Source organism: Lygodium microphyllum, chromosome 23, assembly GCF_053477565.2.
Source record: "Lygodium microphyllum isolate KBCC chromosome 23, Lygodium_microphyllum_v1.1.10, whole genome shotgun sequence".
NCBI lineage: Eukaryota > Viridiplantae > Streptophyta > Polypodiopsida > Schizaeales > Lygodiaceae > Lygodium > Lygodium microphyllum.
The window spans coordinates 75,040,977-75,185,155 of record NC_141157.1 but is presented as its reverse complement, the minus strand read 5'-3'; positions in this window follow the sequence as shown (position 1 = coordinate 75,185,155).

Below are 144,179 nucleotides of genomic sequence, written 5' to 3'. Positions count from 1 at the left end.
CTTTACCCCCAACAGTCTTGACACTCAGCTGTCAAGTGGTTTTTGCCACAGTACACGCATTGGATGTGTGGGCACATTGGTCGTCTCAACATGTCTTGCAGCTTGGCTATCTCCATCTTGACATCAGCCAAGTCTTGGTTTGTCTCAGTGGCTTTCCCCTTATCTTGGATTGATGGGGCTGATCATTCACTAGAGACTGATGCTCTCTCTGAACTTTGCCAGTTGGTTTCTTTTGAGTTTGAGCTCTTGGAGCTCCGCTCTTTCAGCTGATTGTCAACTCTGATGGCTTCCTCAAAAACCCTGGCTAGCGCGTCTTGCTGCAAGCTCGAGTTGCCTGCCAAAGCCTTATATAGTTCCTCATCTTGAATTTTGATGATGAATACAATGGAAACTACTCTTTCAGTTGGTCGTTTGCTAGTAGGGATTCTCTTGAAGAGACTCCTCACATGGGTTACGTAATCACGAATGTCCTCCTTCTCTTTTTGCTTGACATTCATCAGTCGTACTAACAGGTTGTCGGAGTATCCAGGCTCGAAAGATCTCTTGATGAAAAGATTCTTGAGGCCATTGAAGTTGGCTTGCTCTGCGGCATCTAAGCTTGTATACCAAGTCCTATTCTTGTCACCTAAGCAGAGCCTGAAAGCTTAAGAGCACTGAGTCAGGTCGCTGAGGCCGTTGGCTTCGCAGACTTGCTCGAACTGCTCTACAAAGCTGTATGGATCGTCGTGGGGTTGGTATTGTGGAGCTGCTTTGCAACTATTGGGATTTTAGACTAGCTCTTAGAGCCTTGGGTTTCTCCTAATCCTGCCAGAAGTGATGTTGCTAATATTGTGACACTTTTCTCTGCTGCGGTGTTGTCTAGCAGTCGCTTCATGAGAAGCTCGCTCAACATTAAGTCTCCTTCTAGGGCTCTCTCGTTATCCGTTTGGTTTCTACCGGCTAAGTTCGCTCCCGCTGCACCTCACGCAACTCCATGCATTGCCTTTGGCTACTAGCCTGCTGGTCTCTATTGTCTTCAAATATGCTTTGCAATGCCTTGTGGGCTAGCTTTCTCTCTTCTTCTAAGTTTGCGATGATAGCATCTGATGTCCTGCCGCGGTGCTCATACCGGGCGTGTGTATTGTAGCTATTGACCAGCTGTTGAATAGCCTCTAGGAAGACGCCTAAGTCGAGTTTCTCGTTAGACCTACGATCTAAGCTTTCTTTTGCCATAGTCAAGTTCTCGTGCTTCACCAAGCTATCGATCAGGTTGAGTAGGTTTGTCAAATCCACTTTGTTGGCGCCGCTTGCTTGGTCCTACTTTGCGTGTTGATGGTTTATCTACATCTTTGGGTCCTCTCCTATTGGTAGATTCCTTGAGTGGTTTATCTGAGTGAGTTCCTTGACTTATTAAATATAATCCTCAATTTATCTCCACTCAGTGTGTGTGTTCTTTCCAGTGCACTTGTGCTCAATCAGGCTTTCAGTTTTCCTTAAGTGTACTTCAAGTGTGGAAATTCAAGGTGAGTGCGACAAACAATCTCTAAGCGTCTTACGCACTCTCGCTTTGTTTTGGGCCTGATAGGCTTTGTCGATCAATTCTCTGGCCATCTTGACAGGGTTTAGGGTTTTTCTATTACGTTGCCTTGCTCGTTTTTTGGTCCAATCAGGGTTTTATGGCTCAACATGTTGCCTCTAGGTCTCTAGGTCTCGCGACAGCCTACTCAAGCTACTAAGCGGGTGCGCCTTACGATTTTGTCTATTCCGTGCACCAGAATCAAGTTCTGAGCGTCAGAAGGGCTTGCGACAGTTTGCGATGCTGAGCTCTAGCTGGGTCAGGTCAAATTTTGGAAAATTTGAGACAAACTCACACTTGGCCCAACTGGTCTGAATTGCAGGGGCTGAGTGGGTGATTCGGACAGGCCGAGACACATGGGGCGAGGGCCAAATCACACTGGTATGAGGGCCGAACTTTTCATGGGCCAAGGGCCGAATCACACTAGTCCGAGGGTCAAACTTTTTGCGGGCTGAGGGCCGAATCACACTGGTCCGAGGGCCGAGTCTTGTCGCTCGGACAAGGTCACTCGAATGGGCCGACAAGGGCCGAATCGGGTCTTGGGCCGAGGGCCGAGTTGGTCAATGGGGCCGAGTGCCGTCGCTCAGATGGACCGAGTAGACTTTGGGCCGAGGGTCAATTAGGGTTTTCGGGTCAAGTTGGCCAAATGGCAACGGTTGAGGGCCGATTCTCGGACTCGGCCCAGAAACAGCAGCTCGGATGGGCTGAACGCGGCGCGATGAATGCAGTGCGATGACGATTTCGATCAAATCTCATGATTTAGACAATCACTCCCAGCACAAACTTCGAGATCCTAACTAGGATTCCAAGGGAAGTGATTGGTATACCTGAGGTGAGTGGTAGGCTCTCTGATGACGAGATCAAATCAATCTTTGCGGGCTCTCTCTCTCTCTCTCTCTGTGCAATGGTTGCAAATGAGCTCTCCCTTGGCCTCTTGGCTCTTAAACCCCTTCCCGGGTAAGGTTTTGACACTCCCAATTACTCACTTGCTAATATTAAGCATCCAAGCAAGATTTTTGCCATTTTTTGCATGATTTATGCCTATTTCGCCCTATTTTGCAATGGTAAATTCTACCCTTTTCCGATTTGATTTCCTTATCCTATCCTATGCTAAATGCAACAAGAATCGAAAGCAACAAACTAAAATGATTTCTCCATGTTTTCCAATCATCAAACAAACTAACACCCAAAATACTTACTTGTTTTGAAGATCAAAATACCCAAAGTTCCTACCTATCTCAAGCTCTGTTTCAGGGATGAATCCCTTACTTCGATGCTCAATATGAGGCACGCAAGTGCTCAAGCTTGAATCCGTTGGTCCCGACAACGGAACCAAAAATGTAGAGGGAGCTCACGCTCAACCACCAAGACCCACGGACCGCTTATTTTTTTAAGTGTTTCAAGCGAGCTCTAATGGCTATCTCTCACCTAGCCGACGCATCGTCGATCCTACGAGTGTAGTGAGCTTACCTTGATGCTAATATGAGTTGCCTCCTCTCTCATACACACCAGTAGCTCCACAATCCTAGATGCTAGCTCAAGCCTCCTCAAGCCTCCTCCATCTCCAAGCTCCATCCACCATAGCCGCACGCGTGAGAAAAGAGAAGAGAAGAGAAGAGAAGAAGAGAAGAAGAGAAGAGGAGATGGTGAAGAGCTGCACCCTCTTGATCCCTCACTCCCACACACTCACTCTCTCACACTCTCACACTCCGTCTCTCAAGAGCACACACAAGAAAGGAGAAGAGAAGAAGAGAAGAAGAGAAGAAGAAGAGAACTCTTGTTAGCCACACACCAAAGAATGAGCTTCCATTCACTTTTTGAACTCTATATACAAGCCCTAAAATCCCATGGGCACCCATCCCTTTTTTACATGACCGGCCATTGTGGCAAGGCCCTTTCTCTATTTCCTCTTCTAGCCTTATGCCTCTAGTCTACACTCATCTAATATTTTACACTTGGCACAGGAGGGAGCCTGGCGCTCTTTTACACGAGTTTTTGGAGTTTTTTGAGGTGTCTTTCATTTAAAATTATGCTTTTGGCCCCAGCTTAGCTTTAGAGGCTGCCTGTGTGTCTTTGCTATTTTTCTATCATTTTTCTATTTTTTCATTCATTTTTCCGCCTTCTTGACTCGGGGTTAACATACTAACAAAAGTTGCACACCTTATCCCTGTAAAAACCAATTACAAGGGTTCTGATATCGTGAGGCTTTTCATTAAGGAAAATATCAGGTTACATGGATTACCCCAAATAATCATCAGCGACCGTGATTCTCTCTTCACCCCAAAATTTTGGAATAGTTTGTTTGAAGCTCTAGGAACCTAGATTTGCTTTAGTGCTATTTACCATCCCCAAACCGATGGTCAAATAGAATGGGTTAACCAAGTTATTGAAGACATACTGAGAGCTTATTGTAATAGGGAACCCAAATGGTGGATCCATTTTGAACCAAAAAGCCTAAATTCACCTTTAGTAGTTCAACAGTTAACTCTAGCAATCTCCCCTCTTCTCAGTTTAACGACAGGCTTGGGTTGAAGCAAGATCATCCAAGAGCCACACAAATCAGTCATGGCATCTTTGGTAGCCTCTTTAAACCTCAAAGATCAAATTGCTAGCATCAGATTGCATCTTGAAAGTTTTAGATTGCTAATTTTGCCAAGATCTCTTCCATAAAGAGCTCTTCTTCTTAGCCACAACCCTTCTTCTTCAATTTAGCTATAAATACAAGGCATAGGGAGTTGTTGAGCGCAGTTTGAGCAAGATGGGAGAGGCTCTTCTTAGGAGTATAGAGCAAGAGGGGTGGGGCAAGAGAAGCACGAGCAAGAGAATTTCTTGTCACGAAGACAAGGAGGATACTCCACAAGCTCTTGAATTCAAATCATCCATCCTTTCTATCATGTTTCTATGTGGAATCAAAACTCCTCTCAATTTTTCTAAATTCTTGGTGATCGCCTTCCCCCTTCCATCAATCTAATTATCTCCAAGCTCGTTTGCCAAAATGCCCTTTTGTGATATTGTGATTAAAGACCATGGCCTCAAAGAAGAAAGTTACGAAGGTTAGGGGGAAGTAGAAGATGCCAATAATGATGTGGACACAATTACTACAAATGGAATAGTGAGTACGAGGATTACAAAAAGAAAAGTCGTGAATACCATTAACCAAGCACTCATCATGGATCCTTAGGTACTAATTTTTTTAAAAATAAAAATAGCTAGCATGCCTTCATCCCAAGAACATGCAAGATTTATATTCAATCCCTGCATATAATCTCTTTAAAGAATTCTTAATCACAAATTCCAAAGGGTAACTTGGGTACATACAAGATGAACCTAAGTGAGTATGAGGAAGGTACTGTGTTTCTAAAAGATTTAATATTTTTTATTTGTATTGATCTAACAAAACCTCCGATGGATAATCATGGACACAATTTTTTGATATATATAAAGGACCTTGTGATGAGATCGTCAAGAAAATACTTTTCATAATTAACTAACCAAGATTTCTTTTATCGTGGGCAAGGATCCGCAAAATTCCAAGGGAGTTATTCTCAAGTATGAAATTTTTGTTTAGATTCAGTCCAAACTTGTGCCTAGAGAAGGGGAAATCCAAGAAGACTATTGGAAGGTATTGCCACTTAAGCTAATTTTTCCACTTCTGCTAATTTGTCTCAATGTTATTAATTTTTGGAAAGAAAAGATTTGTCTTGGAAATAATCTTGTTAAAAGTTTATGTATAATGCATTCGAAATAAGATGTTTGTGATTGCAAGGTAGGTAATGATCTTTTCTAAAATCATCAGGCTAAAAGATGGATGGCTGAGTACAAATCGCCAATAGGGACAGTATTCAAGTGAGCACAGAACACTAACTAAGGCAATGTTCTAAATGGCGCTAGACCTCCCCAAGGCCACCGTGAATAAAATCTAATCCAATGCATTTTACTTTTTGTTTTGTATTAATGAGTATAGGCCAATCATGATGCGAAAGGTCTTTTCGTAGGGAACTCTAGTCGATAGAGGGGGTAAGAATACTAGGGGGCTCTGGTCATAAACTCCTTAGGCTCTTACAAACTGCCAACTACCCTTCGGTTTCCAAATTGTGTCCTGGAAGTTCCAATACTAGTTAGGGAACAGAGCTTGGAGACAATAATACTTCGAATAGAAAACATTGTAAAAGTTATTTTTCTGAAAGGAACTATTAAGAAAGAGTTTATTTACTTTGTTTTTGTGTTGTGAATTAAAGGCGTGTAACAAATTTGTATCAGGAGATAATTCAAAGAAGCTGTTTTTTATATGTTGAACCTAAAGTGATACATAATTAGGTAGCTAAAACTACTTTGTTGAGGGAAGCGGGAGGATGCAGATCCACACCTATGGCTAGGTACTCTCGGTAAACCAAGAGCTTTCCTAAGAAGGAATAAAAAGCACACAAGATGGTCCATTAGAACCTCGGGCAGAAGGGATTTAAAGTGGCATACTTCTCCCATTCACTTTAAACCCAGCATAACGTAAGTCCAATTCACTCAGCAATTCCTATAGGGAATGGAATCAATCATTAGTAATTGAATTGACAAGAAAGACTCAGGTCGATCCTCGTGGGAATAGCTGAAACTTCCACTACACGGTAGACTCGATCGAGCCTAATTAGCAAACTCCGAGGGTTTTCACAAAATCTTGGACGACTCTTCCTAGGATATCTCTTGTTGGACTAAATTCTTTTCATCACAAGCTCATGGCAATCATACTTCAAGACCTCAATTCAACAAGCCTAAATATAATCATAGACATTAAGATGAACATGATGACATTAGGATGGTTTAAGATTATCATGGATGTAACCCCTTTTATAAATCTTTTTACCATTAGCCCACTAATGTCCTTAAAGGGAATGTAGAGTCAATAACCAAGCTCATGCTGATGGGAAGAATAATGAAAGAAGATCAACCTAAGATCATTTAAGTAAAGATCATATCTAAAATGGTCAATCCCCGTCACTTGGTTTTGGACAACCCTACCTTAGACAACACTCTTAGAATAAGGATTGATAGAAGAAACACTCTTATGGATAGACAAATAACAATTTGCAACCATCTTATAATAAGGAGTACAAAGAAAATATCAATATCACCAACTTCAAGGAAAAATTTCTTCACCTTTAAAGTGGAAGAAGTGGATAAACAAACTTGAGATATATTTCACCCTCTATCTTTGAAGTGATGAAGCGAAAAATTATTCTGCATCTCTTCACCTTGAGGGCTACACTCATACTTGGTGGTGATATATGTGCAAGGTTGGCCAACACTTTTCTACATGGAAAGATGTAACGTGTCCCCATGTCCACTTGTAGGACAAGTCTTAGTAGCCCATCGGGAAGAGAGTCTAGAAAGCGTCGCCTGGCACTCACAAGGAATGTCACAGGGTTTGTGATCAAGGTCTTCCTGATTCTGCCACGAAGCGGAAGTAACCAGCCATTCCCACTTAGGACCCACCTGAATCAGGGTTTTCCTAATAGTCAAGTTTCTAGGAAGTAGCTAGTGTCAAGCCCCAGGCGAACCACTTTGCGCAGAAACATCAGGGTCAAAGCGGATTTATACTACACTTGGTTCAAGGAGAATGGGAAACGAGAGGGATGTGAAGCGCGATCTCTCTGCCCGTAAGGCATAGTCCCATTCCATTCCCCTAAAATAGCATAAATCGGGACTCTAACTCTATTGATTCTAGGTCATCGCTACTTCGCTATCAATTCCTTCGAGAAAAGTTTCCGGCTAACCGGGACCACCCTTCCGTAGGACGGACCCAAAGTCACGTCCACCACACTTTCCTCAGGTTGCTTAGTTATCTAATTACCTACCACATTAAGTTTGACATGCAAAAATAACTTCCTTAATTAACCAATTAATCACTCGTTCCTTCACGTAACTTAGGCACTGACATAGAAAAACAATATCAAGCAAGTTCCTTTTTCAACATTTGACCTTTATTTTATCATAGTCTTTGGAATACATCAAAAATCCTACCCGAAGACTATCCCAGCAATCCTCACGATTGCTACTCCAAGTTCCTTCCGTTGACTAGTATGCGGGCCTCGAGATCCCATCTCGAGTCATGTTGGCCTCTTGTGCAAGATCCGGAGGCAATGAATTTATAGCCAGAGCCTCCCCTAGCACCCAAGCATCCTCCTGCTCCAAGTAGCACCCACAGAGAGACCTCTCGTGGTGGGTTTGGTCCACGTACCCGGCGCGGCTAACAACCCCCTTGGATAGGGTCAGGCAGACAGTCGGAGGTAACTGAAACTGCCTCTTCCTCCCAGCTTTTAACCTGAAGCATTTAATTGTTTTTCTTGAATTAGTTCCTTGAGCAAAGAAGTACAAACAGTGCACCTAAGTGTACAATCACGAGCATTCCAGTGGTCGTTCGTACGGCCAACTGCTAAGGTGTGATTCCTTTTCCCCAAATACTCCCAGCATTCGATCCTAGATCATTCGCGACTTGGCAAGATCCCAAAGGTTTAGCAAGTTGGGTTGCTTGTTTACCCTTTTTCCTTGGGTTAGGGTTTATACCCTGTTGACCCCAAATTGTCACTACCTTAGGATTCCTTATATTATAGTCAAATAGGTCCTGGACAACCCCGTCGTCCTAACTTGGTTGGTCAATTGCTTTCTTGGAAATTCACAACTGCCCTAGCTTCACAAATCAGTCTCCAAGGAAGAGTGTTGTAGCAGGACGACTACTCAATTCTTAGAGAATTAGACTTGTAATTAGAACTCACCAATCTTGGTCTAAGGTGTAGTACTACTATCTTGTGATTTAGATGCAAGAGCATATGACCTTGCAGGCTTGTTGTACGAGATAGGTGTTAGTACCTAACTTGAGGGATTATATCCCTCATTATACGGTATTTCATGATCAAGAATATCTATGATCAAGATATAGGGTTTGGGAGTCGCATTGACCCCAATCCAAAACCCTAATCCTACTAGGTTGATAAACGTTTTGGCCATAGGGTCCCTAAATTCCTTGCGGAGGTCTAGCATTTGGTCATCTGGTCCTTAGGGTGAGAACCCTAGATCATTCTTGCATGGTCGTTTTGATAACCCTAACATTTCATGAATGTGGGTAGAACCTTTAAGGTCGAAAATATTAAATTGGCATCCTAAGTGCGATACTAAGCAAAATTTTATCATAACTTAACCTAACCTGGCACATTGAGGTGATCGTCGTACGCTAACTATTCACACCTTTATGAATCTCATGTGAGTTACTCAATTACATGCGATTTACTTAATTGATCTAACTATCTTACGAATAAAGATGATCCTTCCTTTAGAGATGCAAGTACTTCCCTCTAAAATTTGCAAGTACTTTCCTTAAAAGATGAAAGTAATTTCAAGATGTATGAGATGTATCATTCCATGCGAATATGCAATTTCAAGGCCATAGGCCTTTTGCCTTTATGCAACTATAGGATCTACAATGATCTTTCTTTTCCTTGCCCTATACGATATTGATTGACATTTAGAACTATTTCTTATAAACCCTACGTTTATGGATCGAATCCAAAGCTTTTGTATTTTAATGAAGATGCATCCTTCCCCAATTGCGAATTTTGATAAAAGAACTCTACGCATGGATGCACCATTCTTTCATGACCAGATGCCAATGAATATATCATTGATTTAATCCTTCCTTTATCACTTAACTCAATCTAAAATGTAACTATCATTGCATGCGAATTGCATACTATATGTTTTTTGTCAAAGTTCATAAATCTTTTCCTTTCATTGCAACTATTTAGTCAACATTTAATGACCTTCTACAATTATCCTATATACGAGTCACAACCAGGAATTTATTACATAAGTGCATCATGTGTTATATGCCCCATCCTTTGCGTGGTGCAACAAGGACGCCTTTGCACAATTGCACCTTTTAACTTATGGATCATATGTTCAAAAATGCGACTACCCTTGACCATGGAAGTGCAAGCGATGCAAGTACCTCGTCATGCAACTAAACTTTTTAAATCGAAGCAAAATATATAAATTTTCCAATGCATTTAAGTTTCTCTATGTGAATTAATGCATCCTTTCCATGCAAAGATATTTTTCGGAACCTGGACATTTAATATCGGGGCATTGTCCACTCTCGTGCTTTGGGTGGAAGCTCCCGCATGTGCTCCTCTCAATTTTTGCTTAGGAGCCATTGACGAAATTAATATCGACTCAACAAACTCTCCCTTGGATCCCTTACGAGTTCCAAAATTACTAGCAACCTGGAATCTCCTTCGCAGCACAGGAATTAAGCTCTGTAGAACACAATCTGGGAATCCCGAAAGCCGTGGGTGAACTTGGTCTAGAGGAGCTTCAAAGGAAGCTTCTCAAGCTTTAGACCTTCAGAGATGACATGATGGTGATGACGACGATTTGGATGATGATGGTGAAGATGTTAATAATGAATTGCGTGAGGTTGACGAGGACGATGGTGATGGCGGCAGCTTGACGACGTGGCTCGGCAGCTTGACGGCATGGCGGCAGCTTGACGGCGTAGCAGCAAGCCCAGGCGATGCCCCCTTTGAATTTTGGGAGGGGGGTCATATAAGGTGGAGGTGGGGGGGGTGTGGGGGTGGCCACACAGGTGGCAGTCGCATGCTCTCCTCTCCATGCCCCTCCATAAGCTCATACACACACTCTCTCTCCCCGCCATGCAACAGGAGAAGGAGGGAGTTTTAAAAAAAATTGCAATTATTCATTTTATTTTTTCTTGGAGGGGATTTCCTGCAGTGATTTGCGGTTTTGTGAGCCACGGTTTCATATGCACAACGCGGGGGGGGGGGGGGGGGGGGGGGGGGGGGGGGGGGGGGGGGATGATATTGTTATTACACGAGGATGGAGCACTTAGGCAAAAAAAAATTGGTTGCGAGAGATTACTTCAAATTGCTTTTGCGCGGGATCTAGGGTCTTATAATATTTTGTTGTAGAAATATTACAAAAGAGTTCAAACAAGCCATGCTTGATGTTTTTATTTCCCCTTTAGAAAAGGAAAGACTTCAAAGAAGATAGTATACATGGACCAAAGAGGGGTGTTTGCTAGAGATTATTTAAATACATGTTTGAATCTCTCTATGTATATTGATGGCATTTCAGATTTTGCAAAGTTGAACAAGTGTATCTTTGTTCTTAACCCCACCTTATCATCCAAGGGTAGAGCTCAACAACCATGCATCAATTTAGTTGACTGAAAGATATTCTCAAAAACACAAGAGAGATGTAGGAAATATTTAGCAAAGAATTTTGGGGAGTAATTCCTCCAATCAACCTATAAGATATGTACAAGTTTTCAGCCAACGGAGAGAGGGTTTCAAGCAAGAAAACAATGGCTTTATCAATCATAACAGTAATTACAACAAAGGGCCAAATATTTCCACTATTTATGCTTCAAAACAGGGTGAGAATTATACTCCAAAACATGGAAATTTTTTGAGAAATATGGTTGAGACAGAAGGGAAAATTTCAAGGATTGAAAGTGCTCCAAAATTCACCCAAAACAATTCCAACAACAAATTCCTTCCTCATGACAAGCTCAAAGAAATGCACACAAATGGATTGTGCTTTAAATACGGAGAGAATTGGTTCGAAGATCACAAGTTGAATTGCAAAGCCAAAAATTCCAAAATCAACATGGTGATTACTCAGGATGTGTATTGTGAGAGAGTAAGGAATTAGAGTGGATCCAAACAAGGTGAAATGTGTCAAAGAATGGCCTATCTCTACGAATTTGATATCTTGGATTATCTTCTTTTTATAGGAGGTTCATAAAGAATTATGCTCATGTGGCAGCTCCATTGACGGATAGGCTTAAAATAGAAGCTTTCTATTGGGACTCCATAGTTGACAAAAGCTTTAATGAATTGAAATCTCTTCTAATTTCAGCACCTATTCTTGCATGCTTGGAAATTTCTCAAGAGTTTATCATATGTGCAGATGCTTGTGGAAGAGGAGTAGTGACTATTTTATATCAAGATCATGGAGTCATAGCTTACGAGAGTCGAAATCTTGATGACAAGGAGTGCCAACTACATGTTTATGAGCAAGAGATGTTAGCAAATGAATGCATGCTATTAAAAAGTGGCATCACTATATCTATGGTAGTCATTTCAAAGCCAAAAGTGATCATTGTGTGTGCTAAAATACTTTCTTTCACAAAATCAAATTTGTCTCTCAAGCAACGAAGATGGTTGGCCACTCTTCAAGAAGGATATGACTTTGAGGTATCATATACGGCTGCAAAAGATAATGTGGTCACAGATGCCTTATCAAGAATGTGGACAAATTCCATTTTCACTATTTCCACCATGCATAAAGATTGAATCCATGACATTTAAGAAAAGTACTTCATGATGAGAAATCATCCAAATTGATGAAGAAATTTCAACAAGGCAAATGAAAAAACTATCCAAATTATAAGTGGTATAATGGTCTTCTTTGGTATCATGGACAAGTCTATTTCACTCCTCATTCATCTTTCAAAGATTGTATTTCGCAAGAGATACACTCTTCACCTTTAGCAAATCATCATGGTTTATTCAAGACATTTAATAATATCCATAAGAGCTTTTGATGGAAATGAATTGGAAGAGATGTTAAAGACTATGTCATGAGATGTCTTTGTGTTAAGAAAACAAGGATTCCACACTTCTACTTGATGGATTACTTCAACCACTACCTATTCCCCATGGGACGTGGACCAACATTAGCATGGACTTTATTACGTTGTCGTGATGCTATGTGGAGACAGTGTGAAAAAGCATGGATGCATCATCATTCGACTTCTTATTAATCAAGAGAGTCAATGTGATATGAGTCATTAGTATTAGTGTGAGTTGCATGGATTTTTTAAAAATACTAGATTTTTGGATAATTTTAGCCTATTTTTGATATTATTTATTGTAAAAATTTGAAAATTTTAGAAAAGCCTCTAGATTAGGATGGCATGCAAAAAGCAAGTTGCTTTTTTGCCAGTTATGGGTTTTTCATAAAAAAGACGGATTGGCAAAATCGCGCTCGTCGCGATCACTGTAAACAGGCTAAAAACTGCACTTTGAACTGGAAGAAGAAGGAGTGATTTGGGAGATTCGTGAGCAGGTGTCTTGGAGTTTTACCCCCCTTTCGCAGCGAACGGAGCCATTAGATTTGGGTTTCGAGCAGCAGAGAAAGAGCTATTATTTTGATGCACGTTTTGTTCTATGAAGAAGCTCCAAGAGATCTAACGCCTGGAGATTTCTTCTGAATAGTGCAAGGATTCGACCTTTCGACCAAAACCCCTTCGACATTGGTGAACCTAACGTGAAAGGTCATCAGAAGAAGGAAAGACAAGATGGGAGAACCTTCGAACACAATCTCCAATGATGTTTTGCAACAGTTGGTGCAAATATGCTTATACAGGTACAACAATAACAACAGGTGATGCAAGGTTCTGCTCAAACAGAAAGTGTTGTGATGAATGCTTTGCAAGTAGTTGAGCATGAGGTGAAGTTATTCAATGGCAGGAACGTTTTTGGATATGTACATACCTATGCTCAAAAGATAGAATTCTTTGGAGTGGCTCACAACCTACATGGAGCCGGTATTTTGTACGTGTTACATGAACTGAAAGCACAGATTACTGAATTATACATGCAGGATGCTGACTAGGTAGCCTTCAAGAAGGCACTAAGGGAAGAATTTTATATTGAAGATACCATTTTGATTACGCGCAAGACTTTTCAAGAGTGGGTTTTACAACCCAATAAGGGTCTTGTGGCTACAGAATTATTAGGAGAATTTGAAAGTCGATTTAAGCAGTTGAATCTTGTAGAGAAACAAGCTCTTGCAAGTTAGAAAATTGAATTGTTTCTACATGCAGCTGATCCTAAGCTTCAAGAGAAGCTTGATGATTTGCTAGAGGATCAGACTACAGAGACATGTTTGAAAACAGAGTGGAGACATGTTAAGGAAGCTATCACTGCACTTGTGAAGAAGCATAGAAGAAGAGAAAGATTGCATGTCTCTAGCTTGCCCACTGTTATGGCAAGATAGTTGATGTATCCAGTAAGCCACCCACTTTTGTGGCTAACCCTATGGTTGTACCTACTATTTTCCCCTCTGTTAGGGAAGATGTCTTAGATGAATTGGTAAAAAGCATGCGGGATCTTTAATTGAAGGTTGCAAAATTGGATGAAAAAGGACAAGAGGAAAGGGGATGGATAGCAGCCCCTAAGCCTGGAAAAAGATGTATGTGGTGTGATAGTTTGCAGTATGAGAGAAAGGATTGTGTTGCCTATCAGGAGGCCTTGGTATGACAACTCATCTTTTGGAAAGATGGAAAGATCCATGCACAAGAAACAGGATTGCCTCTTGCTTTGAATTTTGGAAAGGGAGGTATGCAGAAGTTGTTGGAAGACTTGGCAGTTCAAAATGCTTATGCGGTGGTACATGCTTCTACTTTTGCTCTACAGTTGGATAGAATGCATGACCAAGTGATGGCTGATCCAAAGGCTGAAATATGGACACATGCTTTACATGTAGCTGAAAAGAGAAAGGTCACTGATAGTGTCTCATGTAGGGCAAGACATTCATGGCATAATTGGTTGGGAATCACCAGTAGATGCATATTCAGTGTATGCATATTTTAGCAAAGGTACAAAACACGGATGTACTTGTGGAAGAAAAACAAAAAAGAGATGAAGATAATGCAGGGACATATAAAAGAATGACAAGAAGAAGTGTGTATCAACCTAAAGCTACAAATCAGCCACCTCCCGAGCATGTTATGGAAGAGGTCAGGAGCAAAAACATGATAACAAATAAGAGGGTAAAAAGAAGGGCAAGCAGCCAGGATATAAGTTGCAATCTGACATTGAGATAGCCATAGATCTTAAGAAGGTTCTTGAAGAGCGGATCTTAAATAGTCGGGTGGAATTCACCTTGGGAGAGGTGCTTGGCATTGCCAAGAAAGAATTTCATGATGAGATCATTGACATAAGTAAGAGGAAGTTTCAGTTTCTTGGTGATACCACTAGAGCATTGCTGCAATTTGAAGAGGAAACTGGTTTGTTGGGTATTCGGGCTGAATATGAGCATGAAGTAAGTACTTGATTATCTATGCAGGATGCTACTAATCAGTGGAGATCATGTGAAAAAGAGAAGAAAGTGGTTGAAAATGCATTGTCTTGTAGCAATATGCATTGTGGAGTAAGGCATATGCAACAATATGGGGAAGAGACTCTAGGATTTATTCCTCAAAGTTACTACACAAGAAATCATTGGGCTAGGGCTACCACTGAAACGATAGTGATGTACATGAAGACCAACACTTCTTTGTGCAAGATAATTCCTCATATGCAATGATTTTAGGATAGCCCTATATTACAGGAGTGCGTATGGAAACAAAGGTGCTTGATGATGGTTTTGCTTATGCAAGAGTCAGAAGCAAGGATGGGAGAAAAGCAGTCCAATTTCTTACCGTTTGTGTTAATCATCCTAGAAATGGGGATATACTTCAAGAGTCTCCTTTGGCTCCAAATGCAAGGGAATTCAAAGACTTGGATTTTCATTAAGCACTGCTGTAATACGGGGCTATAGTAGTGTTGTTCAGAGGATGTACTCACCTCTTGAAGGAATGAAGCATGTATTTACTATTGGTTATTCTCAGATTACAGTAAACAATTCATATTGGTTTAAGCCTATGGAAGCTATGTGCAAGGCTGAATGCATATCCATGAAATGGGCTACTAAGGAACTGAAAGCATTGGGATTGTTAGTTGAAAATGAAGGCATTTCAGGCATCTTTTATGGGCTAAATATTAATGACACTATGGCTGAAATTTCAGCAACTATACATGCAGAAATTGATGCTGAAAATAGAGTGTTGTCAGTATGTTCTTTAGACATGTATGATGTTATAACATTGTTTGCTCAGCAGGAAGGATTACAATGGGATGAAGCAGTTGTGGAGACAAAGTATAAGACAGTTGTTGACGAAAAGGTGAAACCAATTGCTTTGCCACTTCCACCAAAGAGTGAGGGTTTGTATGAAAAAGTGTCAAGGCAGCCAAGCTTACGAGATCTTAAAGATATAGGTCATCAATTTACATATGAAACATTACAGGATTTGAAAGTTGGTGCAAAAGGGTTTCTTTTGCCTGCTGAGAGAGACTGTTTTATGTGGATGTTGGCTAGGCATGGAAAGGCATTTACATTTCAGCCAAGTGAAATAGGTTGTGTGGATCCAAATGTTGTCTCTCCTATGGTAATATTTACTGTGCCACATGTACCATGGAACTTGAGGCCTATTCCAGTGCCTAAAGCTTACTTGCCAAAGCTCATGGATTTGCTAAATGAAAAGATTCACATGAAGATCTTGGAGCCCTCTTTAGCCTTGTATTCAAATCGCTGGTTTATTGTGCCCAAAAACAATGGGGCTTTGAGATTTATTCAAGACATGCAAACTAACAATAAAGTGACCATAATAAATGTGGGTGCATGTCCTGTGGTTGATGAATTTGTAGAGGCTTTTGCAGGCAGAGCGATCCATTCTTTGGGTGATCTTTACTTGGGGTATAATCAATTTTAGCTTGCAATTGAAAGTAGGGATATCGCAACCATGAAGAATCCCTTGGGGTTAGTACGGATGTGTACTCTCCCAGAGGGTGCAACAAACTCAGTGGCACACATGACAAATTCTATGAATAGGGTACTCATGGATTTTATACCACAATTGACAATGCCCTTCTTGGATGATGTTCCAATCAAAGGGTGTGCAGTGGATGAAAAGAATGAAGAGATGGATGCAGACAGTTTATTGCAGACCATATTATGGATTGTGAGAGGATTTTGACGAGTCTAGAAGAGGTGCATTTAACTCTTTTTAGACAAAAATCTGTCTTTGGAGTTAAAGAGGTTTTGATTGTTGGGCATATGTGTGGGCCTTATGGATGAAGACCATCACCAACAAAAATAGATGGGATTGATAGAATGCAAGATGTATGCACGAATGCTTTAGAGGTACCAAGATTTTTGGGAGCATGTGTGTTCTATTTGATATGGATTCCTCACTTTCACATGTAGTTGATGCTCTATATCAACTTCTGAGGAAAGGTTAGAGATTTCATTGGGAAAGGAAGCATCAGAAAGCAATGAAGAAATTGAAGCATATCTTAAAATTTGCTCCTATATTGAGAAAGGATGACTATTCACATGGAAAGCCTATCACTATTACTATTGATACAAGCCCAATCGGGATTGGATGGGCAATTAGGCAAGATGATAAGGAAAGGCAAAGATATGCAATTCTCTTTGGTGCTAAAGTATTGATTGAATGATAGAGAAGATATCCACAGGTAAAAAGAGAATTATGGGGAATTGTGACAGCCTTTAAATGTGATAAGGAGTATTTTATGGGTGCTCATGTAGTCATTGAGACCGATTGTTTGCTGGTATTGGGTATGATTACTAGTTGTGCTACTCTGGACATTGCTATACTCCAGTGGATTGCATACATCAAATCTTTGAACCCTGAATTTCAGCATATTGTAGGAAGAGATAACTGAGTGGCAGACATTATCTCAAGCACACTATGAGATTGAAGATGGGATGATGGATGAGGAGGAAGAAGATTACTTTCTTGTGGCTGAAAATGATGTTGTAAGAGTGAATTTAGCAATGCAAGGTGTTGCTACAGCATTCGCAGAAGCTTGGACAACAAATACAAGACACTTTAGATGTATTGCATCTTGTGTAGAAGTGTTTCTAGAAGACAAATATGCAGGAGAGTGGCTGAGAATTGGTCAATACCTCAGTACATTAACAAAGAGAGATGAATGGTCAGATAAGGAGTTTAAGAAGATCAAGAGGAAAGCCTATGGTTTTTTCTTAAAATATGGATGCTTATGGAAACATGCTAACAAGAAATAGGGTATGCCATTGCGAGTTTTGGGTGACAGAGCTTCACAAGTAAAGGTTATACAAGAATTTCATGAAAGCTTATGGGCTGGTCATAGAGGTGTTTGGGGTACTTTTGCAAAGATCAAATAAAGATATTGGTGGTGGGTATGTATAAGGATGTTGCTCACTTTGTGGAAACATGTATGACATGTCAAATGTATTAATTTGTGAGACATCGGGATGGATTGCAGCCCACATATCCATTGTCTCTTCATTTTAAGTGGGTGGTGGATTTGGTCACGATGCCTACAGGTCTTTGGCAAATGAGATATCTTGTGCTTGCCCGTGAGAAAACTTGACTAATCAAGTGGAAGGGAGAGATTTGCGTACTAAGACAACAAATGATGTGTGTACTTTTATCTTAGAAGAGATCTTTTGTAGGCATTAGGGGAGTTTTGAGGTCTCGAAAATGCCTTTTAGGATGTGGAGAGAGAGTACTCTAGACCAATAAGAGCAAAGCCTCCATAACGGAACTTCTAATTAAAAAAAATTAAAAAATCATTTTACAAAAATATATAAATATGATAATATTACAAATTTGTATTTTTATTATGTATTTTTAGTCTCTTATATTCGTGATTATGACATATTTTGCATTAATGGCATAGAGTCTCGGCTACTTTTATTTAATGATGTTTCTAGATTAATGATAATGACTGATGTAATCGAAATTCAAATTGGTGAAAAGCATGGCGCTCAGTTTTTTCCCTCGTTTCTTTTATTCCTCTATTGTTTTTCCCTCCGTTATGATAGCCTAGTCCTCTCTCTCTCTCTCTCTCTCTCTCTCTCTCTCTCTCTCTCTCTCTCTCTCTCTCTCTCTATCTCTCTCTCTCTCTCTCTCTCTCTCTCTCTCTCTCTGTGTGTGTGCATGTATCTCTCTCTTCTACCATGGATACAGAAATTCGACCTTCAACAAGGCGTCCAAGCTCCCAAATCACATCCATATCAGTGTTTAACTCATTCCAAACTGATGGAAGATGGATTCCTACTATCATTAGCAAAGGTAGTTGGATCACCATGCAACAAGCAAAACGTGGAAAAAGGCAAAGACATGAGAGCTCGTTTATCTCTGCTTGGAAGGGCAGAATCCGAGATTTTAAGCTTGGAGCAAATAAGAATAGTATCAAAGAGATACTAGTGCAACATGTGTTCATGCATAGAGAGCTGTGTTTGAAACCTGGATCTTCAAAGCTTCCAATGCATAGACCAAATTGTAAGAATTTGATTCTTAAAGTTTTTCCTTTCTTAAACATGGTTTAGGTTTTTCCATTATAATATTTGTTTGTCTTGTAGATGTCTATCCCTCTAATCTTGAGGAATGGCAACCAGTGGAATCTATTATTGATGTTATTGATGTTATACATGGTTCAATTGGAGAAGAAATGTATAGAGGTAGAAAGAAGACAGAGCTTGCAGAGAATGGAATATTCTTTTATGACCATTCTTATGTTATTCTTATGCGGTGTTGCCAATGGGGATCAATAAAACTCCTTCCTTTGCCAGATTTTTCAAGCTTTGAGTGGCCTTTGCCAAGTCCAGCTACTAGTGAGGGCTATAGATGTAAGATATTTTCTGAGATCCAAAAAGCACTAAAATCTAATATCTCAAGTAGGCTAAGCAAAGTTACTTTATTTATGCCTATTAATATATTTATTGATTTCTTCTCTAATATGGAGATAAGAATAACAAAAACCATGCTTTCAGTGAAGAGACTAACATATGATCATATCATACAATTTGTTGATGAAGGATGGGATACAAGGACAGAAGGAAAAATTATATGTAAGATAGATCAAGACTCTATAGCTTGTAAATATATGATTGCTACTCAAAATTTTATCCTTAGCTTTTACTATAGTCGATGGCATTTTGTTGGTAGTAGTCTAGTTGCTTTAGACCAGAATCTTAATGATTTCAGCAAGGATCCTATTGTGGATCTTGATATTTGGTTCAACAAGGATATTATTGCAATCTTAAAGATCAGAAAATCATGTATGCTACATCAAGTGAGGATGGATTTACAAAATGAAGACATTGAACTACCATGCTCCTTTGTATTCCAACTTGACAAGAAACGAGTAAGTTTTCACATCATATTATATCTACTTAGATGTATATCAAGATCTCACTTTCTAACTAACAAACATTTGTAATTTATTTTTTACAGATATCGAAAAGGAGAGAAAATAAAATACACTGCAATAACATTCAAGAAAAGATATCTTTACTATCAATATAAAATACATGTACAAATTTTGTAGCAGATGTCTATCTGCCATCTCTATGAGATATACAAGGGCTGAAGGGCAAATTTCTATATATGAAGGCCTACAAGGCGATATGGCAAAGCTATTTCTTTTTTGGAGAACTATCCTTTCTAGGAGTCCTTTTGCCTTTCTTTGATGTCTTGGGTATAGAAGGTGTTGAAGCTGTGGATTTGCCTTCCTGGTTATAGGCACCGCATCTCCTTCATGGTGCAAATCCCCACCAATCTCTATTGTTGGTTGTATACAATTGACCATCATATACTTCAAGAGCTTTGCTCTGATGTACCAAATATGCTCAGATGTATAGCAATCCTTCGAAAACTGTCACACATTTATAGAAAAAAGAGTTTTAGTTCATTATTGTTCTTACAATAGACTATATTTTTATCATCAATGGACTATTTGCAATTAATATCTATCTTAAAGTTTAGCATCTTTCATATTACCTTTACATGTTTATCATCATTAAGATAAACAAAGTTAACCATTCTTCTAGCATTTGCAATCACCCTCCAGCCACAAGAATGGCTATCATCCTGATGGGGACACTGCAACCACCAACACAAAGTAAAACTATAAAGAGGACGAATGGTAGTTCATAGAACAAACTCATGTTTCAATTATTTTAATGAATAACTTACTGCAACTTGTCTATATTGCATTGTTGCAAGCAAATCAGATGGCATAGGGGGTCTTTTCTCTAGCTCTTCAATTAATCTTTTGGCACCTCTGTATATAAAATATGTTGAAATTTAGAGTACTTACAAAAAAAAGAATTGAAATATCAAGGAGCCCTTGGATAATTTAACTTACAATTTAGCATTTCCATGGCTTCCTTTCATAGAGTTGATTAAAAAGCATTGCTTATCCACAAGGTCTATTGCAATCAAGCTCCAATGAGAACTAAAAGCAATCATATCTCAACAAATTAGTAGGATAAAATCTCAAAAACTCTAATAGAATATTTAATCACTTACTTTTCATAACTTCAAGTTAATCTTTGTCTCCTTCCCATACAGGAGAATTATGTATCCCTTCTATCCAACAGAAGTACCTGGTCCAAATCACATGGCACCAAAATTTTCATCCTTTATCTAGAATAGGATCTTCCAACGTCCCAGATATTGGGCTCATGGGATCTCCAAATCTATTCTGGACAGGCAAGGGGTGTCCAGAGCTCCACCTGGCCCACAAGCAGTCTAGGAGTGAGATGCCATTTCTGTGGTTGGCCTTTTCACCACTCGACCTTTGGCCCATGAATCAAGCAGTTCCCTCTCAGGGTAATTTGTGGTGTGATCTTGGAGATGATCCACCCGGGCAAAATATCCTTCCTTAATTAATCCAACTAAGAATCAAGCATAATCAAGGCAATCAACCCTAATATCATCTTCTAGGAAAACATTCCTTTATTCCCATGGTAACTTGTCATTACAGACCCCTGCCATGCATTTGCCATCAACACAAGCCTTGGAATATTTATCCAAATTACAATGCAACAATCAGTTGATTGAAAGAAAAACATTTAGGGTGTTGTTCAATCAACCAACAAAACTAATTGTATTTTTCCCAAACAATACAAGAATAGACGCGATAATAATTCCATTGCATATTCGCTCTCCCCCCTTGGGATCAAAGAGAAATTTTATGCAAAATTTACTTAATACTTGTATGCACCATTCCTAATGTTATTCTTTTTACGATTATGCAATTCATAACCCTTGATTGATTGCTCTATCAACGAATAAACAATACTCAACTAAGTGCAAATTAACTTCCCTTGATACATGCACTTTGCAAACTCCATCTTTCAAATATGTGAGAAGAGGCATATCCCTTCCCATGACCTATTCTTGTCCATCATAGTATGGAGCCTAATGTATCTCATGCGAGAATCAAAGCAAGCATCTATCAATTTAGAAATACATTACTTATAACTAGAACCGCAGTTGGATTGACACTGATGCCTTTGCCCGAAGCTTCATTGCTGGTTATAGGATTGCCATCCGCACACGACATTCTTTGCTTGGAGGCCATCGTCTGCAAGTAGACTCAAGAGATTAAGAAGGTGGAATAGATTTGAGATGGGAGAGCGTAAGAGAAGATGGCTAAGTTGAGGATCGAGATAGAGGGAATTGAGCCAACTCTCTCCCTTGCAGCCTCTCAAGGGGGTGACTCTTCTCTCTCTCTCTCTCTCTCTCTCTCTCTCTCTCAATCTCTTGGAGGGGTATCCTTCTCTCTACCTCTCTCTCACAGCCTCTCGGGGTCTCCTTATTCTCTCTTGTGCCTCCCCATGCCTCATATTTATAATGAATTAGAGAGGAGGGGATGAGGCTGAGAACAATAGTTCTTGGTGGAGGGACTCTTGGAAAACTCAGTGATCTGATGCTTAACTCATAAATCGGATGGTTCCATTGGCAAAAGGAGGGTAAAACTCCAAGACAATTGGTTACAAAGCTCTCAATTCACTCCTTATTCTTTTCTCTGTTCGAAGTGCTATCTACTGTATGTAGACTGCGATCGCAGTGCACATGATTTTGTCAATCACTTTTCTTTATTTTTTTATTTTTATAAAATCTCCAAAACTAACTAAAACATCACTTGTATTTTCTTTTAAATGACATCTAGTTCTATCTTTTTAGGATAATATCTAAAATATCTAAAATATACTAGTTTTGCCCAAAATCTAATATTTTTGGACTATCCAACTATACACATTAATACTAGTGATTAATAAGGCTCATAAGTCCCGTTCATGTTGTAACTTCCATGAAGGGTGGCTATGGTCCTTGTCAATCCGAGAAAAATATCAGATTTACGACTCTCAAAATTTTAACATATATATTTTTAATTAAATAAAAATGATTAGTTATTAATATTAGTTAGTTTTTACCTTAGTTAGTCTTTAGTTAGTAATCTTACTAACTTATTAACTGACTAACTAACTTTCGAACTAACCAACTAACTTTTATTGCGTGGAAATATTACATCCTGATTATTTAGCCATTAAACGTATCTTTGCTTGGTTTGTGTGGGTTGATGCTTCCGATCTCAATTAGAATGGTCTATACAATGTGCATTCTAACTTGAAGCAGAGATAGCTCTCCAATATGCCTGTTTTTTCTTTCTGCAATTCCATTTTGTTGTGGGGTATGATTGCATGAATATTGCTGCTTTATGCCATGCTCCTGCAGAAACCTTGCAAACTCATTTGAGAGGTACTCTCCCCCTCCATCTGACCTTAGGCATCTTATTTGCAGGCCTGTTTCTTTTTCAACCATAGCTTTAAGAGTTTTGAAATGCCCAAAAACTTCACTTTTCTTTTTCATAAAATACACCCAAACTTTTCTGCTATAGTCATGAATAAAAGTAACAAAATAATGACAGCCTCCAAGAGATGCAGCTTTAGTAGTCCACACATCAGAGTGGATTAATTCCAATGGCTTTTTACTCTCTTGAACATGTCTAGGAAATAGTTTCCTTGCTTGTTTTCCAAATTGACAGGCTTCACATACCTTATGCATTTCTGCAACCTTGAATTTAGGCAATCCTGCAACAATATTTTGGGCTTGCATTGATTTAAGTCGCTGTATATTAACATGACCAATGCGTTTATGCCAGATATCAATATCTGCAACTACACCGATCCCATGTGCAAACATTGCTGCACTCAATTCAAGCATGTCTGCATCCAACGTAAACATTCTGCCCTTCTTCTTTCCTTTTGCTATCAAGCGACCTTTATTTTTCATATCCTCAACAAAGCATCCATGAGAATTAAATCTGACCTACAAGCCCTGCTCAACCATTTGACCAACAGAAACTAGGTTCTTGGTGATATTCGGGACATGAAATACATCCGACATGTATTTCTTTTTCCCATCCTGCATAGACAAAGGAATTTTTCCAATCTGCACAATAGGATGTACAGTATCATCACCTGTCATGTGGTTTGATGCACCTGAGTCAATATACCACACATCGTTTCTTTCTTCTGCACTTGTCACAGAATTGGTCATGTGCTGCACCATAAACAAATGCTCATTTCTGTCATCACCTTGTCTACTAGAAGATGCATAATTCCCTTATTGCAATTTTCCATTCATAATGTCATTTTGCTTTTTATAGCAGTCTTTAGCCATATGACCCATTTTACCACAGTAGTAGCATTCAACATTGCTGTTTGCATTTTGGCCTCTTTGCCATCCACCACGACCTCTTTGGCTCCCCCTGCCTCTAGACTTACCACGTCCTCCTCCATAGGACTAGTTTTCTTGAGTTTGCTGCATATTCTAATTTCTACCACGGCCTCCAGATCGGCCTCCTCTACCTCTGCCTCTACCTCTTCCAGCATTTGAGTAGAAGACAGCTTCTTTTGAAGTTCCTCCTGAAGAAGATGCACCACCATTTCTCTGCTCCTCAGAAATTAGAAGAGCAATCAACTCCTCAAAATCAAGAAATCTTTCACGGACAGAAATGGATGTTCGGAACTGTGCATAATCCTTTCCTAGACCATTCAAGGTCACAGAAACTAAATCATCATCTTCCACTGGCGACCCAATGGAAGCAAGTGCATCTACAATCTTCTTCACCTTCATGTGGTAGTCATTGATGCTCATACTTTCTCTTTGCACATTATGCAACTCTTGCTTGAGCTGCATTTTCCTGGCTTGCGTATTTGTGCTATACATTTTTGACAAAGTATCCCATGCCTCCTTTGGCGTACTTGCATCTTGAATATGCACAATCATAGAGTCAGAAATGCTGATAGACAGCCAGTACATAACTTTCCTGGCTCTCTCATGCCATGCTTTAAATGCCTGCATTTGCTGTTGATTGGGAACATCAGGAAGAACTGGTTCTTCTTCATTTCATGCAACGAATTTCCAATATCCTTTTCCCATAAGGAATTTCGTCATTCTAAACTTCCATGCTTGGAAGTTATTCTTGTCAAGCTTTTTAGTGACAATCTGTGAAAGAGAATCAGATGCCATTACAGAACACTGCAAAAAATTCTGTCACTGCAAAGAACACAGCTTCAGCCTCACAAGGGCAAATCTGCAAAACTAACAAAAGTGGTATTTGACCACATAGTCACTTCCTAGTGATGATTTTGCATCAACAGGCAACAAGGATGATTCTGTAACTCCCAATGTCTCTGCGCACAGGCATACGATGCAATTTCTACAGTAACTTTTCACCGACTTGTAGAACAGTGGTCGCACAGCATAAAACAGGGCCTTTTCCTGAGTGCGTGCAGAAAACTTCCGCCTCCAAAACAGGCCCCGAAATGGCCTCAAATCAAAAAAACATAGCAACCGAGGGCTGAAGCCCTCGCCCGCAGCATATACTGCCCTCTTGCTACACCGCGAAGGGCATCTCAATCTGAGACAATGCACTCTTGCACTTTCCAGCTATGTTATCTGTAGAGACTTGCTCCCAAAACAGAAAAATGAAAGCAACACTGGTCCTCTTACCAGAACACCGCGAACTTGGTTTTCTTTCTTGAGCTCCTTACCATGAACAAGGCTTTGATACCATGTCAAGATTGTGGGAGAGAAGGAAGGAGTCTCACTTGTAGCTTTCTTGCTTGCACAATGGGGGAATACACACAAAGGTGGAGGCTGAAAACAGTTTTTCCTCTTCTTAGTTGTGTAATCCAAAAGAACTCAAGTACATAGAAATAGAAGAACCCTACATATGGGTCTCAAACCAAACTCAACTAACTAAGGTGGCATACTAACTAAGCCACGAACTAGAGTAGATAAGGATAGCTGTCATCTAGCTATTATTCATGGGCGGTGTACCAACCGCATCTGCACAATTGACAAGTCGGTGACATAAATGCACAATGGTCACCTTGGCATATCACGAGTGGAGCTCGATATCTCAACATCCCATGGTTATCTAGCCCATGATCAATAGCAAGAGGTGCAATTGATGTAGGAGATGTTGATGCTTATGCTATCCACAATTAGAAACAAATGAAGGTGCAATTTGTGCAAGCCAAGATTTAGCAAATGGCTCCTCCTTGGACAAGTACCTATAGTAAACAATGATGAAGAGGATGCTGACTACGCACAACAAATGATGATGAATTTGAAGTAGGAGAATATGTTAATCTTGTTGGTCACAAACAATAGAGACAGGAAACGAAAAGTGATGAAGAATTTGATGATGATGAACAAGCTATCCATGACTAGCAACAAGCTAGACATAATTTGGAAAATGGCACCCTATGGATAGGATATGGTCCATTTTGTTGAGCAACAATGAAATGTGAAGAAGATGCAATCATGATGAGGAGTAGGAGTAGAAGAAGACAATGATATTGATGATAATGAGCATGAGCTAGAAGATATACAAAACTGTGCTAAACAGGGAGTAGAATTGCTAAAAGAAACTTTTTTTTTCTCCACTAGTTTTTCCCTTGCTTTTCTTTAACATTATTTTCCTCAACGCAAAAGCATTCCCACAAAAGTAAGCAAACTAAAATTTTGAATCCTTAATACACAAAGGATACATTTATCTCACTCTAAGGTGATTCTTTATGACTATGACTACCACTTACAATCTTGAAATTGAAGTTTTTAATATCATCTTACCATAATTCCAATCATATTTCATGAATCCAATATCTCAATAATAACATCCAAATATATTTTAGAATCCAAAACACAAAACCAAATATTTAGAGGTGTTTTGAATTTGGCATGAGTGTGCCCTCCTATTCTACAACCATGAACCATGCAAGTGACTTCGTGTTCAACGTATCCTTAGTCTCAGCAATGGAACCAAAATGTTAGATAACCTATACTCCTATCATTTCAAGATCTTTAACCACTTAATTCATGACTACTTCTCACGTAGCCTCTAAAATGTTAACCTGTTTGAAGACATGAAGAAAGAGAAGAAGATCAAAGACTCAATTTTAAATAACTATGCCTTGGGATAAAAAATCATTTGTTGTTGTAAATGAGAGCCCGGCTCCCTCCCATATAAATTATAGTTAAAATTGCTAGCACTCAACACTTCTACCATCATTGCTTAAGGATTTTGATGAGCATCCATGTTGGATTCAATGAAGAAGGTGGGATAGAGCCTTTGGTTCATCCTTTGAATATGCTAATTTTTGACTATCATACTTACGAATAAAGGAGCCGATGATGGTGGTTGGATGCATGAACCCTTTATGGACATATACATTATATTTTGATGGAGCATCCAGGGGTCCCAATAAGAAAGGGTGTATTGGGGTAGCCATTAGAGATCCCCAATGTAGAATCACAATAAAATTAGCTACCTACCTTGGGGTAGGATTTACTAATAGTATGGTGAAATATAAAGCTATAATCATGGGACTCAATATTGCTAAGAAAGATGGTATTCGCTAGTTATTAGTAAAAGGGGATTCCTTGTTGGTTTTGAATCAATTGAATGGGATGTACACAATACGGAATCCCATTCTTTATATGTATTATCATGCCAATTCATATGGTTCTTCTTCATATGTCTCTTTAGCTGGAACCACGATATTGAAATCAGTTTGTCAATTCATTAGAAAATTATTCTTATGAAAAAGACCTCTTTTTCAATTGTAGTCCTAGTTTAGATATCTCCATTGATGATGAGACATCATGTGGTTGATTATGGGGACTTTTGTCAAAAAATGCTTTATATGGCAAGTGATGGTTAGTATAGGCAATGCAAAGAGTAGCCGAGACCCATTTACCATTGTCATATTGGACCCATAGGGTGGTTAGATGACATTTTATGTGTACAGGTCTTGCTCTATATGTAGGAGGTATACGTCATCATTTAAATCATCTAGTTAAGGCTAAGAGCCCTCTTTTCTCCTTGGAATGGAGCATCTTGTTGTATGTCAGTAGTACTCCAAGGAGGGATGTGTATAAACTGTATTGGTTTTCTTTACTTTAGGCTAAGGGGGCCAATTGTTTTGGATGCACAATATTATATTTCATTAGGCCAAGAGGGCTGATTGTTTTAGATGCACAATGTTATATTTCATTAGGCCAAGATGGCAACTTCTATTGAGTTTAATGTTTTATTCCATTAGGCCAAGAGGGCCATGCATTTATTTGGTGCGGCTGCTATTAATGTTTTCTATTTTAGTGTTGTACCAAATAGGTCTGATAGAGTGCATGGAGGGGCTCTTGTTGCACCAACACTTCTTATGGCCAAGTCTAGGTGATCTCCTTCCTTTATGAAATTTTTTCCCTTTATGCTAAATGGTTATGTGTATGTGGGGATATTTATTTTGTTGGGAATTGGCATTCAAGGCATCAAGTCTCAAAGTTTAGGTTAGGTTTGTCTGGGAAGGTCTAGGTAGTTGTCTGTCTCTTGCAAAGATATTATCAAGCACTCTAAGAACTATTTTAGAAGGTAATCATAGTGACCCTATTCTACGAGCCTGTTAGGCAATTATTTCTAGGAGTTTCTGTTAGTTGTGAGGCAACTAGAGAAGCCTGCCAAACTAAAGAAAGAGCAAAAGCAATGCATATATTTGAAGACTATAGTATATAGAGATGTGCAAAAAGGGTTTTTAACCCTAAATAATAGAAAAGAAAATGAAATGAAAGAAAAATCAAACAGTAGATAATCATCACCTTGCGAAGACCCGGTAGGTTTCTAGGAATTATGCCTTATCTTCTTGGGAGTGATATCTAGCTGAAAAATAAGATAAGGGAGGCTGGAGGGAAAAAAAATGCATAGAAGAAAAAGAATTTAGTGTTGCCTTGCTGCGAGGGCTTGGTAGGTTCTTGGGTATCGAGTCAGGACCTAAGGCCAATGCCATGTTCTCCTTGGGTCACTATGCTTAGCTCCCTCCTTTTTACACGCCTGAGTATCAAGTCCTAAAATAGTAAAAAGTGATAAATTAAAACTCTTTGAAATTGAAAGACTACACTATAGGAGTCCTCGACTTGTAAGAGTTCCCGATCCAGTTGTCCTAGGTCAAGTAGGTAGTTAAGACCACTATTTATTAGGATGACTTCTTTGGTAGTTCACTTAAACCAAACGAACTCTATATGGGAAATGCAACAAATAAATCAGCTTCAAAAACATGATCAACACTCATAAATCCCCCTCTCTCCCCTATTGTTTAATGTTATGTTGGTGGTGGTAGGTGTAGAGAATGTTTTCATATCATTTTCTTGTCCAAAAAGAAATAAAGCGCACACTATAACATGGGAATGAGGCTAAGCTGAGGCTAAACCTCATGTCTTAGGTCCATCATACATCCACAAATCTATTTATAACTTTTCAAAACATAAAATTTATTTTTTCACATAAAAAATTTATTTTTATTTTTAAATTTATTTATTAATAATTACTATTTTTTATTTTTTAATTCAAGCTGATTAGGATTATTGAGATTTACCACTATATTTTCTTTCATTCCATAAGAACATGACTTTCCCACTGGAAACGTCAACAATCCTTATTTTTTCACTTAAATATTGCATTTCGGGCTTTAAATTATTAACAATGATCACATTTAACCATTGTTTTTGCGTATTATCACTTGTAGCCTCAAACACATGTCAAACAAGGTCCATAAAAATTTTCATACCATATGCACTTCATTTGGATCATAAATTGTAAAAAATAAGTAAATTCTCTTCATAAATTGGATATATTGCTAAATTGTGTGTTTTGGATCAAGGAAATTGAATGCCTAGATAGTTAGCTGACGCACCATCAATCTCCATACACTGCTTGATATCACTTCTCAACATCCTATCAATCTGGTGCATGTCAAACAAGCATTCTTCATCCCATTCTTCTCTTTCTATTTTCTGCATGAATCCAGGGATCCCAATAAGAAAGGGAGTTTTGGAGTAGCCATTAGAGATCCCCAACGTAGAATCATGATGAAATTAGCTACCTACCTTGGGGTAGGATTTACTAATAATATGGTGAAATATAAAGCTATAATCATGGGACTAAATATTGCTAAGAAAGGTGGTATTCACCAGTTATTGGTAAAAGGGGATTCCTTGTTGGTTTTGAATCACTTGAATGGGATGTACACAATACAGACTCCCATTCTTCATATGTATTATCATGCCATTTCATATGGTTCTTCTTCGTATGTCTCTTTATCTAGCTCCATGATATTGGAATTGGTTTGTCCGATTCATTAGAAAATTATGCTTATGAAGAAGACCTCTTTTTCAATTGTGGTCCTAGGTTAGATATCTCGATTGATGATGATGAGACATGGCGTGGTTGATTATGGCTAGTTTTATCAAAACATGCTTTATATGGCAAGAAATGGTTAGTATAGCCAATGCAAAGAGTAACCAAGACCCATTTACCGTTGTTATATTGGATCCATAGGGTGGTTAAATGACATTTTATGTGTACACGTCTTGCTGTATATGTAGGAGATATACATCATCATTTGATACATCCACAAATCTATTTATAACTTTTTGAAACATAAAATTTATTTTTTCACATATAAAATCTATTTTTTGATTTTTTCTATTTATTTATTAATCATTACTATCATTTTTTTTAAAATTCAAGTTGATTAGGATTATTGAGATTCACCTCTATCTTTTATTTCATTCCATAAGAACATGGACTTTCACACTGGAAACGACAAAAATCCTTATTTTTTTACTTAAATACTACATTTTGGGCTTTAAATTATTAACAATTATCACATTTAACTATGGGTTTTGTGTATTATCACTCGTAACCCTCAAACACATATCAAACAAGGTTCATAAAAAATTTCATACCATATGCACTTCATTTGGATCATAAACTGTCCAAAATAAGTGAATTTTCTTCATAAAGTGGACATACTACTGAATTGTGTGTTTCGAGACACGGAAATTGAATGCCTATATAGTCAAGCGACCCACCATCAATCTCCACACACCACTTGATATCACTTCTCAACATCCTATCAATCTTGCATCAATCTGGTGCATGTCAGACAAGCAATCTTCATCCCATTCTTCTCTTTCTATTTTTTTCATGAATCTAGGGGTCCCAATAAGAAAGAGAGTTTTAGGGTAGCAATTAGAGATCCCTGATGTAGAATCACGATGAAATTAGCTTCCTACCTTAGGGTAGGATTTACTAATAATATGGTGAGATATGAATCTATAATCATGGGATCGAATATTGCTAAGAAAGGTGGTATTCACCAGTTATTAATAAAAGCGGATTCCTTGTTGGTTTTGAATCAATTGAATGGCATGTACACAATACGGAATCCCATTCTTCGTATGTATTATTATGCCATTTCATATGGTTCTTCTTCGTATGTCTCTTTAGCTAGCTCCATGATATTGGAATTGGTTTGTCCGATTCATTAGAAAATTATGCTTATGAAGAAGACCTCTTTTTCAACTGTGGTCCTAGGTTAGATATCTCCATTGATGATGATGAGACATGACGTGGTTGATTATGGCGATTTTTTATCAAAACATGCTTTATATGGCAAGAAATGGTTAGTATAGCCAATGCAAAGAGTAACCAAGACCCATTTACTATTGTTATCTTGGACCCATAGGGTGGTTCAATGACATTTTATGTGTACACGACTTGCTGTATATGTAGGAGATATACATCATCATTTGATGCATCTAGTGTAAGGCTAAGAGCCCTCTTTTCTCCTTGGAATTGAGCATCTTGTTGTATGTCGGTACTATTCCAAGGAGGGATGTGTATAAACTGTATTGGTTTTTTTACTTTAGGCCAAGGGGACCGATTGTTTTGGATGCACAATATTATATTTAATTAGGCTAAGAGGGCTGATTGTTTTAGATACACAATGTTATATTTCATTAGGCCAAGAGGGCCATTTCTATTGAGATTAATTCTTTATTCCATTAGGCCAAGAGGGCCATGCATTTATTTGGTGTGGTTGTAATTATTGTTTTCTGTTTTAGTGTTGTACCAAATAGGTCTGACAGAGTGCATGGAGGGGCTCTTGTTGCACCGACACTTCTTATGGCGAGGTCTAGGTGATGTCCTTCCTTTATCGATTTCTTTTGCTTTATGTTAAATGGTTATGTGCATGTGGGGATTTTCGTTTTGTTGGGAACTGGCGTTCAAGGCATGAAGTCCCAAAGATTAGGTTAGGTATGCCTGGGAAGGTCTAGGTAGTTGTCTGCCTCCTGTAAAGATATTACCAAGAACTCTAAGAACTATTTTAGGAGGTAGTCTTAGTGACCCTATTCTTCTAGCCTGCTAGGCAGTTGTTTCTATTAGTTGTGAGGCAACTAGAGAAGCCCACCAAACTAAAGAAAGAGCAAAAACTGTGGGGTGTCCGCTAGTCTCAATCCACGGCACACCTTTTAGTAGTCCATCAGTAGTTTTTCCTGTAAATGATACCGCCCGGTGCTCCCTTGGAACATCACGGGGTTTGTCACTTAGGCCCTACCGAGTCTACTTCGCAACGAGAGAGTTCCGACCGAACCCACTAGGATCAACCTAAAGATTTGGGTTCCTAAAATCGGATGGGTCTCCTAGCAGCCAACTAGCGTCAGTAATTTCAAGTCCCACTTTTAGAGGATTACTCGACCTAAAGTGGACTTTCCATTGCACTTGGTTCAAAGAGAATGGGAGATAGAGGGGAGTGCGATACGTCAACCCTCCTGCCCATAAGGCAAAATCCCATTCTGGCCCCCTAAAACAATTCAAGTTGGTTCTACCTAATGACTAGTTGGTGGTCAATTTACCGTCTTCCTATTTCTATTTCCGATTTAGAAAAGCTTCCAGCTAACTGGGACCACCCTACCATTGGACAGACCCGTCGGGGGTTACGCCCACCCGCTTTCCTCTGATGATGGGTCATCTTTAGTTTTTTAATTACCTACAACACATTAATTGAAACATATACAACCAACTTTCTTAATTAGTCCATTAAATCACAGGTTCCTTCACATAATTTATCTCACCAACATGCATCAGACAATAAAGCAAACTTCTTTATTATATTGGAATTTTATTACAATTTCCATCATTCCGTCCCAGCAGAAGATACACAGAATTCCATAAGGATATTCTATCCACCAAGATTCCACCCTCATAACTAGTATTTAGGGTTCCAGGATCCCATCCTGGGTCACGAAGGGGCTCATCAGATTCTTGGAACAATGCAGGATTTACAGCCAGATCCCCCTCTGGCACCTACAATTCCTACTGTCCACCCCCTTGGAGTGGGGTCTTGCCACTAGCTTGGGGGTAGCCTAGCGTGATCCTTCCTTTTATTCTGTTTGACAATAATTTCAATCAAAAATCTAGATTCTAGAAAATACAAACAGTCCTTTCAAATGTGTATCAAATGATGCAATGACAATCATTCCAACATGTAATTCACAGCTTCACATAGCCAAGGTCCTAAGGTAACCTTACATTCTAATGAGGATTCTCCTCCCCATAAAGAAGTGTTGAGTACACCTCTTATAACATGTTAAGCAAGGCATGAATTTTCCATTTGGGTTCACTTATCCAACATAAGAAAAATCCCTTAAGAAAATATATTGTGTCAATAACTCAACGAGACAATCCATAGGATTCTTAAATAGACAATCAGTTTCTATAACCATCATTAATCAACTCTTAACCTTGTCGCATTTGACCATAACTATATCGAATGCGCATAAAGACATATGCACAATAACCTTTGGTAATTAATTCTATCCTGATTCTATGACTTAGAATCTCAATTATTCTGGCTACAAATCATAGTGATTAATTGTTTTACGCTTGTACTAATATGTTTTCTAGATGAGTTATCAATTTGTGTAAGTGAATAATATGGAAGCTAATATCTTATGTAATTATCTTATATAGCAAAATAATAATCTAGTAATGAATATCCTAGTTTGGCACCATGACGACATTAGGAACTTCGTCTTTACTCATGCTCGCATTAGCCACACCCGATGTTCCATTAGTAGTGGCAAGTCTTGTAACCTTGCGCACTCCCGTATCATTGGCAATACCCTTTGCTTGATCGGTTGCGTTGGTCCCCATGGTTTTTCCACTTTTTCGCTTTGGAGCCATCGTCCACAAGTGGTTCGAGAGATAGGGAAGGTGGAATAGATTTAAGATGAGAGAGCGTAAGAGAATATGGCTTGGTTAAAGATCGAGACAAGGGATTTGAGCTAACTCTCTCTCTCTCTCTCTCTCTCTCTCTCTCTCTCTCTCTCTCTCTCTCTCGCTCTCTCTCTCACTAGCTTCTTCTCACAACCTCTTGAAGGATTATTCTTCTTTTTGTCTTCTTCTCTCTCGCGGCCTCTCGGGGTCTCCTTATGTCTCCCTAAGTGCCCCCCATGCCTCTTATTTATAGTGAATTGGAGAAGAAGGGTTATGGCTGAGAGGAGGAGCTCAGATCATAAATCTAATGGTTCCATTGGCTCCGAAAGGGGGGTAAAACACTAAGACACTTGGTTAGAAAGCTCTCAGTTCACTCCTTCTTCTTTTCTCTGTTTGAAGTGTTGTCTACTACCTATAGACTGCGATCGCGGCGTGCGCGATTTCGCTTGTCACTTTTCTTTATTTTTCTTTTTATAAAATCTTCAAACTAACTAATACATCACCTTTTTTTTCCTTTTAAATGACATCTAGTTCTAGAAATCTCCATATCTCTCATTTTTTTAAATTTAAGATAATCTCTAAAATATCTAAAATATTCTAGTCTTGTCCAAAAGTCTAATATTCTTAGACCATCCTTATTACGCACATTAACATTAGTGATTAATATAGCTCATATCTCTTGTTCATGTTATAACTTCCATGAAGGGTGGCTACGGTCCTTGTTAATTCATAAGAAATATCAAGTTACGACTCTCGTTTTTATTTATTTATTTATTTATTTGTTAGTTATTAATGTTAGTTAATTTTTTTCTTTAGTTAGTAATCTTACTAACTTATTAATTGACTAACTAACTTTTGAACTAACCAACTAACTTTTACTGCCTGGGAATATTACATCCTTCTCCCCTTAGAGAAATCGAGATGTCCTCATCTCGAGAGAAACTGTGGGTTCTGTTGATGAAGAGCATCCTCATCTATCCATGAAGCATCTTCTTCAGGATAATCCTTCCATTGGACTAGGTATTCTCTAAGGGTTCTACTCCTCAATTTTCTCTCCCTTACATCAATTACTCTGTCAGGTTGTAGCTCAAAGACTCCTTGGCTAGGTATTATAACTTGTTCATCATCAAGGATATGGTTAGGGTTAGCTATGTATGCTTTCAATAAGCTAACATGAAATACATTGTGGATTTTTATATTCTCAGGGAGTTGTATCTTGTAAGCGCTTGGTCCTAAGCACTTGAGAATCTTATAGGGTCCACAATATCTTGGACTTAGCAACTCGATGATAGGATTAGTTGGCATTGATACCATTGTAGCCAGAGTTTCTGACCTAGATGGTTCTTCAATGATAAGAGTATTAAGGAAGGCTTTACGCTAAGGGCATCTGCTACTACATTTTCTTTACCGGGTCTGAACTTAATTTCAAAGTCATATTCTTGTAGAACCTCGATCCAACGTTGTTGCCTCATATTAAGATCAGGCTGAGTAAAAATCCACTTAAGACTTTTATGATCTGTGACTAAGAAAAACTTATTTCCAAGCAAGTAATGTCTCCATAATTTGAGAGCATGAATCACAACTAATAACTCCAGGTCGTGAGTGACATGTTTTTGCTCATGGTTTTTCAATTTTCATGAAGAGTAAGCTACAGGATGTCCTTCTTGCATTAGTACACATCCCAATGCAAGAGAGCTGGCATCTGTGATAACTTCAAATTCCTTGCTTAAGTCAGGTAGCCTTAAGATAGGAGCAGTTACCAAACTATGCTTTAGTTGCTCAAAGCTAGACTGTTCGATTGGCGTCCAATTAATGGCAACTTGCTTCTTAAGTAAATTTGTAAGAGGTGCTGCAATTTGAGCATAGTTTTTGATGAATACCCTATACCATCCTGCTAGACCTAGAAAACTTCTCACTTCCTTGATAGTGATTGTGGGTTGCCAATCTTGAACATCCTTGACCTTGGCAAGATCTACTGATATACCCTCAACAGACACTATGAATCCCAAGTATTCAATCTTCCTTTTGAAGAACGCACACTTCTTCTTCTTGGCATACAACCTGTGTGTTCTTATTGTCTCTAGACAATACAAAGATGTGGTTCATGATCTTCTTCCTCCTTAGAATAAGTTAGGACGTCATCAAAGAATACAAGAACAAAATCATCAAGATGAGGTCTAAAAATGTCCTGCATTAACCTGTTGAAGGTAGATGGAGCATTTCTCAACCCAAATGACATCATGATGAATTCGAAATGACCGTATCTTGTGTTGAAGGCGGTCTTTGGAATATCTTATTCTTGACTCTAATCTGATAATATCCTAACCGAAGATCAATCTTAGAAAAGATCTTTGCTCCTTGTAGATGATCAAGAAGCTCATCTATCCTCGGGATTGGGTACTTATTCTTTATTATCACCTGGTTTAGCCCTCGGTAGTCGATACAAAGACGCATCTTTCTTCTTTTGGAATAATACTTGGACTCCGCATGGTGAACTACTTAGCCGAATATACCCTTCTTCTAGCAGTTGCTTGAGTTGCTCTTTTAGTTCAATGGCTTCAAGAATAGACATTTTGTAAGGTCTCTTTGCCACTGGAGCGGCTCCTCGAACAAGTTTGATCTCACGATCAACTTCTCTTTCCGGGGGTAACTCAGTTAGCTCTTCAGGAAATATGTCGGCGTACTCTTTTAACCAGGATGGTTCTTCTTCTACATGACCATCTTGATTTATCTTGTTAAGCTTGATCAAGTAAATAGGTAATCCTTTCTTCAAGCCTTTCACAATTCGAGAAGCTTTTGCTAATTGAACTTTAGGTTTCCTTGTTTTACATTGTGTAGTTGCTATTTCACCATTCAAATCCTGAAATGTGACTTGAGCTTTTCCACAATGGATATTGACGATTTGGTCCTTTCCTGTGGAATGCAGCATGAACAATTGCTCTTTCAATATCTTCTTCTATAGTAGGGTCTTCCTCTTTATTAGTCTCTTTTAGGGTAATATTTGACGTTCTTCATCTTGCCATAACTACATAACCACGGCCTTGGGCAACTCTACCTTGACCTCAAAATTGGCCTTGGTGATGGTTCCTACCAAGCTTTGGACAATCTCTCCTGAAATGTCCTATCTCATTATAGTGGAAGCACCTAAGACCATCCCTGTTTCCCTGGGTAGGAACAAAATTTCCAACTGCGTTGGATTTTGCCTTCTTCTTTTGTCCTTGGAAAATTTGTCCTTGGGTTCTTTTTGCTTGACCTTTGAATCCTCCTTTGTTCTGGTTATTGTAGCTCTAGAACTTATTGTTGTTAGGCTTTGATTGTACTTCGATAATTTAGCCCATTGCAAAACTTGGACACTTGTTGAACAGTATCCATGGGGGTGCATATTTAAGAAGAGAAACAAACTTGGAGTAGTATGCTTCCAAGGTCAGTTCCATTTGCTTCAAATTGAAGAACTCGTTCATCTTCTAGGTGCGATAAGCTGGAGGTAAATACCTTCCTCTTACAACTTCTTTCAGCAAATCCCAAGTAATGGTATTTTCAGGGACACCTTGATCTCAACACCACTGCTTCCACCAAAGTCGAGCTTCGCCAATTAATTTTAGCTTAGCTATCATGGCTTGGTTGGCTGGGATAGTTCTAGCAGCAGTAAAATAATCTTTCATAGATTCGATCCAAATCTCTACATCATCTTCCAGATTTTTGCATTTCCCATCAAACTCTGGAGGTTTGACTTGCTTCAAAAGATTCCTTTTCTCTTGAGCTTCGTTGGGAATTATTGTGGGTGCGAGATTCTGGGAAATTTTTAGCAATTCATAAGTTAGATTTTACAAATCTATATAGCGTCAATAATAGAGTTCAGTACTCAAATTATCTCTCGCTTAGTTTATTGAAACAACTCTCAAATAAACTCTCTTCCCATGCTAAAGTTAAATTGCAATTTCAGAGGTTTCAAGAAAAAAAATAAGGTTGCATTATTTCTCTAATCGATAAAGTATCAATCAATCTTTTATTACAACGGATGTACAAGGTAATCAAATGGAAGGAAATACATTATTCAGATGGCTCGTAGGCTCATCTTATTTTCTCTCAGGAAAAGATTCCCTACTACAATCTAAGTATGACACTTTGATACATCCTTTATGAAGTAACTTGGATTCGGAGAGTAAATATCTAGGAATCTATATTTTTGAGGGAGTTCAGGAAATCCGTGTTTTTTGTAGTTGCGGTGGCTAGAGAGACCTATGACTTTTATTCTGTCAGCCGGAAGGATCTTCGTAACTTCCCCATAGATATATTGGTTTAGTTTGATCTTCTTGCCTCTAGTATACAGGGTTGAGTTTGCACTGGCCTCATGAAATAGATAGATCTTAACAACTTTAAGATCTTCCAGCATCAAGCAAGCTTGATGCTGGAATGGTTGATATGATGGTTGCATTGGCACATGCGCTCATGATATTTGATGATACAATGATGGCTGCAGAAATAGTAGATGTTGTTCTAGTTGAGCGGGTACTTGTACAACAATTAACACTTAACACCCCTCAGTTGGTACAACAATGTATTACGGAGGCTCTTGTAAACCTCTATGGCAATATTGTTTTGCGAGAAGGCCTAGATCACATACAACACAAGAACATGCTAATTGATCTAATTGCTAGGACTGATGGAGAAGTTCAAGGGGACTCTATGCAATCATTGATCGGACTGTGCAGGAGTGAGTGTGGACAGCCACCCTATTACGAGCAGTGTGGTGCGTATGATCACAAGCAGCATGCATATGATGAGCACTCTATGCAAGATGTCGATGTCTATGAACAATTTTCTTGTGATCAATATGTTGGGGGGCAGCATGATGTTACTCGAGGAAAGATTCTCACCCATGCTGATATAAGACGACTGCATGCTCAAGGGCTATGCTACCAATGTGTTGAGCCTATGTCCTCCAATCACAAGGATACATGCAGGAAAACGAATGCTAAACTAGCAATTGTTTTAGAGTTTTTGGATAACGAGAACAATGAAGAGGAGGACGAACAAGCGGATGACATAGTGGATCATGAAGATCATGATCAGCATGAGGAAGATCGTCAACATGAGGAAGGTCATGCATATCATGTAGTATTTGGTTCAGTTGCTTATGATTTGGTGGCCCAAGGAGCACATACATATGATTTGATGGATGATGACATCTATGTCTTGGAGGACATTGATTCGATAAGAGCACATACATATGATTTTACCGATGATGATATCTATGTCTTGGAGGACAATGATTTGATGCATGGCAGTGATGTCACTTTTCCCTTTGATCCAGGTAGAAAAAAGGGTGTTAAAAACTCTATGTAGGTCAGTAAGCATCTGTGGCTAATCCACATATCTTCGTGATGATCCTTCAAATGCAAGGATGCAAGTTAAGTGCCCTATATCACTACAGTCTGCTTCCTGCCAGCTCTCTATTTTGAGCTCTTTAAAATTCTGAATTGCTTACAGAGATGTATCACTTGCATGAGTTGATAGTGCACTGAAAGAGCTTTCTACAGAGCTATTCAATGCTTGGTTTGGTTCAACCTACCCATACTTATGGAAGTTTTTGTACAGCAGGGTCTACAGGGGCAGCATGGTTATTCTATCAGGTTGCAGTTCATGATTGAAGAAGAATGCATCAAGTCATCATCCTATGGTTCCACATTGATGTATGCATCTGATAGTATGCTTGCACCCATATGCTCTGATGAACAGCTTAATCTGAGAATTTTGCATTCATCTAAGACCCATAACCATGGGCTTCGGTACACCATTAGAAAAAGAAATGAAATGAGAGAAAAATCAAAGAGTAGATAATCATCATCTTGCAGAGGCTTGGTAGGTTTTTGGGAACGAGTTGACATGGGGTCGATACCTTTCTTCCTGGAGTTGACATCTAGCCAAAAAAATAGATAAGGAAGGTTGGAGTGAAAATAAAAGTGAGTAGAAGAAAAAGGATTTAGTTTTTCCTTGCGATGGCTTGATATGTTCTTGGGTACCGAGTCAGGACCTAAGGTCAATGCCCTATTCTCCTTGGGTTACTACGCTGAGCTCCCTCCTTTTTACATGCTTGAGTATCAAGTACTGAAGTAGTAAAAAGTGATGAATCAAAACTCTTTGAAACTAAAAGACCACGCTATAGGAGTCATCTCCTTGTAGGAGTTCCCGATCCAAAACAATGAGTGTAAAATGTCGTTAGAAAAGAAGAAGCAGGGAAAGAGATATGTTGAGTTCCGCCTAAGAAAGCGGGGGAAACTAAAAAGGGGAGAAATGAAAAGTCAAACATAAAAAAATAGGAAAATGAAAATTCGAGTCACAAACTTCCAGTAAGTGTCAGCATTGTATTCCCCACATTTTCCCTTATTTTATTGTTGAGGGAAGATTTGGGCCAAGATGTTGCTAGAAGATTCATGTTACATGAATATGGAATCCCAGCTCTCTCATTGGTTAGGTCTATATTTGTTTATTCACTCCTTAAGGGACACAAAAGAGAGTCCATATTTCTCCTAATGATTCCGATTCAAAAATATTATGTGCATCTGTCTTGAGATCCTGAACTATGGGAACTTGTCCTACATCAATCTAGCACCCAAAAAATTATGAAAAGTCCACAATCATTGCAAAGGTCTATCTTTTGAAGTAATTTGAATGCCCCTCTTCCATGGCCACTTAAAATTGTTGGATCTGCATCTTTTGCTTTCGTCAATCTTTAAACTCTGCCTTAAAATGACATATTTTGGCATGTCTCTGGCTCTTTTTCTAGCGTAAAATCTTGCTTTCATCGGCAACCACGGGATATGGTGACTCAACCCATCCAATCCACGAACTGATCTACACATAAAGAAATTATCAAGAGCATCAAGCCATTACAGATAAGAATACACAACAAAATACAAACACAACTCTCACCCTACCCTGACCAAATTAAGGCATGAAAATCTACAAGGGATAGGTTGAGTACAACCTGATAGAGATTCAAAGCTAGGTCTAACCAATTGCTCCAACATGGACAAGCTGAAAATTTAAAGGATTCTGTAGCACGAGTATACTCGATGTTGTCCCTATGCAACGCCACAAGTACGCTACTAGTATGAAATCATGGAAAGAATCGGTTGTCCACATCCATGATGCAAATTTGATTTAATAAATTGTTTCTATACTTGTGAGCATTCACCTTTACATCCCATCCATATACATGGTATCAAAGGAGTATCATCTCTTGGTTTGCATAGCACTTGGTTTCTTAAATGTCAACACATGTTGAGAGTGTAAGCCCCAAGTTGTAGGTCTAGTACATTCATTTCTTTGAGGGATAATAAAGTGAGAATTATACTTCATCTCCTAGAATGATTCTTATAAAGAGAGGACTATGTATCATACATGTTATATGTTTGAAGGGCGCATCTTGGTGCCAATCCTCCTCGAGGTGTAGGAGAGCCGTCATGGAGCCGTGGCAGCCAATCAAGGGAAGCTCCCTGTGTATGTGCTATACGAGGTGCTAGGCACCATTATGTTTGGGTACTCCATGTGAGGATTTAGAAAGGGATTTTTTGGACTATAAATAGTATATGAATGGGTATCTAAGTTAGATTAGTGTGTGTAGTTTCCAGACGCTCGTGGCCATGAGGCCGTGGGGTGCTTTGGTTGAGCATAAAGGCTCGCGACTAGAGCATTAGAGCAGCCAATGTCGGGCCCATTTTTGATCCCAACAAAGATCTAATGAAAGGATTACACGTATATCTAATAAACCTCAATAAGACTAATCAAGACACAGAATTACAAGAAGAATATTCTTAGATGGAGAAATATGTGGATGTTTTCCTTGTAAAGTTAACCGAACTCCATCCGAAGAGAGAGCTTAATCACAAAATCAAGCTTGCATTAGGAGCCAAACCATTGGCAAAAAGACCTTAACAAATGTGAATTCTAGAGACCATTAGTTTGTTGTGGAGAGCCTTGGTCTATTCCAAAAGATAGCACACTTTGTCTTTGCATGTATTGATTGGATTAAAGGAGAAAATATATTCTCTAAAGTTGCTCTAAGGTCACGCTACTAGCAAATTAGGATCAAAGGGAAATATATTCCTAATATTTCTTTCAATAGAAGGTATATGCATTATGAGTTTTTTGTAATATCCTTTACTCTTTAAGAATCATGTGGTAGGGGACTTACTTTAGCTGTTGTGCCAAACATACACTGTATACACAAGAGGAAGCTCACTCAAGAACACAAGAAGAGAGATGGGGGCCAAAATGTTTTCTTGCTGATTTCTTCTTCTTCTTCCACACACTATACAATGTACACAAAGTATAGATAAGATACAACATAAAGGAAAGTAACCTACTAAGTCAAACAATGCATAATAGACTACACTAATCGATTGACGTTATATCTTTGCCAACTGTAGGTAGGTGTAACAAACTAAATATAATAAGTGATAAGTCAGTGGCCATGTGAGTATCATAATGACCACCAACGTGCTAAGTCAAACAATGCATAATAGACTACACTAATCGATTGACGTTATATCTTTGCCAAATGTAGGTAGGTGTAACAAACTAAATAAAATAAGTGATAAGTCAGTGGCCATGTGAGTATCATAATGACCACCAACGTGCTAAGTTTAGATGTGCGGACCCATCTAGCCAGGTGGTCCATTATCAATGTCCGCAAATGCTGAGCTTGCCATCTCAACACTCTCCCTCAAGCTCAACTCTATCTCTATAACTCCAAGTAAGCTTTGGAACTTTCGAAGCTTCTTTGCACCCAATGCCTTTGTGAAAATGTCAGCTATCTGATCCTATGTGCTGAGATATACCAAGTCAATCTCTCCTGCAAGTACCTTCTCTCTCACAAAGTGGTATTGCATCTCAATGTGTTTTGTCCTAGCATGGAATACTAGATTCCTAGCTAGCTGTATGCCACTCATGTTGTTATAATGAATGAAAACTGGACCATCTCCTTGCACAACCAAATCACCTAATAACTTTTGCAGCCATACCACCTATTAAAATTTCCATAATGTAAAGTGGATTTCACATACCTCAATATATGTCTAACTGCATCCAAATGAGGCTTTCTCGGCATCTGCATAAATTGACTGACAAGGCCAACAACATAGCTCAAGTCTAGCCTTCTGATAGTCATGTAAATCAAACTCCCTACTATCCTCTTGAACATAGTAGGGTCTTCTATCTCATCCCCAACATTAGCACTCAACTTCACATTTTTCTCCAATGGTACTGAAAGAGGCTTACATGCTGTCATACCATACTTGGATAACATATCCAAGCCATACTACCTTTGGGATAGCCATATATCATCATCACATCTAAACACCTCAATATCAAGAAAGTATCTCAACTCACCCAAATCCTTCATCTCAAACTTCTTCATCAAGAAGTCCTTAACTTCAATACCAAGAAAGTATCTTAGCTCACCCAAATCCTTCATCTCAAACTTCTCATCAAGAAATCCTTAACTTTAGCAATCCCATTATCACTGCCACCTATAATAATCAAGTTATCCACATAAATGACTGTGATGACCAAACTTGCATCTCCCCTTCTCCATAAAGTGAGTCATCAGCATCCATCAGAAATACAAAATCCAATATTGACAAGATACTCTTCAAACTTGTTAGACCATGCTTTAGGTGCTTGCTTCAGCCCATAAAGTGCCTTCTTTAACCTGCACACGTATGTGGGATGCTCTAAATCCTCATAGCCTGTTGGCTACTTCATATACACTTCTTCTTGCAATTCACCATGCAAGAAGGCATTCTTAACATTCATTTGCTACAAACTCCAACATTTGGCTACTGCCAAGGCAATCACACATTTAATAGTTTCCATCCTAGTAGTTGGATTGAATGTCTCTTCATAATCTATGCTATATGTTTGAGTATAGCCTTTTGCAACCAACTTAGCCTTATACCTGCTAACGGAACCATCTACATTATGCTTGACTTTTTAAACCACATTACATCCAATAGCTTTCTTACCCTTAGGTAGGGGTACCAAATCCCAAGTCTTATTGGCTTCTAATGCATCCATCTCCTCATCCCTGCATCCCAATGAGCATGACCAACATCATTCTCAAAACAAGTGGGTCAACATCCTCAAATACCTTCACCATAAAAGCATAATGGTGAGCTGCATAACCTTCAAAACCAAATCTTTTAACAGTGTATCTAACCTTACTAGATCTGCATACCACTGGATCACTCACACTAGGAAAGATAGCGGCGATAATTGGATTTGTAATAAGTTGGATTGGATTTTGATACACCCAAGTACTCAAGGGAGTTTCAAGGTCAAGCATAAGGATGTTGCAAACCCTAGAAAACATTGGAAATCTAGAATTTTAGAGTTCAAAAAGTGTTTAATGGAACAAGTAAAATAATAGAAGTGTTGATCCATCATATTTATCATTGTTTATTCTTTTGCATCAGAGTTGTTTTTAAAAATCTTTGCAGTGTTCTAATTCAATCTTATTTTACTGACAACTCTATATCCGTCAACTTTGCATGAATGGCAAAATGTGGAATGTTTGAGCGGCAAGATACATGTTTGGCATGAAGACATAGGTTCTTTGATCTATGATAATAATTATGCAATTCAACTTGAAACTCAAAATATCTTTTTTTATAATTCATTATATGTAGTAGAAAGCCAGAGATTGCAGCATGTCCCATTGCCGCCACTATCTAGTGGTGGTGAATGGTTGATTGGTAGCTTGAAGTTGTTAGGAGCCTGTAAGTCCAAGATAAAATCTGACATCAATAGTGCTATGAAACCCACCATAGGCTCCAAAGATGTGCATCTTAGTTGGTTTATTCTATTCTCATAGTTTGCACATTTGTTTGGTTCATGTGATGTTCTGAAGAAAACAAAGATTACTTATCAATGCAAGTGTCCATCTGAGGAATGAATGAGCCAGCTATTGGGTGAGTCTTGGCAAGTCAAAAGATCACATTTTGATGAGATGATTGAGTGTAGGGTCAACCAATTTGATCTTACATTTAGGTAAATCTTTTTTACTACTTTGCATACCTTGATTTAATTGACATAGGTCTTGCTTAGATGAATTGTTGTGTTAGTCACATTTATTGCCATTATTTTTGTTTTTATTACAGGTATTTCATCGCTAGAAAAACTCTATGTACTCGCTTTTGATATAGAACATGGTGACTTTTCCCAGGGGAGTGGATCAGCTTGGATCAAGATACTTGAGATGAGACACATACAACTCTCATAAATGTGGTTATCTTGTAGAATAGTCATAATCCTTTTGTAGTTAGCGCAAAGAGTCATTGGCCCATTTCTTTTCTGAGATAAGAAATCCATTTAATGTCCAATGAGCCCCTTTGCAACTTCTATTTCAAATTAGATAATAGAAAAGTGAGGACTCCTAGTGAGCAATCCATGACATGTAAACAATGTGCTTCTTCACATATCCTTGAGATAGTGGAATCCTTGTAAATTTTTCTTATAAAGAGCAAATACAAATATTTTTTAAACTTCTCAGTACTTTCAATTTTGATCATCTTAGTTTAATCTGATCCAAGCATGTGATAATACATACTATAATTAATCAATCATGCTGGTTAAAATCATAATTAAATTGCAAGCTAAAGTTCTATAATCTATGAAATATTTTCTTTGCATTTAAATGATATATTGTAGCTCATCTCTTCTACTCATTTCTTAAGTTTAAATATTAAATTGGATCTAAAGGGATTTGAAGGTCTTTTAGATTTATTTTCTTAAATTTTTAAATATTTTCTCTAGTTAGACTTGAATATACTCAGTGATCCAAGCATATTCGAGGATATAATAATGTAGAACAAAGTGTTTGTATATATGAGTAATTTTAATGGTGACTTTAAAGTATTGAAATAAAGAAACTAATATAAGAGTTTTAATTTGAAACTTTAGGGTTAAAATTTTTATAAGAACATTTATTTAAAACCCTAGATACATAAAAGCTATAACTCCAAACTCATTTTCACTTTCATTCTCTACTTCCCTACACTTGTGCTCTCCTTCCTTCTCACTTTGTGTGCCATGGCTACCACTCCTGCCTTTGCTGCATGGATTAGCTCCACATGCTACATGCACATAGGAGACCAGATATACCCTAGGTTTTGCATGAACTTGAGTCTAGAGAGCTTGCTATCTGCCATAGACCCTAGCTCTAGTATAGTGGCATCGTTTTGTGATCCGACAAACCCTCTCACTTGCTCTATTCTGAACTGTGCTCTCAGGTGGGTTTCCATAGATTGCTTATATAGTCTACATGCCGGATTGAGCTATGCAAAGGTGATAAAGCAAGCCCTAGTGCATGTCGAGCAACATCTTTACACTAGAGCAGTGCCCACCTTATCCTAGGACCATGTCATGATGCATCTCATCGAGCGTGATGCAACCTTTGTCATATATATTTTGTGCACTGAGGTGCAAGAGAATAGTGATGAAGACATCAACACACCCTCTCGACCACAGCTAGAGTATTTTGAGATGGAGATTGAGGAGATCTCTCTCGATCTGAGCATAGAGGCATCATGGAGCTTAGCCATTGTGCACCCACCTTCCTGCCTTGATAAGATGCCAATGAGTGATGAGCCACCCCTTGCTTCTCTCCATGCTGCCACCATCATCGAGGGGGCAGAATATCTACTCATGCAAGATGTATTAGAGATTTTGGAGCTAAGAGAAGAGGAACTATATTGTATCATGGTGCATGATGCACCTAATAATTTTATAGATTTTGATATATAGGATGCCCCAACATATGTTGATGAGGTAGCATGATATGATGGCACGAGCGTTGATGATATCTCTGCCATTGTGAGCATCCAAGAGTAGATTGAGGTTTTTATTCCACCCCTCGTGAGCACTTGACTAGCTGCAGCTAGGTAGAAAGATCCCATACAAAAGGTTCTCTCCTATGGAAATACATAACCAAGGGGTTTGGTTAGAAAGGGGTAGTTAGATAGTTGGAGAAGAAATCCATATGGGTACAATGCGATAAGCATTGAGAGCTTGGAATTTGTATGGTAGTTTATCTCTCTAAAGAAGAAAGTGGAATTATGGCATTTGGCTCTATGAGTAGGAATCTAATGTGAAGTTTATTAATTAATAAAGCAATTTTTTTGAAAGGATTGTCTTTGTTACTTTCATGATATACCTAATAAAGATGTCAAATGAACCTAGTATTAAGGGATAATTCAAGAAGCTTCTTTTATATGTTGAACATTGTGTTAGCATGCTTAATTTAGAAAAGTAAAGAAAAACCATGTTTAAATGAAAAGCAAGCAATTATCTTTCACTGATGGAAAATGATCAATGGTTGGGTGGACCTAATAAGTGGATGCTTTCCTCATAAAGAAATTTTAGGACAAAAGTTGGTTATAGTTTTTTTTCTAGAGTTCACCTTGATTGAGTGCTAGAATGCTATTAGAGACTATTAGCTCTTTTAGGAACCTTTAGGTCAATCCTTGTGGGTTGAGACTAAGCGGTTCATAGCAAGGTAAGGTCACCCAATTAGACCAATGTCCAATTATTCCTATGGAGTGCACATGACAACAATTGGGATAGACCCTGAACAACTACCGAACATTGCCTTTCACAATTAAGTGATGTGTACATCAAACGTAGTATTAGAATTGTTACAATTATGATAAGCATTGGAAAACATTAGACAAAATAATGTAACATACAAAATCAAGATAAGAAACTACATGAAACTGCTAAATGTCTATTGGATTAACAATAGGTTTGTGTCCCTAGATTTGATCTTGGAAAGAATATGGGATGTGCATTATTGCAAAAGTGATTCTTTATGCACAGATAGGATCAATGGATGGAATAAAGTGATTTTTATGTACACATAGGATCAAGGGGTGAAATAAAGTAATACCACGCAAGACTAGATGTGTATTGATTATTAGATCAGTTATCAGCCTTATCACATAAGGGTTATTGAAGCCCACTATGGGAATTGTTTGCAAGAAGAAAGTGTTGCAAGACCTATTTCCTGAAGTATATCAGTTAGGATCTCAGTGCAATTCTCACTACGAGAGGAAATATTTCAGACCATGGAAAGTATCTTTAGTCCTAAAAATGTTTACTCTATCGATATCTAAGGCTAGTCCAACTATTTTTCCTTGAGTCTAATACATTTTTATTACTCTATCTATTCTAATTTAGTAAATGATGTAGATTATGAATTGTGGAGGATACTTGGATTGAGTATATGTAATAGTTTACTTTTTCATATTCTACTCAAGTTTAAAAAAATCCTATAGTACAAAGATAGGGCGAATCAATGACTTTGATCCCCATTAATCTTATCATCATATTACTAGGGTCACATAGCCCAATGATATAGCCGTAGTAGGCTGAGCTCATGCCAACAATTATGAAATACAAGAGCTCCCTGATTTACCTTGGGAATACTTAGGAATCAATATTATGAATGAACCTCCTACTTATTTCCCGATCTCTCTATGTGAATTTCATGATAATGATGTGTGCTTATCTTAAGTTCCTTCAAATTTAAAATATTGTATAAGTCTTCTTTTTGAGTCTTGTGCAAACTGCTCTATATAGAATCTTGTATACCCTTAGTATACAAATAAAATATAAGTATATGACCTTCATTGCAGAAAAAAGGTTTGCGCCAAAATCTAAATATATTGGATTCTTTTCTAGTCTATAAATTATGAATAACTAGTCCCAAAGAAAAAGACGTTTGAGTTTGCCAATCAAAATGCGATAATCAAATGTAAATCACTCAAAAATGAAGAATAATCTGATGTGGGAGGTACATCCACTTACTTTTTGGTTGGTGTAGGATGAGTCACCAAAAATATATGACCTATTTCCATTATCTATAATGATATTATTTCAGGTTCTGTCAATTGGAACACCCTTAGTAATAGCTATTCTAGCTATCATTGATCTATCAAATAAGAAAGACAGGAAATTAATTCTTACTTAAAGAAGTCAAGCCACCTAAGTTTACTAACAAATGAATGAGGGTGGAGATTAGTGCCAAAACTTGGATTGAGCAAATGGAGGATTACTTCTCCACAACTGCAACCAATCCAGAAAATTGAGCAATGATCACACAACTGAGGCTTATAGGAGAAGCATGGCTATGGTGGAAACAATGGTACCATGATAAGGTTATATCCGAGTCAATTGTGATGTGGAGCCAAATCAAAGTAATAGTCAAAGTTGATATCTCTCTCCTACCTATCAAACTCTCAAAATAAATGAGTTCTTCAACCTCAAGAAATAAGGATTGACTCTTGAAGGCTATTATTCTTGATTTTTTATGCTACAAAGTATGTATCTCACATGTCCATGAGCCAATAGGTGATTCACTTCTATCAAGGCCTAAATCTACAATTTAATGGGTAGTTGGAAGTTATGAGGCCCACTGACTTGGAAGGTTCCTTGATGAGGGTGCAATAACTAGTGTCTACTCTTCCAAGGTAGTACAATTGGTTCAAGAGGTTTTCTTGTGTTAAAAAATCTAGAGTAAACTAATAGTATGGAAACTTTAATTGAGGCCATGTAAATCTTAGAAGCACTCTCTACAACCATGGCAATAATAACAACATGAATTGGAATAATAAACCATGTTTATTTCCATCCAACCAACTTGGCCACTTCAACGGTCAATGCCCCAACAAGGGAATAAACACATATGCTAATGTGATCCTCCTAGGAAAGGAAACTTCAATAATCAAGGACATGGATGGAGTGCAAGGTGTGGAGTTGGCTGGAGCAGGGCAAGGAGTAGGATATGGATTTGAAGCATGTGTTTGTGCTATTATAAGCAATGAGCTAGATTTTTCTCTTGATAAACAACTCAAAAGAGGGTCTATTCATGATTTAACCAACAACCAAGCCATTGGGTGGAGGTTTTCTATCATCCAAATTCCAGTTGAATATCAAGGTACTTATTTCTAAATCTTGATTAACTATAGAACTACACATTCATTTATTTCCCTAGATGTACAAATTCATTGTGGAACTATCAAACAAGAGGGAAACAAAGTCAATTCAATCCATTAATAATGTCCAATTTCTATAAGGGGAAGTGACCACAATAGCAAATTTATGAGTCATGCCTTTAGGGATTTATGATTTCTTGTTAGGAGTGGACTAGCTAGTATACCCAATCAAGGAAACATACACGATGGAGAAGATAGGGTCACATTTAAGAATTTATTCCAGGAAAATGGTCCAATCACAAGGAAAATGAGGAAAACGTGATCGATTGTGAAGCTACACATTCATTTATTTTCCTAAATATACAAATTCACTATGGAACTAGCAAACAAGAGGGAAACATGTCAAGTCAATCCATTAATAATGTCTAGTTCCTATTAGGGGAAGGGACCACAATAGCAAATTTTTGAGTCATAGCTTGAGGAATTTATGACCGCCTATTAGGAATGGACTAGTTAGCATACCCAATCAAGCAAACATACACTATGAGAAGATACAATCACATTTCAAAATCTATTAAAAAAAAGGTCCAATCATAGGGGAAAGCAAGCAAGCCTAGGATTCTATTAAGCAGGGCTAATTGAATCCTAAAGGGATTAGGGAAAGGACTTCTTATTTACCTAGTCAAACTCAACAAGGTTGAGGATACCAACGATAAAGATGAGCCTTTATGGCTAAGGGATTTCACATATGTCTTTCTTGAGGAGCTAAGAGAGTTATCTCTTGAAAGGGATATAGATCTTGAGATCAAGCTAGTCTCTAGAGCTAAACCAATAGTAAGAAGGCCCTATAAAACATCCATTACCAAGGAAATCAAGTTGAAGGAGTAGTTAAAGTAACTACTTGACCAAGGATTTATCCATCCCAACAACTCTCCATGGTGCACTCGTATTTTATTCGAGAATAAGAATGATGGGACCTTCAGGCTATGTATTGATTAGAAGGGATTAAATCAAGTCACCATCAAGAATAAATACCCCATTTCCTAGTTTGATGAGGTGTTGGATAGATTACAAGGGGTAGTGATCTTTTCTAAGTTCAATTTAAGGGCCAAATATTATCAAATCTAGATTAAAGATGATGATATATGAAAGACATCCTTCAATACCAGGTTGGGCAATTATGAATTCACCGTGATGTCTTTTGGGCTAACCAACTCTTGCTACTTTTAAAAAGTTAGTCCATGATATTTTTCAACCATACCTACATGAATTAATCTTTGCAAATTTTAATGACATTCTCGCCTACTCCAAGACACAAGAAGAGTATCTAGGCCATCTAGTATGGATTGTCTTGGAAATTCTTTTGTCATAACAAGTTTTTTGTAAAGAAGAAAAAGTGTGCATTCTTTAAGAAGATGGCTGCAAACCCAAGATTTATCATCTCAAAGGAGGGTATATTAGTGGACCCCACTAAAGTCAAGGATATCCAAGAATGACCTCCACCAGAGAGTGTTGGAGAAATTTGAGGATTTCTAAGTCTCACAAGGTGGTACAGGATTTTCATCAAACGCTACTCCTTGATTGTTAAGATGTTGAGCTCTACATGAGCTAGCATCCACTATGCATCTTGGTGATATAGCAAGATATTATTCACTAGCATATTAGGGGACCGACATGAGGATACACTAGTGATTCTATAGTTAGATTACACTTGTGTAGTCCATCCTTGGTTATAGCATATTTATTGTAATACCTCATCTTTCCTTAGCAGGTTCACACTTAGTGACCACATGTACATATGTTGTGGTACTTTCATATTAGTCTTTTATCATATTTTAGACTTAGTTCTTTTGTGTGGAAGAATAAGAAGATCTCAACCCTATCTCTCTATGTTCTGAAGTCTTCATTATTTTGTGTGCATGCTCTTGGTTTCTTCATCTTTCTCCCCTCTTTTTTGTTTTCATGGTATCAAAGACATCAAGCAGTTGCATGGAGCTCAATTGAAGGCTAAGTTAAAGGTATTGGAGTAAGGAAGCAAGCAAGAAAGTAATGGGTAAGAAGTTCTTCTACCTTGCTTAATTTACATTGGTTTATAACTGTAGGAGACTCTCGAGCCTAGCAAGGCTACAATCTCCAATATTAATTAAACTTAGTGAGCAAGGAGAATAGCATATATACTATAGACAAGTCATTTTGGGTTTTTTGGCTAAGATTTTTAGCATCTAAGATCATTTTGGCCTTTGTTTTGGGACTTGCAAGTAGGCCCAAATCAACTTTTGGGTATACTATAGTTTTGGCTATATCGACCATTTATAGGTGCATAGGTTACATATCTTGAATCTATAAGGTTTCAAGTGCTTGTTGGGTGTTAGATATAGAAGGAATCTGCATATAGATTATAGATTGTAGCAATTATTGTGTAATCAGTGAAAAAGACTGTGTGTTTAGTTATGGTGCCCCTAGTATTAGGTTGCTTGTAGATTGTAGTTTTTGCAAGTTATTTGTTTTGTCAAAATGCCTAACAACTTCAACCAAATTGTCCTATGAGAATCTTGATAAGAACAATAATTTTGCATGGAAGTTCAATATGAAAATTTTCTTGAAGGGCAAAGATATTTGGAACTACATTGAAGGAGATATGGTAATAGCACTTCCTATGTGAAATGCTATTGTAGAATAACTAAATGCTAAGAAAGATTGCGAATAGATACATAGTAAAGTCATGTATTAGCTATCTGCTGTTGTGATATCTTGACTTTAATTTAAAATCTTTCCAACTTCTCGCAAAATGGACGTCAAGAACTTTAAAATCATTAATAGAGAAGATCTTGAGCAAAAGGATGCGAGGATTGTAACCCGGAATTTTAGATTGACAAGGACTATAGCCACCCGTCATGGAAGTTACCGTGTGAACGAGAGTTATGAGTCATATTAGTCATTAGTGGTCTGAAACTACTACATTTTTGGACAAAACTAGCATATTTTTGATATTTTGGACATTATTTATTGTAAAAATACTAAAAAGCTATGGAAACTTCTAGAACAAGGTGTCATGAAAAAAAAACAAGTGGATTTTTCAGCCAGTTTTGGAGATTCAATGCAAAAATAAGGATAGGCAAAATCACACACGTTGCACGATCGCAATTTATAGATAGCAAACAACACTTTGAACAAGAAGAAGAAGGAGTGATCTGGAAAAATTCTTCTCGATTTCTCAAAATTCTTGGTAATCGTTTTTTTCCCCTGTCAATCAAAATTCCGTCAATCTAATTACCCCCAAGCTCTTCCCTAAATTGCCCTTTTTTTTGCGGTCTGGCGATTAAAGACCATGGCCCCGAAGAAGAAAGCTACAAAGGTCGTGGAGACAAGAGCTCCCAATAATGATGCAGACACAATTACTATAAACAGAATGGCGAGTACAGAGATTACAAACGAAACCGTGAATACAATCAATCAAGCACTTGTCATGGATCTTCATGTACTAATTTTCTTAAGTAAAAACAGCTAGCAAGCCTTTATCCCATGAATAGGCAACAAAAGCTGCATGTGTAAAATAAGATTTTATTCGATTCTTGCATATAATTTCTTTGAGGAATTCTTAACCGCGAATTCCAAGGGGTAACTGGGGTCTGTACAAGATGAACCTAAGTGAGTACAAGGAAGGTACTGTCCCTAAAAGATTTAATATTTCTGATTTTTGCGTTGATCAAAGGAAATCTCTGAATCACAAATGCTAATTATTGGTATATAAGAGACCTTGAGATACAATTGCCAAATGATACTGTTCGTAATTAAACTAATCAAGATTTTTGTTTATTATAGATAAAGACCCTCCAAAATCCAAGGAGTTATCCTCAAGTATGAAATTCTTGCTTAAATTCAAGCCAAACTAATCCCCAAGGAAAAGGGAGTCCAGAAAGACTATTGGAAGGTATTGTCACTTATTCTAATTTGTCTCGAAGTTATTTTGCCACTTATGTCGATTTGTCTCGAAGTTATTTTACCACTTGTGCTAATTTACCTCGATGTTATTATTTTTGGAAAGAAAAGATTTATCTTGGAAATAAACTTGTTAAAAGTTTATGTATAATGCATTTGGAATAAGATGTTTGTGATTGTAAGCTAGGTAGTACTGATCTTTCCTAAAATCATTTGGCTAAAAGATGGATGACTGAGTATAGATCGCCGATTAAGGTTGTATTTTGGTGAACATAGAACATTGCGACTAAGGCAGTGTTCTTGATGGTGCTAGACCTCCCCAAGACTAGTGTGAATAAAACCTACTCCAAGGGGTTTTTTTTTTTCACATTAGTGAGTTGAGACCAATCATGACGTAAAAGGTCTTGTCATAGGGAACTCTAGTTAGCAGGAGAGGAGGTGAGGATACTAGTGGGCTCTGGTCACAAACTCCTTAGGCTCTTACAAACTACCAACTACCCTTCAATTTCTAGATTGTGTCTGGAAGTTCCAATACCAGTTGGGGAACAGGATTTGGAGAGAATAATATTTTGAATAGGAAACATTGTAAATGTCATTATTTTTTTGAAAGGAACTATTAAGAAGGAATTGCTTTGCTCTGTTTTTGTGTCATAAATTAAAGGCATATAACGAATTTGTATCAGGAAATAATTCAAGGAAGTTGATTTTATATGTTGAAGTTAAAGTGGTAGGTAATTAAATAAGTAAAACTACTTCTCGAGGGAAGCAGGAGGATGGTGGATCCAGACCTATGGTTGGGTGGTATTGGTAAGCCGAGAGCTTTACTAAGAAGGAGCTAAAACCGCACTTGATGGACCATTAGAAGCCAGAAAGACTGACTCACATCACTTTAGAATCTACCAATATTAATTAGCCACTAGTAATAGATTTGACTAGAAAAACCCAAGTCAATCCTCATGGAAGTGGCCAGAACTTCCACTATGGAGTAGACTCAAGGGAGCCTAGTTAGAAACTCTAAGGGTTTTATCAAAATCCCAGACGGTGCTTCCTAGGATATCTCTTGATGGACTACTAAGAACGTACCACCAAGGAATAGCTTGGGTAGCACGTTACAGTTGGTATCAGATCGCACATTGATGTAGGACACAATGCAAGTAAATAAAACTAGTTAAATTTATGAAAAAAATCATTTCCTTAAGTAGTGAATTCTTCTCTTATTGATATGTGTTCTCGATTTCTGGCAGAAAGACGAACCTTGGGAATGATTGTTGACTTTCCAAGTTATGTTTATGTCAACAATGCACTCCTCTAGCTTTAGCTAGAGAAACCAGATGATGTAGATATTAGATCAGATATACGATCCTTCACCCATGTATTACAAAAGGAGGCGATGGATGTTAAGTGGAGGTATTGTTACATTGATGCAAACTATCTTGCTTACCTCCAGAATAATTTAAAGAGATTAAGGTGGATGGAAGCCCTTAAGTTTACCAAGATTTATCTCTTCTATGAAGCGAGAGTAAACTCAAACATGTTCATTAGAGAGCGATAGGTCAAACTAAACCAGTACATCTATGAGAAGGTTACAAGGGTTATACCGATTGATCGAGTCATGATTGTAGGATAGTCCAGTTGCCACAACTACAAGAAAGATGGATTACCTAATCTTCCTTTGAAATATAGATTTTTGGATATCTATTCTCAGAATTCTAATTACTATGCAATGGATATATCGCAATGCCATGCTTAGATTGTGGTAGAAAAATCTTTTTCAAGAATAATATGAGCTCCCAAACTACTCAAATAATGTATTCCCTTCTTATTGATGTAAAGATTTATTTTTTTCCATCCATTTGTCTCCTTGATAAATAAAAAATAGTAGGTAGACTTTTTTTCTTAAAAATTAAAACTCTCTTTTGAAGTACAGACCCTGACCATTGTTCAGAAGGACAAGTAGTATATAATTTCCCTCCTAAATTAATGAGGTAGAGTAAGCAAGTGAACATCTTTTTTTCTAAATATGGTTGGGAAGAAAATTGATCATAAAATTGCATAATCCTCAAAACATCACCCCAAATCTGAATACTATGGAAGCCCAAGAGAAGAAATTTCTTCTCAAGCAGTACAAGCCACTGGAGTTTAATGGTAAAGGAAGGGACATTACAACTGAAGCAGAAACATGGATAGAATCTATGAAAGACTATTTCACTATTGCAGGGGCTACACCATCAAATCAAGCCATGATTGTCAAACTAAAACTCACAGGAGATGCCCATCTTTGGTGGAAACAATGGTCAAGGACTAAAGAACACCCGAGGGTGCTATCACTTGGGACAAAATTAAGGATATGGTACATGGGAGATATCTTTTTCCCACCTATCAAGCACATAAGATGAATGAATTCTTCAATCTAAAGTAGCTAAGCCTAAGCCTAGAAGCCTACTACTCCAAATTTGTAACACTTCTAAAATATGCATCAACAATGGATGTTTCAGAGCAAGTATCTAAATTTTGCAATGGTCTAAATCTACCCCTGAATACACGTCTTGAATCAATGAGACCATCAAATTTACAAGAGGCATTGATTCGAGTAGCTGCAACAATTTAGGAGATTGAACAAAGGCCAAGAAATGCAAAAAATTTGAACAGAAATAGTCAAAATAAGGGCAAATTCCAAGGTTATGCAAAAAGAGCCCAAGGAAAGTACCAATCAAACAGGACGAAGAAGGCCAAATCAAATGCAATGGGAAGCTTTATACCCACAGGAAGGAGCAATGAGACTCCAAGGTGTTTTTATTGCAATGAACAAGGACATTTCAAGAGGTAGTGCCCAAAGCTTGGCCAAGGTCAGTTTCGTGGGTGGAAAGAGCCAAAATACGCCAATCTCAATAAGAAGGGTCCAAATCACCAATTCTCAATAATTCAAACACCAGCAAATTATCAAGGTAAACCCTTTCAAACTTTAATCGTCGATATGGAAGTACCCACTCTTTCGTATCACCAAAATGTGCAAAAGGCTAGGCATAAGCACTATTCTTGTACCTAGAATGCCTATGGAATTAGCAAATGGCAAAAAAGTTCTATCAACACAACAAACTAGCATGGTAGAATTTAGCTTGGGTGGAAATTCTTCCAAAACAAACTTTTGAATTATGAACCTTGGGGCTTATGAGTGTTTGCTAGGAAGGGATTGGTTAATTCCAAATAATGCCCATATCCATTGTGGAAAGGGCCAAATCACATTCCACAACTCAAAGGGAGAACATGTAACCACTCAAGGAGAAGCAGGAAACCCTAAGGTTCAGCTGGCTAAAGATTCCTGCAAATAGTAAAGGGATTGAAGAAAGGTTTACCCATCTATCTAATTAAACTCAAGAAGGCTAAGTAGGATAGTGAAGCCAAGGATCAATCATTTTGGCTAAAAGAATATGTAGATGTTTTTCCCTAGAAGACCTAATAGAGCTCCCACCATCAAGGGAAGTAGATCATGAAATTCAACTCATTTCAAGCGCTACCCCCATCGCCAAATGACCTTACCAAATATCAATTCCTGAAGCCATTGAGCTGAAAGAACAATCAAGCAGCTATTAGACCAAGGATATATCCGGCCAAGTAATTCGCCATGGGGAGCCCCAATTGTATTTCAAAAAAAGAAAGATAGAACATTCCACCTTTGTATCGCAATTACCATGGATTAAACTAGGTGACAATGAAAAACAAATATCCAATTCCCAGTATAGATGAGTTGCTTGACTGACTCTAGGGAGCAAAGGTCTTTTCAAAGATTGATATCAAATTAGGATATTATCAAATAAGAATTGGGGAGGAAGATATCCCTAAAATTGCTTTTAACACAAGGTACGGTCATTATGAGTTTATTGTAATGTCATTTGAGTTAACAAATGCTCTTGCCACCTTCAATAGGTTGATGCAAAACATTTTCTAACCCTACCTTGATGACTTTGTTCTCATCTTCTTTGATGATACCTTAACATATTCCAAGAATGAAAAAGACTATGAACCATAGCTACGAACAATTCTTGAAATAATGAGAGCCCACAAAATGTATGATAAAAAGAATAAATGTGCTTTCTTCAAGAATCAAATTGAATATCTAGGATTCATAGTATTGATAGATGGCATTTTAGTGGATCTTGCCAAGGTCCAAGATGTACAAACTGGCCACCCCCAACAACGGTCAAGAAAGTGCAAAGCTTTCTAAGGCTAACGGGTTGGTATAGATTCTTCATCAAAGACTATGCCTCAATCGCCGCACCTCTCACCAACCTTCTCAAAAAGTAGGTCTCCATTACATGGACATCCGTCGAACAATCTAGCTTTGAGAAGCTTAAGAAAAGTTTAGTAATTGCCCCTATCCTAAGGCTACTTGACCTCAATAAAGAGTTCAAAGTCATAACTGACCCAAGCTCTCTTGCTTTGGGTTATGTGCTTATGCAAGAAGAATATCCAATAGCCTATGCTTCAAGAAAATTAAAGATCCACAAAAGAAACTATGCCACACATGATCTAGAATTACTTGCTATAATTCATTCCTTTAAACCATGGAGATATTACCTGCTTGGTAGTAGGTTTTCTCTAATCACTGATCATAAGATCCTAAAGTGTATTTGTACTCATTCAAATCTCAATATGAGCTGCATCAATGGATTGATACCTTGCAAGAATTTGACTTTGAAATCAAGTATAGAGACTAGGCAAGGAGAATATGATTGCTGTAATATTTCTGCATGAAATATCAATAACCCTAGACCCGCACATCCCACGCAAAAGGAATTTTGAGTGGTCCCGGCATAGAAAAGACCCTAGGCTTAGTACTTACCCCACGTGCATCATTGAACTCTAGCCCACATGGAGCACAAGAGCCGAGGCTTGAAACCCGTAGTTCCACGTGGGAACACCCTTCACGGGAAAAGGGAAATGGATAATGGATAAAATTTTACAAATTTCTTTTACTGTTAACCCCTCCCCTTCAGCCGTTGCATGGTGGGGGAGAGGGAGTGTGAGAGGAGTGGTGTGGAGTAGGAGAGCACGGGGGGAGGAGGAAGCATGCAATTAGCCATGTGTATGGCTATCCCTCCCCCTTCCACCTATAAGATCCCCCCCCTCTCAAGCATGAGGGAAGAAGGAGGGAGGGACGTGACCGTTGTCGCCTGAGGAGGACAACGTGTTACCAGGAGCCGCCACACCACGCCGCTGCTGCCACACCACCTCCACCATCATCATCGCCATCATCATAATCATTATCCTCATCATCATCTCCTCCATCATTTCTTTCTCTCTCCACGTCATTCTATGGAACAGAAGCTTGGAAGCTTCTTTAGAAGCTTCTAAACAAGGCTTCCATAAGCCTTGTTTACACAGCCTTCCCCGATTTTTTTAAACCACGTCTTGTAAAGGCAATTTTTACATGAGGGGGGAGTAGGCAGTTTTTGGGCTGATTTGCCAAAGCCTGGAGGGAGTTCAGAAATCGGAGAAAGGTAAGGACAAGTTTTCGGAGTCAAGGATCTACGTCAACGAGGGCTCCTAAGCTAAAGACGCGAGGCGCACACAACGGGAGCTTCCACTCTGAGTTCGCATGTGGACAACACCCCGAACCTCAATGCCTAGGTTCTTAAAATTGATTCTCGCATGAAAAGAATGCGTTTAAGCGTGTCTTTAATTCACGTAGTCGAGTTAAATACATTTGGAAATTTTAATTGCTCACCCGATTTTACAAGATTTAGTTGCATGATGTGCATTTGAAATTGCTTGCACTTCCAAGTTGCAATCCTGAACGCATATTGCATAGGTCAAAAGGTGGATTTGTCTAAATGCATCCTTGATTGCCTCGCGAAAAAGAACAGCACATAATGCATTTAGGTAATAATTTCCTAGTTGTGATTCGTATGAGATAATCGTTGACGTCCATTAGATGTTATCCAAGTAGTTGCATTGCATGAAAGGGATTTATGTACCTTGCAAATTGCATGCGGTGAAAATTACATCCTAGGTTGGGCTAAGTGCTGAAGGACGAATTAAATCAATAATGGTCCCATGGCATTTGCTCATGCATGGACTTCTTTTATCGAAGTTGGATTTGGAATGGATGAAATTGTCATATTAAAGCCTGAATTCAATGCATTAAACAAAGGGTTTATGGACATAGTTCTTGATGTAAATCAACGTAGGGTTTATATGAGTTAGCCCTAAATTGTCAATCATTATAGTTTAGGCAAGGAAAAGAAATGGTCATTGTAAATCTTATAGTTGCATAGAAGGAAAAAGTCTATGAATCGCATATTCGCATGGAATGTTGTATCTTGAAATTATTTACATTTCTTAGGAAAAGTATTTGCATCTCTTCTAAGGAAAGATCACCTTTTAGACAATTAGATCAATTAGGTAAATCGCTTGTAATGGTGTAACTCAAATGAGGATCACCTCAATGCGCTAGGTTGAGCTAAGCCGCGATAAAATTCTGCCTAGTATCGCACTCGGCAAATCGACTTAATATTTCCAACCTCAAAAGTCCTACCCACATTCACGGAATGCTAGGGTTAGTTAAACGCCCATGAAAGAACGATCTAGGGTTCTTACCCTAAGGATCAATTGGCCAAATACTAGACTTCCGTTTGAATTTAGAAACCCTAGGGCCAAATGTTGTTGGCCTAGTAAGGTTAGGGTTGGGTTGGGTCAAGAGGACTCCCAAACCCTACAACTTGACCAAAGTATTCTTGACCAAGGAATACCATGAGATGGGGAGAAATAATCCCACAAGTTAAGTGTGACACTTGTCTCGTGCAACAAGTTGCAATGTCACATGATTTTGTGTTAAATCACAAAATAGTATTGCCACTCCTTAGAACAAGGTTTGCGAGTTCTACGTACAAGTCTAATTTGCAAGAGGATGAGTAGACATCCTGCTACATCACCCTTCTTTGAGGTTGATTTGCCAAGTTAGGAAAAACTATGAATTGCCTAGCAGCAATTGACCAAATCAAGTGGAGACAACGGGATTGTCCAGGATTTATTGTTTATAATTTATGGAAACCTAAGGTGGAAACAATGTGGGTCAACTGGGTATAGACCCTAACCCAAGGATAAGAAGGTAAACAAGCAACACAGCTTATGAAACCCTTGGGATCTTGCCAAGTCAAAATTGATCCTAGATCGAATGCTGGATGCATTCGGAGAGAAGGAATTCTACCTTAGCAGTTGGTCGTACAAATGACCACTGGATTGATTGTGTTTGTACAGTTAGGAGCATTGTTTGTACTTCTTTGCTCAAGGAACTAAAGTTGGAGAAATAATTAATGCTTTAGGTTGAAGGCTTGGAGGGAGAGGCAGCATCAGTTACCCCCTACTGTCTGCCTGACCTTATCCAAGGGGGTTGTTAGCCGCACTGGGTACTTGGACCGAACCGCCGCGAGAGGTCTCTCCATGGGTGCTACTTGGAGCAGGAGGATGCTTGGGTGCCAGGGGGGCTCTGGCTGTAAATCCCTTGCCTTCGGACCTTGCATAAGAGGCCGATGTGAGTCCAGATTGGATCTCAAGGCCCGCATACTAGTCTACGGGTAGAAACTTGGAATAGCGATCCTTGAATATTGCTGGAATTGCCTTCGGGCGATTTATGGAATAGCCTTCAAGCGGATTATGGAATTGCCTTCGGGCGGATTATGGATTAGCCTTCGGGCTGGATTATATTATGTATTCCAAAGATTGATAAATAAGATCAGTTGTTGAAAAGGAACTTGTTTGATATTGTTTTTCTATGTCAGTGCTTAAGTTACGTGAAGGAATTGGTGATTAATTGGCTAATTAAGGAAGCTATTTTTGCTTGTCAAACTAAATGTGGTAGGTAATTAGATAACTAAAGCAACCTGAGGAAAGTGCAGTGGATGTGACCATGGTTTTGTCCTACGGAAGGGTGGTCCCGGTTGGCTGGGAACTTTTCTCAACGGAATTGACAGTGAGGTAACAGTGACCTAGAATCTAGGAAGTTAGAGTCCTAATTTATACTGTTTTAGGGGAACGGAATGGGACTATGCCTTATGGGCAAAGAGGTTGAGCTTCGTATCCCTCTCGTTTCCCATTCTCCTTGAACGAAGTGCAGTATAAATCCGCTTCGACCTGCACAAGTAGTTTGTCTGGGGTTCGACGCTAGTTACTTTCTAGAAACTTGACCATTAGGAAAACCCTCATTTAGGTCGGTCCTAAGTGGGAACAGCCGGAAATGCTTCCACTTCGTGGCAGACTCGGGAAGACCTAGATCGCAAACCCGGTGACATTTCATGGGAGTGCCGGGTGGCGCTTTCTGGAATCTCTTCCCGATGGGCTGCTAAGACATGTCCTACAAGCGGACAGGTGGACACGTGACAGTTGGTATCAGAGCGAACCAACGAGGATCTAATATTTACAAGAAAACTTAATGAGAAGTAGAGCAAATGTTACTGTTAAGAACATTTCCTTACTGTTGTTGTCAAGAACATTTCCTTACTTACTTATCGATGCTGGACTGCAGAGTCGCAAAGCATGGAACAAATTCTTAGTGTTCCAGGTTATGTTTATGACTGCGATGCGTGCTTCGGATTATCGACAAAGGCTAGGTATGATGAATATCCTAGACTGCATCTACAATCCTTCACCCCTATACGTGGAACGAAGATGGACAGGTGATTCAGGAATTTATTACATAGCTGCCCACCGACTTGCGTACCTTCGGACCAACTTGAAGAGAATCAAGTGGATGGAGGACTTAAAGATCGTGAAGCTATTCATCTTTGTTGAGGCTCACGCAAATGCAACCCTACATGTCAGCGGTCGAAAGGTCAAGCAAAACACGTATGTGTACGAGAAAGTAACTCGAGTAATCCCTGCCGACAGAATCAAGGTGTTGGGACGTTATGAGAAGAACGGGTATCAAAGGAAAGGATACCCCAACCTTCCTATGACCTATCGATTCTTGAAAATCTATGACCCCAATCCATATTATTACTCAGTTCTTGTAGGCTGAATGTAATACAATCTTATTCTCCCCAAATTAATGTATCAGCTTGTTCCATCTTCCAAAAAATAATTGTACTCGAAAGGGCTATGCCCATATGAATGAAATTGACTTTTTTATCACTGTTTGTCATAGCTGTGAGTGTTGGTGATTAGGTCACTTGGTTAAAAGCTAAACTGGGCATGTTAATGCAATGTGAGAAACGCTTAGCAAGTTTTTAACATTAAGAATTTTAATGCCCAGGCGCAACCTCAAGTGCAGATTCCTAGTTCGACCCCCACACCAAGTATGGCTGTAATTCAAGAGAAGAAGTTTCTTCTCAAACAAATCAAGCCATCAGAATTCGATGGTAAGGGAAGGACCGTCCAAACTGATGCCGAGATCTAGATCGAATCCATGGAGGATTATTTCAAAGTAGCAGGTATTGCACCCACTAACCAAGCAATGCTCGCCAAGCTGAAGCTTATCGACAAAGCAAAACTTTGGTGGACGCGATGGTGCAGAGAGTAAGGGATCTCGGAAGAGTCAGTTACTTGGGAAAAGCTTAAAAGAGTTGTGCGAGGGAGATATTTACCACCTGCCTACCACACACAGAATATGAACGAGTTCTATGAACTGAAGCAGCTTGGACTATCTCTTGATGCTTACTATTCAAAGTTCGTCTCTCTTTTGAAGAACGCGCCACAAATGATATGACACAACAGGTGTCAAAGTTTTGTGCTGGATTAAACCCACCTATAAACACCCGCCTCGAATCAATGCGCCCGACAGATCTTCAAGATGCACTCATTTGAGCTTCACCCATAATATAAGAGGTGCAGACCAGGCCAAGAAATAACAAGACTTGGTCTTACAAGGATCAGAACAAAGGAGTGTATAGGTCTCAGGGCCAAAGTCAGGAACAAAGGAAGAAAAATAAGACTAAGACTGTCAATAATTTCATTCCTACCCAAGGTAGTGGCCGCAATCTCCATTGCTTTCATTGCAATGAGCCCAGGCTTAGTGGAGGACAACGTCAAGGGCCATTCCAAGGAACCGCCCATGGACAAGGAGCCGCCATCATGGCCAGAGGGAGAACCTCTAGTGTTGCCAACAAGGAGTTGTGTGATGAAGAAGACCCATCCATGGAAGTAGACATTGAGAGGGAAACAGTTCATGCCGCCCTTCACAAAAAAGACCCGAATCCCCAATTTTCGGTGATTTAGACTCCATCAGATTATCAAGGTAAAAGCTTCAAAACCTTGATTGATTGTGGCAGTACACATTCCTTCATTTCACCAGTTTGTGCAAGAAGATTAGGAATAGCCACAAAAGATGCACCTACCTTACTTGTGGAATTAGCAAATGGTCGTGAGGTCACTTGTACCAGGAAAATTGCTAAGATAAAATTCCTACTGGGTGGAAAGTTGACTTCGGTCAGATTCAGGGTTATGAACCTAGGTGTTCACGAGTGTTTGCTCGGAATGGATTGGCTTAAACCTAATGATGCCACATTCACTGTGGGAAGGGCCAAGTTTCCATTCGAAATTCTAAAGGGGAATTGGTCACAACTCAAGGAGAGGCTGGGAAGCCAAAAATTCAACTGGCCAAAGCATCTCAGATAATAAAAGGAGTTAGAAAGGGGCTGTTGAGATGACAAGCTCAACACATGCGGACATTGATGATGGACCGCCTGGTTAGATGGGTTCACATGTCTATACTTAGCACGCCGGTGGTCATTATGACTCTCACATGGCCACTGACTCATTACTTATTATATTCAGGTTGTTACACCTATTTACAGGTGGCATAGTTATAGCGCCAGTCGACTAGTGTAGTCGGTTATGCATTGTTTGACTTAGTAGGCCACTTTCCTTTTATGTTGTATCTTATCTATACTTTGTGTACATTGTAAAGAGTGTGAAAGAAGAAGAAGAAATTAGCAAGAAAACGTTTTGGCCTCCATCTCTCTTCTTGTCTCTTGAGTGAGCTTCTCCTTGTGCATTCTGTGTGTGTTCGGCGCAGCATCTTCAGCAACCCCCTCCACCACACGATTCTTGACATGGTATCAGAGCGGCACCATTGAGAGAGGCTGATTTCGAAGGTTAAAGCAAAGGAGAAGAAGCAAGGTTCGAGTAAGCAAGCCACGGGTAAGAAGCTCTCCCATCCTTCAACTCTTTCTCTTCGATAGTGCCTGTGGAGGCACTGGAAGCAGGGCAGAGCAAAAATCTCAGATTGCAATGAGATCTGGTGTGCGCGAAGAGCACTATGTATTCTGCAGATTTGCCCTTTAGGGCTTTCCCGCAGTTATTTTGGGCATCTGAGGCCATTTCAGGGCCCGTTTTAGAGCCGCAAGGTTGCGGACAGCAGTTTCAGGGTACGCTGTGACTTCGACTGTATTGACCGAAAGTGGGTGCGTAGGTTACAGATTTCAGATCTGTAAGTTCAAAGGTGTTTACCAGTGAGTAAACACAAGGTTTATTTGCAAACAGGTTGCAGATTGCATGTATTGTTGAGCAGACAGTTAAAAAGGCTGTCTGGTGTATTGCTGTGCACTACAGGTCCAGGGTTGCAGAAGATTTACTTGCTGTTGGTATTAATTTTGTGATAATGGCAGAGAACAGTGGAAGCCCTATCATTGAGAAGCTCGACAAGAACAACTACCCTTCATAGAAGTTCCGTATCACGAACTTCCTTATTGGAAAAGGCCTCTACGAGTTTGTTTCAGGTGAAGAAAAGGAACCGGAGATGAGTGATCCTCCAACTGCAGAAGAGACAAAGGCACGAAAGGAATGGAATGCAAAGGATAAAAAGGTCATGTATTGGTTGTCTGCAGTAATTGACAATAATATGCTGGGACACATTAGAAATGCAGAGAATTCATATGTAGCTTGGACCATACTTGAAAGTATGTTTTCTGTAAATACAAAGGCACAAAAGATTCAACTCAAGCAAGAGTTGAATACATTAAAGAAAGGGAAGATGTCTATCAATGAGTATGCACTGAAGGTAAGAAGCATTGGCAGCGATTGATGCAATGCCCGATGATGATGATTTGGTGTCGTCTACCTTGGGTGGACTTAACAATGAAAAGGCTTGGAAGTCTTTTGTAACTTCTGTATATGTCAGAAAGCCATTTCCAGATTTCGATGAGTTGGTCTCCCTTATGATCACTGAAGAGATCAACATGCAAAGTGAGACATCTGAAAGAAGTGGTGAACAGGTCCAAGCTTTCTACTCCAGTTCAGGAAGGGGACGTGGCAGGTTCTCTTCAAGAGGCCGTGGTACAGGACGTGGTACTGACAACCAGCAAAACAGATTGAATCAGCAATTTGGCGATATGCAGGTTTCAGGAGGTCGTGGTAACTTTAGAGGCAGGGGGAGCTTTAGACGAAGAGGTGGATGGCAAAACAGAGGTTCTAACAACTCTGGTATTGTGTGCCACTACTGTGGCAAAACAGGTCATGTTGCAGCCCAATGTTATGCTAAGAGAGATGATATCCGCAGTGGTAAGTTGCAGCAAGGAAACTATGCATCGTCTTCACGACAGAATGAAGACAAAAATGAACGTTTGTTCATTATGCAGCATATGCTGAATGCTGTTACAGGAAAGGGAACATATGAAGATGTTTGGTATGTTGATTCAGGTGCATCCAATCATATGACCAGCCATGCAGAATGGTTTGGAGAGATGCAGGATTTGCAGAATGCAGGTTATGTGCAGACGGGTGATGACTCATGCCACCCAATTTCACATATTGGAAAAGTTCCCTTGTCCTTGCATGATGGTAAGACAAAGAGTCTTTCAGATGTATTACATGTACCATCTATTACAAAGAACTTGGTGTCAGTTGGTCAAATGGTAGAGCAAGGGCTGCAAGTCAGATTTAATGCAAAGGGCTGCTTTGTAGAAGACTTCAATGACAAGTGTAGGTTGGTAGCAAAGGGAAGTAGAGTTGGACGTATGTTCACTCTAGATGCTGGAATTCCTACTATGAATGTGGCTATGTATGCCAAAGGAAAAGGTGTTGTTGCAGACATTGAAATTTGGCACAAACGCATTGGACATGCAAATGTACAAAGGCTGAAATTAATGCAGTCCAAAGGGTTGGTTACAGGTTTGCCTACATTTAAAGTTGCAGAATTTCAGAAGGTATGTGAAGCATGTCAGTTTGGTAAGCAGGCAAGACAACCCTTTTCACATGACAGAGATGTAAGCAGAAATATCCCTGATGTTGTGCATACAGACATTTGGGGGCCTACACAAAATGTATCTCTTGGAGGTAGTTCATACTTCGTCACATTCATTGATGATTGTTCTAGAAAGCTGTGGGTATATTTTATGAAGGAAAAGAGTGAAGCGTTTGAGCACTTTAGAACTTTCAAGGCTGCAGTTGAAAGAGAAATAGGCTTGAAAGTAAAGTGCCTGAGGTCAGATGGAGGGGGAGAGTACCTCTCAAATGAGTTCAGTGATTTTCTGAGGTCTCATGGGATAAAGAGACAGTTCACATGCAGATATACCCCACAGCAAAATGGGGTTGCAGAAAGGAAAAACAAGCATATTGCAGAAGTTGCACGTGCCTTGATGGCTGAAAAGAATATGCCTAAGCATTTTTGGTCTGAGGCTGTTCATACTGCTGTTTATATTATGAACAGAACTCCCACAGCTGCAGTTCATGGTATGACCCCCGAAGAATGTTTTACAGGTAAGAAGCCTGATGTTTCACACTTGAAAGTATTTGGCTGCATTGCGTATGTTCATGTGCCAAATGAGTTGCGGAAGAAACTGGATCCAAAGGCTGAAAAGTGTATCTTTATTGGATACTCTTTAGAGCAGAAAGGGTATCGCTGTTACAACCCTGTCACATGTAAGTTCAGAGTGAGCAGGGATGTCATCTTTGATGAAATGAGCAGTTGGTATGCATCTAGTGGTGATGCATTGGATGTTGATGATGATCATGACACTCATGTGCAGGCTGAAAGGCAAGAATCACGGACTCTTAGTGGACCAGAGACATCATCTGGTAGTCCTTGGTCTGGGAGACTAAGGAGTACCTCTACATCTTCGAGTGCATCTAGTAGCACTACAGGTAAAGACAAAGGAAAGAATAAAGTGTCAGAAGGCATTGATGCAGTTCTTGATGGAGACTCCAGTGGCTCAGAGAGCTTGGATGATGAGCTTGGCATTCCTTCAGTGAGGACTCCAGGTGTGTAGAGAGCACGTGTTAATGCAAAGACTCCATTGAGTGATCCAGTAGTACGTAGGTCTAGCAGGGTGAGATACCCTGTTAAAAGATTTGGTTTTGAGGGTTATGCAGCTCACCATTATACTTATATGGTGACACTAGTTGAGGATGTTGAGCCCACATGTTTTGAGGAGGCTATTGGTCATGCTCATTGGGATGCAGCAATGGATGAGGAGATGGCTGCATTAGAGGCCAATAAGACTTGGGATCTAGTATCATTGCCAAAGGGAAAGAAAGCTATTGGATGTAAGTGGGTTTATAAGATTAAGCACAATGCAGATGGTTCTATTAGCAGGTACAAAGCTAGGCTGGTTGCAAAAGGCTATGCCCAGACATATGGCATAGATTATGATGAAACCTTCAGTCCAGTTGCTAGGATGGCAACTGTCAGATGTGTGATTGCTTTGGCAGCAGCCAAAGGTTGGAGGTTGCAGCAAATGGATGTAAAGAATGCCTTCTTGCATGGTGATTTGCAGGAAGAAGTGTATATGGATCAGCCAGCAGGTTATGAAGATTTAGAGCATCCCACGTATGTGTGCAGGTTGAAGAAGGCACTCTATGAGCTCAAGCAAGCACCTAGAGCATGGTCTGACAAGATTAGAGAGTATCTTGTCAATATTGGCTTTTATGTTTCTGATGCTGATCACTCACTTTATGTGAGAAAGGGAGATGCAGGTTTGGTCATCATAGTCATCTATGTGGATGACTTGATTATTACAGGTGATAGTGATAGTGGAATTGCTGAAGTCAAGGGCTGTTTGAAGATGAAGTTTGAGATGAAGGATTTAGGTGAGCTAAGGTACTTCCTTGGCATTGAGGTGATCAGATGTGATGATGGTATATGGCTGTCCCAAAGACAGTATGGCTTGGATATGTTGTCCAAGTATGGTATGACTGCATGCAAACCACTTTCAGTCCCGTTGGAGTAGAATGTAAAGCTGAGTGTTGATGTTGGGGATGAGATAAAAGACCCTACTATGTTCAAGAGGATAGTGGGGAGTTTGATCTACATGACCATTACAAGGCCAGACTTGAGCTACGCTGTTGGTCTTGTGAGTTAGTTTATGCAAGTACCTAGAAAGCCACATTTGGATGCAGTCAGACGCATATTGAGATATGTGAAGTCCACATTAGATTATGGACTTTTTTATGAGGCAGGTATAGATGTACAGGTGTTTGGATACACAGATGCAGATTGGGCTGGTAGTATGTCTGATAGAAGATCTACCAGCGGATACATGTTCTCTCTTGGTAGTGCAGCAGTTGCATGGAGCAGCAAAAAGCAATCTACAGTTGCTTTGTCGAGTACAGAGGCTGAGTATAGAGGTGCTGCTGTTGCAGCATGTGAGGTAGTATGGCTGCAAAAGCTATTGGCTGATTTGGATGTGCAGGTGGAAGGTCCAGTTGTCATTTATTGTGACAACATGAGGAGTATACAGTTGGCTAGGAACCCTGTGTTCCATGCCAGGACAAAACATATTGAGGTACACTACCACTTTGTGAGAGAGAAGGTACTAGCAGGTGAGATTGACTTGGTGTATGTCAGCACACAGGATCAGATAGCTGACATCTTCACGAAGGCATTGGGTACAGAGAAGCTTCAAAAGTTTCGAAGCTTACTTGGAGTTGCAGAGATGCAGTTGAGCTTGAGGGGGAGTGTTGAGATGACAAGCTCAACAGATGCGGACATTGATGATGGACCGCCTGGTTAGATGGGTTCACACGTCTATACTTAGCACGTCGGTGGTCATTATGACTCTCACATGGCCACTGACTCATTACTTATTATATTCAGGTTGTTACACCTATTTACAGCTGGCATAGTTATAGCGCCAGTCGACTAGTGTAGTCGGTTATGCATTGTTTGACTTAGTAGGCCACTTTCCTTTTATGTTGTATCTTATCTATACTTTGTGTACATTGTAAAGAGTGTGAAAGAAGAAGAAGAAATTAGCAAGAAAACGTTTTGGCCTCCATCTCTCTTCTTGTCTCTTGAGTGAGCTTCTCCTTGTGCATTCTGTGTGTGTTCAGCGCAGCATCTTCAGCAACCCCCTCCACCACACGATTCTTGACAGGGGCTACATGTCTATTTGATTAAGCTTAACAAGCTATATCAGAATCAGGAGTCTAGGGAAGAACCTTCATGTGTAAAGAAATACGCAGACGTATTTCCTGAAGAGCTGACAGAACTTCCTCCTCAAAGGGAAGTTGATCATGAAATCAAGCTAGCGCCAGGAGCTACACCAATTGCAAAGAGACCATATAGAATGTCCATCCCGGAAGCGATTGAGCTGAAGGAGCAACTCAAGCAACTGTTGGATCAAGGCTACATCCATCCTAGCAATTCACCATGGGGAGCTCCAGTGCTATTCCAGAAGAAGAAAGATGGGACGCTTCGGTTATGCATTGACTACAGAGGGTTGAATCAATCAACCATTAAGAACAAATATCCCATTCCAAGGATAGATGAACTTCTTGACCGTCTTCAAGGTGCGAAGATCTTCTCCAAGATTGATCTCAGGTCTGGATATTATCAGATAAGAATCAAGGAAGAGGTTATCCCAAAGACGGAATTCAGTACAAGGTATGGGCACTTTGATTTCCTAGTCATGTCATTCGGGTTGACAAATGCTCCTGCCACCTTCAACAGGCTAATGCAGGATATCTTTGGCCCCTATCTTGATGACTTCGTACTCGTCTTCTTTGACGATACCTTAGTCTACTCCAAGCAGGAAAAAGATCATGAACCCCAGCTTTGCATTGTTCTTGAAACAATGAGGGCACACAAGCTTTATGCCAAGAAGAAGAAGTGTGCATTTTTCAAGTGATAGATTGAATATCTGGGATTCATTGTATCAGCGGAAGGAATTTCATTAGATTCGGCCAGAGACGTTCTGGAGTGGCCAACTCCAACAACTATCAAAGAAATACGTAGTTTTCTTGGATTGACAGGATGGTACAGGTTCTTTATCGAAAATTATGCCTTGATTGCAACACCTTTGACGGATCTATTGAAGAAGCAAGTATCAATTGCATGGTCGCCTGGCTGAACAGTCTAGCTTTGATAAACTAAAGCAAAGCTTGGTATCAGCACCTATTCTGAAACTTTCGGACCTTAGTAAGGAGTTTGAAGTAATAATTGATGCTAGCAAAATTGCCTTAGGATATGTGCTTATGCAAGGTCATCTTGTAGCATACTCTTCAAGGAAACTGAAGAACCATGAAAGGAACTATGCTACCCACGATCTGGGGCTGTTGGCTGTCATCCATGCTCTCAAGCTTTGGAGACACTACTTGCTGGGTAACAAGTTCACTTTAGTGACAGACCAAAAGAGTCTTAAGTGGATTTTTACCCAGAATGAGCTCAATATGAGGCAAGGACGATGGATTGAAGTGCTGGAGGAATATGACTTTGAAATCAAATACCGGCCTAGAAAGGAGAATGTAGTTGCCGACGCACTCAGTTGCATGGCATTTCTGAATTCTCTGATTTTGCAAGATCCATCAACAGCAAGATCTCTTGCCACAAAGGTATTCATGCCAAACAACCCAATCCTTGAGCTAGCTAGAGAAGAGGCATGCCAAGACCCAACCTATCAGAAATTGCTAAGGGAGATCCCCATCAAGGATCAAGACCCAAAGCTACAGGCAAAGTATCAAGAATTCTCTATCCATAGTGGACTTTTCTACTATAGAACAAGATTATGTATAGTGGCAAGCCAATCACTCAAGCAGAAGATACTTTGGGAAGCCCATGACTCCCCTTTTTCAGGTCATCTTGGCTATGCCAAGACCCTCAATGCAGTCAGAAAGATCTATTATTGGGAAAGGCTCAAAGGTGATCTCAAATATGTCACTGAGTGTTTGTCTTGTCAACGCATTAAGGCCGAACATGTCAAAATGCAGGGAAATTGCAACCACTTGACATTCCCCAAATAAAATGGGAACAAGGTTGCACATCTTATCCATGTTAAGACAAACTATAAAGCCTCAGACATTGCAAGGTTCTTCATCAAGGAAATATTCAAACTGCATGGGTTACACAGAAGAATCATCAGTGATCGTGACTCTCTCTTCACATCACACTTTTGGAGGGCTATCTTCGAGGCCATTGGGACTCAACTCTGTTTCAGTACAGCTTACTATCCCCAAAACGATGGTCAAACGAAGCGAGTCAACCAAGTCATTGAATATATGCTTAGGGCACACTGTTGTCATGAACACATAAAGTGGATTCAATATTTGCCACTGGTTGAGTTTGCCTACAATGCTTCCTACCAACAAAGCATTCAGTTGACCCCTTTCCAAGCATTGTATGGACACGACTGTCACACTCCTTTAAACTTTTTGGATCCAACCTTGAGGGTTGAAGCCTCAAAGAAGATGCTGGAAGACATGGATGACCAAATCAAGTCAATAAGACAGGACATCCAAGCCGCAAGGACAGACAGAAGGCTTACACGGACCTGAAATGTCAAGATAGATCCTTCGTTGAAGGTGACATAGTCTTCATTCACGTACGTCCAAAGAAGAGTTCCTATCCTTGGGTGAATGCAAAAAGCTAAGTCCAAGGTATTGTGGACCCTACAAGATTCTCAAGTGCCTAGGGCCTAATGCCTATAGACTACAACTCCCTGAGAACCTAAAAGTTCATAATGTATTCCATATCAGCCTACTGAAGAAGTACGTACCTAACCCTAGTCACGTGCTTGATGATCAAAAAATTGTAATGCCTAGTCAAGGAGTCCTTGAGCTATAGCTTGACAGGATCTTAGATGTTAGGGAGAGGCATTTGAGATCCAAGACCTTGAGAGAATACCTCGTCTAGTGGAAAGATTATCCCGAAGAGGATGCCACATGGATGGATGAAAGTACTCTCAACCAACAATACCCCAGTTCTTCTCAAGATGAGGACATCTCGATTCCTCTAAGGGGGAGAGAATGTAATATTTCGGCACAAAATATCAATAACCCTAGACCTGCACATCCCCGCAAAAGGAATTTCGAGTGGTCTCGGCACAGAAAAGACCCTGGGCTAAGTACTTACCCCGTGTGCATCATTGAACTCTAGCCCGCATGGAGCACAAGAGCCGAGGCTTGAAACTCATAGTTCCACGCAGGAACACCCTTCACGGGAAAAGGGAAATGGATAATGGATAAAATTTTGCATTTTTTTTTACTATTAACCCTTCCCCTTTAGCCGTTGCATGGCGGGGGAGAGGGAGTGTGAGAGGAGTGGTGTGGAGTAGGAGAGCACGGGGGGAGGAGGAAGCATGTAATTAGCCATGTGTATGGCTATCCCTCCCCCTTCCACCTATAAGATCCCCCCCCTCTCAAGCATGAGGGAAGAAGGAGGGAGGGACGTGACTGCTGTCGCCTGAGGAGGACAACGTGTTACCAGGAGCCGCCACGCCACACTGCCACACCGTGCCAAGCCGTTGATGCCACGCCACCTCCACCATCATCATCGCCATCATCATAATCATTATCCTCATCATCATCTCCTCCATCATTTCTTTCTCTCTCCATGTCATTCTGTGGAACAGAAGCTTGGAAGCTTCTTTAGAAGCTTCTAAACAAGGCTTCCATAAGCCTTGTTTACATGGCCTTCCCCGGTTTTTTTAAATCACGTCTTGTAAAGGCAATTTCTGTGCGAGGGGGGAGTAGGCAGTTTTTGGGCTGATTTGCCAAAGCCTGGAGGGAGTTTGGAAATTGGAGAAAGGCAAGGACAAGTTTGCGGAGTCAAGGATCTATGTCAACGATGGCTCCTAAGCTAAAGACGCGAGGCTCACACGCGGGAGCTTCCACTCTGAGTTCGCGTGTGGACAACACCCCGAACCTCAATGCCCAGGTCCTTAAAATTGATTCTCGCACGAAAAGAATGTGTTTAAGCATGTCTTTAATTCACGTAGTCGAGTTAAATACATTTGGAAATTTTAATTGCTCACTCGATTTTACAAGATTTAGTTGCATGATGTGCATTTGAAATTGCTTGCACTTCCAAGTTGCAATCCTGAACGCATATTGCATAGGTCAAAAGGTGGATTTGTCTAAATGCATCCTTGATTGCCTCGTGAAAAAGAACATCACATAATGCATTTAGGTAATAATTTCCTAGTTGTGATTCGTATGAGATAATCGTTGATGTCCATTAGATGTTATCCAAGTAGTTGCACTTCATGAAAGCGATTTATGTACCTTGCAAATTGCATGCGGTGAAAGTTACATCCTAGGTTGGGTTAAGTGCTGAAGGACGAATTAAATCAATAATGGTCCCATGGCATTTGCTCATGCATGGACTTCTTTTATCGAAGTTGGATTTGGGAATGGATGAAATTGTCATATTAAAGCCTGAATTCAATGCATTAAACGAAGCGTTTATGGGCATAGTTCTTGATGTAAATCAATGTAGGGTTTATACGAGTTTGCCCTAAATTGTCAATCATTATAGTTTAGGCAAGGAAAAGAAATAGTCATTGTAAATCTTATAGTTGCATAGAAGGAAAAAGTCTATGAATCGCATATTTGCATGAAATGTTGTATCTTGAAATTATTTACATTTCTTAGGAAAAGTGTTTGCATCTCTTCTAAGGAAAGATCACCTCTTAGACAATTAGATTAATTATGTAAATCGCTTGTAATGGTGTAACTCAAATGATGATCACCTCAATGCGCTAGGTTGAGCTAATCCGCGATAAAATTCTGCCTAGTATCGCACTCGTCAAACCGACTTAATATTTCCAACCTCAAAAATCCTATCCACATTCACGAAATGCTAGGGTTAGTTAAACGCCCATGCAAGAACGATCTAGGGTTCTCACCCTAAGGATCAATTGGCCAAATACTAGACTTCCCTTTGAATTTAGAAACGCTAGGACCAAACGTTGTCGGCCTAGTAAGGTTAGGGTTGGGTTGGGTCAAGAGGACTCCCAAACCCTACAACTTGACCAAAATATTCTTGACCAAGGAATACCGTGAGATGGGGAGAAATAATCCCACAAGTTAAGTGTGAAACTTGTCTCGTGCAACAAGTTGCAACGTCGCATGATTTTGTGTTAAATCACAAAATAGTATTGCCACTCCTTAGAACAAGGTTGGCAAGTTCTACGTACAAGTCTAATTTGCAAGAGGATGAGTAGACATCCTGATACATCACCCTTATTTGAGGCTGATTTGCCAAGTTAGGAAAAACTATGAATTGCCTAGCAGCAATTGACCAAATCAAGTGGAGACAATGGGATTGTCCAGGATTTATTGTTTATAATTTATGGAAACCTAAGGTGGAAACAATGTGGGTCAACTGGGTATAGACCCTAACCCAAGGATAAAGGGGTAAACAAGCAACACAACTTATGAAACCCTTGGGATCTTGCCAAGTCGAAATTGATCCCGGGTCGAATGCTGGATGCATTCAGAGAGAAGGAATTATACATTAGCAGTTGGCCGTACAAACGACCACTGGATTAATTGTGTTTGTACAGTTAGGAGCATTGTTTGTACTTCTTTGCTCAAGGAACTAAAGTTGGAAAAATAATTAATGCTTCAGGTCGAAGGCTTGGAGGGAGAGGTAGGATCAGTTACCCCTGATTGTCTGCCGCCTGACCCTATCCAAGGGGGTTGTTAGCCGCATCGGGTACGTGGACCAAACCCCTCACGAGAGGTCTCTCCGTGGGTGCTACTTGGAGCATGAGGACGCTTGTGTGCCAAGGGGGGACTCTGGCCATAAATCCCTTGCCTCCGGACCCTGCACAAGAGTTCGACATGACTCGAGATTGGATCTCGAGACCCGCATACTAGTCTACGGGCGGAAATTTGGAATAGCGATCCCTGAGGATTGCTGGAATTGCCTTCGGGCGAATTATGGAATAGCCTTCGGGTGGATTATGGAATTGCCTTCAGGTGGATTATGGATTAGCCTTCAGGCTAGATTATATGATGTATTCCAAAGACTGATAAATAAGATCAATTGTTGAAAAGAAACTTGTTTGACATTGTTTTTCTATGTCAGTGCTTAAGTTACGTGAAGGAACCGGTGATTAATTGGCTAAATAAGGAAGATGTTTTTGCTTGTCAAACTAAATGCGGTAGGTAATTAGATAACTAAAGCAACCTGAGGAAAGTGCAGTGGATGTGACCATGGGTCCGTCCTACGGAAGGGTGGTCTCGGTTGGCCGGGAACTTTTCTGAACGGAATTGACAGCGAGGTAACAGTGACCTAGAATCTAGGAAGTTAGAGTCCCAATTTATACTATTTTAGGGAAACGGAATGGGACTATGCCTTATGGGCAGAGAGATCGAGCTTTGTATCCCTCTCGTTTCCCATTCTCCTTAAACCAAGTGCAATATAAATCCACTTCGACCCTGATGTTTCTGCACAAGTAGTTCGTCTCGGGTTCAATGCTAGTTACTTTCTAGGAACTTGACCATTAGGAAAACCCTGATTCATGTCGGTCCTAAGTGGGAACGGTTAGAATGCTTCCGCTTCGTGGTAGACTCGGGAAGACCTAGATCGCAAACCCCGTTTCGTGGGAGTGCCGAGCGGCACTTTCTGGACTCTCTTCCCGATGGGCTGCTAAGATGTGTCCTACAAGTGGACAGGTGGACACATTACAATTGCAGATGCCTTAAGTCGTTAATCATTCCTTAATGCTCTAATGCTAGAAGAACCCTCTAAGGATGGAAATCTTACCACAACGATTTCAATGCCTAGTAACCCTCTCCTAGAAATGACTAAAGAAGAGGTGACGAAGGATCCAAGCTATCAGGACTTGTTGAGAGAAATTTTTTTCATAAACGAGGATTTTTCCATAAACGAGGAGCTTGCCTATTACATGACAAGAGTGTGTATTCTTGATCCTTCGTCTCCTATGATTTCAATGCCCAGTAACCCTCTCCTAGAAATGACTAAAGAAGAGGCGACGAAGGATCCAAGGCGACGAAGTTTTTTTCATAAACGACTAGCTTGCCTATTACATGACAAGACTGTGTATTCCTGCAAGTCAAAAACTCAAAAGGAAAATACTCTAGGAAGCTCACGATTCTCCATTTTCAAGTCATCTTGGTTATGCTAACACTCTTAATATAGTCAGAGAAATCTTCTACTAGGAAAGACTCAAAGGTGATGTACTCAAGTATGTCATCGAATGCCTAAACTGCCAACAACAAATTAAGGCTAAGCATGTCAAGATGCTAGGAAAGCTCCCGCCACTTGACATTCCTAAAATGAAATGGGAGTATATCAACATGGACTTCATAGCTAGATTACCCCCAATGCAAGGAGCATATAACTCCATAATGGTAGTCATTGATATTTTGACAAAAGTTGCACACCTTATTCCTGTAAAAACCAATTACAAGGCTTCTGATATCACTAGGATTTTCATTAAGGAAATTTTTAGGTTACATGGATTATCCCAAAGAATCATTAACAACCATGATTCTCTCTTCACCTCATGGAAGAGTTTGTTTGAAGCTCTAGGAACCCAGTACTGCTTCAGTACTACTTACCATCCCCAAACGGATGGTCAAATAAAGTGGGTCAACTAAGTTATTGAGGACATACTAAGGGCTTATTGTAATAGGGAACCCAAATGGTGGATCCAATACCTATCCTTAGTTTAATTCGCCCACAATGCATCATACCATCAAAATATTCAAATAACTCCTTTTCAGGCACTATATGGGCAAGATTATCCTATCCCATTAATTCTTTCTGATCCTACCCTACGGGTAGAAGCATCTAGGCAAATGCTAGAAGAAATGGGTTTTCCTCTACAAGTTTACCCAAAGAAAAGTTCCTTATCTTTGGGGGAATTTAAGAAGCTAAGACCCAGGTATTGTGGGCCATATAAGGTGCTAAAGTGTCTAGGGCCAAATGCCTACAAGCTACAACTCCCTAACAGCTTGAAAGAACATAATGTATTTCATGTAAGTCTATTGAAAGCATATATCCCTAACCCAAACCATGTACTTAATGACCAAAATATTGTAATGCCAAGCCAGGAGTCCTTGAACTTCAACTAGAAAAGATACTTGACATGTGGAAGAAGGCTCTAAGAAGCAAAACCCTTAGAGAATATCTCGTCTAGTGGAAAGACTACCCTAAAGAGGATGCCACTTGGATTGATCATGAATCACTATGTAACCAATATCCCCAGTTTCATTCAAGATGAGGATATCTCCATTCCTCTAAGGGGGAGGGGATGTGATATCCCGACTTTAATTTAAAATCTTTTCAACTTCTTGCAAAATGCACTGCAAGAACTCTAAAATCATTAAATAGAGAAGATCTTGAGCAAAAAGATGCAAGGATCATAACACGACATTTTTTCGATTGACAATGACTATAGCCACCCATCATAGAAGTTACCGCGTGAATGAGAGTTATGAGTCATATTAGTCATTAGTGGTCTAAAAATATTAGATTTTTGGACAAAACTAGCATATTTTTAATATTATTTATTGTAAATATCCTAAAAAGCTATGGAAACTTCTAGAACAAGGTGTCATGTAAATAGTCGATTTTGGAGATTTAATACAAAAAGAAGGATTGGCAAAATCGCACGCATCGCGATCACAGTTTACAAGCATCAAAAAACACTTCAAACACAGGGAGAAGAAGAAGGAGTGATCTAGAAGAATTCTAAGCAATTGTCCTAAAGTTTTACCCCCCTTTCACAGCCAATGGAACCATCAGATTTTTTATTTGACATCAGTTGTTGATTTTTCCAAGATTCCCTCCATAAAGAACTCTTCTTCTTAGCCACAACCCTTCCTCTCTAATCTAGCTATAAATAAGAGACATGGGGAGCCATTGAGAGCAATCCGACGAGCAAGAGGGGAGAGGCCCTTCTTGGGAGTATAGAACAAGAGAGAGTGAGGCAAGAGAAGCATGAGCACTATAATGAAGGAGACCTAGGAGAGAGAAGGAGAGAGGGGAGAGACTGCAAAGAGGAGAGAGAAAGAGGAAGAAGATGAGAGAAGAAGAGAGAGAAAGACTAGTAGAAGAGAGAGAAAGACAGGAAACGAGAGAGAAAGAGGAGGGAAGCCATGAAAGCTAGGAGGAAGGAGAAATGAGAGACTTGATTATTGATAACTGATGCCCTAATTGGGTCTCTCAACTGTCAAGATTGTGGGAGAGAAGGAAGGAGTCTCACTTGAAGCTTTCTTGCTTGCACAATGGGGGAATACACACAGAGATGGAGGCTGAAAACAGTTTTCCTCTTCTTAGTTGTGTAAGCCAAAAAGAACTCAAGTACAAAGAAATAGAAGAACCCTATATATGGGTCTCAAACCAAACTCAACTAACTAAGGTGGCATACTAACTGAGCCACGAACTAGAGTAGATAAGGATAGCTGTCATGTAGCTATTATTCATAGGCGGTGTACCAACCGCATCTGCAACTGACATGTCGGTGACATAACTGCACAACGGTCACCTTGGCATATCACGAGTGGAGCTCGATATCTCAACACTCCCCCTCGAGCTCAATCCCAATTCATGCACACCAAGCAGGTCTCTGAACTTGCGCAGCTTCTCTGCGCCCAATGCCTTTGTAAATATGTCAGCTACCTGATCCTCTGTGCTGACATAAACTAGATCAATAAGACCTAGTAAAACCCTCTCCCGCACATAGTGATAATGCACCTCAATGTGCTTTGTTCTAGCATGATAGACTGGGTTATTTGCCAAGTGTATACTACTCATGTTGTCACAATAAATGACAACTGGCCCATCTGTAGGCTGATGCATATCATAAAGTAGCTTATGCAACCAAGCTACCTCACATGCAGCCATTGCTGCGTGTACTCAGCCTCTGTGCTGGATAAGGCAACTGTAGGCTATTTCTTGCTGCTCCAAGTGACTGCAGCACTCCCAAAAGAGAACACATATCCACTGGTAGATCATCTATCAGAAATGCTACCAGCCCAATCAGCATCAGTGTATCCATGCAACTGTATCTGAACCCCAGTCTCATAAAATAGTCCATACTGCAATGTGGACTTCACATACCTGAGTATGCGTCTAGCCGCATCCAAATGTGGTTTCCTTGGAGCCTGCATAAACTGACTTACCAATCCAACAGCATAACTCAAATCTGGCCTGGTAATAGTCATATAAATCAAGTTTCCTACTATGCGTCTGTACATAGTAGGGTCTTTCAGAAGCTCACCTGCATCTGCGCTCAGCTTCACATTCTGCTCCAAAGGAACTGAAATAGGCTTACAGCCTGTCATCCCATATTTGGACAGCATGTCCAATCCATACTGCCTCTGCAAGAGCTGTATCCCACTTGGTGATCTAATCACCTCAATGCCTAAGAAATAACGCAGCTCTCCCAAATCCTTCATCTTAAACTTTTGCTTCAATAGCATTTTCACATGAGGGATATTTTCATCACTGTCACCTGTCATAATCAAATCATCAACATAAATGACAAGTAGCATAATACCTTTCTCTGTTTTTCTCACATAAAGTGAGAAATCCGCCTTGGAAATCTAAAAGCCAATAGTGACAAGATATTGTCCTATCTTGTCAGACCATGCTCTAGGTGCTTGCTTCAAGCCATACAAGGCTTTCTTCAACCTGCAAACAAACTCAGGATGAACATCATGCACATAACCTGGTGGCTGCTCCATATAGACCTCTTCTTGCAAATCACCATGCAAGAAGGCATTCTTTACATCCATCTGATGTAAAGACCATCCCTTTGATGCAGCCATAGCAATGACTGCTCTTACGGTTGCCATCCTTGCAACCGGACTGAATGTTTCTTCATAATCAATGCCATATGTTTGTCCATACCCCTTGACTACTAATCTTGCCTTGTATCTGTTCACAGAACCATCTGCATTGTGCTTCACCTTATAAACCCACTTACAGCCAATTGCATTCTTACCTTTAGGCAAAGGTACCAACTCCCATGTAGCATTTGCTTCCAAGGCATCCATTTCTTCATCCATGGCTTTCTCCCATTTTTCTTTTCCCATGGCTTTCTCAAAAGAAGTGGGTTCTGGTTCCTGTATCACTTTGACCATATATGCATAGTGGATGGCTGTAAATCCATCATATTTCAGCCTATCCACAGGATACCTAGCTCTGGTAGACCTATGCTAAGTAGGCTCACTACCAGATGCTCTCAAAACATCCCTGGTCTTCCTTACTCCAGGTGTAACAATAGAGGGGATACCCAACTCATCATCAATGCTCTGTTCTGAGCCACTAGATTCACCATCCACATAAGAGTGACCTGCATTCACATCAAACATGGGCTGATCTACCTTCTCTTTTCCTTTTCGTGAAACCTGCATACCACTATCTGCATTGCTTTGAGAAGATTCTCCTGATCTCAATCTGCCTGTCCATGGCGAAGAATGTGAACCACTGCTAGAGGACACTCTAGGTCCACTAATATTTTGTGACTGCTACTGTGAATTCTGTGTAGCATTACCATTTTGTGCATCTACATCATCAATCACATTTACTGGTTTATACCAGCTACTCATCTCATCAAAAACAACATCTCTTCTCACTGTAAACTTACGAGTAGAAGGGTTATAGCATCTATACCCTGCAGAGAGTAACCAATAAAGATGCACTTCTTAGCTTTTGGATCCAACTTGGATCTCACCTCATCTGGCACATGAACATAGGCAATGCAACCAAAGATTTTCAAATGAGAAATATCTGGTTTCCTACCAATATACCTCTCCTATGGAGTCATTCCATGTATTGCTGCAGTGGGAGTCCTGTTCATTATGTAGACTGTTGTAGCAACTGCTTCAGCCTAATAAAAATCTGGCAGGTATTTTTCATTGAGCATGGCACGAGATACCTCTCCAATATGCCTGTTTTTCCTTTCTGCAATTCCATTTTGTTGTGGGGTATGACTGCATGAATATTGCTGCTTTATGCCATGCTCCTGCAAGAACCTTGCAAACTCATTTGAGAGGTACTCTCCCCCTCCATCTGACCTTAGGCATTTTATTTGCAGGCCTGTTTCTTTTTCAACCATAGCTTTAAGAGTTTTGAAGTGCCCAAAAACTTCACTTTTCTTTTTCATAAAATACACCCAAACTTTTCTGCTATAGTCATCAATAAAAGTGACAAAATAATGACAGCCTCCAAGAGATGCAGCTTTAGTAGTCCACACATCAGAGTGGATTAATTCCAATGACTTTTTACTTTCTTGAACATGTCTAGGAAATGGTTTCCTTGCCTGTTTTCCAAACTGACAGGCTTCACATATCTTATGCATTTCTGCAACCTTGAATTTAGGAAATCCTGCAACAATATTTTGGACCTACATTGATTTAAGTCGTTGTACATTAACATTGACCAATGCGTTTATGCCAGATATCAATATTTGCAACTACACCGGTCCCATGTGCAAACATTGCTGCACTCAATTCAGGCATGTCTGCATCCAACGTAAACATTCTGCCCTTCTTCTTTCCTTTTGCTATCAAGCGACCTTTATTTTTCATATCCTCAACAAAGCATCCATGAGGATTAAATCTGACCTGCAAGCCCTGCTCAACCATTTGACCAACAGAAACCAGATTCTTGGTGATATTCGGGGCATGAAATACATCGGACATGTATTTCTTTTTCCCATCCTGCATAGACAAAGGAATTTTTCCAATCTGCACAATAGGATGTGCAGTATCATCACCAGTCTCCACAAATCCTGGTTTTTCCATTTTCCTTGCATCCTCCATCCATTCTGTATGACCTGTCATGTGGTTTGATGCACCTAAGTCAACATACCATACATCGTTGCTTTCTTCTGCACTTGTCACAGAATTGTTCATGTGCTGCACCATAAACAAATGCTCATTTCTGTCATCACCCTGCCTACTAGAAGATGCATAATTTCCTTGTTGCAGTTTTCCATTCATGATGTCATTCTGCTTTTTATAGCAGTCTTTGATGTTTGCATTTTGCCCTCTTTGCCATCCACCACGACCTCTTTGGCTCCCCCTGCCTCTAGAGTTACCACGTCCTCCTCCATAGGACTGGTTTTCTTGAGTTTGCTGCATATTCTGATTTCTACCACGGCCTCCAGATCGGCCTCCTCTACCTCTGCCTCTAACTCTTCCAGCATTTGAGTAGAAGACAGCTTCTTTTGAGGTTCCTCCTGATGAAGATGCACCACCATTTCTCTGCTCCTCAGAAATTAGAAGAGCAATCAACTCCTCAAAATCAGGAAATCTTTCACGAACTGAAATGGATGTCCGAAACTGTGCATAATCCTTTCCTAGACCATTCAAGGTCACAGAAACTAAATCATCATCTTCCACTGGCGACCCAATGGAAGCAAGTGCATCTGCAATCTTCTTCACTTTCATGTGGTAGTCATTGATGCTCATACTTTCTCTTTGCACATTATGCAACTCTTGCTTGAGCTGCATTTTCCTGGCTTGCGTATTTGTGCTATACATTTTTGACAAAGTATCCCATGCCTCCTTTGGCGTACTTGCATCCTGAATATGCACAATCATAGAGTCTGAAATACTGATAGACAGCCAGTACATAACTTTCTCGGCTCTCTCATGCCATGCTTTAAATGCCTGCATTTGCTGTTGATGGGGAACATCAGGAAGAACTGGTTCTTCTTCATTTCCTGCAACAAATTCCCAATATCCTTTTCCCATAAGGAAATTCGTCATTCTAAACTTCCATGCTTGGAAGTTGTTCTTATCAAGCTTTTCAGTTACAATCTGTGAAAGAGAATCAGACGCCATTACAGAACACTGCAAAAAATTTTGTCACTGCAAAAAACTCAGCTTCACCCTCACAAGGGCAAATCTACAAAACTGGCGAAAGTGGTATTTGACCACACAGTCACTTCCTAGTGACGATTTTGCATAAACAGGAACCAAGGATGATTCTGAAACTCCCAATGTCTCTGCACACAAGCATACGATGCAATTTCTACAGTAACTTTTCACCGACCTGTAGAACAGTGGTCACACAGCATAAAATAGGGTCTTTTCCTGAGTGCGTGCAGAAAACTTCCACCTCCAAAACATATACTGTCCTCTTGCTTCACCGCGAAGGGCATCTCAACCTGAGACAATGCACTCTTGCAATTTTCGGCTGTGCTACCTGTAGAGATCTGCTCCCAAAACAGAAAATGAAAGCAACACTGCTCCTCTTACCAGAATACCGTGAGCTTGGCTTGCTTTCTTGAGCTCCTTACCACAAACAAGGCTCTGATACCATGTCAAGATTGTGGGAGAGAAGGAAGGAGTCACACTTGAAGCTTTCTTGCTTGCACAATGGGGGAATACACACAGAGATGGAGGCTGAAAACAGTTTTCCTCTTCTTAGTTGTGTAAGCCAAAAAGAACTCAAGTACAAAGAAATAGAAGAACCCTATATATGGGTCTCAAACCAAACTCAACTAACTAAGGTGGCATACTAACTGAGCCACGAACTAGAGTAGATAAGGATAGCTGTCATGTAGCTATTATTCATAGGCGGTGTACCAACCACATCTGCAACTGACAGGTCGGTGACATAACTGCACAACTGTCACTCTGGCATATCACGAGTGGAGCTCGATATCTCAACATCAACACCTTATATACCCTGTCAATATAATTGGGTATTCCCATGCTAACCCGTGTCCTACCCGTCTATCCCCACTCTTTGGGGGGGGCGGGGGGGTATGAAGTGCAGCAAATCAGTTTCTCGTTAGACCTAACCAGGCCCCATGGTCTCCTCCTGCACACTCGCCTTTCGCAATGTGGCCACAGTTGGGGCAGCTATGGCTATAGGGCACCGGTGATGGTGGTCGCGCTGATGGAGTGCCCGTGTAAGGTCCATAGTAGTCTCTTAATTTTAATTAGGGATTGAAAATGAATTGACCTCCAATTTGTCTAAGCCTCGTGCCATAGCTCGTGTGGTCTTCAAGAAAGTTGCCATCCCCCCCTCTGTGGTACTCCATCACTGCTCCTTACAGCTCCTGTGTCCATGCTGTACCTATCTGACTAGGTTTTTTTTGAAAAGTAGAATTGGATGTGAGAAAAGAGAAAGAAGAAGGGACCAAATACCTAAGCTCTGATACCAACTCTAATGAAGGAGACCTAGGAGAGAGAAGGAGAGAAGAGAGAGAATGCAAAGAGGAGAGAGAAAGAGGAAGAAGATGAGAGAAGAAGAGAGAGAAAGCCTACCAAAAGAGAGAGAAAGGCAGGAAAAGAGAGAGAAAGAGGAGGGAAGCCATGAAAGCTAGGAGGAAGGAGAAAAGAGAGACTTGATTATTGATAACTGATACCCTAATTGGGTCTCTCAACACCTTATATACCCTGTCAATATAACTGGGTATTCCCATGCTAACCCATGTCCTACCCATCTATCCCCACTCTTTTACATTCCATCCCAACCCCGAAGGTTTTTTGCCCTTAAAAAAAAAAGAGTACTTATGGCTCACAATGAAAAAAAAAGGGGGGGTTTGCAGAGTACTACTCTGCTCAGCATTACAAAGGAGAATATAGGTATGGGGAAGTACAATCTCATGTGGAATTGGGGCATAGAATTGTGTATATGATGTATATGACATGTGCAAGTTGATAGCATATGAGTTTGGCCTCTAATTCTTGACAATTAGGGGCTGACAAACAGTGGACAACATGCTATCCAGAACAGGCCTGCTGGAGAAAACTGGTCATAACTTCCTATGGGCAGCTCCAATTGAGGCGTGTGACATGTCTAAACGAAGCTCATGAAGCATAATTTCAAGTCATATAGGTGACACTTGAGTATCATTAATGCAGGGTAAAAACTGTTCTAAAATAGTATGCTGTCTGTAAGTTGTCTGCATTTCAGACTAGGGAAAATTTAGCTACTACTCAATCAAAATTGCATCCTTGGAGTAGGGAAAGAATTGCACTGGTGAAATGTTGATCAGCATAGGGCTTTTCCAAGACCATTCCATTCCTTGGGATCAAATGGATAACCTCCATAATAAGCATCAAGAGCACAAGGGTCATCCGTACAAGCATGGGTCACCATACTACCACCGAGGTCAAAAGGATAATTGTGATCCAATGCATCTGTTGTATCGTAGAAGTAATTCATGGTGTTATCGCGAAGCACTGATGGTGGCACAAGATCCTTACCGACCCATACGGTAGCATGCATTGACTTGTCCATAAACTCATTGGGAACCACTAGGTCAAATCGGACTGGAGCAGATGAGGCTGCAATCAATACAGCATTCAATGCATCAATCCCTAGGCATTTCATGTCCATGAGTTTCACATGCATGGCTATTACTGGGCATTCAAAGGTAAGGGCCTTGGGCTGATGGGGCATCTGCTCATGAGCCTATGGCAGTGAGATGCTCTCATCATGGCATCGTTCTTGAGAAGTATCATGTGGCTCATAAGGATGCACATTTTGCTTATAGCAATAATCAAGTGGCTGATGATATCGAGCACTCCATTGCTGATAATGATGTTGCTCCTCATGTACATACTCATATACATTTGCATGATGTTGTCCATGTACATAATGCTGTCTAGATGGTTGTCCATGTATGTGACCAGAATGTAGTTCATAAGAACATATATAGTCATCAGATGCATGCTGCTCAAAATATTCATAGTCATCATATGCATGTTGGCTATAAGTAGGTGCATGCACTTGCCTTTGCACATCGAACCCATGCCAATGGTCATGGTACTCATAATGTCCATGAGTATGTCCATACATGCCTTGCTAACCAAAATGTCCATGGGTGCCATGTTGCCCATGCATTATATGTGGACCAAACTGATTATTAGGGCCTTGCTGCCCAAATTTGCTATGTACATGCTACCCATTGCCATGTGCATGCTGCCCATTGCCATATGCATGCTGCCCATGTATTCCTTGCATTCCATGCTGCCCAAGATTTGTTGAGAGATCGAGCTCCACTCGCGATATGCCAGGGTGACCGTTGTGCATTTATGTCACCGACTTGTCAGTTGCAGAAGCGGTTGGTACACCGTCCATGAATAATAGCTACATGACAGCTATCCTTATCTACTCTAGTTCGTGGCTCAGTTAGTATGCCACCTTAGTTAGTTGAGTTTGGTTTGAGACCCATATATAGGGTTCTTCTATTTCTTTGTATCAGAGTTCTTTTGGCTTACACAACTAAGAAGAGGAAAACTGTTTTCAGCCTCCACCCTTGTGTGTATTACCCCATTGTGCAAGCAAGAAAGCTACAAGAGAGACTCCTTCCTTCTCTCCCACAATCTTGACATGGTATCAGAGCCTTATTTGTGGTAAGGAGCTCAAGAAAGCAAGCCAAGCTTGCAGTGTTCTGGTAAGAGGAGCATTGTTGCTTTCATTTTCTATTTTGGGAGCAGATCTCTGCAGGTAGCACAGCCGGAAATTGCAAGAGTGCACTGTCTCAGGTTGAGACGCCCTTCGGTGAAGCAAGAGGGCAGTATATGCTGCGGGAGAAGGCTTTAGCCCTCGGCGACCTTGTTTTTTTGATTTGAGGCCATTTCGGGGCCTGTTTTGGAGGTGGAAGTTTTCTGCACACACTCAGGAAAAAGCCCTGTTTTATGTTGTGTGACCACTGTTCTACAGGTCGATGAAAAGTTACCACAGATATTGCATCGTATGCTCGTGTGCAGAGACATTGGGAGTTACAGAATCATCCTTGGTTCATGTATATGCAAAATTGTCACTAGGAAGTGACTGTGTGGTTAAATACCACTTTCGTCAGTTTTGCAGATTTGCCCTTGTGAGGCTGAAGCTGTGTTCTCTGCAGTGACATAATTTTTTGCAGGATTCTATAATGGCGTCTGATTCTCTTTCACAGATTGTAACTGAAAAGCTTGACAAGAACAACTTCCAAGCATGGAAGTTTAGAATGACGAATTTCCTTATGGGAAAAGGATATTGGGAATTTGTTGCAGGAAATGAAGAAGAACCAGTTCTTCCTGATGTTCCCAATCAACAGCAAATGCAGACATTCAAAGCATGGCATGAGAGAGCCAGGAAAGTTATGTACTGGCTGTCTATCAGTATTTCAGACTCTATGATTGTGCATATTCAGGATGCAAGTACGCCAAAGGAGGCATGGGATACTTTGTCAAAAATGTACAGCACAAATACTCAAGCCAGGAAAATGCAGCTCAAGCAAGAGTTGCATAATGTGCAAAGAGAAAATATGAGCATCAATGACTACCACATGAAGGTAAAGAAGATTGCAGATGCACTTGCTTCCATTGGGTCGCCAGTAGAAGATGATGATTTAGTTTCTGTGACCTTGAATGGTCTAGGAAAGGATTATGCACAGTTTCGGACATCCATTTCAGTTCGTGAAAGATTTCCTGATTTTGAGGAGTTGATTGCTCTTCTAATTTCTGAGGAGCAGAGAAATGGTGGTGCATCTTCTTCAGGAGGAACTTCAAAAGAAACTGTCTTCTACTCAAATACTGGAAGAGGTAGAGGCAGAGGTAGAGGAGGCCGATTTGGAGGCCGTGGCAGAAATCAGAATATGCAGCAAACTCAAGAAAACCAGTCCTATGGAGGAGGACCTGGTAATTCTAGAGGCAGGGGGAGCCAAAGAGGTCGCGGTGGATGGCAAAGAGGCCAAAATGCAAACAGTAATGTTGAATGCTACTACTGTGGCAAAATGGGTCATATGGCTAAAGACTGCTATAAAAAGCAGAATGACATCATGAATGGGAAATTGCATCAAGGGAATTATGCATCTTCTAGTAGACAAGGTGATGACAGAAATGAGCATTTGTTTATGGTGCAGCACATGAACAATTCTGTGACAAGTGCAGAAGAAAGCAACGATGTATGGTATGTTGACTCAGGTGCATCAAACCACATGATAGGTCATGCAGAATGGATGGAGGATGCAAGGAAAATGGAAAAACCAGGATTTGTGGAGACTGGTGATGATACTGCACATCCTATTGTGCAGATTGGAAAAATTTCCTTGTCTATGCAGGATGGAAAAAAGAAATACCTGTCCGATGTATTTCATGTTCCGAATATCACCAAGAATCTGGTTTCTGTTGGTCAAATGGTTGAGCAGGGCTTGCAGGTCAGATTTAATCCTCATGGATGCTTTGTTGAGGATATGAAAAATAAAGGTCGCTTGATAGCAAAAGGAAAGAAGAAGGGCAGAATGTTTACGTTGGATGCAGACATGTCTGAATTGAGTGCAACAATGTTTGCACATGGGACCGGTGTAGTTGCAGATATTGATATCTGGCATAAACGCATTGGTCATGTTAATGTACAGTGACTTAAATCAATGCAGGCCCAAAATATTGTTGCAGGATTGCCTAGATTCAAGGTTGCAGAAATGCATAAGGTATGTGAAGCCTGTCAGTTTAAAAAACAGGCAAGGAAACCATTTCCTAGACATGTTCAAGAGAGTAAGAAGCCATTGGAATTAATCCACTCTGATGTGTGGACTACTAAAGCTGCATCTCTTGGAGGCTGTCATTATTTTGTCACTTTTATTGATGACTATAGCAGAAAAGTTTGGGTGTATTTTATGAAAAAGAAAAGTGAAGTTTTTGGGCATTTCAAAACTCTTAAAGCTATGGTTGAAAAAGAAACAGGCCTGCAAATAAAATGCCTAAGGTCAGATGGAGGGGGAGAGTACCTCTCAAATGAGTTTGCAAGGTTCTTGCAGGAGCATGGCATAAAGCAGCAATATTCATGCAGTCATACCCCATAGCAAAATGGAATTGCAGAAAGAAAAAACAGGCATATTGGAGAGGTATCTCGTGCCATGCTCAATGAAAAAGACTTGCCAGATTTTTATTGGGCTGAAGCAGTTGCTACAGCAGTCTATATAATGAACAGGACTCCCACTGCAGCAATACATGGGATGACTCCAGAGGAGAGGTATACTGGTAGGAAACCAGATATTTCTCATTTGAAAATTTTTGGTTGCATTGCCTATGTACATGTGCCATATGAGTTGAGATCCAAGTTGGATCCAAAAGCTGAGAAGTGCATCTTTATTGATTACTCTCTGCAGCAAAAAGGGTATAGATGCTATAACCCTTCTACTCGTAAGTTTACAGTGAGCAGAGATGTTGTTTTTTATGAGATGAGTAGCTGGTATAAACCAGTAAATGTGATTGATGATGTAGATGCACAAAATGGTAATGCTGCACAGAATTTACAGCAGCAGTCACAAAATATTAGTGGACCTGGAGCGTCCTCTAGCAGTGGTTCACATTCTTCGCCATGGACAGGCAGATTGAGATCAGAAGAATCTTCTCAAAGCAATGCAGATAGTGGTATGCAGGTATCACGAAAAGGAAAAGAGAAGGTTGATCAGCCTATGTTTGATGTGAATGCAGGTCACTCTTATGTGGATGGTGAATCCAGTGGCTCAGAACAGAGCATTGATGAGTTGGGTATCCCCTCTATTGTTACACCTGGAGTAAGGAAGACCAGGGATGTTTTGAGAGCACCTGGGAGTGAACCTACTTTGCGAAGGTCTACGAGAGCTAGGTATCCTGTGGATAGGCTGAAATATGATGGATTTACAGCCATTCACTATGCATATATGGTCAAAGTGATACAAGAACCAGAACCCACTTCTTTTGAGCAAGCCATGGAAAAAGAAAAATGGGAGAAAGCCATGGATGAAGAAATGGATGCCTTGGAAGAAAATGCTACATGGGAATTGGTACCTTTGCCTAAAGGTAAGAATGCAATTGGCTGTAAGTGGGTTTATAAGGTGAAGCACAATGCAGATGTTTCTGTGAACAGATACAAGGCAAGATTAGTAGTCAAGGGGTATGCACAAACATATGGCATTGACTATGAAGAAACATTTAGTCCGGTTGCAAGGATGGCAACCGTAAGAGTAGTCATTGCTATGGCTACATCAAAGGGATGGTCTTTACATCAGATGGATGTAAAGAATGCCTTCTTGCATGGTGATTTGCAAGAAGATGTCTATATGGAGCAGCCACCAGGTTATGTGCATGCTGTTCATCCTGAGTTTGTTTGCAGGTTGAAGAAAGCCTTGTATGGCTTGAAACAAGCACCTAGAGCATGGTCTGACAAGATAGGACAGTATCTTGTCACTATTGGCTTTCAGATTTCCAAGGCAGATTTCTCACTTTATGTGAGAAAATCAGAGAAAGGTATTATGCTACTTGTCATTTATGTTGATGATTTGATTATGACAGGTGACAATGATGAAGATATCCTTCATGTGAAAATGCTATTGAAGCAGAAGTTTGAGATGAAGGATTTGGGAGAGCTGCGTTATTTCTTGGGCATTGAGGTGATTAGATCACCAAGTGGGATACAGCTCTTGCAGAGGCAGTATGGATTGGACATGCTATCCAAATATGGGATGACAGGCTATAAGCCTATTTCAGTTCCTTTGGAGCAGAATGTGAAGCTGAGCACAGATGCAGGTGAGCTTCTAGAAGACCCTACTATGTACAGACGCATAGTAGGAAGTTTGATTTATATGACTATTACCAGGCCAGATTTGAGCTATGCTATTGGATTGGTAAGTCAGTTTATGCAAGCTCCAAGGAAACCGCATTTGGATGCGGCTAGACGCATACTCAGGTATGTGAAGTCCACATTGCAGTATGGACTATTTTATGAGACTGGGGTTCAGATACAACTGCATGGATACATTGATGCTGATTGGGCTGGTAGTATTTCTGATAGACGATCTACCAGTGGATATGTGTTCTCTTTTGGGCGTGCTGCAGTCACTTGGAGCAGCAAGAAACAGCCTACAGTTGCCTTGTCTAGCACAGAGGCTGAGTACAAGGGTGCAGCAATGGCTACATGTGAGGTAGCTTGGTTGCATAAGCTACTTTATGATATGCATCAGCCTACAGATGGGCCAATTGTCATTTATTGTGACAACATGAGTAGTATACACTTGGCAAATAACCCAGTCTATCATGCTAGAACAAAGCACATTGAGGTGCATTATCACTATGTGCGAGAGAGGGTTTTACTAGGTCTTATTGATCTAGTTTATGTCAGCACAGAGGATCAGGTAGCTGACATATTTATGAAGGCATTGGGCGCAGAGAAGCTGCGCAAGTTCAGAGACCTGCTTGGTGTGCAGGAATTGGGATTGAGCTCGAGGGGGAGTGTTGAGAGATCGAGCTCCACTCGCGATATGCCAGGGTGACCGTTGTGCATTTATGTCACCGACTTGTCAGTTGCAGAAGCGGTTGGTACACCGCCCATGAATAATAGCTACATGACAGCTATCCTTATCTACTCTAGTTCGTGGCTCAGTTAGTATGCCACCTTAGTTAGTTGAGTTTGGTTTGAGACCCATATATAGGGTTCTTCTATTTCTTTGTATCAGAGTTCTTTTGGCTTACACAACTAAGAAGAGGAAAACTGTTTTCAGCCTCCACCCTTGTGTGTATTCCCCCATTGTGCAAGCAAGAAAGCTACAAGAGAGACTCCTTCCTTCTCTCCCACAATCTTGACAAGATTTGCATTGGAGCCATTCCCATGAGTGTGCATATAGCTTCCATTACGTGGGAGGAGTTGTGCCAAGGATGGGCTTGAAGGATTCATAATGGGGGAGGGAAGGAGGGGTTCATCATGTCGGGTGGAAGGCTCACCCGTCTCATGAGTGCTATGGGGAATACCATGGGTACCACCAAGACCTTGTGGGCTATGCCCGGTCTCCAAGGAGGAAGGGCGGTTAGCCTCACGGGGAGGGGCATACTCCTTGGGTCAATCCGAGGGGGGGGCAATGGTGGGGATGAGGGTGCCCATGCGCTCTATGAGTAAGTCCACCTTGGCCATCATCTCGAAATGACGATGATCTTGGCGGGTTTCCATCTCCCTGTGGCGTTGCTCCATCTCTCGATGTCGTTCAGCATGACGGGTCTCATGTTGGAATAAGGTTTGGTTGAGCATAGATAAGCGGTCTATCTCGGGGGTACCCTCTTCCAAAATGTCTTCACAATCCTCCTAGGCTGAGCTAAGATCGTTCATTGAGGCACGGGAGTCCCTTATTTCACACTGGAAGTTCTCCTGGGCCTTTGCTTTACCCTTGTGGCCTGCCATCCCAAGTGCAGTCCACCAGACCCCTTGTTATAGAAATGACAATATCTTGAGCTAGGAAGCTCCGATCGCCAAACTTTTTAATTCAAATTAAAGCCCTCAATCCCCTCTACCCTCTACGAGGCTCTGTAAAAATATCTCTGACCGTAAATGATCAGGGTTTTTCTGTAATCACTTTTTGTGGGCTAACTGTGTAGGACTGCTGCCTATCCCACAGTACCTCTGAGCCAAAAATTGAGCTTATCTCCCAAAAAATAGGGAAGAATGGGGAGATTTTTGGTTCAGATCAAAGGGGGGAATGCCCTCTTCGAATAGAGCTATGGGACCCGCACTCAATCACACAAAAAGGCTTTGCTATAATAGACTTTTGTGGGCTGACTGTGTAGGACTGCTGCCTGTCCCACAGGAACACTGCATACAAAAGTGGCTGTAACTCTCCAATGGGAGCTCTGATCGGGGATCTTTCAAGCTCTAGTCGAAGCTATCAATCCCCTCTACGCAAAGAGCATAGGTATGTAATAACAAGTCTTATATAGAAAATTATGTAATAAGAAATGCGTGGCTGAACTGTGCAGTCCAGCACCCTGTTTTTAACTCTGAGAGGCCTGTTTTGAACATTCGATACCCTGTAGGGTCTAACCAACTTATCAAGCTAAATGAGGACCTTTGGGAGACCTATGAGTTGGAAGTTGTCTTGTAAATCATTGTAGGTTGAAAGTCACTGCTAATATGATCCAAACCATTTCCACCATGGTCAAATGTATTTGCCAATAAGAGCATAACCTTGTCAAACATGATAATCTCAAGACCAATCATAAGCATTATTACCAAGATTTCCAATCAAAGGCATAGGCATATACCGTGAGTACCATTTCCACTTACATAAACATCTTCATACCAACATAAGAAAATCAAAGTGCCAAGCCTTAGCTTTACAACTAAATCACTGCACTTTAGGCATATACCCCATGATTCCTCACACATCCAATGCATTCCATTGCTTCAAAACCCTTGAGTCTAAAGCTAGTAGCACTTTTCCAATTTCCTTTTCGTTGGGCAGATCAATAAGCTGATGTGAAGCTTTGGTTTAAAGAGAGACCCAGAGATTGTTGGGAATGCTTCTAAAGAATACAAATTGCTTCAGACAACAAAAGTTTTGTGATCCAGCATTGCCTAGCTAAACACATTTGTGATGATACCCTCAATACATGTCATTTAGGTGATATGTCAAAGAATATGATGATACCCTTAATGAAGCAATCCTGGTGTCATTGCCAAGAAAAGTCAATGTGTCAGTATCCTTTGAAATTATGATATAATCTCTGAGGCATAACCATACCGCATCCATAGCATCCATATCCCCATATCAAAATTGAGCCAATTCTCTATTTTTGAGTCCTCAACTATGCAGTTGCCATGGAGCAAGATGTAGCACACTGGGAGTTCCATAAACATGTGAGGTTACTTTCCTTTGCATTGTATCACCAAGAGCAAAATGAGACTGGAATGCTAAAATAGAGAGGAAAGATGAAGGCACAGAACTCAAGGACATGAAATTTAATGGCGTATTGAGTGACTCACAACCTCAGTCTCATGCTATGGAGGTCAAGGATGTGAAATTCAAGTTTGATGCTGTTGATGAAAATAAGGATAACACAAATAAGGTTGATGATTCCAGAAAGGGTGATGATGGAGAGAACGAGAATGTGGATGTGAACGAAGATCATCCAAAAGAGAACAACAAGAAGGTCAAAACTGAGGTTATTGACATAGGCAAAGATGGAGCCGACAATAAGGAAGCTCAATCCAATAAGACAGTTGAGGCTAGGCCAGAGCTGAAAGTTGTGTGTGAGAAGATGGATGGGCTTGGTCTGCAAGACTACCTTGTAAAGCATAAAAAGGATATGAATGCACTGCGCAAAGAGTTGCATTCTGCATTAAAGTGTGCAACAGATCCTGTTGCCATGGCTCTCATGGTTGTGGAGGAGTATCAGACTTCAGAGCAAGGCCTAGGAGGCAAGAAAAAAAAAGGGTCCGGTGGTACCTCTGCTAGTCGCAAGGCATGCCTTCACATTCTTGAGGGTCTAGGTTCTTTGTTACAGGAGGGTCACTCCCTCTACTGTGCTCTCCTCTGCTTTGATTCATTCTTCACAAACTTCTTCTTCTTCTTCTGGAGTGTGAATAGTTACATTGCCAGGCAAAGGAATGGCAAGCCCTTGTTTGACCTTCAAATCCCAATCCAACATAATCTTAACCTTGATACCCAGCACTCCCTGTCTAAGTAAAACATGGTGAACAACAAAATCAATGTAGAGATTAACTGGGTGACCAGATGCAATCATGTACCCATCCTAAACTTCATGGACTTAGCTCTCTGAGCTTTGAGTTTGCCACTAACAATGACATCACAGCCCTTAGCACCACTTTCAATTCCTCCATCCCTTCTATCCTATTCCCCCCCTGTGGAATCAAGACTCTTCTCAATTTCTCGAAATTCTTGGTGATCATTTTTTTTCACCCGTTAATCAAAATTCCATCAATCTAATTATCCCCAAGCTCCTTCACCGAATTCCCCCTTTTTTTAATAGTCTCATGATTAAATACCAAGGCCCTCAGAGAAGAAAGCTACGAAGGTTGTTGAGGAAGGAGCTGCCAATAATGGTGCGGACACAATTACTACAAACAGAATGGCGAGTACAGGGATTACAAATAAAAACATGAATACCATCAATCAAGCTCGTCATGGATCTTCATATACTAATTTTCTTAAATAAAAACAACTAGCAAGCCTTTATCCCATGAATAGGCAACCAAAGTTGCATGCTAAAAATAAGATTTTATTCAATTTCTGCATATAATTTCTTTGAGGAATTCTTAACCATGAATTTCAAGGGGTAGCTTGGGTCTGTACAAGATGAACCTAAGCGAGTACAAGGAAGGTATTGTGTCTCTAAAAGATTTAATATTTTTTTTATTTTGTGTTGATCAAACGAAATCTCTAAATCACGAGCGCTAATCCTCGGTATATAAGAGACCTTGAGATGCAATTACCAAATGACACGATTCGTAATTAAACTAATTAATATTTTCTTTTATTGCGGGTAAAGACCCATGAAACTCCAAGGAAGTTATCCTCAAGTATGAAATTCTTGTATAAATTCAATCCAAACTAATCCCCAAGGAAGAGGGAGTTCAAGAAGACTATTACTTAGATAGACTTGGAGATGAATACAATAGCTTTAGGTCATCTATGAATACGAGAGATGATATTCCTAATTTTGCAGACTTAATTTATACATTGATACTTGAGGAGAAGAACCTTAGCTTGGATTCCTCTTCTTCTCAAAGAAAGAACAAGTTTGAGCATGTGTTTTAATCTACTAGCAGAGGTAGAGGTCATGGGAAAGGCCAACATGGTGGTCATGATCAAAGTTATTATACATAGAAAAATAAAGGAGGCAGTCTCAAGGAAGGGGGAGTCAAACAAGGCAAGTTGCAAATTCTAATAGGCAATTAAATTTTGATGATAGCAGAGAGTGCTAGCATTTTGAACATAAAGGACACATTTTTAAAGAATACATTTAAAAATAATAATATTAGAAATGAAAAAGTAGCAATGCAATGATGAATCTAGTAGTAGAAACAATGATGACAGAAGTGAACAATTATTTGTTATACATCACTTTATGAATACTATGATTGTGATGGTTCATCAAACAATGATGTATACTATGTAAACTCACGTGCCTCTAACAATATGATTTCTATAAGGTGTCTGCCAATCTCAATCCATGGCACACCTTGTAGTAGTCCATCAGTAGGTTTTCCAAAAATGATGCCACCCGATGGAAATTTCATGGTGTTTATCACTTAGGCCTTACAGAGTCTGCTTCGCAACGGGAGAGTTTTGGTCGAACCCACTAGGATTGACCTTAATTTTTAGGTTTCTAAAATTAGATGAGTCTCCTAACAGCCAACTAGCATTAGGCATTTCGAGTTCCCACTTCTATAGGATTACTTGGTTTGAGGTGGACTTGCCATTGCACTTGGTTCAAAGAGAATGGGAGACAAAGGGGAGTGCAGTACCTCAACCCTCCTACCCATAAGGCAAAATCCCATTCTGACCCCCTAAAACAACGCAAGTTGGATCTACCCAATGACTAGTCATCTTCCTATTTCTATTTCCAATTTAGAAAAGTTCCCAGCTAACCAAGACCACCCTACCATTGGACTGACCCATTAGGGGTTACGCCCACCGCTTTCCTTTGATGATGGAATCATCTTTAGTTTTTTAATTACCTACAGCACATTTATTGAAAAATATACAACCTGCTTTCTTAACTAGTCCATTAAATCACATGTTCCTTCACGTAATTTATCTCATAGACACACATACACTTCAAATAATCCTCGAATGAAACAAACTTCTTTATTATATTGGAAGCTTATTACAATTTCCATCTTTTTGACCCTGTAGAAGATACACAGAATTCCACGAGGGTATTCTGCCCACCAAGATTCTACCCATGTAACTAGTATTTAGGGTTCCAAGATCCCATCTTGGGTCACAAAGGGGCTTGTCAAATTCTAGAAATAATGTAGGATTTATAGCTAGACCTCCCCTTGCACCCACATTTCCTATTGTCCAAGACTATCCCTATTGTTGATAGGACCTTTCGCCTCACGAAGCAATAACCATGTCTCCCTTGGAGTAGGGTCTCATGACTAGCTTGGAGGTAGCCTAGCGCGATTCTTCCTTTTATCTTGTTTGTTATTAATATTTTCAATCAGAGATCTAGATTCTAGCAAACACAAACAATCCTTTCAAATGTATATCAAATGATGCAACGACAATCACACCATCGTGTAATTCACAGCTTCCATAGCCAAGGTAGACCTTATCCTAAGGTAACCTTACATTTGAATGAGGATTCTCCTCCCCATAAAGAAGTGTTGAGTACATCTCTTACCACATGTTAAGCAAGGCATGAATTTTCTGTTTGGACTATCTTACCCAACATAAGTGCAATTCCTTAAAGAAATATATTGTGCCAATAACTTAACAAGATGACTTACAAATCCTTTAAATAGAGTTTCACCTTTTAAGCGACACTTAACCTTGTCGCATTTGACAATAATCATATCGAGTTATTTTACGAAACTCCAGTGCGCATAAAGTCATATGTGCAATAACCTCTTGTAACTCTTTCCATCATGACTCCATGATTTAGAATCTCACTTAATCTAACTAAAAATCATAGCATTTAATTTTTTATGCATGTACTAGTTTGATTTCTAGATGAAATTGTCAATTCTTGTAAGTGTAAAATATAGAAGCTAATATTTTATGTAATTATTTTATGTGGCAAAATAATAACCTAGTAATGAGATAACTTGGTTTGGCACAATAACATTGGAAATTTTGTCTTTGTCCGTACTCCCATTCACCACACCCGATGTTCTGTTGTGGTAGCGGAAACTCTAGAAATCTCGAGTACTCTTATATCTCTAGCAATACCCATTCCTTGACCGGTTGCAGTGGTTCCCATATGGTCCTTCCACCTCATCGCTTTGGAGCCATCCTTCAAGTGGATTCGAGAGATAAAGAAGGAGGAATGAATTTGAGATGGGAGAGCATAAGAGACGATGACTTAGTTGAAGATCGAGATAGGGGAGAATTGAGCTAACTCTCTCCCTCACATCCTCTTGGGGTAACTCCTCCCTCTCTCTCTCTCTCTCTTTCTCTCTCTCTCTCTCTCTCTCTCTCTCTCTCTCTCTCTCTCTCTCTCTCTCTCTCTCTCAAGCTCCTTTTCATAGCATCTTGGAGGGGTATCCTTCTACCTCTCTCTCTCTACCTTTCTCTTGTAGCCTCTCAAGATCTCCTTATGCTTCTCTAACTGCTCCCCATGCCTCATATTTATAGCTAAATAAGAGAAGAAGGGTTGTGGCTAAGAAGAAGAGCTCTTTGTGGAGGGAATCTTAGAAAAATCAGCAATCTGAAACTTCTAAGATGTAGTCTGATGCTCAAATCACAAATTTGATAGTTCCGTTGGCTTCGAAAGCAGGGTAAAACTCCAAGAAACTTGATTAGAGATCTTCCAGATTACTCCTTCTTCTCCTTGTTCGAAGTGTTGTTTGCTTCTTGTAAACTACAATCGCAACATGCACGATTTTTCCAATCATTCTTTTTTTTCCCCATTAAATCTGCAAAATTGGTTGAAAAATCCACTTACTTTTGTTACATGGCATCATGTTCTAGAAATTTCTATATATTTTTAGGATATTTATAATAAATAATATCTAAAATATGCTAGTTTTGCCTAAAAATCTAATACTTTTGGACCATCCATACTATACACATTTACACTAGTGACTAATATGGTTCATAACTCTCGTTCACATGGGTAACTTCCATTGATGAGTGGCTACAGTCTTTGTTAATTTGGAAAAAATATGGGGTTACAATTCTCGGTTTGTTTATTTTTTAAAAATATTTTTAATTAAATAAAAATGGTTAGTTATTAACATTAGTTAATTTTTACTTTAGTGAGTAACCTTACTAACTTATTAATTGACTAACTAACTTTTGAACTAACCAACTAACTTTTAATTGTGTGGAAGTATCACAATTTCTCACAGAGAGATTTAGAGAAATACACAGTCCAGAGTCTCAAAGCTATGTTGAGACAAGGAATGATATAGCTCACCCCATTACTCATGTTGGAAATCGTAACATCCCTTGTGCATATGAACCCCCCCTTTTAAAATTTTCTAAATTTATTTCAAAAAATTTTACCTCCCTCTCTCTCCCCGCCGATAGCATGTCGGGGAGAGAGAGAGAGAGAGAGAGAGAGAGAGGGAGTAAAGAGAAAGAAAGGGGGGCATGCAGCCCCCCAGGAGGAGGGGTGGTGGCCGTTAGATGGCTGTCTCCCCCCTAATATACCACCCCCTCCACACTATAAAGGGGAGCCCCCTCCCTCATCGCCAGACACAGCGCCCCCCCTCGTGATCTACAGTAGCGCCGCCAGCTCCTCCCTTGCTCCGCCACCCCCCCCCCCTCATCATCATTATCATATTCATCTTCCTCCCCATCCTTAGCACGACCCCCCTGTCAAAAACCAAAAAGGAAAAAAAGAAAGCTTCCAAGAAGCTTCTAGAAGCTTCCTCAAAAGTGCCTTCTTAAGGGTGCTTCACCCGCGGATCGAGAAAAGGGGCTTAGTTTGTTTGCGAAGGGAGTTCCTTACGGGAAGGAAAAACTCCCAGCTTGCAGCAAAATTCTACACACCCTCCACCTGCCCAAGCCCCGATTCTGATGGCCCCAAAGCATCACACGAGAGGAGCACATGCGGGAGTAGGAGGGGCACATGTAGGAGTCCCCACCAGAAGCAGGAAAGTCGATAATACCCCTCCTGCCGAAGTTCAGGTTCCATCAAATTCACCTTCGTCATTTCCGCATGATATGGGTGCAATAAGTATAAACTCACATAGGGTGGTTGTAATCGTATTGAAAATTTACTATGATTGAACTCTTTGTTTTAAAAAGATCATAGGAATGTTCGGGAAAGTTTTTAATTGCATCACACGGTACTTATAATTCCCGCACCCTCTATGTGAAAGGATGTGTATTTAGAAATAGTTTGATGGCACAAGTATTGATGGTTGTAGGAGAGGGTTTGAAAATGATAAACCCCTCCCTATTTGGCTAAATCACATAGAGTACATCTACATTGGTTGCTCTCACTTTTAAAAAAAGAATATTTTTTAAAATTGAAAGGGACTTTATACCTCCCCCTTCTATGTGGATAGATATGAAATCAAACCCCCCATATAAACTTGATTGCTAGGCTTGAGATAAGCCTTTGATTTTATGAATATAAAGGATGTTATTTGTCTTGGGAAGAGGAGTGCAATCCCAAGTTAAATATGAGAGAGAAGTTTGGAACCACAAAGTGAGGGACAAAGACTTGAATTGGTAGATAAAAGAAGGAATTTATGATGATGATGATTCTTATGCATGTATGGAACCCATGGACTAATAATGATGACTCCACCAATTAAACCTCTACTCTAATATCAATGCTGCTAAATAGATCCTTAAACCACAAATTGACGACCTAATTGCGCAAATTAAAATTGCACACAAGAGGAGAATAGAGAGGAGAGAGAGGAGAGGAGAAGAGTGAAGTAGTAGGCTAGTTGTTGTTCACATTGAAGGAGGAAAAGAAGACCTAGGAGGAGTCAATAACTAATCGAAGGGAGTTCATCTCTTCTGGATACACAACCAACATGTATGCTCTCATATGAGCTCTATTCTTCCTTACCCATATTTGTTTGGGACTATCTTGAAGGCACACTTTTTTGTGGTTCTTCTCACCATGTAGGCCTCTCGACTTGAAAGAGACTCCTCAATCAAGTAGGACACTGTTTGCTCTTAGCTTAGACTACTTGAGATCTTGAACTACCTACAAACCCTAACCCAAAGAAAAAGGGGAAACAAGCAACCTAGCTTGCCAAGCCCTTGGAATCTTGCCAAGTCGAGAACGATCCAGGATCAAATGCTGGGAGCATTTGGGAAGAAGGAATCACACCTTAGCAGTTGGTCGTACGAACGACTACAAAAATGATCGTGATTGTACACTTAGGTACATAGTTTGAACTTCTTTGCTCAAGGAACTAATTCAAGTCCAAACACTTAATGCTTCAGGTTAATAGCCTAGAGGGAGAGGTAGGTATTAACCCTCAAACGAATGAAGGTGGAAAATCTAGAAAAGCTAAAGCAAAAGACAAAGACAAAGGCCAAGGCAAAGAGGAACGGAAGACAAAGACGCACAAGGAGAAGAGTCCTAAATAAGGGAGAAAGGCGCACAAGGAAAAGCGCAAGTCAAAACTTTTGTAAAAGAGCGCAAGCGCATCATGGTTTAATTCAAGGAGCGTTGGGCTCTCACCCGTGCAATTTGTAAATGTAGACGAGCGGTGGAAAGGAAGCTAGGAAGATAAAAGGACAATGGGAAAAAGGGCCTAGGCTACGGCCGGCCATGTAAAAAAGGAGAAAAGGGGATGACCGCCCAAAACAGATTTAGGGTTTTGTATATAAAATTGAAAAGTGAATGAGAAGCTCATCCTTGTGTGTGGCCAAAAGTAGCTCTCCTCTTCTTCTTCTTCTTCTTCTTCTTCTTCTTCTTCTTGCTTGCTTGAGCTTGTGCTTGAGAGAGGGAGTATGAGAGTGTGAGGGAGTGAGTGTGTGAGGGTGAGGGACCATGGGATGGAGAAGCTCTCCATCTTCTCCTCTCTTCTTCTCTTCTCTTCTCTTCTCTTGCTCGCGGTGATGGAGCTTGGAGCATGGAGCTTGAGGATGGAGCTTGCTTGAAGCTTGCACTTGGATCGTGGAGCTACCAGAGTGCGCAGGAGAGGAGGTAACTCAAATGGCATAGAGATAAGCTCACTACACACGTAGATATGGATGGCACGTTGGCTATGTGAGAGGTAGCCATTAGTGCTCGGCTTGGAACGCTTGAAGCAATAAGCGGTCCGTGGGTCTTGGCAGTTGAGCGAAAGCTCCCACATTTTGGTTTCGTTTCCAGGACCAACGGATTCAAGCCTTGAGCGCTTGCGTGCTTCGAATCGAGTATCAAAGTAAGGGCTTTCTCTGAATCGATGCTTGAGATAGGTAGGAAGTGAGGGGGTCAAAGATGGTATTTGATCTCCTTGGCAAGTAGGTTTTTTACTTTTTTGAGATTTATGTTGTGAGATGGAGTAGTGTAGATATTTATTTTGTGATTTGGATGCATTAGGGTAGGAAAAAACAAAGAAAAAGAAGAAAAACAAGCATCAAGGTTTATGCTATCATAACAGGGCATGAGGGTTTGATTCGTTTGCGGATTTTCATTTTGGAGTTTATTGACTATTCCAGGTATATACAACTCTTTCCCTTCACCCATAGCTTTGATCTGAAGGTGTGTATGATAGGCCGTGATTTGAATTGTGTGATTCGAACGATTTATCATTGCCTCGATAAAAAACACGCCACGCTCGGCGTGTCCGAGTGACAGCGGTTCTGGGTCGAGTCCCAGAATCGGCCCTCGGCCCACTACCACTCGGACCACTTGACTTGGCCCACCTGACTCGGCCCTCGAACCGCTCAGCCATTCAGCCCTCGGACTACCTTGGAATTCGGCCTCAGCCCACTCCGCTCTCGGCCCACACCCATTCGGCCCACTTGGCCCTGCCGACTCGGCCCATTCGGCCCACTCAGCCCACTCGGCCCTCGACAGGCCAAATCTTGGACTCGGCCCAAAAACTGCAATTTTTCCAGAACTCCATTTTGGCCAGAAACTGAGTTGCCACCACCAATATAGACTCTAGAAATCGTATAGACCCAAAGACACATCATAGATCTATCACTAGGCTAAAATCCACAGCAAATAGTTCAAAAATTAGCTACCAGAGGTCCTCCCAATCATGCATGGTATTTACCATAATGGCCCTTCGGGCAAAGCCCCCCCCGGACCCCCGGTAGGCTGGAGAGAAAACATGCACCGTAACAGGTCCTCCGGATTAGGCCCTAGTGTAGTAATGGCTCTACACAAGCATAGATCTTCACTTGCAAAGCACAAACAAAAGCCCATACCCAAACAAAGACAAAAAAAGACCCTAGAACCTCAACGGGCCAATCTAGCCATCAAGGGCAAAAAGGCCACACCACGAGAACACATGTACATTGTGTTCAAACTACGTCTAGTCGAACCAGGATGCAACATCATCAAGCTATCAATGCAAGGATGACTAGACATGATAGTTCTGATGATAGATGTACCTTGAGCAGCGCTGTACAGATGACCTAAGACCTCAGTAGAGAATCCACGTCTGACTGTGCAATTAGGGACTCAAAGGCATTTGTCAGAAGGCTTAAATTTACAAGCCAAGACCCGGAAGATAAAGACATAGTACCACCTGCTTATCTTAGGGTCAAACTCACCGCCAAAAGACAACATACTATCGACACTCTGATTGATGAAGGAGCAGATTTTAATGTCTTGACCTATGAGGCATGGACCCTACTAGGCCAACCAGAGCTGACACAGACTAATGCAACTCTTAGCCCTTATGGGAGACCTCCACAAGCACTCATAGGGAAGTGCAATATCCTTGCAACAATTGAAACTGAAAGCTTGCATATCCTATTTCATGTTCCTCCAAATAGTGCTAAATATGGTAAGGAAACCCTCCTGGGAAGACCCTTCAAAAGGGCGACCAAATGTGAGGCTGACTATGTAGCACAGAGGATACACCTGACACTACTGGATGTGAGGATAGTCACAACCTTTAGCAAGGGTGGCCTCATCGAACCTCGAGGGAAAGGCAAGGAAGGTGCTGACGTAACAGTCAAGCCTACTAACGAGAGCAAGGACTTGTTGGAAGAGTTGATACAAGCACAGGTCGAACAACAAGAACCAGTGGGTGAGGCCATGCTTGAAACAAGAAGGTCAAGAGACAATGCCAAGGACGGGCTTTGGACTTACAAATATCGTAGAAGACCCCAAAAGAAGCCCAAGCCTTATAGAGGAAGGCATCAATGGAGGGTCAGTACAACGCCACGATGGATATCCAAAGCGTTGCTACGTGCTCAAGGGTATTATGCCGGTAACCGATGGATTTGGGTACCAAAATCCCCTGCTAAACCATCTCTATCAGCTGAAGGCAAGATTGCATCAAAAGCAACAAAGTAGAGGAGGAAATCTAAGAGAAACTCTAGGTCTCGAGGCAAGAAACCAGACATGAGTGTTCGAAAGAAAGAGTCTCAGCCTAGCATGCTTAATAAGCAGATGTCATATGTAGCCATTGAGCGTGCACAAAAGCCATTAGTGCCCAAAGAGCCTTTGATTTTCCAAGAGGATAACAGGTATCATAGACATAACATTGCTCAGGGCAAGGCTGATCGCTCAACAAAGAAAATGGCACAATCATCTAATAGCCTCGAGCAAATCATTCAGCCAGTGCCAAGTCCACCTAAGAGTCCTAGATCTCCTACATCCTGTTTTTCCAAATAGACATAGGAAGCACAACATCGGTCGTCAATGGCGACTGCTCACTCCCAATCTCTATCTCCATCAAAGCTTCCAAATATCCAAGGGGGGGACATGACACTAGCCATATCTCTCGGCCCAAGGATATGCCTGTGCAACCCAATGTGACCAGATCAACTCATGCTCGATCTACACAAATGAATGCTCAAAGGGCAACAAAAGACGTGACCACTTCCGATCGCCTTAGGGACCTGACACTGCAATCCACCAAGAGTAGCCAGCCCACTGGATTAGCTGCCACTACTTCCAATCAGGGATCACAGCAGTCACAGCCCTTGGCTGTGACAATGCCCCTTGCGGAATGTGTCCTTAGCAGTTTACCTGTGGAGGAGGTGTCGCAACCAACTTCATTGACAACTCCAGCACTTCCAAAGTGCCTAAATCCTAGGCTAGAGGATTTAAACAAAAGGGAAGAGCTAGACTCTCCAAAAAGAGAGGCAGTTGTATCCTCACAACCTAGCGAGGCTATTCAGTAGGCCACGGCTATGTCCCATAAGGGCACATTAGAGAAAGAGAATGCTGAGACCCAACCAAGCACATCAATGGTTGACCTAGTCTAGGGTCCTGAGTTGTTGAGAGATGCACCTTCACTGACCAAGAAAAAGAGGAGAAAATAGTGAAAACAACAGCAGCTACAGGTGGTTGTGGACCCCAAGGACATTGAGACGAAGAGTGCTAGAGAGCTTATGAATAAAGCATCGAGTCCATCCACCAATGAACCCATTGATGCCTCCCCTAATAGCGGTGAAACCTTAGACACATCCATGTGTTCTGAAAAATCAAAGCAGCTGTTACCATCAATAGTTACTTGCAACACTCAATCCACCAACAATAGAACTCGCATTGACCAATCAAGAGTGGATACAACACTGTCACAGCAGGGTGTCAAATTTATACCAGTCACATCTAATGAGAACCATGACACAATAACAAAGCCTCAGGGGAAACATGGAAACCCCAAGGGCATAAGTAACCCTAGCATTGACCAATCTTACTCATCTAGGCCTGAGCCCCCAGCTATGCTAAAGCCTAGGGAAACTCCTCTGACCTTGCATGAGATAGCAACCAAGCAAGCCCTCGTTGAACATAGAAGTGTCACAGAATGCTTAACTGAGTTGGACACTAAGCTCAAGGTGTTCGCACGTGTCTACGTCCTTGTAGACATGGGCGCATTCTCTAAGGAGCAGCTTGGAGAATACTTGCCATTTTTCCTATCCTGGGAAGAGCAAGAACATCTTAACAAGCACTATGACAGGCTCTTGCATGAACGCATGCAACTCACCTCTGACGAGGAAGCCGACGAACTACGCTTAACTGTAGCATTCAATGATGTGCTCTACCAATCAAATCTCTTAGAGATAGAGCAACTAAAGCGACAATCGGAGGGTCAAAGTCAATTTGAGAAACATTGGTTTGAAAATTGTGTTGCAATGGCCGAACTAGGAGCCTAAATCATGACAGTCAGAAGAGCGATTGGCCAAATGGTGGTCTCAAAGAGACCCAACCTATGTGGCACCAACTTCCTTTCGAGTACTAACTGCCATTCGGGGTATGGACTTAGTTGGAACTAGCCAAGAGAACTCTTTGGCTGATAAAGTTCTCAGTGAGGAGGAGCTACATGTTGCAAGTAGACTCGGACAAGGTACCATGATACTTGACGTTGCAAAATACCTGATGTTATTAAGAAGGCTACCACAAGTACTGGATGCATGTGCCACACTCTAGTACAATCCTGAGTTCTACAATTGGTTTTTATCCTCACGGAGTGACATGGTTTCATGAACATGTACATAAATAAACAATGTGTTTTGTGACTGTGTAAATAATACCAAAAGAAGCAAAGGCCAACACACCCCATGAGCAATGATGACCAAGTGCAGGTGATATGCATCAAGTCAAAACTAAGGGATTCAGGTTGGCGATGTCTTGTTTAGCTGGACATTTTCATTATGGTTGAAGCATGTGACTTGCATGTACTCTCACGCCTTTCCAAGTGAATGCAGAATGACACAGGTCAATGTCTAGAAGCGTTTAATATCCAAGTCACCACAAGACCACCAACCCCACAAAGAACCATTATGGAGGGAGTGACATGAATACCAAGAAACAAAAGCCATGACGGAAATGCCACTGGATGAGAATCCAAGGACACCTCTACAAAAAGCACATATTGCAACTGAGCATGGCCAAAGCATAATCATCGATTACCTCCTCCTTCTTGGCCAAACTCTATGTTTGGGTAGGAGCCATGCTCCCAACAAGGGCGAACGTCTCTTCATCATCTAGGATTCAATTCGCAAGATGCTCTGCCCTTGTCCATGCACGACTCACTCCAAGTGCTACCTCAATTGTTCGATGTCTCACACGTTACAAAGAGGTTTTCAAAATCTCAAGTGTATCTCTTCATCTCAACAACAGTTCCTCTAGCATCAAGGCTGGTGACACAATCATCTCTGTAATATCCATTTTTCATAGCCTTTGGGTCCCAACATTTCTCAATCCAAATAAAAGGCTAATAGCCTCAATGTATGGCATTGATTGTATTCATTTTTTCACCACAAAAAGAAAGAAAGAAAGAAAGAAAGAAAATAAAAGAAAAGAAAAGAAAAGAAAGAAAGAAAGAAAAGAAGAAGAAGAAGAAGAAAAAAAAAAGCACACACGATCACAGCACTGCACCTAGGAGTCCTCAAATTAGGTATGTCCAGTGACCTTGGTCGGCTGGCTCCGTCCCTAATTCCCTAGCCCTTTGTACATCCCCCACAATTGTTCAAGGCACATTAAGGGCATGACATACCTAGGGAGCTCGCCTCGCCTATGGTTAAACCTATCACCCTGAACCACTTGCATAATTCTTTTGCACTCCATCTCAATGCCATTACAATCAACAATGGTAAGCAAGGCATGAAAGACAATGGACAAGTACACCATACTTTTCAAGCACTACAAGTAGCCACTAGCTACCAAAAGCTAAGACATCAAGTAGCTCAATTATGCTACATTGCCTTGACAAGACCATAATGATGTCTCAAGCAATCTTCAAGTGTACTCCCCATCTTCATCAACAAAATTTTCCATCAACTTAGCCCCTTGCTTCACTGACCCATTGCTATACAAGGAGCCAGGCCGACAGTCTTCTAACTAAGTAATACCTAAATACACACGTGTACTCACTTAATATTCACACTCTAACCTATACACAGTTTGGGTCCTCAAGTGCAGGACAATACTCTAGGCTTGCTTAGAGTTCGACCTGTCTCCCAAACTAATCAAAATATGTCTTGTGCACGATAAGAAGACTAGCACTACCCCTTAGGGAGAGACCACATGAGAGGTTTTTCAATTGCAAGTATTGAAGACTCCAACGAAGGTGTCGTTCGCTCTTCATCAACACTCAACTCTGAATTCCTATCCTTATCATCCTGTAAGTGTGCCAAGAATCATCATGTACAGAATCCCTAACAAACCACCACTTGTACTCCATCAGTGCAACCCCCCCAAAGAACAGCCCTACCACCAACTCCCATTGCCCTACCACCTACCACTTAACCCATCGACGTACCCCCAATGACCTTCCTCTCCACCACTACCAACACTCCGCGATGGCAACCACCACAGATGTCCTTGCCACCCACGTCTTCGGTGTATGCTAATGCCTGCTACCTACAATGGTGAGTGCCATGGGACTGGCACTCATCTAGGAGGGGGGTAATATTAGCCCTCAAATGAACGAAGATGGAAAATCTGGAAAAGCTAAAGCAGAAGACAAAGACAAAGGCCAAGGCAAAGAGGAATGGAAGACAAAGATGCACAAGGAGAAGAGTCCTAAATAAGGGAGAAATGTGCACAAGGAAAAGCGCAAGTCAAAACTTTTGTAAAAGAGCACAAGTGCATCATGGTTTAATTCAAGGAGTGCCGGGCTCTCACCCGTGCAATTTGTAAATGTAGACGGGCAGTGGAAAGGAAGCTAGGAAGATAGAAGGACAATGGGAAAAAGGGCCTAGGCTATGACCGGCCATGTAAAAAAGGGAAAAAGGGGATGACCGCCCAAAATGGATTTAGGGTTTTGTATATAAAGTTGAAAAGTGAATGAGAAGCTCATTCTTGTGTGTGGCCAAAAGTAGCTCTCCTCTTCTTCTTCTTATTCTTGTTCTTGCTTGCTTGAGCTTGTGCTTGAGAGAGGGAGTGTGAGAGTGTGAGGGAGTGAGTATGTGAGGGTGAGGGACCATGGGATGGAGAAGCTCTCCATCTTCTCCTCTCTTCTTCTCTTCTCTTCTCTTCTCTTCTCTTCTCTTCTCTTCTCTTCTCTTCTCTTCTCTTGCTTATGGTGATGGAGCTTGGAGCGTGGAGCTTGAGGATGGAGCTTGCTTGAAGCTTGCACTTGGATCGTGGAGCTACCAGAGTGCGCGGGAGAGGAGATAACTCAAACGGCATGGAGGTACGCTCACTACACCCGTAGATATGGATGGCGCATCGGCTATGTGAGAGGTAGCCATTAGTACTCGGCTTGGAACGCTTGAAGCAATAAGCGGTCCGTGGGTCTTGGCGGTTGAGCAAAAGCTCCCACAGCAGGTTTAGTTACCTTCGACTGTCTGCTTGGCCCTATCCAAGGAGGTTGTTAGCCCCATCGGGTCCATGGACTGAACCCGCTGCAAGAGATCTCTCTGTGGGTGCTGCTTGGAGCGGGAGGATGCTTGGGTGCTAGGGGAGGCTCTGGCCGTAAATTCCTTGCCTCCGAATCCCGCACAAGAGGCCGACATGACTAGAGATGGGATCTTGAGACCCGTGTACTAGTCTACGGGCGAAACTTGGAGCAACAATCCTATTGATTGCTGGGATAGCCTTCGGGCATGATACTTGGTGTATTTTGGGACTATGATAAATAAAGATCAAATATTTGAAAAAGGAATTTGCTTGACATTGTTTTTGTGTCAGTGCCTAAGTTACGTAAAGGAACCTGTGTTTAAATTGATTAATTAAGGAAGCTGCCTTTGCATGTCAAACATAATGTGGTAGGTAATTAGATAACTAAGCAATCCAAGGAAAGTGCAGTGGACGTGACTTGGGTCCATCCTACAGAAGGGTGGTCTCGGTTACCTGGGAACTTTTCTCAAAAGATGTGATAACGAAACTGTGAAGACCTAGAGTCAATTGAGTTAGGATCCTGATTTATACTATTTTAGGGGAGCGGAATGGGACTATGCCTTATGGGCAGAGAGGTTGAGCTTCGTATCCCTCTTGTTTCCCATTCTCCATGAACCAAGTGCAGCGTAAATCTTCTTCGACTCTGTTGTTCCTACTCAAAGTGGGTCATCTAGAGCTTGACGCTAGCTACTTCTTAAAGACTTGGCTGATAGGAAAGAAACCCTGACTTTAGATCGTCCTAAGTGGGAACGGTCGGATACTTCTGCTTCGGGGCAGACTCGGGAAGAGCTAGATCGCAAACCCTGTGACATTCCTTGTGAGTGCTAGGTGGTGCTTTCTAGACTTCCCTCTCGATGGGCTGCCAAGACGTGTCCCACAAGTGGACAACCGGACACGTTACAGTTGGTATCAGAGCAAACCAATGAGATCTAAAGATTATAAGGATATGTAATGGAGGAAAATAAAGGGAATAAGGGGATAAATAGGGGAAGCGGAGTAGAATAGAGCAGTGTTTTCTATTTCTTTACTCACTTATGGATGCTGGGCTGCTGCAGAGTCACGAAGCATGGAGCAAGTTCTTGGTGTTCCAAGTCATGTTCATGACTGCAATGCATGCTTCAAATTATCACCAGAGGCTTGGCATGATGAATATTCTGGACCGCATCTATAATCCTTCGCCCTTGTATGCAGAGCAGAGATGGACGGGAGACTCAAGAATATACTACATAGCTACCCATCGACTCGCGTACCTTCAAACCAACTTGAAGAGAATCAAGTGGATGGAGGATTTAAAGATCATGAAGCTGTTCATCTTTGTCGAAGCTCGTGTAAACACAACTTTGCACATTAGCGGTCGGCAAGTCAAGCAGAACAAGTATGTCTATGAAGAAGTAACCCAGGTGATCTCTGCTGATGACAGAATCAAAGTGTTAGGGCGCTATGAGAAGAATGGGTATCAAAGGAAGTGCTACCCCAAGCTTCCTATAACTTATCGTTTCTTGAAAATCCATGACCCCACCCCATCTTATTATTTCATCCATGTAACCGAATGTAACACAATCCTATCTTCCCCAAACTGATGTATCACTCAGCTTGTCCTACTTATCCAAAATAAATGTACTCAAAGGGATTATGCCCTCATGAATAAATAAGACTTTTTACCATTGCCTATCTTGATCATAAATGTTAACTAAGGTGTTAAGTGATTAAATCACTTAGCTAAAAAACTGTGCTACTCATATTAATATAATATGGGAACGTATGATAAGATGTTAACATAAAGAATCTTATTGTTCAGAAGCAACCCCAAGCACAGGTTCCAAATCTGACTCCTACACTAAGTCCAGCTATGGCTCAAGAGAAGAAATTCCTTCTCAAACAAATTAAGCCACCCGAGTTTGATGGCAAGGGAAGGATTGTTCAAGCTGATGCCAAGATCTGGATTGAGTCCATGGAGGACTATTTGGAGGCAGCAGGAACTGCCCCTGCTAACTAAGCCATGCTCGCCAAACTTAAGCTTATCGGCGAAGCGAGACTTTGGTGGAAACAGTGGTGCAAAGACCAAGCGATCTCGAAGGGGACAGTCACTTGGGATAAGCTTAAGGAAGCTGTGCAAGGGAGGTATCTACCACTTGCCTACCGCACACAAAAGATGAATGAATTCTATGACTTGAAGCAGCTAGGATTATCCCTTGAAGCATATTATTCGAAGTTCGTTTCACTCCTAAAGTATGCAACTCCAATGGATATGACACAACAGGTGTCAAAATTCTATGTTGGGTTAAATCCACCCATAAACACTCAATTGGAATGCACCCAATGGACCTACAAGACGCACTCATTCAAGCTGCTCTGATAATACAGGAGGTACATGCCAAACCAAGGAACAATAGGATTTGGCCTTACAAAGATCAGAATAAGGGCATGCTTAAGGCTCAGACCAAGAGAGCTCAAGGTCAGAATCAGAGCCAAAGAAAGAAAGCTAGGGTCAATGCTGTCAACAAATTTGTTCCAACACAAAGCAATGATCACAACCCACGTTGCTTTCATTGCAACGAGCCCGGACACTTCACGAGGGGAGTGTCCCAAGATTGGCAGAGGGCATCGCCAAGGGCAATTTCAAGGTCAAAACAAAGCTGATCATGGCCAAGGAACCACTGTTATGGCCAGAGGGAGAACCTCCAGTGTTTCCAACAAGGAGCTAGACAATGAAGAAGATCCATCCATGGATACTGACATTGAGAGGGCATCTGTTCACACCACTCTTCACAAGAAGGGTCCGAATCGCCAATTCTTGGTGATTCAAACTCCATTAGAATATGAAGGTAAAAGCTTCAAAACCTTGATTGACTGTGGCAGTACACATTCCTTCATCTCACCAATCTATGCAAAAATATTAGGGATAGCCACAATAAATGCACCTACCTTACTTATGGAATTAGCAAATGGTCGTGAGGTCACTTGTACTAGGCAAACTGCTAAGGTGAAATTCCTACTGGGTGGGAAGCCAACTTCTGTGAGATTCAAGGTAATGAACCTAGGTGTCCATGAATGTTTACTCCAAATAGATTGGCTAATACCCAATGATGCCCACATCCATTGTGGGAAGGGCCAAGACTCCTTCCGAAATTCTGAAGGGGAACTAGTCATGACACAAGGTGAGGCTGGTAAGCCAAAAATACAGTTGGAAAAAGAACACGGGTAATAAAAGGTGTTCAAAAGGGTCTACCTGTCTATCTGATTAAACTGAATAAGCTAGATCAGAATCAGGAATCTGGAGAAGAACCTTCATGGTTAAAGGAATATGCAGACGTATTCCCTGAAGATCTGACGGAACTTCATCCCCAAAGGGAAGTCGACCACGAAATCAAACTTGTGCCCTGCACCGGTCGCAAAGAGGCCATATAAAATGTCCATCCCAGAAGCTATCAAACTGAAAGAGCAACTCAAGCAACTATTAGATCAAGGCTACATCCATCCTAGCAGTTCACCATGGGGAGCTCCAGTGCTGTTCCAAAAGAAGAAAGATGGAATGCTTCGCCTATGCATTGACTACAAAGGGTTGAATCAAGCAACCATAAAAAACAAATACCCCATTCCAAGAATAGATGAATTACTTGACCGACTTCAAGGGGCAAAGATCTTCTCAAAGATAGATCTAAGATTTGGATATTACCAGATAAGGATCAAAGAAGAAGATATCTTGAAGACCACATTCAGTACAAGGCATGGACACTTCGAATTCCTAGTGATGTCATTCGGGCTGACGAATGCTCCTGCTACCTTCAGAAGGTTAATGCAGGATATCTTTAGGCCCTATCTTGATCACTTCGTACTCGTCTTTTTTGACAATACCCTAGTCTACTCAAAACAGGGAAAGGATCATGGACCCCAGCTTCGCGTTGTTCTTGAAACAATGAGAGCACACAAGCTTTATGCCAACAAGAAGAAGTGCGCATTTTTCAAGTGACAGATTGAATATCTAGGATTCATTGTATCAACAAAAGGAATTTTAGTAGATCCAGCTATGGTCAGAGATGTTTTGGAATGGCCAACACTAACTTCTGTCAAATAAATACGAGGTTTTCTTGGGTTGACAGGGTGGTACAAAATTTTCATCAAAGATTATGCTTTGATTGCAGCACCTCTGACTAATCTACTAAAGAAGCAAGTAGCAATTGTATGGTCACCTACTGAACAGACCAGCTTTGACAAACTAAAGCAAAGATTAGTATCAGCACCCATCCTGAAACTTCCTGATCTTAGTAAGGAGTTTGAAGTGGTAAAACTGATGCCAACTCACTTGCTTTAGGATGTGTACTTATGCAAGAAGGTCATCCCGTAGCATATTCTTCAAGAAAATTGAAGAGCCATGAAAGGAATTATGCTACCCATGACCTGGAGCTGTTGGCTGTCATCCATGCTCTCAAACTTTGGAGACATTACTTGCTAGGTAACAAATTTTCCTTAGTAACGGACCGCAAGAGTCTTAAATGGATTTTCACCTAGAATGAGCTCAATATGAGGCAATGTCGATGAATCAAAGTGATGGAAGAATATGATTTTGAAATCAAATATAGGCCTAGAAAATAGAATCCAGTTTTGCCGATGCACTCAGTTGCAAGGCATTTCTAAATTCTCTTATTTTGCAAGATCCATCAATAGCAAGGTCTCTAGCCACAAAGGTATCAATGCCAAACAACCCAATTCTTGAGGTAGCAAAAGAAGGGGCATATCATGACCCAGTTTATCAGAAAATGCTAAGGGAGATCCCCATCAAGGATCAAGACCCGAAGCTAAAGACGAAGTATCAAGATTTTCTCCATTAGTAGTGGACTTGTCTACTTTAGGACAAGATTATGTATCCCTACAAGCCAAACTCTCAAGCAGAAGATAGTTTGGGAAGCCCATGACTCCCCTTTCTTAGGGCATCCTAGTTATTTCAAGACCTTAATACGGTCAAAAAGAGCTATTTTTGGGAAAGGTTCAAGGGAGACGTACTCAAATATGTCATGGAATGTTTGTCTTGTCAACGCATTAAGACAAAACATGTTAAAATGCCTAGGAAATTGCAACCACTTGACATTCCATAAATGAAATGGGAGTTCATTAGTATGGATTTTATTGTTGGCTTACCCCAAGTTCAGGGAGGATATAACTCTATTATGGTTGTAGTAGATATGCTCACCAAGGTCGCACATCTCATCCCTGTCAAGATGAACTATAAAGCTTCAGACATCGCAAGATTATTCATCAAGAAAATATTCAAACTTCATGGGTTACCCAGAAGAATCATTAGTGATCGTGACTCTCTTTTCACATCACACTTCTAGAGGGCTATCTTTGAGGCTATTGGGACTTAACTATGTTTCAGTACAGCTTACCATCCCCAAACTAATGGTCAAATAGAACGAGTCAATTAAGTCATTGAAGATATTCTTAGGGCATACTGCTATCGCAAACCCAAAAAGTGGATTCAATACTTACCACTGGTTGAGTTTTCCTACAATGCTTCTTACCAACAAAGTATTCAGATGACCCCTTTCCAAGCATTGTATGGGCATGATTGTCGTACCCCCTTGAACTTCTCGGATCCAACTTTGAGGATAGAAGCTTCAAGACAGATGCTGGAAGACATGGATGATCAAATCAAATCAATAAGAAAAGACATTCAAGCTACCAAGGATAGACAGAAGGCTTACGTTGACTTGAAACGGCAAGACACATCCTTCGTCGAAGGTGATATGGTCTTCATCCGTGTACGCCCTAAAAAGAGGGAGTACAAGAAGCTAAGTCCAAGGTATTGTGAACCTTATAATATTATCAAGTGCCTAGGGCCTAATGCTTACAGACTACAGTTGCCTGCAACTCTAAAGATTCATCATGTATTCCACGTTAGCCTATTGAAAAAGTATCTACCTAATTTGAATCATGTACTTGATGATCAGCAAATTGTAATACCTAGCCAAGGAGTCCTTGAGCTACGGCCTGATAGAATCCTAGATGTTAGGGAGAGGTATTTGAGATCAAGGATCTTGAGAGAATACCTCATCCAGTGGAAATATTATCCCGAAGAGGATGCCACCTGGATGGATGAAAATACTCTCAACCAACAATACCCCCATATCTTCTCGAGATGAGGACATCTCGATTCCTCTAAGAGGGAGAGGATGTAACATCCCCCATGCATATGAACCCCCCCTTTTAAATTTTTTTTAATTAAATTCAATTTTTTAAACCTCCCTCTCTCTCTCCCCGCCGATAGCATGTTGGGGGAGAGAGAGAGGGGGAGTAAAGAGAGAGAAAGGGGGCATGCAGCCCCCCTAGGTGGAGGGGTGGCGGTCGTTAGATGGCTATCTCCCCCCTAATATACCACCTGCTCCCCACTATAAGGGGATCCCCCTCCCTTGTCACCAGACACAGCGCCCCCCCCCCCCACCCATCATCATTATCATATTCATTTTTCTCCCCATCCTCAGCATGACCCCCACTATCAGAAACCAAAAAGGAAAAAAAAAGCTTCCAAGAAGCTTCTAGAAGCTTCCTCAAAAGTGCATTCTTAAGGGTGCTTCACCAGCGGATCGAGAAAAGGGGCTTAGTTTGTCTGCAAAGGGAGTTCCTTGTGAGAAGGGAAAACTCCCAGCTTGCAGCAAAATTCTGCACACCCTCCACCTGCCCAAGCCCCGATTGCGATGGCCCCAAAACGCCACACAAGAGGAGCACACAGGGAGTAAGAGGGACACATGTAGGAGTCCCCACCTGAAGCATGAAAGCCGATAATACCCCTCTTGCGGAAGTTCAGGTTCCATTAAATTCACCTTCATCATTTCCGCATGATATGGGTGCAATAAGCATAAACTTGCATAGGGTAGTCGTAATCGTATTGAAAATTTACTATGATTGAACACTTTGTTTTAAAAATATCATAGGAATGTTTGGGAAAGTTTTTAATCGCATCACACGGTACTTAGAATTCCCGCACCCTCTATGTGAAAAGGTTGTGTATTTAGAAATAGTTTGATGGCACAAGTATTGATGGTTGTAGGAGAGGGTTTGAAAATTGTCAAGAATCGCGTGGTGGGGGGACTTGCTCAAGATGCTGCACCAAACACACACAGAATGCACAAGGAGAAGCTCACTCAAGAGACAACAAGAGAGATGGAGGCCAAAACGTTTTCTTGCTGGTTTCTTCTTCTTCTTCCACACATTTACAATGTACACAAAGTATAGATAAGATACAACATAAAGGAAAGTGGCAAACTAAGTCAAACAATGCATAACCGACTATACCAGTCGACTGGCGCTATAACTATGCCAGCTGTAAATAGATGTAACAACCTGAATATAGTAAGTAATGAGTCAGTGGCCATGTGAGAGTCATAATGGCCACCGACGTGCTAAGTGTAGACGTGTGGACCCATCTAACCAGGTGGTCCATCATTAATGTCTGCATGTGTTGAGCTTGTCATTTCAACACTCCCCCTCAAGCTCAACTGCATCTTTGCAACTCCAAGTAAGCTTCGAAACTTTTGAAGCTTCTCTGTACCCAATGCCTTCGTGAAGATGTTAGTTATTTCATCTTGTGTGCTGACATACACCAAGTCAATCTCACCTGCTAGTACCTTCTCTCTCACAAAGTGGTAGTGTACCTCAATATGTTTTGTCCTGGCATGGAACACAGGGTTCCTAGCCAACTATATACTGCTCATGTTGTCACAATAAATGACAACTGGACCTTCCACCTGCACATCTAAATTAACCAATAACTTTTGTAGCCATACTACCTCACATGCTGCTACAGCAGCACCTCTATACTCAGCCTCTGTACTCGACAAAGCAATTGTAGGTTGCTTTTTGCTGCTCCAAGTAACTGTTGCACTACCAAGAGAGAATATGTATCCATTGGTAGATCTTCTATCAGACATACTACCAGCCCAATCTGCATCTGTGTATCCAAACACCTGTACATCTATACCTGCCTCATAGAAAAGTCCATAATGTAATGTGGACTTCACATATCTCAATATGCATTTGACTGCATCCAAATGTGGCTTTCTAGGTACTTGCATAAACTAACTCACAAGACCAATAGCGTAGCTCAAGTCTGGCCTTGTAATGGTCATGTAGATCAAACTCCCCACTATCCTCCTGAACATAGTAGGGTCTTCTATCTCATCCCCAACATCAACACTCAACTTTACATTCTGCTCCAATGGGACTAAAAGTGGTTTGCATGCTGTCATACCATACTTGGATAACATATCCAAGCCATACTGTCTTTGGGACAGCCATATACCATCATCACATCTGATCACCTCAATGCTAAGGAAGTACCTTAGCTCACCTAAATCCTTCATCTCAAACTTCTTCTTCAAAAAGTCGACTTCAGCAATCCCACTATCACTATCACCTGTAATAATCAAGTCATCCACATAGATGACTATGATGACCAAACCTGCATCTCCCTTTCTCACATAAAGTGAGTGATCAGCATCAGAAACATAAAAGCCAATATTGACAAGATACTCTCTGATCTTGATAGACCATGCTCTAGGTGCTTTCTTGAGCACATAGAGCGCCTTCTTCAACCTGCACATATACATGGGATGCTCTAAATCTTCATAACCTAATGGCTGATCCGTATACACTTCTTCCTGCAAATCACCATGCAAGAAGGCATTCTTCACATCCATTTGCTGCAACCTCCAACCTTTGGCTACTGCCAAAGAAATTACACATCTGACAGTTGCCATCCTAGCAACTAGATTGAAGGTTTCATCATAATCTATGCCATATGTCTGGGCATAGCCTTTTGCAACCAGCCTAGCTTTGTACCTACTAATAGAACCATCTGCATTGTGCTTAATATTATAAACCCACTTACATCCAATAGCTTTCTTGCCCTTCGGCAATGATACTAGATCCCAAGTCTTATTGGCCTCTAATGCAGCCATCTCATCATCCATTGCTGCATCCCAATGAGTATGACCAACAGCATCCTCAAAACAAATGGGCTCAACATCCTCAACTAGTTTCACCATATAAGCATAATGGTGAGATGCATAACCTTCAAAACCAAATCTTTTAACAGGGTATCTGACCCTGCTAGATCTGCGTACCACCGGATCACTCAATGGAGCCTTTACATTACTATGAGCTCTCTGTACACTTGGTGTCCTGACAGAAGGAATGCCAAGCTCATCATCCAAGCTCTCTGAGCCACTGGAGTCTCCATCAAGAACTGCATCAATGCCATATGACACTTTATTCTTTCCTTTGTCTTTACCTGTAGTGCTACTAGATGCACCTGAAGATGTAGAGCTACTCCTTAGTCTCCCAGACCAAGGACTACTAGATGATGTCTCTGGTCCACTAAGAGTCCATGATTCTTGCTTTTCAGCTTGCACATGAGTGTCATGATCATCATCATCATCCAATGCATCACCACTAGATGCATACCAACTGCTCATTTCATCAAAGATGACATCCCTGCTTACTTTGAACTTACATGTGACAAGGTTATAACAGCAATACCCTTTCTACTCTAAAGAGTATCCAATAAAGACACATTTTTTTGCCTTTGGATCAAGCTTCTTCCGTAGCTCATCTACCACATGAACATATGCAACACAGCCAAATACCTTCAAGTGCAATACATCAGGCTTCTTGCCAGTAAAACATTCTTCAGGAGTCATCCCATGAACTGCAGCTGTGGGAGTTCTGTTCATAATATAAACAGCAGTATGAATAGCCTCAGACAAAAAATGCTTAGGCATATTCTTTTCAGCCATCAAGGTGTATGCAACTTCTGCAATATGCCTGTTTTTCCTTTCTGCAACCCCATTTTGCTGTGGGGTATACCTGCATGTGAACTGTCTCTTTATCCCATGAGACCTCAGAAAATCACTGAACTCATTCGAGAGGTACTCTCCCCCTCCATCTGACCTCAAGCACTTTACTTTCAAACCTGTTTCTCTTTCAACTGCAGCCTTGAAAGTTCTAAAGTGCTCAAACGCTTCACTCTTTTCCTTCATAAAATATACCCACAGCTTTCTAGAACAATCATCAATGAATGTGACAAAGTATGAACTACCTCCAAGAGATACATTTTGTGTAGGCTCCCAAATGTCTGTATGCACAACATCAAGGATATTTCTGCTTACATCTCTGTCATGCGAAAAGGGTTGTCTTGCCTTCTTACCAAACTGACATGCTTCGCATACCTTATGAAATTTTGCAACTCTAAATGTAGGCAAACCTGTAAGCAACCCTTTGGACTGCATTAATTTCAGCCTTTGTACATTTGCATGTCCAATGCGTTTGTGCCAAATTTCAATATCTGCAACAATGCCTTTTCGTTTAGCATACATAGCAGCATTCATAGTAGGAATTCCAGCATCTAGAGTAAACATATGTCCAACTCTACTTCCCTTTGCTACCAACCTGCATTTGTCATTGAAGTCTTCTACAAAGCAGCCCTTTGCATTAAATCTGACTTGCAACCCTTGCTCTACCATTTGACCGACTGACATCAAGTTCTTTGTAATAGATGGCACATGTAATACATCTGAAAAACTCTTTGTCTTACCATCATGCAAGGACAAGGGAACTTTTCCAATGTGTAAAATTGGGTGGCATGAATCATCACTCGTCTGCACATAACCTGCATTTTGCAAATCCTGCATCTCTCCAAACCATTCTGCATGGCTGGTCATATGATTGGATACACCTAAATCAACATACCAAACATCATCATGTGTTCCCTTTCCTGTAACAGCATTCAACATATGCTGCATAACAAACAGACGTTCATTTTTGTCTTCATTCTGTCGTGAAGACGATGCATAGCTTCCTTTTTGCTGCAACTTACCACTGCGAATATCATCTTTCTTAGCATAACATTGGGCTGCAATATGACCTGTTTTGCCACAGTAGTGATACACAATACCAGAGTTGTTAGAACCTCTATTCTGCCATCCACCTCTTCCTCTAAAGCTCCCCCTGCCTCTAAGTTACCACGACCTCCTGAAACCTGTATATCGCCAAATTGCTGATTCAATCTGTTTTGCTGATTGTCACTACCACGTCCTGTACCACAACCTCTTGAAGAGAACCTTCCACGTCCCCTTCTTGAAGTGGAGTAGAAAGCTTGGACCTGTTCACCACTTCTTTTAGATGTCTCACTCTACATGTTGATCTCTTCAGTGATCATAAGGGAGACCAACTCATCAAAATCTGAAAATGACTTGTATGTCAGATGAGGTTTATGTGACTAGATGGCAAAAAAGTAACCGTTGTGGGTCTAATATTTGGGTTAGATGGAGTAGTTAAGTTGGTGGCAACTCGAGGCACATTGCATCAAGTTGCGGAGTAAGGGAGTTATCAGGGGTAAGTGGAGGCTCATATGGTAGGTCAATCAGGCTGACCTAGCCAACTTTGCAGGCTATAAAAGCTAAACCCCTTCATAACCATCCATCATCTATCTTTCACCGAGTCAGAGTTGTTCTAGATTCTGTAGTTGGAGGATCACTCACCTTCGGCTCCTTTTCTTCACCTGAAACAAACTCGTAGAGGTCTTTTCCAATAAGGAAGTTCATGACACGGAACTTCCATGAAGGGTAGTTGTTCTTGTCGAGCTTCTCAATGATGGGGTTTCCACTGTTCTCTACCATTATCACAAAATTAATACCAAACAGTAAGCAAATCTTCTGCAACCCTCGACCTATAGTGCACAGCAATACACCAGACAACCTTTTTCACTGTCTGCTCAACAATACATGCAATCTATAACCAGTTTGCAGATAAACCTTGTGTTTATTTGCTGGTAAACACCTTTCAACTTATACGGCAGACACATCTGAAATCTGTAACCTGTGCACCTATATACGGCAGACACAACTGAAATTGCAAGGTATCTCGAACTACTGTCCGCAACCTTGCGGCCCTAAAATGGGGCCTGAAACGGTCTCAGATGCCCAAAATAACTGCGGATAAGCCTTAAAGGCTTAATCTGCAGAATACAGAGCGCTCTTCGCGCACACCAAATCTCACTGCAATCTGAGATTTTTACTCTGCCCTGCTTCCAGTGCCTCCACAGGCACTGTCCAAGAGAAAGAGTGCAAGAATGGGAGAGCTTCTTACTTGTGGCTTGCTTGCTCGAACATTGCTTCTTCTCCTTCACTTCAGCCCTTGAAATCATCCTCTCTCAGTGGCGTGGCTCTGATAGCATGTCAAGAATCGCATGGTGGGGGGACTTGCTCAAGATGCTGCGCCAAACATACACAGAATGCACAAGGAGAAGCTCACTCAAGAGACAACAAGAGAGATGGAGGCCAAAACGTTTTCTTGCTAGTTTCTTCTTCTTCTTCCACACATTTACAATGTACACAAAGTATAGATAAGATACAACATAAAGGAAAGTGGCCAACTAAGTCAAACAATGCATAACCGACTACACTAGTCGACTGGCGCTATAACTATGCCAGCTGTAAATAGGTGTAACAACTTGAATATAGTAAGTAATGAGTCAGTGGCCATGTGAGAGTCATAATGACCACCGACGTGCTAAGTGTAGACATGTGGACACATCTAACCAGGCGGTCCATCGTTAATGTCCGCATGTGTTGAGCTTGTCATCTCAACAAAAATTATAAAACCCTCCCTATTTGGCTAAATCACATAGAGTACATCTACATTGATTGCTCTCACTTTTATAAAAAATATTTTTAAAATTGAAAGGGACTTTATACTTCCCCCTTCTATGTGGATATATATATGAAATCAATCCCCCCATAGAAACTTGATTGCTAGGCTTGAGATAAGCCTTTGATTTTATGAATGTAAAGGATGTTGTTTGTCTTGGGAAGAGGAGTGAAATCCCGAGTTAAATATGAGAGAGAAGTTTGGAACCACAAAGTGAGGGACAAAGACTTGAATTGGTAGATAAAAGAAGGAATTTATGATGATGATGATGATTCTTATGCATGTATGGAACCCATGGACAAATAATGATGACTCCACCAATTAAACCTCTACTCTAATATCAATGTTGCTAAATAGATCCTTAAACCACAAATTGATGACCCAATTGCACGAATTAAAATTGCACACAAGAGGAGAATAGAGAGAAGAGAGAGGAGAGGAGAAGAGTGAAGTAGTAGGCTAGTTGTTGTTCACATTGAAGGAGGAAAAGAAGACCTAGGAGGAGTCAATAACTAATCGAAGGGAGTTCATCTCTTCTGGGTACACAACCAACATGTATGCTCTCATATGATCTCTATTCTTCCTTACCCATATTTGTTTGGGACTATCTTGAAGGCACACTTTTTTGTGGTTCTTCTCACCATGTAGGGCTCTCGGCTTGAAAGAGACTCCTCAATCAAGTAGGACACTATGGATTATTTGCCCTTAGCTTAGACTACTTGAGATCTTGAACTACCTGCAAACCCTAACCCAAAGAAAAAGGGAAAACAAGCAACCTAGCTTGCCAAGCCCTTGGAATCTCGCCAAGTCGTGAATGATCCAGGATCGAATGCTGGGAGCATTTGGGAAGAAGGAATCACACCTTAGCAATTGGTTGTACGAACGAACACAGAAATGATCGTGATTGTACACTTAGGTACATTGTTTAAACTTCTTTGCTCAAGGAACAAATTCAAGGCCAAACGCTTAATGCTTCAATTTAATAGTGTGGAGGGAGAGGCAGGTTCAGTTACCTCCGAGTGTCTGCCTGGCCCTATCCAAGGAGGTTGTTAGCCGCTCCAGGTCCATGGATCGACCCCGCCGCAAGAGGTCTCTCCGTGGGTGCTGCTTGGAGCGGGAGGACGCTTGGGTGCCAAGGGAGGTTCTGGCCGTAAATTCCTTGCCTTTGAATCCCACGCAAGAGGCCGATGTGACTCGAGATGGGATCTCAAGGCCCGTGTACTAGTCTATGGGCGAAACTTGGAGCAGCAATCCTGTTGATTGCTGGGATAGCCTTCGGGCATGATACTTGATGTATTCCGGGACTATGATAAATAAAGATCAGATATTTAAAAAAGGAACTTGCTTGACATTGTTTTTGTGTTAGTGCCTAAGTTACGTGAAGGAACCCGTATTTAAATTGATTAATTAAGGAAGCTGCCTTTGCATGTCATACATAATGTGGTAGGTAATTAGATAACTAAGAAACCCGAGGAAAGTGCAGTGGACGTGACTTGGGTCCATCCTACGGAAGGGTGGTCCCAGTTAGCTAGGAACTTTTCTCAAAAGACGTGATAACGAAACTGTGAAGACCTAGAGTTACTTGAATTAGGATCCCGATTTATACTGTTTTAGGGGAGCGGAATGGGACTATGCCTTATGGGCAAAGAGGTTGAGCTTCGCATCCCTCTTATTTCCCATTCTCCATGAAGTAAGTGCAGCATAAATCCGCTTCGACTTTGTTGTTCCTACTCAAAGTGGGTCATCTGGAGCTCGGTGCTAGCTACTTCCTAGAGACTTGGCTGATAGGAAAGAAACCGTGACTTCAGGTCGGTCCTAAGTAGGAACGGCCGGATACTTCCGCTTCGGGACAGACTCAAGAATGCCTAGATTGCAAACCATGTGACATTCCTTGCGAGCACCAGGTGGCACTTTCTAGACTCTCCTCCCGATGGGCTGCTAAGACGTGCCCCACAAGTGGACACGTTACAAAAATGTTCCTTTGAGTATGCAAGATGGTAAAAACTAAGTGCTTAATTGATGTGTTGTATGTACTAAATATTACAAAAAACTTGGCTTCTATTGGTTAGATAGTAGAACATGAATTGCAAGTTCTATTCACATTTTATGGTTATTATATAAAAGATCCTAAAAATAATTGCAAGTTGATTGCAAAAAGGAAACATGCTAGGAGATTATTTACACTTGATGTAAGTTTGTGTGAAATGGATGATGGCACCATGTCTACACAAGGTTTAGGTATTGTGGATGATATTGAAATTTGGCATAAGAGTATTGGTCATGTAAATGTGTAATAGCTAAAATACATATAGTTAAAATAGATTGTGGATGGCTTGCCCAAATTTAGGGTTGTGGGATGCATAAAGTATGTAAAGCATGTCAATTTGGAAAGCAAGCAAGGCATGCATTTCCACATGAAAATCATATATGCAAGAAACTAATTGAATTGATACATTCTGATGTGTGGGGTCTTACAAAGACTACAACTTTGAGTAGTTACATGTATTGTGTTTCTTTCATTGATGACCATACTCGTAAAGTATGGGTTTACTTTATGCATGAGAAAAGTGAGGTATTCACTCACTTTAAAAGCTTTAAGGCTTTGGTTGAGAAGGAGTTAGGGTAGCATATTAAATGTCTAAGGTCAGGTGGAGGGGGAGAACATCTCCAATGAGTTTTTTATTTTTAGTAAAAAAATAATATACATATAATCCACAACAAAATGAAGTTGCTAAGTAGAAAAACAAGCATATTGCAAAGGTAGCTCATGTTATTGATGTCAGAAAGAAACTTGTCTCATTATAGGTTTCTCTCATGTTGATATTGATCCAAATGGCTCTAATCAGAGCTTGGATGAGGAGTTTGGGATTCCCTCCATTAAAACACCTATGTGGAAGGCATAAGATGATGCTAAAGTACTTGGTAGTGATCTAGGTCCACCTAGATCAAGTAGAATAAGAAAGCCAATGCAGTGATTGACATATGATAGCTATATAGCTCATCACTATGCATACATGGCTAAGGTTGTATAGGATGCGGAATACACTTATTTGAGTATGCAATGGGTAATGAGTATTGGGATCATGCTATGGATTATAAATGTTTGCACTTATGGATAATTACACATGGGAGTTGGTGCCTTTACCTAAAGGCAAGAAAGCTATCGATTGCAAATGGGTTTACAAGGTCAAGTCCTAGTTTCCAAAGGGTATGCGTAGACTCATGGTATGGATGGTGAGGAGCCTTTTGTGTAAGTGATTAAAATGGCCACTATAAGGGCTATCATAGAAGTGGCTATCTCAAAAGATTCGATCGTGCATCAAATGAATATTAAGGATGCCTTCTTACAGGGGGGAGTTGCAAAAGAAAGTTGATGTGGAGCAACCACCTAGTTATGTGGATGAGAAACATACATATTATGTATGCAGAATTTGTAAGGCCTTGTATGGCATGATGATAGGATTGTAAAATTGTTGGCAAATCAAACTCAAGAAGACTAAATGTAAAGGGGGATAGCATCAGTTCACATGGTGAACATAGGACTAGATGTGTGCTTAAGAGTGTGAGTGACCTAATCTATGATGTAAGGCAGTATGCCCATGTGTGTGTAGGTTAGAATCTAGGAGAGAATCATGGAGAAATTAGAGGAGAGAATCGTGGAGTCATCGATGATGTTTGTCTCTTGTCTATATATATTATGACTCTCTCTTTGAATAATTCCATTCACTTTTGTGTGCCTTCCATTTCTTCCGTTGTCTCATTTTTCAAGATGGTATCAGAGCTCCAAGCATAAGGGATATAGAGCTAGAGGCGCATCTTCATGTCCTATGTTACCATCCATATTCATTGTCTTCTCTCTATCCCTACTTACACTGTGATTACTGTGTCTTCTTAGTGATGTCTCATCATCATCACCACGTTATTGCTACAGAGCTTATGGATATCACCGACAAAGAGAAGTAAGGCATCAAGCAAGAAGGATGTCTCATGAAGCACAAAGGTAGGGTTGCAATCCCCAGTGGGAAGGATCGCTCGATTTCTCAAGTCTGGTAAGTATGCGGAGAGGGTAGGGGCAGGTGCCCCAGTGTATCTTGCGGTGGTGTTGGAGTATCTAGCGGCTGAGGTTTTGGAGCTCGCTGGTAATGCCTCCCGCGATAACAAGAAGGCGTGCATCGTGCCTCGCCACATCCAGCTCACCGTCTGCAACGACGAGGAGCTCAGCAAATAGCTAGGCCACGTTACCATCTCCAACAGTGACGTGTTGCCCAACATCCACTCCGTCTTACTCCCTCACTACTGTGCTTCAGCAACCCAACCCACATCCATTCCCTCTTACTCCCTCGCTGCTGTGCTTCAGCAACCCAACCAACCCATAGGTGTTTCAGTAGACGAAACCCCTTGAAGTCCACAACTATAGGTTCCAGAGTTGCAGATATGGCCGACTTCCTCCACACTCCCTACTAGTGTGGTTTAGCAGAGGACCCTCTCTTCAGTCATCATTGTATTAGAAAAGTATTTAATTACTTTTTTTTTGTCAAGATGCCTTTGAAAGATAATGACTTAAGCTTCAAGTTCTCTGGAACTTCATTTCATACATGGCAAACTAGGATCAAGTTGGTCCTCATGAAGAAAAGTTTATGGAATATTGCAAATGGAAAGGAGAAGAAGCCTCGAGCACCTGCTCAAGCCACTGCATGGGAAGTTCCCAACGACAAAGCACAAGCCATAATCAAGCTAGAGTTGGATGATACCTACATCCATCATGTGGATGAATGCAACAATGCCAAGGACACCTGGGATGTTCTGAATACTCTCTTTGGATCCAAGTCAAAGAGTTCCAAGTTTGGACTTCTAGTTGAGTTTTTTTGTCTTGAAATGAAGCCTCAAACCTCACTTGCTTCTCATTTGAATTACATGAAAAGTCTCCTAACTCAACTTGTCGGTATTGATTTACGCATTGATGAAAATATCTCAATTGGTGTATTACTTAAATCCCTTCCTAGTCCTTAATATGACAATGTTGTAACAACCCTCACCAATATGCTGGATCCATGGCTAGTGGAAATAGAAGCTTCTTTGCTTGAGGAGGAGAAGAAAAATAAATTCAAGCAAGAATCTCCACCTATTACTACAAGATCATCTACAAGAGAGGAAGTACTTTACCATAGGGGATTTTTTGGCAAAGGGAAATACAAGTACAATGACACCATCATTTGTGATTTTTGCCACAAGCCAGGCCACAAAGAGAGGGACTATTTTTTGAGGAAGAAAGTACAAAGAGCCTATCTCATGAGCATCACCGACAAAGAAGAGCATGATGAAGAAGAAGACCAAGAGCATCAAGAGGAAGAACACAAGAGTCTTAGCATGGAAGTGAAGAAGAAGGGGGCCTCTAAAACTCCTTCAACTTCATTTGATGACCATTTATTTTGAATAAAGATGTAACCCCGGCACATTAACCTCGTCTTGATATTGTATACCAATTCCAAAGGTAAACTCATTATAAGTCATGGCTAAACCTCTGACCCAAGTCTCCTACACCTTCCACACCACTGAGAAACCACGTCCCTGCATTGGTCATGGATGACCAAGTCACGTCATGCCTAAACTATTGTACATCTTGAGTTTGAGAGGGGGTGTTGGTAAATCAAACTCAAGAAGACTAAATGTAAAGGGGGATAGCATTAGTTCACATGGTGAACATAGGACTAGATGTGTGCTTAAGAGTGTGAGTGACCTAATCTATGATGTAAGGCAGTATGCCCATGTGTGTGTAGGTTAGAATCTAGGAGAGAATCATGGAGAAATTAGAGGACAGAATTGTGGAGTCATTGATGATGTTTCTCTCTTGTTTATATATATTATGACTCTCTCTTTGAATAATTCCATTCACTTTTGCGTGCCTTCCATTTCTTCCGTTGTCTCATTTTTCAAGAAAAATACCTTGTTAGCATGGAATTTTGTAGAGCAAAGGTTGATCACTGACTCTATGTTTATGAGAATGATAATGTATAGTAATTATTACTATATATATGTGGATGATTTGATCATTGTGGGCGATAGTGAGACAAAGATTGACCATGTGAAGAGTCTTGTCAAGATTGAATTTGAGATGAAGGATTTGGAAGAGCTGCACTAGTTTCTTGGCATAAAGATAATCAAGAATCTAGAGCATATATAGTTGTCATAGAGACAATATACATTGGATATGTTGAAGAAGTATGGTATGGCTGATTGCAAGTCTATTTCTATACCTTTGGATGTTAATGATAAGCTCAATGCACATGATGATGACTTGATTGAGGATGTCACTATGTATTAGAAGATTGTGGACATCCTTATCTATTTGACGATCACTAGGTCAGACCTAAACTACATAGTTGGTTTGGAGAGTCAATTTATGAAGCTTTCACGGAAGCCACATTTGGATGCAGTGCAGTGTATATTACACTATATTAAGTCCACATTGGACTATGCTTTATTCTATTATGCAAGTGTATCATTGGACTTGTACAGTTACATAAATGCAGATTGGGTTGGTACTATTTCAGACAGGAGATCTACCAGTGGTTTTATGTTTCCCTTTTAGAGTGCTATTGTTACTTGTAGTAAGAAAAAATTGATGTTTGCCTTATCTAGTACAAAGGTAGAGTACACATGTGCTGCAATTGTAGCATGTGAGGTAGCTTGGTTACACAAGCTACTTGGTGATTAGGGTATGCAAGTGGATAAGAAGGTTATGATTTCTTAGTAGTATTCAATTGGCTAGGAACCTAGTGTACCATGTTGTGAACCAAACTCATAGAGGTCCATTACCATTTCATTTGAACACAATATTAGTGAGTTTGGGAATCTCCCAATTCCCATTTCTTGAATACTAAAAAGGTGGCACCCGGATAACATGCATATAAGTTTCTTAAAACCATGATGTGACCTATCATTTGAAAGTGCTTGAAAAATGGAGTCTATTGAGCTATAGAGCGCTCCATTTGGAGTTATAGTGTTCAAGTTATGACAAATCCAAATATTTGACCATGTGTCCCAAACTTATGGGAAATTCTCATATTCCCCAATATGGTGTTTTTGGGAGTAGGTTTCGATAGGTGGTATTAACTTGGTTTATGTTAGCATAGAGGATCATGTTGCTAACATTCTCACCAAGGCCTTGTGAGCCTTCAATACTTCAGGACTATGCTTGGATTTCACAAGCTCATGCTCGGCTCGAGGGGGAGTATTGAGATGTCGAGCTCTACATGAGTTGGCATCCACTATGCATCTTGGTGATGTGGCATGATATTATTCACTGGTATATTAGGTGACCAACATGAGGATACCACCTCTTCTTTCCTTAGTAGATTTACACTTAGTGGCCCCATGCCACCTCTTCTTTCCTTAGTGGGTTCATACTTAGTGACCGCATGTACATATGTTGTGGTACTTTCATATTAGTTTTTTTATCATGTTGTAGACTTAGTTCTTTTGTGTGGAAGAAGAAGAAGATTTCAGCCCTATTTCTCTATGTTCTCAAGTCTCCATTGTTTTATGTATATGCTTTTGGTTTCTTCACCTCTCTCCCCTCTTGTCTATTTTTATTAATAGTAGCATCCCTCACTAAATTGCTTAGAAAGAAAACAAAAAATCACATGGACATCATGAGAGCAAGAGAGCTTTGACAAGCTATAGCAATGCCTCATTACCACTCCTATCCTAAAGTTGCTAAACTTTATAAAGGAGTTTGAGGTATTTACCAATGCTAGCTAGCATCATGGTACTAGGATGTGATCTTACCCAAGAAGGGCATCCGATGATGTATTCTTTATGCAAGCTTAATATTGAGAAAAGAAAATGATGTATGACCAAATGTATGCCCCAAATAGGCTAGAAGATAGACAAATAATGTATGCTCTAGAATTCCATAAGCACATTGAAGGAGAGTGGCACTATCCAAAAGCTATAAAGGCATGTACTTGACACTCATTTCAATGTAATGGAACTATGAGTTTGAGTCATTGTTAGTGTCATTGTCCATCTTACACAATAATGTGTTTATGAGTCTAAGATTCCATCTTGGAACTTAATTCACTTGTGTAATAGTTAGTCTATCTAAGTCTATGTCATCATGAGTTGTGTATTCATCTTCCATCCTCCATAGCTCTTGCCATGCTCTAGATCTGTGTTTGTGATATGGTATCAGAGCTCAATTGAGCATATCATAGCTCCATACACTGCTTCTCTAGTCTCTCTTCACCTCTTGTTATGTTTGTCCACAACTCATGACTCCATTTTCAACTTCACCTTCATCTTGACCTTGTGTTTGCCATACCCAAACTTCACCCACCTCTGTTTGAGCACTTAGATCTTTCAAATCAGAGCATATCTCTTCTACCTCTCTTCTAGAGATCTCTTCCTTGACTCCCTATGTAACTTCTTGTCACATCAAAGCTTGACTTGACCTCTCTCAGCCTTAGCATTAGCAAAATTTATGCTCAGTGTTGAAACTATTCTTGTTGGTCATCTGTATGCATGTTCTCTCTTCTTACAATGTGATTGACCCTACGACTATAGGGAATTCAAAGCTTGTTATATAAGCTCCTCCCCCACCAAATATTGTGACAAATGGTTGCTAATACGACCTACAACAGGCAAAAAACCAATCGAGTTTGTCGGAAACCCTAAAGACTCCATAGCCATTTTGCTTCAAGCTTTTTACCACTCCATTTTCTAACTCCTTCTAGCACAATGAAGGGCCTACCACTCTAATCTCACTGAGCATTAAAGTTCTCAACAAGATTTTCCCTCCAAGTCAATAAGAAAAAGATCCAAGAGAAGAATATTTTCTACAAAATGCTCTCAGAGTTATGATTTTTGCGGAACCTCGTTACGCAATGGTAGAATTGGAAGAAGGAGATACTTCAGCTCAATTGAATGATCAAGAGGAGTTTAAAAAAATATGTATTCGAATAATATCTATAGCCTTGAATTTCAAGCTCAAATTTTCCTCAATTTTTCATCCTTCTTAGTCAACTGGAATTCCCATCATTCAAATTTGATTAGTTCTAACAACAAGTGCAAACCTTAGGAAGAAGATTTAGAGCAATCCACCTGAAGATCAGGCCTCATCAATGTAACGTGTCCCCTTGTCCGCTTATAGGACATGTCTTAGCAGCCCATCGAGAAGAGAGTCCAAAAAGCACCGCCCGGCACTCCCAAGGAATGTCACGAGGTTTGCGATCTAGGTCTTCCCGAGTCTGCCACGAAGCGCGTTCGTTTCCACTTAGGACCGACCTGAATCAGGGTTTCCCTAATGGTCAAGTTTCCTAGGAGGTAACTAGCATCGGGCCCCAGATGAACTACTTTGCGCAGAAACATCAGGGTCGAAGCGGATTTATACTGCACTTGGTTCAAGGAGAATTGGAAACGAGAGGGATGCGAAGCTCAACCTCTCTGCCCGTAAGGCATAGTCCCATTCTGTTCCCTTAAAATAGTATAAATCAGGACTCTAGCTCTCTAGATTCTGGGTAATTGCTACCTCGTTGTCAATTCCTTTGAGAAAAGTTTCCACTAATAGGGACCACCCTTCCGTAGGACGGACCCAGGGTCACATCCACCGCACTTTCCTCGGGTTGCTTTAGTTATCTAATTACCTACCACATTTAGTTTGATAAGCAAAAATAGCTTCCTTAATTAACCAATTAAACACTGGTTCCTTCACGTAACTTAGGCGCACTAACATAGAAAAACAATGTCAAGCAAGTTCCTTTTCAACATTTGACCTTTATTTATCATTCTTTGGAATACATCATATAATCCACCCAAAGGCTATTCCAGTAATCCTTAGGGATCGCTATTCCAAGTTTCGCCTGTTGACTAGTATGCGGGCCTCGAGATCCAATCTTGAGTCACGTCGACCTCTTGTGTAGAATACGGAGGCAAGGGATTTACAGCCAGAGCCTCCCCTGGCACCCAAGCATCCTCCTGCTCCAAGTAGCACCCATGGAGAGACCTCTCACGGTGCGTTCGGTCCAAGTACCCGGCGTGGCTAACAACCCCCTTGGATAGGGTCAGGCAGACAGTTGGAGGTAACTGATGCTGCCTCTCCCTCCAAGCTTTCAACCTGAAGCATTAGTTATTTTTCCAGTATTAGTTCCTTGAGAAAAAAGTACAAACAATGCTGCTAGTGGACAATCACGAGCATTCCAGTGGTCATTTGTACGGCCAACTACTAAGGTGTGAATCCTTCTCTCCGAATACATCCAGCATTCGATCCGGGATCAATCGTGACTTGGCAAGATCCCAAGGGTTTCGTAAGCTGAGTTGCTTGTATACCCCTTTTTCCTTGGGTTAGGGCTTATACCCTGTTGACCCAAATTGTCACCACCTTAGGTATCCTTATGTCTTAGTCAATAAATCCTGGACAACCTCGTCGCCCTAACCTGGTTGGTCAACTGCTTTCTTGGCAAATTTGTAACTCCCCTAACTTGGCAAGTCAGCCCCAAGGAAAGGTGTTGTAGCAGGATAACTACTCATCCTCTAGAAAATTAGACTTGTACTTAGAACTCGCCAAACTTGTTCTAAGGAGTGGCAATACTATTTTGTGATTTAGACACAAGATCGTACAGTGTTGCAGCTTGTTGCACGAGATAGCTGTCAGCACCTAACTTGTGGGATTATTTTCTCATCACACGATATTCCTTGGTCAAGGAATACCTTTGATCAAGATAAGGGCTTGGGAGTCCTCTTGACCCAACCCAACCCTAACCCTATTAGGTCGATAACACTTTGGCCCTAGGGTTCCTAAATTCATACGGAAGTCTAGTATTTGATGAATTGATCCTTAGGGAGAGAACCTTAGATCATTCTTGCATGGTCGTTTAGCTAACCCTAGCATTCCGTGAATGTGGGTAGGACCCTTGAGGTTGGAAATATTAGTTTGGTATCCTAAGTGCGATACTAGGAAGAATTTTAACATGGCTTAACCCTATCTAGCACATTGAGGTGTTTGTCGTACTAACTATTTGCGCCTTTATGAATCCCATGTGAGTTACACAATTACAAGCAATTTACCTAATTGATCTAATGGTCTTACAACAAGAGGTGATCTTTCCTTAGAGATGCAAATACTTTCCCTAAAAGATGTAAATGATTGCAAGATGTAAGAGATGTATCATTCCATGCGAGTATGCAACTTCAAACCATAGACCTTCTACTTTTATGCAACTTATAGTGATCTCTCTTTTCCTTGCCCTATGCAATATTGATTGACATTCAAAGCTTGTTCTTTACGTTTTATTGATCGAATTCAAGCTCTAATATTTTTAATGAAGATGCATTCAAAATTTGATAAAAAAACTCCATGCATGAGTGAATGCCATGAGTCCATAATTAATTTAATCCTTCCTTTAGCACTTAACCCAACCTGGAATGTCATTATCATCGCATGCAATTTGCAAGGTTCATAAATCCTTTCCATGCCTTGCGACTATTTGGACATCATTTAATGACCGTCTACGATTATCTTCTACATGAGTCACAACTAGGAATTTATTTCATAAGTGTATTATGCGACATAAGCCTTATCCTTTGCGAGATGCAACAAGGATGCCTTCGCACAAATTCCATCTTTTAACTTATGCATCGTATGTTCGAAAATGTAGCTACTGATGACCATGGAAGTGCAAGAAAATGCAAATACACGACATGCAACTAACTAGTAGATTGAATGAGTAAATAAATTTCCTAGCGCATTTAAACTTCCCTACAAGAATTAAAGCATGCTTAATGTCTCTTTTCAATGCGGAATATGAGCGGAACCTGGGCATTAAGAATCGGGGCGTTGTCCACTCGCGTACTCGAGTTGGAAGCTCCCGCATGTGCTCCTCTTGCCTTTTGTTTAGGAGCCATTGACGCAGTAATTTCGTTTCAGCAACTCTCCCTTGGGTCACTTTCACGTTTTGAATCCTCTCTGTCTGAGATCTTCTCTTCCGCGCAGGACACGACCCTTGTAGACATGGTTTTAAGAAAAACCGAGGAAGGCACGGGTGAACAGGGCCTATGGAAGCTTTAATAGAAGCTTCCAATTAGAAGTTTCCAAGCTTCTGGGGAACAGGGATGACGTGGAGAGAGAGTGTGATGAAGAAGATGGAGATGACGATGGTGATGATGATGATGATGATGATGATGATGATGATGATGAAGGCGGAGGCGGCAGCATCGTGGTGGTGGCAGTCCTGGCGGCACATCAGAAGACAGCTCCACACGGCGGGCAGCAGCACGGCCAATTCCTTTCTCTCCTCCCTCCTTTCTCAAGCTTGGGAGGGGGGTGTTCTTATAGGCATGAAGGTTGGGGGGGGGGGGGGGGGGGGGTAGCCACACAAGTGGCAGGCAGCATGTTCCCCTCCCCATGCTCCTCCCTACTCCACACATACTCATACTCCCTCTCCCCGCCATGCAACGGCTGAAGGGGAGGATAGTTTTAATATAAAAAAATTACAAAAATTATCCATTATCCTTTTTCCCTTGGAGGGGTGTTCCCCGGTGAACTACGGGTTTTTAGCCACGGTCTCTTATGCACAACGCGGTTGGAGTTTAGTAATGCGTGAGGGTGGAGCACTTAGCCCAAGGTTTTTCTGTGCAGGAGACCACTTGAAATTGCTCTTGCACGGGGTGTGCGGGGTCTAGGGTCATTAATATTTCGTGCGGAAATATTACATTCTCTCCCCCTTATAAGAATCGAGATGTCCTCATCTCGAGAAGATCTGGGGGTATTGTTGCTTGAGAGTACTTTCATCCATCCAAGTGGCATCCTCTTTGGGGTAATCTTTCCACTGGATGAGGTATTCTCTCAAGGTCTTGGATCTCAAATGCCTCTCCCTAGCATCTAAGATCCTGTCAGGCCGTAGCTCAAGGACTCCTTGGCTAGGCATTACAACTTGTTGATCATCAAGCACGTGACTAGGGTTAGGCACATACTTTTTCAATAGGCTGATATGGAATACATTATGAACTTTTAGGTTTTTGGGGAGTTGCAGTCTGTAAGCATTAGGCCCTAGGCACTTGATAATCTTGTAGGGCCCACAATACCTTGGACTTAGCTTTTTGCATTCACTCAAGGATAGGGAACTCTTCTTTGGATGCACGCGAATGAAGACCATATCACCTTGAATGAAGGATCTGTCTTGCTGTTTCAGGTCCATGTAAGCCTTCTGTCTATCCTTGGCGGCTTGAATGTCTTGTCTTATTGATTTGATTTGGTCATCCATGTCTTCCAGCATCTACCTTGAAGCTTCAACCCTCAAGGTTGGATCCAAAAAGCTCAAAGGACTATGGCAATCATGTCCATACAAGGCTTGAAAAGGGGTCATCTGAATGCTTTGTTGATAAGAAGCATTGTAGGCAAACTCAACCAATGGAAAATATTGAATCCACTTTTTGGGTTCACGGCAACAGTGTGCCCTAAGCATATCTTCAGTGACTTGGTTGACTCATTCTGTTTGACCATCAGTTTGGGGATGATAAGTTGTACTGAAACAGAGTTGAGTCCCAATGGCCTCGAAGATAGCCCTCCAGAAGTGTGATGTGAAGAGAGAGTCACGATCACTAATGATTCTTCTGGGTAACCCATGCAGTTTGAATATTTCCTTGATGAATAACCTTGCGATGTCTGAGGCTTTATAGTTTGTCTTAATAGGGATAAGATGTGCAACCTTGGTGAGCATATCCACCACGACCATAATGGAGTTGTATCCTCCCTGAACTTGGGGTAGGCCAACAACAAAGTCCATACTAATGAATTCCCATTTCATTTGGGGAATGTCAAGTGGTTGCAATTTCCCTGGCATTTTGACATGTTCAGCCTTAATGCGTTGACAAGACAAGCATTCCGTGACATATTTGAGAATGTCACCTTAGAGCCTATCCCAATAATAGCTTTTCTTGACTCCATTAAGGGTCTTGGTATAGCTAGGATGTCCTGAGAAAGGGGAGTCATGGGATTCCCAAAGTATCTTTTGCTTGAGTGATTGGCTTGCTAGTATACATAATCTTGTCCTATAGTAGGCAAGTCCACTATTGATAGAGAATTCTTGATACTTTGTTTATAGCTTCGGGTCTTGATCCTTGATGGGGATCTCCCTTAGCAAATTCTGATAGGTTGGGTCATGGCATGCCTCTTCTCTAGCTAGCTCAAGAATTGGGTTGTTTGGCATGGATACCTTTATGGCTAGAGATCTTGCTATTGATGGATCTTGCAAAATCAGAGAATTCAGAAATGCCTTGCGGACTAAGTGCATCGGCAACTACATTCTCCTTTCCAGGCTGGTATTTGATTTCAAAATCATATTCTTCCAGCACTTCAATCCATTGACGTTGCCTCATATTGAGCTCGTTCTGGGTGAAAATCCATTTAAGGCTCTTGTGGTCTGTTACTAAGGTAAATTTTTTACCCAGCAAGTAGTGTCTCCAAAGTTTGAGAGCATGGATGAAAGCCAACAGTTCCAGATCGTGGGTAGCATAGTTCTTTTCATGGCTCTTCAGTTTTCTTGAAAAGTATGCTACGGGATGACCTTCTAGCATGAGCACACATCTGAAGGCAAGTGCGCTAGCTTTGGTTATCACTTCAAACTTCTTACTAAGATCTGGAAGTTTCAGGATGGGTGTTGATACCAAGCTTTGCTTTAGTTTGTCAAAGCTGGACTGTTCAGCAGTGACCATACAATTGATACTTGCTTCTTTAGTAGATCAGTCAGAGGTACTGCAATCAAAGCATCGTTTTTTATAAAGACCCTGTACCATCCTGTCAATCCAAGAAAACTACGTATTTCTTTGACAAAAGTTGGTGTTGGCCACTCCAGAACGTCTCTGACCTTGGTCGGATCTGCTGAAATTTCTTCCTCTGATACAATGAATCCCAGATATTCAATCTGTCGCTTGAAAAATGCACAACACTTCTTCTTGGCATAAAGCTTGTGTGCCCTCATTGTCTCAAGGACGATGCAAAGGTGGGGTTCATGATATTCTTCTTGTTTGGAGTAGACTAGGGTATCGTCGAAGAAGACAAGTACGAAGTCATCAAGATAGGGTCTAAAAATATCTTGCATTAACCTATTGAAGTTAGCAGGAGCGTTTGTCAGCCCGAATGATATGACTAGGAATTCAAAGTGTCCATACCTTGTGCTGAATGCTGTCTTTGGGATATCTTTTTCCTTGATCCTTATCTGATAATATCGAAACCTGAGATCTATCTTAGAGAAGATCTTCTCACCTTGAAGACGGTTGAGAAGTTCATCTATTCTTGGAATGGGATATTTGTTTTTAATGGTCGATTGATTCAACCCTCTGTAGTCAATGCATAACCGAAGCATTCCATCTTTCTTCTTCTGGAACAGCATTGGGACTCCCCATGGGCGAACTGCTAGGACGGATATAGCCTTAGTGTAACAGTTTCTTGAGTTGCTCCTTCAGCTCAATTGCTTTCGGGATGGATATCCTATATGGTCTCTTTGCGATTGGTGCAGCTCCTGGCACTAGCTTGATTTCATAATCGACTTCCCTTTCAGGAGGAAGTTCTGTCAGCTCTTCAGGAAATATGTCTGCGTATTTCTTTAACCAAGAAGGTTCTTCCCTAGATTCCTGATTCTGATCTAGCTTATTTAGTTTAATCAAATAAAAAGGTAGCCCCTTCCTAACTCCTTTTATTATCCGTGTTGCTTTTGCCAGCTAAATTTTTGGCTTACTAGCCTCTCCTTGAGTTGTGACTAGCTCCCCTTTAGAATTTCGAAAGGAAACTTGGCCCTTTCCATAGTGAATGTGGGCATCATAGGGTATTAGCCAATCCATCCGAGCAAACATTCATGGACACCTAGGTTCATTACCCTAAATCTGACCAAAGTCGACTTTCCACCCAGTAGGAATTTCACCTTAGCAATTTTCCTGGTACAAGAGACCTCACGACCATTTGCTAATTCCACAAGTAAAGTAGGTGCATCTTTTGTGGCTATTTCTAATCTTTTTGCACAAATTGGTGAAATGAAGGAATGTGTACTACCATAAACAATCAAGGTTTTGAAGCTTTTACCTTGATAATCCGATGGATTTTGAATCACCGAGAATTGGCGATTCGGGCCTTTCTTGTGAAGAGCGGCATGAACTGTCGCCCTCTCAATGTCAACTTCCATGGTTGGATCTTCCTCATCACCCAGCTCCTTGTTGGCAACACTGCAGGTTCTCCCTCTTGCCCTGACGGTGGCTCCTTGTCCATGGGTAGCTCCTTGGAATGGCCCTTGACATTGTCCTCTGCTAAGCTCGGGACACTGCCTTTTAAAGTGACCAGGCTCGTTGCAATGGAAGCAATGGAGATTCTAGCCATTACCTTGTGCAGAAATGAAGTTGTTAGCAGTGTTTGCCCTAGCTTTCTTCCTTTGTCCCTGGTTTTGGCCATGCGCTCTCTTAGCCTGAGACCTATACACTCCCTTGTTCTGATCCTTGTAAGAACAAGTCATGTTATTCCTTGGCTTGGTTTGCACCTCCTGTATTATTGGTGCAGCTCGAATGAGCATGTCTTGAAGGTCCGTTGGGCGCATTGATTCCAAGCGGGTGTTTATGGGTGGGTTTAATTCGACACAAAACTTTGACACCTGTTGTGTCATATCCATTTGTGGCGCGTACTTTAAGAGAGAGACGAACTTTAAATAGTATGCATCAAGGGATAGTCCAAGCTGTTTTAATTCATAGAATTCTTTCATCTTTTGTGTGTGGTAGGCATGTGGTAAATATCTCCCTCGCACAGCTTTTTTAAGCGTCTCCCAAGTAACTGACCCTTCCGAGATCCCTTGATCTCTGCACCATTGTTTCCACCAAAGTCTTGCTTCGTTGGTAAGCTTCAGTTTGGCGAGCATAGCTTGGTTAGCGGGTGCAGTTCCTGCTGCCTCGAAATAATCCTCCATGGATTCAATCCAGATGTTGGCATCAGTTTGGACAGTCCTTCCCTTACCATCGAATTCTGGTGGCTTGATTTGTTTGAGAAGAAACTTCCTCTCCTGAATTACGGATGTACTTGGTGTAGGGGTCGGACTAGGAATATGCACCTAAGGTTGCGCTTGGGCATTAAGATTCTTTACATTAAAAACTTACTAAACATTTCTCACATTACATTAATATGCCCAGTTCAGCTTTTAGCCAAGTGACCTAATCACTTAACTCCTTTACCAACACTTATAGCCAAGACAGTCATTGATAAAAAGTCTATTTCATTCATGTGGGCATAGCCCTTCTGAGTACAATTATTTTTGGAAAGGTAGAACAAGCTGATTGGTACATCAATTTGGGGAAAATAAGATTGTGTTACATTGGGCTATGGTAACTGAGTAATAATATGGAAAGGGGTCATGGATTTTCAGGAATCGATAGGTCATAGGAAGCTTGGGATATCCTTTCCTTTGATACTCGTTCTTCTCATAACGTCCCAACACCTTGATTCTATCGGCAGGGATTATTCGAGTCACTTCCTTGTACACATACTTGTTCTGCTTGACCTTTCGACCACTGACATGTAGGGTTGCGTTTGCATGAGCCTCGATCCACTTGATTCATGCTTCGCGACTCTTTAAATCCTCCATCCACTTGATTCTCTTCAAGTTGGTCTGAAGATACGCAAGTCGGTGGGCAGCTATGTAATAAATTCCTGATTCACCCGTCCATCTTTGTTCCACGTACGGGGGTGAAGGATTGTAAATGCGGTCTAGAATATCCATCATGCCTAGCCTCCGTCGATAATCCAAAGCGCGCATTGTAGTCATAAACATGACCTGAAATACCAAGAATTTGTTCCATGCTTCGCGACTCTGCAGGCCAGCATCTATAAGTAAGTAAGGAAATGCTCTTAACCACAACATTGCTTTACTCCCCCTCATTAAGTTCCCTTGTAAATATTAGATTCCATTGGTTCACTCTGATACCAACTATAACGTGTCCCCCTATCCGCTTGTAGGACACTCTTAGCAGCCCATCGGGAAGAGAGTCTAGAAAGCGTCGCTCGGCACTCCCAAGGAATGTCATGGGGTTTGCGATCTAGGTCTTCCCGAGTCTGCCACGAAGTGGAAGCATTCCGGTCGTTCCCACTTAGGACCGACCTGAATCAGGGTTTCCCTAATGGTCAAGTTTCCTAGGAGGTAACTAGCATCGAGCCCTAGATGAACTACTTTGCGCAGAAATGTTAGGGTTGAAGTGGATTTATACTGCACTTGGTTCAAGGAGAATGGGAAACGAGAGGGATGCAAAGCTCTACCTCTTTTCCTGTAAGGCATAGTCCCATTCCATTCCCCTAAAACAGTATAAATCGAGACAGTAGCTCTCTAGATCCTGCATCATTGCTACCTCGCTGTCAATTCCTTTGAGAAAAGCTCCCGGCCAATGGGGACCACCCTTTCGTAGGATGAACCCAGGGTCACATCCACCACACTTTCCTCAGGTTGCTTTAGTTATCTAATTACCTACCACATTTAGTTTGACAAGCAAAAACAACTTCCTTAATTAACCAACTAAACACTGGTTCCTTCATGTAACTTAGGCACTGACATAGAAAAACAATGTCAAGCAAGTTCCTTTTCAACATTTGACCTTTATTTATCAGTCTTTGGAATACATCATATAATCCGCCCGAAGGCTATTCCAGTAATCCTCAGGGATCGCTATTCCAAGTTCTGCCCGTTGACTAGTATGCGGCCCTCGAGATCCAATCTCGAGTCACGTCGGCCTCTTGTGCAGGATCTGGAGGCAAGGGATCTACGAAAAGAGCCTCCCCTCGCACCCAAGCGTCCTCCTGCCCCAAGTAGCACCCATGGAGAGACCTCTTGCGGCGGGTTCAGTCCACGTACCCGGCGCAGATAACAACCCCCTTGGATAGGGTCAGGCAGACACAGTCGGAGGTAATAGATGCTGCCTCTCCCTCTAGGCTTTCAACCTGAAGCATTAGTTATTTTCCCAGTATTAGTTTCTTGAGTAAAAAGTACAAACAGTGCTCCTAAGTGTACAATCACGAGCATTCCAGTGGTCGTTTGTACGGCCAATTGCTAAGGTGTGAATCCTTCTCTCTGAATACATCCAGCATTCAATCCGGGATCAATTGTGACTTGGCAAGATCCCAAGGGTTTCGTAAGTTGAGTTGCTTGTATACTCCTTTTTCCTTGGGTTAGGGTTTATACCTTGTTGACCCAAATTGTCACCACCTTAGGTATCCTTATGTCTTAGTCAATAAATCTTGAATAACCTCGTCACCCTAACCTAGTTGGTCAACTGCTTTCTTGGCAAATTCGTAACTCCCCTAACTTGGCAAATCAGCCCCAAGGAAGGGTGTTGTAGCAGGATGACTACTCATCCTCTAGAAAATTAGACTTGTACTTAGAACTCGTCAAACTTGTTCTAAGGAATGGCAATACTATTTTGTGATTTAGACACAAGATCGTATGGCGTTGCAGCTTGTTGCACGAGATAGGTGTCAGCACCTAACTTGTGGGATTATTTTCTCATCACACGGTATTCCTTGGTCAAGAATACCTTTGATCAAGATAAGGGCTTGGGAGTCCTCTTGACCCAACCCAGCCCTAACCCTATTAGGTCGATAACGCTTTGGCCCTAGGGTTCCTAAATTCATACGGAAGTCTAGTATTTGGTGAATTGATCCTTAGGGAGACAACCTTAGATCATTCTTGCATGGGCGTTTAGCTAACCCTAACATTCTGTGAATGTGGGTAGGACCCTTGAGGCCGGAAATATTAGGTTGGCATCCTAAGTGCGATACAAGGCAGAATTTTAACATGGCTTAACCCTATCTAGCACATTGAGGTGTTTGTCGTACTAACTCTTTGCGCCTTTATGAATCCCATGTGAGTTACACAATTACAAGCAATTCACCTAATTGATCTAATTGTCTTACGACAAGAGGTGATATTTCCTTAGAGATGCAAATACTTTCCCTAAAAGATGTAAATGACTGCAAGATATAAGAGATGTATCATTCCATGCAAGTATGCAACTTCAAACCATAGACCTTCTGCTTTTATGCAACTTATAGTGATCTCTCTTTTCCTTGCCCTATGTGATATTGATTGACATTCAAAGCTTGTTCTTTAAAACCCTATGTTTTATGCATCGAATTCAAGCTCTAATATTTTTAATGAAGATGCATTCAAACTTTGATAAAAAAACTACATGCATGAGTGAATGCCATGAGTCCATAATTAATTTAATCCTTCCTTTAGCACTTAACCCAACCTGGAATGTCATTATCATCGCATGCAATTTGCAAGGTTCATAAATCCTTTCCATGCCCTGTGACTATTTGGACATCATTTAATGACCATCTACGATTATCTTCTACATGAGTCACAACCAAGAATTTATTTCATAAGTGCATTATGCGACATAAGCCTTATCCTTTGCGAGATGCAACAAGGATGCCTTCGCACAAATTCCATCTTTTAACTTATGCATCATATGTTCGAAAATGTAGCTACTCATGACCACGGAAGTGCGAGCAAATGCAAATGCATGACATGCAACTAACTAGTAGATCAAATGAGTAAATAAATTTCCTAATGCATTTAAACTTCCTACGAGAATTAAAATATGCTTAATGCCTCTTTTCCATGCAGAATATTAGTGGAACCTGGGCATTAAGAATCGAGGCGTTGTCCACTCACGTACTCGAGTTGGAGGCTCCCGTGTGTGCTCCTCTCACCTTTTGTTTAGGAGCCATTGACGCAGTAATTTCATTTCAGCAACTCTCCCTTGGGTCACTTTCGCGTTTCGAATCCTCTCTGTCCGAGATCTTCTCTTCCGCGCAGGACACAACCCTTGTAGACACGATTTTATGAAAAACCGGGGAAAGCACGGGTGAACAGGGCCTATGGAAGCTTCAATAGAAGCTTCCAAGCTTCTGAGGAACAGGGATGACGTGGAGAGAGAGTGTGATGAAGAAGATGGAGATGATGATGACGATGGTGATGATGATGATGATGATGATGATGATGATGGTGGTGCTGAAGATGAAGGTGGAGGCGGCAGCAGCATGGCGGTGGCAGTCCTGGCGGCGCATCAGGCGGCGGCTCCACACGGCGAGCAACAGCATGGCCAATTCCTTTCTCTCCTCCCTCCTCCCTTAAGCTTGGTACGGGGGTGTTATTATAGGCATGAAGGTTTTGGGGGGGGGGGGGGGGGGGGGGTAGCCACACAAGTGGCAAGCAGCATGTTTCCCTCCCCATGCTCCTCCCTACTCCACATATACTCATACTCCCTCTCCCCGCCATGCAACGGTTGAAGGGGAGGGGAGTTTTAATTTAAAAAAATTGCAAAAATTATCCATTATCCTTTTCCCCTTGGAGGGGTGTTCCCGCGGTGAACTGCGAGTTTTTATCCACGGTCTCTTATGCACAATGCAGGCTGGAGTTTAGTAATGCGCGAGGGTGGAGCACTTAGCCCAAGGTTTTTCTGTGCAGGAGACCACTCAAAATTGCTCTTGCACAGGGTGTGTAGGGTCTAGGGTCATTAATATTTCGTGCGAAAATATTACAATCAAGCTCAACATAAAGTCTTCAAGCATAGTATCTCTTGATACTGATCTAGTGCTTCTTAGCACTTGTGTTTTCTGAGCACACTTAA